The sequence below is a fragment of the Schistocerca piceifrons genome, chromosome 2, assembly GCF_021461385.2.
Source record: "Schistocerca piceifrons isolate TAMUIC-IGC-003096 chromosome 2, iqSchPice1.1, whole genome shotgun sequence".
Classification (NCBI taxonomy): Eukaryota; Metazoa; Arthropoda; class Insecta; order Orthoptera; family Acrididae; genus Schistocerca; species Schistocerca piceifrons.
In genome coordinates this window covers 329,921,948-330,066,126 of record NC_060139.1, presented here as the reverse complement: position 1 = coordinate 330,066,126, position 144,179 = coordinate 329,921,948, and the positions used below count along the sequence as shown (strand labels likewise).

Here is a 144,179-nt window from a genome sequence, read left to right as displayed (position 1 = left end):
TCGTTTCTGAAAGTATTTGTATGGAGCGTAGCCATGTATGGAAGTGAAACATGGGCAATAACTAGTTTGGACAAGAAGAGAATAGAAGCTTTTGAAATGTGGTGCTACAGAAGAATGCTGAAGATTAGATGGGTAGATCATATAACTAATGAGGAGGTATCGAATAGGATTGGGGAGAAGGAAAGTTTGTGGCACAACTTAACTAGAAGAAGGGATTGGTTGGTAGGACATGTTCTGAGGCATCAAGGGATCACCAATTTAGTATTGGAGGGCAGCGTGGAGGGTAAAAATCGTAGAGGGAGACCAAGAGATGAATACACTAAACAGATTCAGAAGGATGTAGGTTGCAGTAGGTACTGGGAGATGAAGAAGCTTGCACAGGATAGAGTAGCATGGAGAGCTGCATCAAACCAGTCTCAGAACTGAAGACCACAACAACAACAACAACAAACATTATATTAAACATCCTGTATAAACAGTATGGGATGAACAGAGTTGCAAATGAATAAAAAATAGTATTAGTACTTCTTATTCAGAAATACTGAAAAGAAAAGTTCTTATCTAGAAATCTGGGTGACACAATCCAAGAAAAGACAAGGTACAACAAAGTGACTATGAAACAGCATCAGAAGAATTTTATACTATTCATGTACTTAAAATTATTCGGCAAGAACTTGGTACGAAAATAAAAGAGACTTGAGAGATATTTAACAAATAAACATGATTCATTGATTAGATTAGATTAGTACTTGTTCCATAGATCATGAATACGACACTTTTGTAATTATTTGGAATGTGTCAGGTTAATAAAAGGTGTCTATACAAGATATTACATTACACAAAATATTCCATGACACTAAATTTTTTTATTTTTTTTTTTTTTTTTTGGGGTGGGGGGGGGGGGGGGGGTGGCGGGAATGGGGAAATTACCCACTTACTATATCCAGAAATTCATCTAATGAGTAGAAGGAGTTGCCATTCAGAAATTCTTTTAATTTCCTTCTAAATGCTATATGGCTATCTGTCAGACTTTTGATGCTATTAGGTAGGTGACCAAAGACTTTTTTGGCAGGATAATTTACCCCCTTCTGAGCCAAAGTTAGATTTAACCTAGTGTTGTAGCCATGTACACTGCTATTACTTTTGAATTCGTTCGGATTGTTAATAACAAATTTCATAAGTGAATATATGTAGTTTGAGGCTGCAGTGAAGATCCCTAGCTCTTTAAATAAGTGTCTGCAGGATGATTTTGGATGAGCTTCAGTAATTGTTCTGATTACGTGCTTTTGTGCAATGAACACTCTTTTACTCAATGATGAGTTATCCCAGAATATGATGCCATACGAACACAGAGAATGAAAATAGGCATGGTAAGCTAATTTACTGAGATGTATATTGCCAAAATTTGCAATGACCCTGATAGCGTAAGTAGCTGAACTCAAACGTTTCAGCAGATCTTCAGTATGTTTTTTGCAGTTCAACCCCTCATCAATGCATACACCTATAAATTTTGAATATTCCACCTTAGCTACTGATTTCTGATCGAAGTCTATATTTATTAATGGTGTCATTCCATTTACTGTGTGGAACTGTATATACTGTGTTTTGTAAAAGATTAATGAGAGCCCATTTGCAGAGAACCACTTAATGATTTTCTCAGCTTTGCATCTTTGTGAATATAGAATGGCAAGTCATTAATATATATTAAGAACAGCAGAGGACCCCAGACCGGACCCTGTGGCACCCCATTCTTGATTGTTCCCAAATTTGAGAAATCACCAGTTTTTGCATATTATGTGAACTGCTTATTTCAACTATCTGCACTCTTCCAGTTAGGTATGATTTAAACCATTTGAGCGCTGTCCCATTCATACCACAGTAGTGTAGCTTATCTAGAAGTATTACATGATTTACACAATCAAAAGCCTTTGAGAGATCACAAAAAATCCCAACAGGTGACTTCCGATTACTCAGAGCATTTAATATTTCATTAGTGAAAGTATAGATCAATTGTAACGAATTTGGTAATGTATGTCTAACCTTCCAAGGTCAGTCATATCATTGTACTGATTCCTCTAATGAAACCATAAAAGAATTCAGTATTATCACCCACTGCATCCAATATACAGGGCTAAATGCTGTGATTCGCCCACTGCATAGCTTTTATCCAATGTGCACACTTTCAAGACTGCAGTAGGTCAGCGCCAGCTGAATTTAGTGTTTCCATCCACTGTCTTTGTTCGCGTGTGATTTCAGTCTTCCATTGGACAGTGCATTGATGTGTGTGTGTGTGTGTGTGTGTGTGTGTGTGTGTGTGTGTGTGTGTGTGTGTGTGTGTGTGTGTGGTTGTGGGCTAAATGCAGAAGCAAGGGCATGCATAGAGGGTGAAAATGCGTTCAAAAACAATCTAAAATTGTTGTATTGATGGTACTGAAGTTTTTTACTGATGTGCTTAACAGTGAAGAAACCAGGAATAATTTCAACTTTGCCCAAGTTTATAAAATGGCAATACCATGTGGTTTTTCAGAATCGACTGTACTCTAGATTAAGAGTGCAGTTACATTTACAGTATCTTGAGATGTGAGCATGGGTTTTAATTCTCGAAGAAAGGGATATAAATGAAAACACATATCTACAGAATTTGATGATATTGACAAAAATTTAATGCATAGAACTCTGCTTAGATACCACGACTGATTAGATTAGATTAGATTAATTATTCATTTTAGAACTCTGCTTAGATACCACGACTGATTAGATTAGATTAGATTAATTATTCATTCCATAGACCCATAAAAGAGGGAATCCTCCTGGGCGTGGAACATGTCAGATAAACACATTATAAAAATGTAATTAGAAAAACTTGAGTTTCATTAATTTTAATGATCCTCAGTCAATAAACAGTAAAATTATGTACATGAATTAAATTTAAACTTCTAATATTTACAGGTTGGTACTTACATCTGCCTTCATTAAATCCATCATTCAGACATTTGCTAGTTTCTTGGCTATTGCAACCAAGTATTGACAAAAATTAAAGTATAATAAATTTTCATTAAAATGGTCTACTGCACTTGTTGAGAAACTAATGGATGGAATAGAAGAGTTGGCCACCAAAAATTTTTTAAAATTATGTTTAAATTGTGCCTTGTCTGAAACTAAACTCTTAATGGTTGCTGGTAACTTATTGAAAATATGCGTTGCTGAATACTGGACTCCTTTCTGGGCAAGAGTAAGTGATTTTAAATCTTTATGTATATTGTTCCTATTCCTAGTATTGATACTGTGTACTAAGCAGTTAGTTGGAAAAAGAGATGTATTATTTACAACAAACTTCATTAAGGAATAAATATACTGAGAAGCTGCGGTTAATATGCCCAGTTCTTTGAATAGGTTTCGACATGGATTTACACTACTTATCACTCTTATTATATGCTTCTGTACTCTAAAAATTTTTTCTCTGTTTGTGGAGTTACTCAAAATATGATACCATATGACATAATGGAGTGAAAATAAGCAAAATTGCCAGTTTTTTAATATTTATATCTCCTATGTCTGACACCATTCGCATTGCAAACACAGACTTGTTTAGGCACTTTAGCAGTTTGTTAGTATGTTTGCTCCCAACTGAATTTATTATCAGGTTGTAATCCCAAGAATTTTACACTCTCAACTTCTTCTATTTCCATGTCATCGTATTTTATACACACACCAGAAGGAAATCTGTTGGAAGTTCTGAACTGCATATAGTGGGTCTTTTCAAAGTTTAATGACAGGGAATTGGCTATGAACTACTTATTAATGTCAGTAAAAATTTGATTAGCTGCCCTTTTTAAATTTATATTTCATTTACTATTTATTGCAATGTTTGTATCATCTGCAAATAAGACAAACTTTGCATCTGGTAATGTAACAGATGACAGGTCATTAATAAACACAAGAAACAGTAGTGGACTTAGCGTGGAACCTTGGGGGACACCACATGTAATTTCTTCCCAGTCAGATGATGTCTGATTGCCTACTGCTGAAGTGTTACGTAATGACACCCTTTGTTTTCCGTTAGTAAGATATGACTGAAACCACTTTGCAGCACTACCAGTGACACCATAATATTTTAATTTACTTAAAAGAATTCTGTGATTCACACAGTCAAATGCCTTTGACAGGTCACAGAATATGCCAGTTGCCTCTAATTTGTTGTCAAATGAATTAAGGACATTTTCACTGTAAGTGTAAATAGCTTTCTCAATATCAGAACCCTTAAGAAACCCAAACTGTGACTTCAACAGTATGTTATTTTCACTAAGGTGCTTAAGTAGATGCTTGAACATAACCTTTTCAAAGATTTTTGAAAAAGCTGGCAAAAGTGAGATTGGTCGGTAATTTGATGGCATATCTTTGTACCCTTTCTTGTGGAGAGGTATAACTTAAGCATATTTAAGCCTGTCTGGGAATGTTCCTGTGACAAGTGATTGATTACACAAATAACTTAAGATATGACTAAGCTCACATGAACACTCTTTTATTAACTTTGTTGATATGTTATCATAACCACTAGAATGCTTTGATTTCAATGACTTTATGATGGATTCTATTTCTTTGGGTGAAATAAGTGTCAATTCCATTTTACTGAGATTGCTTGTGTGCACTCATCTCAGATATTCCATTGCATTATATACTGAACTTGACAACCCCATGCTATCAGTAACAGAGACAAAATACTTGTTTAAATGGTTTGCAACACAACATGCATTTGTTACCAGGATTTCATTTATTTTTAGAGCTATTTGTTTCTCCTCATTTCTGGTCCTACCTGTCTCTGACTTAACTATATTCCATAGTGTTTTTATTTTATTTCTGGATGTATTTATCTTCTTCTCATAATGCAGGTGTTTAGATTTATAGATAACCTTTTTCAATATTTTGCAGTAATTTTTGTAATGAGCTATAATGCTAGTATCAAAGGTGTCCCTACATATCAGATAGAGTTTCCTTTTTGTCTCACATGATATCTTTATCCCTTGAGTGATCCATGGTTTCTTATTAGATTTTTGCTTAATTTGAGTTACCTTCAGTGGAAAACAATTTTCAAATAAGGTGCTAACTTTATTAATGAATGTTTTGTATTTTCCATTTGTGTCTTGGATGCTGTAAACATCCATCCAATTAATTTCTTTGAACAATCTCCTAAATTTCTCAGTTTTTGACTGTTTTATTGGCCTTCTGTACTCAGTTCTGATAGATAATTTACCCTGACAATTTTCAAAATTTGATGTCAGGTATTGCATGTCATGGTCAGATAGCCCATTTACTACTGGTTTTGTAATGTGGCTTAGTTGTCTATAATTGTCTATAAACATATTATCAGTGGCAGTCTTAGAACATTTGTGTACCCTAGTTGGGAAATTTACAGTAGAAATTAAATTGAATGACAATGTAACTGATTTCAGTAACTGTTCACTGACAGTGTTTTTCAGGACATCTATATTAAAATCACCAGCAACCACTAGTTCTTTGTTTTTTAATTTTAGATGAGATAATAAATCTTCAAGACCGTTTATAAACAGGTCAAAATTTGCTGAAGGTGCTCTGTATATGGCTACTATTATAAAGGACCTGTTATGAAATTCTATCTCTGTTGCACATGGTTCTAAGTGGTGCTCTAAGAAAAATTTATTAATGTCAGTATTCTTAAATTTAAAACTGTTTTTAACAAATGTGGCAACTCCTCCTTTCTCCATCTTTTGTCTACAGAAGTAAGAGGCTAACTTAAATTCTGTAACGTTTGACATATCTTTACCAGTGGTCACATGATGTTCAGAGAGGCAGATTATATCAACTGGGTTCGATGACTCTAATTCATCAATGCACATAAGTAGTTCATTAATTTTAATTCTAAGCCCTCGAATATTTTGATGCACTAAAGATAGTTGGCATTTCACATTTACTGAGATGGAATCGGATGGAAATAAAATTTCTGCTGATTGCTGTAAATTTTTAACCAACAGCTGTGTTCGCTGATCCAATGTGCCAGGATTATGCTGTTTGATTTCTTTATCAAACTGAAGGTTTGTTTCAATCTTCTCTCAGAACTTGACTTCATTCTGCCATACTTATCCTAAAAAAGGTGCTGCTCCAACACCTATGACCACTGGTATATTACCACTCATGGCAGTGCCTCCCCCCTTACATTTCCTGCTATTAGCCCAGCCAGTTTACCCTTCCCTTTCCTGTTGAGGTGTAGGCCATGTCTAGTATAATCCCACCTAATGAGAGAATCAACAGGAACCGAATCTATATGTGACCGCACACCCGACCCAAGCAGCCATTCCAACTCCAAATTAACTCTCCTGACAGAAGAATTGAGGTCGGTCATGGCGTCTCAGAACAGACACATACTCAACACTGCTATGTCTCATTGCTGATGCAATCTTTGCCAGGTCACACTCTATATTGTACCCAGGATCTCTGTCAATACTATTGCCCAATATATTATCCAATAGCTAGAGAAATGTGGGGTGATCCAAGTGAAATTAATTATCTGGCTCAGAGACCTCTGTTCTTTGGCTTCTCTGCGCACTTGGTTTTCAATTCAGAAAGGGTGATGGTCCATACAATTTTTTAATGGGATGCAGACACATTGCAGCTGCAAGAACTAAGTTTTGTGTTCAGTGCACTTTTGCATGATGAGGACAATAGATTTATTGTATACTTCGAGAAAACTTTTCAGTGACAAAACCATACGCGCAATTGTATTTTGCTCGACTTCAATGGAAGTAGAGGCCTGAAAGTACTTACAGCTGCTGTTACATGTTTGTTATATATAATGGTGATTTGCATGACGGGTTCAGTGGCGAAGGATCAGTAATAAAAAGTTTTCAGGAGGTAGGAAATATTCTCAGTCATACTAACGCAATGTGTCAGAACAAAAATCCTGGTCGTGGCATGCAAGTAGTTGCGCACAGCTGCTCATGGAGTCTCTCTCGCAACTAAAATGCGTTCATAGGTGGCATGATACAATATAATGTCCAAGATCTTACCAAAATTAATTTTATAGTTTTTGTAAGAACTTTCTTGCTGGATGTTTCTAGTTCTACCAAGTCCAACGGGACACACATTTATCAGCGACGACATTTTTCATAACACAGGTGGAGCAGTTTCACACCTATTACAGTATTTTATTTTTTATCTTGGAATACTTTAATGTTTTTATGATAAAATATGTATCACATACATCTATTAACTTTCAGAACATTCATATATTTTTCTCAGTCCAAATATCAGTGGTTCTGTTTTATCGACAGTTTTTATTTTTTTCGTAGCAGCTACCAAAAATTTTCTTTTGGAAAGTACTGCATCATATCCTAGACTACAAATCAAAATATCAGTTTTTTTTCCTTTTTTAACTAACATTTGAAATAACCAATAGCTGGAAAGGCTGTAAGACTGAGAGGTGACGTCGAGGTGCCTATTTTCATGATGGCCACTGTAGCCATTGTTTGGAGTGTTCGAAAATTCCAATGCTGATTTTGGAATCAAAAATAATTATTTACACCGATAATCACACATTTGCGTTCTTAATGGCCAGTAAATTACTACACAAGCATTCAATTAGGTGGGTGGGGATTTTACAAGAACTCAAAGTAGAAATTAATTGCATAAAAGTTTCTCAGAACCAAGTTCCCAATGTTCTGTCAAGATTACTTTTAGGTATGAGTGACTGGTACCTAGTGTCATTTTTGCAATCAATTTCCTGACCTTAAATTATTGCACTAATGACATTAGGAGCCTAGCCTTAAGAACAAAGCAGAAAATAAAAATAGATATATATTTTAGCATTAAATTTCAGTAATGTGAATAGGCGTTGTTACCAGCTGAGGCAGCATTATGGACATAATTGATACTCACATGTTCCGGTGATTAAATACTACAGCATATAGTTGGAAATTATGCAAGCCCAGAATGCTGAAGACCTAATATGGTTAATCCACAATGGGTATGGACATTTTGGTATACGAAAATGTATACAGCACATAAATTAATTTTATTAAGAGGAGCATTCAATCAGCAATGCAATACTTGTTTTCTGAAACCAGGTTGGTTTTATTTAGCATTCCGATAGACCATATTTTTCCCAGCTCTTTTGGCTACGAAACCCTATTCTTGAATGTAATGTTCATCCAATACGTAAGCCTGAAGGCACCTTACTGAGAGAGCTTGTATACCTGAATGGTATCATTCTACTGGTCAATGTCAGAGGAAATCAGTAACCTCCCCATCATCTATGTACTGCTTCCACGGAGTGCATCCTTCATTGAGCTAAACAAATGTAAGCCGGAAGGTGCGAGAGCCAGTCTGTAAGGTAAGTGAAGAGGAACAGTCCAATGAAGTTTTGTGAATGTCTCTCGAGTGCACAGACTTGGGTGATGTCTTGCATTACCATGGAGAAGAAGGAATTTATTTGCATTTTTGTGGCGATGAACATGCTAAAGTCATTTCATTAATTTCCTGAGGGTAGCAAAATACATTTCTGAGTTGACCGTAGCAGTGTGGTGGAGGACATCAAATAGAATAACCCTTCCAGAGTCACAGAAGATGGTTGAGGGTGAGGTTTTGAACTTTTTCTTCAGAGGAGAAGTGGTGTGGCACCAACTCCATGGATTCCATGGACTGCACTTTGATTTCCAGTTCGAAGTGATGAACCCATGATTCGTTGCCTGTACCAAAGTTTGACAATGAATTGGCATGATCCGCCTTGTATGTGCAAGCAGTTCCATACAGATGGCCCTTTTTCTGTTCTTTATGATCTTCTGTTAGGTGGCTAGGAACCCACCAGGCACACACCTTTGAGCACCCCCAACTGGTGGACGAGTGTGTCAGCACTACTAACAGAGATGTCCAGTTGAACAGAAGGTGTTTAATTGTGATCTATCAGTCACCTCAGATGAGTGTGTCAACAAATTCCAGCATTGTAGGAATCACAGGTGAGTGTGTGGGCAGCTGGCATGTTGGAGATCCTTGTCCAATGACTCACTGTGCTTTTGTTCACTGCCAGGTCTCTGTACATTTTTGGCAAGCACCTATGAATAACTGAGATGCTCGGGCATACTGCCAAAAGAAACTCAACAACAGCTCTCTGTTTAGAACCCACCTCCATTACAGATGCCATTTTGAAGGCTATGTAGAGTGCTGCCACCTATCAGAACTTCATGAAGCTATAGGACTGAAGTGGGAATATTCCATGATGCCCTACAATAAATTCCAAATTTTTTCGACAAAGACTGACCGAGGAAAAATTGTGTTACATATTGAGCGTCCCTCATACTTTAATAACTTAAGTCAGAAAATAGTAAAACTACTACGATCTTGTGAAGTATGTCAGCAGGTTAAAGACATTAACAGCCATCTACAGTATGCTATATCCAATAATACCAAAAGGATAGCACAATTTAACTACTGCTGATTTTTTTACAGTTACCAATAGGATGAGGAGAGGTTCAAATGATTCTAAGCACTATGGGACTGAACATCTGAGGTCATCAGTCCCCTAGACTTAGAACTACTTAAACCCAACTAACCTAAGGACATCACACACATCCATGCCTGAGGCAGGTTCGAACCTGCAACTGTAGCAGCAGCGCTATTCCGAATTGGTGCACCTAGAACCGCTCGGGCACAGTGGCCGGCTGAGGAGAGGTCAATTGCCTCTTTGTACAGATAGAATGTTAGTTGAAGTATATAAAACTTTATCCTATCAAACAAGTCAACTAATATACAGTAATAAAATACTTAAAAGAGTGTTTTACGGATTTAGGAAGTCTGGCCGAGTCTCACATATAATGGATGGCAATTTACAAGCAATAACTTCAAAGAATTTCTGGCATGGGAAGGAATAAAACATGTAGCTATTTCAAAATATCACTCGCAGTTGAACCCTTGTGAACATGTACTGGGGGAGATTGGACAGCTGAGTAGAACGTATTGTTTTAACTAGCATAACACATTGGCTCAGCCAATCCCTGAGTTCCAGACTGTTTTGAATCAACTACCCCATATGTCTACAGGACTGTCAGTGGTATAAACAATGACTAAAACTTCCATTGGTGAACCACTGTTAAAGTTGTTTAAATGGCCATTTAATAGCAATTAAAGCAGAATAACTGCAGAATGCAGCAAAGGAAAATTAACAAAAAAAGTGGAAAGTAGATTAAAAAATACAATAAAAAGCAATTACAGCTCTATACCAGGTTCCAGGTTAATGACTATTAATTAATGATTTCCATCCTAATTTGAAGAAGGAACCAAGCAAACTTTTTCCGTGCTGCAGAGGACCCTTCAAAGTGTGAAGCATACCTCATCCAAACACAGTATTCTTGGTAGACCTGGTGATATGTCAAGAAAGGGAATAAACAATACTGACACGTTAAAGAAATTCAGATCCACAGGTGAATCTGTGACCTTTCCAGATTCAGCAGGTTGACATCCACTAGGTGTCAGAATTAACTGTTTCATTATTCAACATTTTGTTTTTTCTGTAGCAGTTTCATCCACTCTTTCTATCCTGTTGTCTTTAACCTAACCCCATCTCCTGCTGTTATATCCAAGAAATAAATGTAGACCTAGAAGGTCTAAGGTAACAAGAAGTATGTTACTTAAGATCTAAGCATGAGGCAAGTGACAGCCAGAAGTTGCTAGGCTGTGTGGAAGGTCTTCTTGGTGTGGAATGAGTATCAGCTGTCACAGTGGAGGTATTGTTCTTGTCAAAGTGGAAGTATTGCTAGTGGTTTGTAGGTCTGATGAGGGTGAAGGTACTCATGTAGCCAACCTTGAGGTGAAGGACAACATCAAGGAAAGAGACTTGTCAGGTTTATGGAGACCAGGTAGGGTGAATGGGGGAGAAGGTGCTGAGTTTCTGGATTAATGTGGATGGGGCATCCTCATGCTTGGTTCATACCATGAAGATGTGATGGACGAATCTGATCTAGGCAAGGGATTTTGGATACCAGGTGGTTAACAAGGATTCCTCTAGATGCCTCATGACAAGATTGGTATAAGATGAGACCACGCAGGTGCCCATTGCTATACCATGGATCTGTGTCTAGGTGATGCCTTCAAAAGAGAAGTAATTGTAGGTGAGGATATAGTCCGTCACGGTGACCAGGGAGGAAGTAGTAGGTTAGGAGTCAGTAATGCATTGAGAAAGATAGTGCTCATCAGAGGCAAGTCCATGGGCAATGGGTATGTCAGCGTAATGGATAGTGGCATCATTACTGATGAGCAGGGTGCTAGATGGTGAAGGAAGTCTGGAGAATTGGTGGAGGAAATAGCTGGTGTTCTTTTATATAGGAGGATGGGGTTGGTCCAGGACTGTAGAGATTCCCTCTGTGGCGGCATAATAACCAGTCACAATGGGGTGTTATGGGTGGATTGGATTTATTTGTAAGGAAGCATGTAGAATGTAGGAGTGTGGGGAGCTGTGGGGGTGAGGAGAGAAATAGACTCAGGGGAGAGGTTCTGTGATGAACCTAAGGATTCAAGGTTGGTCTGGAGATCATACTAAATTTCTGGAATGGGGTCACTCTAACGTGGTTTGTAGATGGACATATATGACAGCTGGTGGAGTCCCTTCAACAGGTAATCCTGCAGTTTGCAACCACAATGGTGCAGATTTTGTTGGCAGGTAGGATTATGAGGACACAATCGTTTTTAGATGGTGAATTGTGGTTCATTCTGTGAATGTTAGGTTGGTTTCCATGTTGATGAATTTGGGAAATGTTTGTAAGGCAACGTTTGAGGATAGGCAGTTCTGAAACTTTAACAGGGCAGGGGGTGATTTTGGGGCATTGGGGGTGAGTCACAGTTGGGTGGAGGAGTAAACAGTCAGGCATTGTTCAATATTGATTTTGGATTGAGTCTGATTGGCAGGATCAGTGGCAATAAAGTGTTTCCACTATAGGGATCAGGAGAAGGAAGGAAAATCTTTAACAAGCCCAACACAAGAGAATTTGGGAATGGGGCAAAAGGTAGGACTTTTGGAGGAGAGTGATACTTCTATGGGACTGAGGCTTTTGTAGAACAGGTTCATGACTGTGCTGTGGGTCTGATTAGGTGCAGGTTGCAGTAAATATGGTAGGCTAGCAAGGCAGGGTTTGGCAGCTATGAGGGGAGGTTTGATGGAGACTCTTTTAGAGATTGTGGTAGTCGAAGGCGAGAGTATGAGATGAATAGGTTGTAGAGTTTTTTGAGGTGGCATTGTTCATGCTTCTCTAGTTCCTGTAGGGCAAGGGTTTGAATATGGGAAACAGGGTGCAGGATTTAGGTGTCCATAGCAAGAGAAATTTATAGATGTTATAGATGGAGAGGAGGCATTACAAGGTGGTATGCAACTGATTTAAATGGATTTGCAGCACTAGGTTAGCAAGGGCTGTCAACTGGTAGAATTTGAATAGGTGGAAGGAGGGATTGCAGCCAGAGAGGTTTAATTTGATGATAAGGCCATTTGGGGGGGGGGGGGGGGGGCAACGGGTCCATGACCTAGGCAACGATGCAAGAAAAATATGTGGTGCTGAGTTCTGGCTAGGGATACGGAAACTTATCTAAATTGGCACAGATGGAAGAAAAAAAGGGTCGTGGTGGTGAATAGAAAAAACGTATACAAAGACAGGAAAAACATAAAAGGGATGAAACAGATGAATATTTTTCCATTGTTAGCTGCAACAGGCAGAAGACATTTTTTGTTTGTGCTGCACATTTTAATGATTTTGATTGGGATAAACTTATACTGCAGTGTTCTTCTTAACATGCCAGAATAGAAGTATGCACAGAATCAGCTAAGTGAAAAATCGGTGCAATACACACGTTTATTTATATACAAAAGTTGACAGGAATTTTCTGTTGTGTGAGACCACTTGTACAAGATTGTGTGATGATTTAAAGTTCAATATTTGCAAATTTTACTGTTCACGTCACTTCTTGTGCATAATCTTTCATTGATTGTGTCAATACCAGTTTGTATTGTGATACATTGTGAAATTTTGAACTTTCGTGAGTTCCGCAATAAACTAGTATTCTTGTCGTCAACTGCAAGCTTAAACTAAATTGTCCTTTTTCAAAATTTTTAAGGACAGTATGCCTGTCTCAGTATTCAAAACAATCTTTCTCTAATTTCTTTGTACTGTTGAGTGGTACTTAAGTAAATAAATTAGTGAAATCAAAGTGAAGTAGAAATTAGAATATAAATGAAAAACTTAGTTAAGTTTAGAAGAATTACACACTGGCAAACAGCAGGCAGAACAGCAGAGCAGAAGAGACAATAACCATGAAGTCAGTAAGTTCCACATAAGCGGACGCTGTCGATTCAGCCGTCAGGGCATCGCCCGACTGGCTCACGTGTTTCTCAGTTGTCACATGTGAGCAAAGGCCCTCGCCTACATTCCAAGAGCCAATGACCAACATTAAGAAGACTCTTTGAGAAGCTTTTCAAAGTGACAGAAGAGGCAATGACCAGCTCACGTGTTTCTCAGTCGTCACATGTGATCGAAGGCCCTCGCCTACATTCCAAGAGCCAATGACCGACGTTAAGAAGATTGTTTGAGAAGCTTTTCAATGTGACAGAAGAGGCAATGACCGTGAAGTCGTTCACCTCCAGTGAATTGAAGTGAATAAATACGCAAGACGCAGTGGGCCCGACAGATGAAGGAAGAAGAGAAGAGTAGCAGTTGTTTTCAGCCAGTTTCGGTGCTAAAGACCATCATGCAAGAAGAGACTACATCATACACAGACGCACCAAGTCTGCCGCTGTAATGGAGTAGCAAGCAGCAGCCTCGGCGCCAGAAAACAGAAGTTAAAAGATATTTGAAGACGGATTTTTACATACCCGAGTGACTCATGAGGACGGGAAGGAAAGGGCCTCACATCAGCAGTCACCTGTGAGCTGGGATGAAGATCTGACAGCCGAAGACTGGCAAGCAGGAGTCCGTTGTTCAAGTCCAGGACACTGGCCTTTCCCCACCGCGCCGCTCCGCTGGCCGACGCACAACACACGCGGCCGCTTAGAGAAGAGAAACACTGGGACACCACATCCAAGGTATCACCATCCGATGCACGACTTCGCTTGCAATAATTAAATGAGCCACCTCGCGCTGCACGTCTCCAGTCAACTGGGCGAGATGGCGACACAAGATACACACTGCCACGCGTAATCAGATGCCGCCGCTGCCGCAGCAGAAGGCTTTGCAAACGACACAGCTGCCGCTCTCCGAGCCAGAACATCGAGTAAGGAAACAGTTGTACAAATCTTCAATAAAAGTTATCTTATGTAAAATACTGTTTCATTCTACCTCATACCTGAGCCAAGGAAGAACCCACCCTGCCCACATGTTGTTAAGAGAGAAAAATTAATTTATTTAGTATTTTCACCCTGACATAATGCTGTAGAATGCTCATCCTGACAATTGACTAGCATCAAAAGAGAAAACCCAGTTACATTTAGTGACAGAACTGTTACATTTGGTGTCAGAGAAAAACCCTTGGCTCAATATGAGGTGTGAATGACAGTCACTAAAGGTCCACAGTTGTTGTTGTTGTTGTTGTTGTTGTGGTCTTCAGTTCTGAGACTGGTTTGATGCAGCTCTCCATGCTACTCTATCCTGTGGAAGCTTCTTCATCTCCCAGTACCTACTGCAACCTACATCCTTCTGAATCTGCTAGGTGTATTCATCTCTTGGTCTCCCTCTACAATTTTTACCCTCCACGCTGCCCTCCAATACTAAATTGGTGATCCCTTAATGCCTCAGGACATGTCCTACCAACAAATCCCTTCTTCTAGTCAAGTTGTGCCACAAGCTCCTCTTCTCCCCAATCCTATTCAACACCTCCTCATTAGTTATGTGATCTACCCATCTACTCTTCAGCATTCTTCTGTAGCACCACATTTCGAAAGCTTCTATTCTCTTCTTGTCTAAACTATTTATCATCCATGTTTCACTTCCATACATGGCTACGCTCCATACAAATGCTTTCAGAAATGACTTCCTGACACTTAAATCTATACTCGATGTTAACAAATTTCTCTTCTTCAGAAACGCTTTCCTTCCCATTGCCTGTCTACATTTTATATCCTGTCTACTTCGACCATCATCAGTTATTTTGCTCCCTGAATAGCAAAACTCCTTTACTACTTTAAATGTCTAATTTCCTAATCTAATTACCTCAGCATCACTCGACTTAATTCGACTACATTCCATTATCCTCGTTTTGTTTTTGTTGATGTTCATCTTATACCCTCCTTTCAAGACACTGTCCATTCTGTTCAACTGCTCTTCCAAGTCCTTTGCTGTCTGTGACAGAATTACAATGTCGTCGGCGAACCTCAAAGTTTTTATTTCTTCTCCATGGATTTTAATACCTACTCCGAATTTTTCTCTTGTTTCCTTCACTGCTTGCTCAACTCTTATAACTGCCATTTGGTTTCTATACAAATTGTAAATAGCCTTTCGCTCCCTATATTTTACCCCTGCCACCTTCAGAATTTGAAAGAGAGTATTCCAATCAACACTGTCAAAAGCTTTCTCTAAGTCTACAAATGCTAGAAACGTAGGTTTGCCTTTCTGTAATGTAGCTTCTAAGATAAGCCGTAGGGTCATTATTACCTCACGTGTTCCAATATTTCTACGGAATCCAAACTGATCTTCCCCGAGGTCGGCTTCTACTAGTTTTTCCATTCGTCTGTAAAGAATTTGCATTAATATTTTGCAGCCGTGATTTATTAAACTGATGGTTCGGTAATTTTCACATCTGTCAACACCTGCTTTCTTTTGGATTGGGATTATTATATTCTTCTTGAAGTCTGAGGGTATTTCGCCTGTCTCATACATCTTGCTCAGGAGATGGTAGAGATTTGTCAGGACTGGCTCTCCCAAGGCCGTCAGTAGTTCTAATGGAATGTCGTCTACTCCCGGGGCCTTGTTTCGACTCAGGTCTTTCAGAGCTCTGTCGAACTCTTCACGCAGTATCATATCTCCCATTTCATCTTCATCTACATCCTCTTCCACTTCCATAATATTGTCCTCAAGAACATTGCCCTTGTATAGACCCTCTATATACTCCTTTCACCTTTCTGCTTTCCCTTCTTTGCCTAGAACTGGGTTTCCATCTGAGCTCTTGATATTCATACAAGTGGTTCTCTGTTCTCCAAAGGTCTCTTTAATTTTCCTGTAGGCAGTATCTATCTTACCACTAGTGAGATAAGCCTCTACATCCTTACATTTACCCTCTAGCCATCCCTGCTTAGCCATTTCGCACTTCCTGTCGATCTCATTTTTGAGACGTTTGTATTCCTTTTTGCTTGCTTCATTTACTGCATTTTTATATTTTCTCCTTTCATCAGTTAAATTCAATATTTCTTCTGTTACCCAAGGATTTCTACTAGCCCTTGTCTTTTTACCTACTTGATCCTCTGCTGCCTTCACTACTTCATCCCTCATAGCTACCCATTCTTTTTCTACTGTATTTCTTTCCCCCACTCCTGCCATTTGTTTTCTTACACTCTCCCTGAAACTCTGTACAACCTCTGGTTTAGTCAGTTTATCCAGGTCCCATCTCCTTAAATTCCCACCTTTTTGCAGTTTTTTCAGTTTTAATCTACAGTTCATAACCAATAGATTGTGGTCAGAGTCCACATCTGCCCCTGGAAATGTCTTACAATTTAAAACCTGGTTCCTAAATCTCTGTGTTACCATTATATAATCTATCTGATACCTTTTAGTAACTCCAGGCTTCTTCCAAGTATACAACCTTCTTTCATGATTCTTGAACCAAGTGTTAGCTACAATTAAGTTATGCTCTGCACAAAATTCTACCAGCCGGCTTCCTCTTTCATTTCTTACCCCCAATCCATATTCACCTACTACGTTTCCTTCTCTCCCTTTTCCTACTACCGAATTACAGTCACCCATGACTATTAAATTTTCGTCTCCCTTCACTATCTGAATAATTTCTTTTATTTCATTATACATTTCTTCAATTTCTTCGTAATCTGCAGAGCTAGTTGGCATATAAACTTGTACTACTGTAGTAGGTGTGGGCTTTGAGTCTATCATGGCCACAATAATGCATTCACTATGCTGTTTGTAGTAGTTTACCCACATTCCTATTTTTTTATTCATTATTAAACCTACTCCTGCATTACCCCTATTTGACTCTGTATTTATAACCCTGTATTCGCCTGACCAAAAGTCTTGTTCCTCCTGCCACCGAGCTTCACTAATTCCCACTATATCTAGCTTTAACCTATCCATTTCCCTTTTTAAATTTTCTAACCTACCTGCCCGATTAAGGGACCTGACATTCCATGCTCCGATCCGTAGAATGCCAGTTTTCTTTCACCTGATAACGATGTCCTCTTGAGTAGTCCCCGCCCGGAGATCCGAATGGGGGACTATTTTACCTCCGGAATATTTTACCCAAGAGGACGCCATCATCATTAACCATACAGTAAAGCTGCATGCCCTCGGGAAAAATTACGGCTGTAGTTTCCCCTTGCTTTCAACCATTCGCAGTACCAGCATAGCAAGGCCGTTTTGGTTAGTGTTACAAGGCCAGATCAGTCGATCATCCAGACTGTTACCCCTGCAACTACTGAAAAGGCTGTTGCCCCTCTTCAGGAACCACGCATTTTTCTGGCCTCTCAACGGATACCCCTCCATTGTGGTTGCACCTATGGTATGGTTGTTTGTATCGCTGAGGCACGCAAGCCTCCCCACCAACAGCAAGGTCCATGGTTGATGGGTGGGGGGGGGGGGGGGGGGGGGGTCCACAGTTAGTATTGTTTAATGCGTGAAAGGATAGAGGTTTGCATAGCAGTCATACAGTTGTAATATTTTCTTTATTTAGAAGTGTATTTTCTCTCGTGATTTTAAGAGTTTGTCAAAAATATTTAAACATCTTTTTCATTCAGTGTAGTAAGATTGTGTACCGTATTTACTCGAATCTAAGCCGCACTTTTTTATGGTTTTTGTAATCCAAAAAACCGCCTGCGGCTTCGAATCGAGTGCAAAGCAAGTGGAAGTTCTGAAAAATGTTGGTAGGTGCCGCCACAACTAACTTCTGCCGTCGAATGTATGTAGCGCTACACAGGCATGCTGTGTAGGCAATGAGATAAATACTGGCGCCAAAACCTCTGCGTCAGTAAATAAATAAAAAAAAAAAAAAAAAGGTGGAAGACGAGCTTTTTTTCCTCCGCCCCGAGTTTCGACCACTGCATTTTCATACATTATCCAACGAAGTAAATACAAATTACGCATTGTTCATTTTCGAAAGTAGCAAAATTTCAATGTACTACGAAAATCCGACTGGCAAGACTGTTGCTAATAGGAACCTGATGAAATGTGAATCACATGCAGTATTCTCTTCACCATAAGAATAATACGAATATAAACATTTTGCCATGTATTCTTTCCTGTTTGTTGCTATCTCATTTAAATCCTGTCTGCCTAATAAACTACGTAACTAGAGTGAGACAACAGCAAACGCGGAAGAAAATATGTATCGTGTCCTGTTTATATTCGTATTATTTTTATGCCTAATAGTGATAGTCAGAAATGAAGCACGGCAACTGACTAGATTTTTAAATCTAAAATGACTAATGTCTGTGCAGAATTTGATTTACTAAAGAAGCGGTCGCAAAGATTTTCAAACGGAGAAAAATTTTCGCCTAACTCTCGTTCAGAACATGTTCTATAATACGCAGTCTATTATTTGGTTCTTGTTGATCATTATCAAAGAAAGCAGCAGTGTAAGTAACAGCAAGTAGCAGTCACTTGCCATTGTTTCGCTAATGAGACAATTCTTCTCTTTTTTTAATTTTAAGCGGCGGTAGCGCGCACAAAAGCAAGCCATGCCGCAGGCGGCGACAGGCCGTAAACACGCACTATAAGAATGCGACAAACAATGCATGACGCAGTACAGTAATGCATTTTCAGCTTAGAGTGACGTAAACACCTATAACAAAGAAAACGGCACTTACCAGATCAAAGCAAAATAAGCAATCGATTCAAACCAGACGAAGGAGCGCCTGACGCATAGCAGTGGCTACCTGGTAAAGCTTAACTGCTAAGCTTACGACTCGAACCAAACTATTGTAGCTGTATCGTCTTTCATTCGATCTAAATTGTGTCTCATATTACAATGGACCAACTTTGTTTCGATTTGAAGGTGCGGCCTAAAACTTTTCTCTCCCCTTGAATTTCGAGTCTCAAATTTCAGGTGCGGCATAGATTCGGGAATTTCCTTGATTTCGAGTCTCATTTTTCAGGTGCGGCTTAGATTCGAGTGCGGCTTAGATTCGAGTAAATACGGTAACTAATAGTTTGTAAAATGATGACATGAAATCGTACAAAGTCAGAGTCAGCACCACAAGTGGTTTCTACTGAGGAAGCTATTCAGAGCTTAGTTAATCAAATAGCACAGCTTAAAAATGATAATAATGCATTATTTAAACAGTTGAGTGAGGTTAGGAAAATCAGTTCAATCCCTACCACCCTAGATTCCTCAGCAGCAGCCTTGGTAACTCCTTTTTCAGGTAAACCTGGCGAAGACATAACAGCCTTTTTTGATGATTTAGTAGCAGCTGCAAAGTTAGGATCATGGTCAGATGAACAGCTCTTACAAATGACAAAGTTAAGATTGCTAGGAGAGGCTAAAGCACACGTATTATACCATGAAGAATTACGGAATGCTCCAACATTATGCCAGAAGATTGAGCATTTGAAAGGAAAGGATAGAGACATGATAGAAGCAGTTTTAGTTGAGTTCCAAGATTTATTTAATACAGAAGAAAGGATTAGTTAAACGTTTTCAAAAGCAGAACAGCTGTAGATTTTATAGGGAAAAATTAAACACTATCACTCAGAGGCAAAACGAGTCGTTAGAAAGCTTTGTAGATAGGATTAGAAAAGTTAATATTAATACCTATCAGTTGACAACTAGTGATGAAGCAAATAAAGTGATTTTACAAGAGGCAGAAGATAGAGCTCTGGATACATTTTTACGTGGGTTACCTCCTGAAATGTCCCGTCGTGTCAGGGTAGAGTTTCCTAAAAATTTAGCGGAAGCTGTACCTGTGGCAACGGTTTTCGAAGAAATAGACATTGCCACCAGATACAAGGAGAAGCGAAATGTATTTTCAGCAGGAGTACGATGTTTTAGGTGCGATCGACAGGGACATATAGCAAAAAACTGCAGACAACCTCAATGCACTAATTGCCAAAGAATAGGTCACACATTCAAGGAATGCAGGTCTAAGAAAGTTTTTGGAAATAGAAATCAGTTAAACTAAAATGGGAATGTCAGAGCCGCCACCAGGTGTTCTCAATAAAATTTCATGCCATTAAGGCGAATGGGAAGGCGGAATGCTGGTTATCTGCTACCATACAGGATAAAGAGGCAAGGATACTGGTGGATACAAGCACAAACGTATCAATGGTGAGTAATGAATACACTGGAGAAAAAAAATATGACCATCCAAGGTATAGACTGAGTGGGGTAGGAGGAGGTACAGTGAAGTCATTAGGACGTACATCATTGATTTTCTATATTCACGGTGTACAATTTCAAGAAGATGTAGAAGTGCTAACAAAGGTAACTGACGGGTACGACGCGATCCTAGGACTGGATTTCCTGAATAAACATCACGCTAAAATCGACCTCAGACAGCAAAGTGTAGAACTTAGTGGAATAGTGTTTCAGCTAGGTGACACCACTGCAAAGGGCCCGCTGCCACAAGATTTCGCCAACCGGAAGGCGAAATCAACTCCACTGCGTGCAACGTCCTTGAAGGCTGATTCACGGGATCAGATACCATCTGGCTCAGGAAAACTTTTCTGGATGACCATTGACCCCGAGGTACCTACAGATACAATATGTCTAATAGAGCCACTAGAGGAAAATGAGGAATTAGATGTATCACATTGTTTTGTACGTAGAAGTGTTGTATGGGTTCAAGACGTTGAGGGAGAAAGAAAAGTACCGGTACATATTGACAATTTCAGAGTGGAGGACAAAGAGTTGCATAAGGGAATATTAGTAGCTACAGTCAGTACTTTTGAAGAAGAAGATTTCATTTGGTCAGATATTACTGATGGTCAGAAACCAGATGCCTATAAAACCGCATTATGCCAGAAAATTGAGCATTTGAAAGGAAAGGATAGAGACACGATAGAAGCAGTTTTAGTTGAGTTCCAGGATTTATTTAATGCAGAAGGTCCACTGCCAGCAACAGATATCACACAGCATAGAATCCCAACAGGAAATAGCCCCCCAGTTTATAGGAAGCCTTATAGAGTTCCGCATCACTTACAACCAGTACTGGATGAATTTTTAGAACAGCATCTAAAAGATGGAATTATAGAATATTCTGATTCGCCTTATAATTCAAATATTGTAATTATTCCAAAGAAGTCTCCCAATGGTACGAAACGATATAGATTTTGTTGTGACTACAGACGCCTTAACAAACAAACTATCTCAGATGCTTACTCTCTTCCAAACATTACAGATATCATTGACAGTTTGGGTAACAGTAAATATTTTTCAACAATCGATCTACATAGCGGATATCATCAATTGGAAGTTGCACCTGAAGATAGGCATAAAACAGCATTTTCTACCCCTGGAGGCCACTGGCAATTTAAAAGAATGCCTTTCGGTTTGAAAAATGCACCAGCAACTTTTCAAAGACTACTCGATGGAGTATTGCGAGGACTCAAAACTCAGCAATGTTGTGTATATCTAGACGATATTATTGTATTCTCCAAAGACATTAATGAACATGCTGTGCATCTGTGTAATGTTTTTCAGAGACTTAATATTAAATATGGAAAAATGTAGTTTTGCATTGACAGAGGTTACATACCTAGGGCATGTCATTAGTGAAAAAGGAATTAAAACAGATCTTTGATTAATTTCGGCAGTTAAGGACTTCTCAACACCACAACGCATTAAGGAAATACAAAGTTTCATTGGTCTCGCATCGTATTACCGAAAATAAGTTCAAAATTTTACTGAAATTTCCTGTCCCTTGACCCAATTATTGAAAAAGGGTGCAAAATTTCATTGGTCTGAAGATTGTGAATCAGCATTTCAAACCCTTAAAGATAAGTTAACACACAGTCCAGTATTAGCCTACCCAGATTATAATAAAGAATTTATTTTATCCTGTGACGCAAGTGGTCATTCAGTAAGAGTTGTTTTGAGTCAGAATATTAATGGCACGGAACACCCCATATCCTACGCTTCGAGACAACTAACAACGGCAGAAAGAAATTATTCCACAATGGAGAAAGAATTGTTAAGTGTTATTTATGGCATCAAATACTTTAAATGCAACTTGTATGGTAGAAAATTCAAGGTTATTACAGAACACGCAGCTTTAAAATGGTTGTTTGGGTTAAACGATCCATCTAGTCGTCTAACCCGTTGGGCCCTATGTCTTTCCGAAATGGATTTCGAAGTTATCCACAAATCAGGCAAAAAACACACGAATGCAGATTGCCTAAGTCAGAAAATAGCAGTTTTGGAAGCAACAGGCCGAGATACTGAGGACTGGAGAAAGGCACAAGATGAGGATACAGAACACAAAAATTACACAACTCAAAAACAATTTTGCTTTGAAGATGGTGTATTATGCCGTAAAACAAAACTTGGACTGCGAATTGTTGTTCCCCAACACCTTAGACAAGAAATAATGGCAGAGGCCATGATCATATCCTTGCAGGACACGGTGGACAGCGGACAACCAAAAGACGTGTAGCAGAGCGATTTTGGTGGCAAACCAAAAAGCAGGATGTTGCGCAGTACATTCATAATTGCATTGCGTGCGCATAACGAGCTGAACTTTCTCGTTTAGAAATACCCTTACAGAGGCTCCCCGAGGCTTCATGTCCGTTTCAGATCTGCGGAGTGGATCTCTACCGGCCATTTCATAAAACACCTGCCGGTAATAAATATGTTCTTACAATTATAGATCACTTTTCACGCTATCTAGCTATGGTGAGTCTCCCAGATCAGCAAGCAAATACAGTTGCCCAAGCTTTAGTTAACAACTGGCTACTTAAATTTGGCGTACCTGAAGCTATTATCACAGATCAGGGATCTAATTTTATGTCTGAATTAATGAAACAGCTATGCCACTTACTAAAAATACGTAAATTACGCACAACTCCATTACACCCATCGGTGTTTCTACTTTGTACAGTTTTGTTTTATTTAAGACGAAAAAATGAGCCAAATAATAATATACCACTTTATCAAATCCCTGTTAACTGGATACCACACTCTTAACTGGTGTACTTCAGTGGTTACTTTTAAGCATTAGTGTATCAATTTTGTTTATTGTACTTCAATCTTTATTAAACAGTCTCATGTTAAAATAAACAATACTGTTGAATAGATATTCTTGCAGTAGTATAGGGTAGATTAAACAGGTGTTGCTATGTAATTTTCTAAGTGAAAAATCTATTTTTTTATTCATTGTCATCAAGATTTGTTACACTTATTACAATGATTTATGTGTGAACTATGTGATTTATGAGCGTACAGTGCTTTAGTAAAGTGATAAAGTATTTTCAACATACTTAATGTGAAGCATGTGTAACCTTCTAAGTCGAGAGTTTTCATTGCTTGTGTTAGTGCTTTTGCCTTCTGAAGAGTGGAGGAATGTTGAGTGGTAAATTCGAGGGCGAATTTCTCCGAAGGGTGGAGGAATATTGAGTGGTACTTAAGTAAATAAATTAGTGAAATCAAAGTGAAATAGAAATTAGAGTATAAATGAAAAACTTAGTTTAGTTTAGAAGAATTACACACTGGCAAACAGCGGGCAGAACAGCAGAGCAGAAGAGACAATGACCATGAAGTCAGTAAGTTCCACATAAGCAGACGCTGTCGATTCAGCCGTCAGGGCATCGCCCGACCGGCTCACGTGTTTCTCAGTTGTCACATGTGAGCAAAGGCCCTCGCCTACATTCCTAGAGCCAATGACCGACATTAAGAAGACTCTTCGAAAAGATTTTCAACGTGACAGAAGAATCAATGACCGGCTCACGTGTTTCTCAGTTGTCACATGTGATCAAAGGCCCTCACCTACATTCCAAGAGCCAATGACTGACGTTAAGAAGATTGTTCGAGAAGCTTCTCAATGTGACAGAAGAGGCAATGACCATGAAGTCGTTCACCTCCAGTGAATTGAAGTGAATAAATACGCGAGACGCAGTGGGCCCGACAGACGAAGGAAGAAGAGAAGAGTAGCAGTTGTTTTCAGTCAGTTTCGGTGCTGAAGACCATCATGCAAGAAGAGACTACATCATTCACAGATGCACCAAGTCTGCCGCTGTAATGGAGTAGCAAGCAGCAGCCTCGGTGCCAGAAAACAGAAGTTAAAAGGTATTTGAAGACGGACTTTTACATACCCGGGTGACTCATGAGGACGGGAAGGAGATGGCCTCACATCAGCAGTCACCTGTGAGCTGGGATGAAGATCTGACAGCCGAAGACTGGCAAGCGGGAGTCCGTTGTTCGAGTCCGGGACACTGGCCTTCCCCCACCGCGCCGCTCCGCTGGCTGACGCACAACACATGCGGCAGCTTAGAGAAGAGAAACACTGGGACGCCACATCCAAGGTATCACCATCCGATGCACGACTTCGCTTGCAATAATTAAATGAGCCACCTCGCGCTGCGTGTCTCCAATCAACTGGGCGAGACGGCGACACGAGATACACACTGCCACGCATAATCAGATGCCGCCGCTGCCGCAGCAGAAGGCTTCGCAAACGACACAGCTGCCGCTCTCCGAGCCAGAACATCGAGTAAGGAAACAGTTGTACAAATCTTCAATAAAAGTTATCTTATGTAAAATACTGTTTCATTCTACCTCATACCCGAGCCAAGGAAGAACCCACCCTGCCCACATGTTGTTAAGAGAGAAAAATTAATTTATTTAGTATTTTCACCCTGACATAATGCTGTAGAATGCTCATCCTGACAATTGACTAGCATCAAAAGAGAAAACCCAGCTACATTTAGTGACAGAACTGTTGCAGTACAATTACATAAGAAATAGGTTGGTTTTAGAATTTTCAGACAAGTATAAAACTGTATTTTCATAAGTTTGGGATATGAGTGTTTCGGATACGTAATTTGATTCAAAGCAAATCAGCTTTTGTGGTCCACATTCAGCCAAAGTAGTCATCACCCCTGAATTTCATTGTATATGGTATCAACGCAAATAAATGTGTGTTTTTTAGAATTTTTGGAAACTCCCAATGTCCTTTCCATAATCTATGAGCAATTTGTAACAAATCGGGGTTTGTGATTTAGTTACTGTAGCAGATTTTCTAACATATTGTGTACGTCTATTTTTCCCTTAAAGAGAAGTATCCCCATATATTATCTGCATTTATTGTAAATTAACTTGGTTTTTGAGTTTGCTAACAACTATAATTAACATTAAAGCATTTTAGGAAACTAACCATTTTTACCATAGATCTTTGTGTTGCCTTCATAGAAATCTTGTTTTGTGTATCTGCTTCAATTCTTATAGGGAATTAGCAACATTTGAGTGCAACAGATTAAAAGTGATCAGCAGGTTTAATTTAAAGTCATTTGTTCACTGCCTTGTAATACATTGCACCAGCCAAAGTGCTGCACCACTGTGAATGCTGTTCTCAAACATGGGATGAGTTCCAGAATGAGATTTTCACTCTGCAGCGGAGTGTGCGCTGATATGAAACTTCCTGGCAGATTAAAACTGTGTGCCCGACTGCGACTCGAACTCGGGACCTTTGCCTTTCGCAGGCAAGTGCTCTACCATCTGAGCTACCGAAGCACGACTCACACCCGGTACTCACAGCTTTACTTCTGCCAGTACCTTGTCTCCTACCTTCCAAACTTTACAGAAGCTCTCCTGCGAACCAGGAAGTTTCATATCAGCACACACTCCGCTGCAGAGTGAAAATCTCATTCTGGAAACATCCCCCAGGTTGTGGATAAGCCATGTCTCCGCAATATCGTTTCTTTCAGGAGTGCTAGTTCTGCATGGTTCGCAGGAGAGCTCCTGTAAAGTTTGGAAGGTAGGAGACGAGGTACTGGCAGAAGTAAAGCTGTGAGTACCGGGCGCAAGTCGTGCTTCGGTAGCTCAGATGGTAGAGTACTTGCATGCGAAAGGCAAAGGTCCCGAGTTCAAGTCGCGGTTGGGCACACAGTTTTAATCTGCCAGGAAGTTTCATATCAGCGCACACTCCACTGCAGAGTGAAAATCTCATTCTGGAAACATCCCACAGGCTGTGGCTAAGCCATGTCTCCGCTATATCCTTTCTTTCAGGAGTGCTAGTTCTGCATGGTTCGCAGGAGAGCTTCTGTAATGTTTGGAAGGTAGGAGACAAGGCACTGGCAGAAGTAAAGCTGTGAGTACTGGGCGTGAGTCGTGCTTCGGTAGCTCAGATGGTAGAGCACTTGCCCGCGAAAGGCAAAAGTCCCGAGTTCGAGTTGTGGTCGGGCACACAGTTTTAATCTGCCAGGAAGTTTCATGGGATGAGTTGTTTGATATTCCTGAGCAGCTGGAAATCGCCCTCACTACTGTCAAACAATTGGCAGCTGCTGTGAATCAGTGTATTGGGAGAGCTCCCCAGATTCATGTACCTGTGATACATATACCAGAGGTATCTCAAGTACTATGTTCTCCTGTGGATCCTGTCCCCCCTACAGAAAGTACAAGATCTCTCATTACCCATCCAATTGACTGCAAGTGGTGTATCAATGGTAAATCTAGGCATCCTGTACAGTGTGGATGGGGACCAGGGAGACCTCAGGATGCTGTACCGATCCCCATAACCAACAAGTTTGAGGTGCTGTCTTTCATTGAAACTGAAACTGAGACAGTGGGACTCACTTCACTTGTTTTGGGGAAACCTGTGTTGTCTGGTGTCAGGAGGAGGCAAATGCAAAAGGGTAGGGGTCTATTAATCATCAGCAGTTCAAACATACAGTGAATGGTGGTATCCCTTAGGGAAAATGGAAGCAAGAGACAGGAAAGGACACCAGGTGCACTCAATGTGTATGCCTGGAGGCTTCATTCAACATGTTGAAGAGGCTATTCCAGCAGCCATTGAAGGATCAGGGTACAACCAACTGCAGATGGTGGCACACATTGGAATAAATGATGCCTGTTATCTAGGCTCCGAGGTCATTCTTGTGTCATTCCAGTGATTGTTAGAGAACATACAGAAGACTAGTTTTGCGCATGGAGTTTCAGTAACGCTCACAATTTTTCAACATTGTCCCCAGAATTGATTGTGGCCCTTTGGTTCTGATGGACATAAAATTATAACTGGATCCTTTTATTGCCCTCCACATTCATCTCCTGATGTAACAAAAACTTCAGAGAATATCTCAGTTCACTTACGTAAGTTCCCCAATCACACTGTAATCATGTGGAGACTTTAATCATCCAACAATTAATTGGGATAATTGTAGTTTTGTTAGTGGTAGGTGTGATAAGACATCCTGTGAAACTTACTAAATTCCTTTTCTGAAAACTACATAGAACAGAAGTTAGGAACCCCACTTGTGATAGAAATATATTGGATCTAATGACAATAAATAGCTGATCTTTTTGAGGATGTCTGCATAGAAACTGGTACCAATGATCATGACATGGTTGTAGCAACAATGATTACCAAAGCACAAAGGATCAGTAAAACAAGCAGCAAGATATATATGTTCAGCAAACTAGATAAAAAAATCAGTAATGTCATATCTCAGTGAGGAACATGAAACTTTCAGCACAGGTCAGGAGCATGTAGAGGAACTCTGGCTCAAATTTAAAAGAATAGTTGACCACACGCTGGACAGATATGTACCCAGTGGAACAGTTCATAATGGGAGGGAACCTCCATGGTATACAGCCACTGTAAAGGAACTTCTAAAGAAACAGATTATTGCATAATAGGTGTAAAACAAAGTGTAGTGCTATAGATAGTTGCTGCATGAAACGCGTTTCGCTGTCAAGAGAGCAATGCATGATGCCTTCAATGACTACCATTGCAGAATATTGTCAAATGACATTTCACAATGTCTGAAGAAATTCTCGTCATATGTAAATTCTTTTAGTGGCAACAAAGTTAGTGTCCAGTCTGTAGCGAATGAGACAGGAACTGAAATTGAAGGTAGTAGAGCAAAATCTGAAATGCTTAACTCCATTTTCAAATGTTCCTTTACAAAGGAAAACCCGAAGAATTGCCCCAGTTTAATCATCATACCACTGATAAGATGAATGAAATAAGTATTTGTGTCAGTGCTGTTGAAAAACAGCTGAAATCGTTAAAATTGAAGAAAGCTCCAGGCTCTAATGGAATCTCTTTCAGATTCTATACTGAATTTACGACTGAGTTAGCCCCTCTTCTAACTATAATCTATCCCTTGAACAAAAAACATGCCCAGTTCTTGGAAAAAGGCACAGGTCACACCCGTCTACAAGAAGGGTAGCAGAAGTGATCCAGAAAACTACCACCCAGTATCCTTGAAATCAATTTGTTGTAGAATCTTAGAACATATTCTGAGCTCAAAGATAATGAGATATCTTGAACAGAGTGACCACCTCAGTGCCAAACTAGCATGGATTTCTAAAACATTGATCATGTGAAACTGAGCTCACACTTTTCTCACATGATATACTGAAAGCTTTGGATCAAGGCAACCATGTAGATGCAGTGTTTCTTTATTTCTGGAAAGCATTTGACTCATTACCGCACCTATGATTATTGTCAAAAATATTATCATCATGTGAAATTTGTGACTGGATTGATGACTTTTTGGTAGGGAAGACACTCCACGTTATCTTGGATGGAGAGTCATTGTCAGATGTAGAAGTAAGTTCGGGTGTGCCCCCGGGGAACTGTGTTGGGACCCTTGGTGTTCATGTTGTATATTAACAACATTGTGGACAATATTAATAGTAAAATCAGGCTTTTTGTAGATGATGCAGTTATCTGTGATGAAGTGCTATCTGAGAGAAACTACGTAAATATTAAGTCAGACGCTAAGGTCGCATGTTCGTATCCTGCCTCGGGCATGGATGTGTGTGATGTCCTTAGGCTAGTTAGGTTTAAGTAGTTCTAAGTTCTAGGGGACTGATGACCTCAGCAGTTAAGTCCCATAGTGCTCAGAGCCATTTGAACCTTTTTATTAAGTCAGATCTTGACGAGATTTCAGCATGGTGCAGAGATTGGCAACTTGCTCTAAATGTTCAGAAATGTAAAATTTTGCACTTCACAAATAAAAAAAAAAACATTGTGTCCTATGACTATAATATCAGTGAGTCACAGTTGGAATCGGTCAACTCATACAAATACCTGGGTCCAACGCTTTGTAGAGATATGAAATAGTATGGTCACATAGGTTCAGTTGAGGGTAAAGCAGGTGGTAGACTTCAGTTTATTGGTAGAATGCTGGGAAAGTGCAGATGTCTACAAAAAAAATTGCTCACAGATCATTCAAGCACCCCATCTGAGAATATTGCTCAGGTGTGCAGGACCCATACCAGATAGGACTAACTGGGGATAATGAATGTATAGAGAGAAGAGCAACATGAATGGTCACAGGTTTGTTTAATCCATGGGAAACTGTCAAAGAGATGCCAAAGGAACTGAACTGGCAACTGTGGAAGACAGACAGAAACATCCTGAGAAAGTCCATTAACAAAGTTCAAGAACTGGCTTTAAATGTTTACTTTGGGGATTACTCTAGGGATATACTCCAAGATTGGCAATCTTTTCCAGAAGCTCGATATTTAGCATGGAATTCTATACGAGATGCTTATAATAGTTTCCACAACTAAATTTTCTCTCAAAACGTGGCAGAAAATCCAAAGAGATTCTGATCGTACGTAAAGTATGCTAGTGGCAAGGCACAATCGACACCTTTTCTGTGCAATAGCAATGAAAATAATATTGACACTAGTGCTGCTAAAGCATAGTTTCTATACACAGCCTTCCAAAATTTTTTTAACAAAGAAGACAAAGTAAATATTCCAGAATCCAAATCAAGAACAGGTGCCACCATAAGTAACTTAAAAGTAGATGTCCTTGGAGTAGTGAAAAACTTAAATCGCTTAATGAAAGCACGTCTTCTGGTCCAGACTGTACACCAATTAGGTTCCTTTCATGGTATGCTGATGTTATAGCTCCATACTTAACAATCATATGCAACCACTTGCTAGACAAAAGATCTGTACCCAGAGACTGGAAAGTTGCACAGATCACATCAATATTCAAGAAAGGTAGTAGCAGTAATCCACTAAATTACAGGGCCACATCAATGTCGATATGCAGCAGGATTTTAGAACATATATTGTATTTGAACATTATGAATTACCTCAGAGGAGCATCTATTGACATACAGTCAACACAGATTTAGAAAACATCATTCTTATGAAACACAACTAGCTCTTTATTTGCACGAAGTTTTGAGTGCTATTGACAAGGGATTTATAGTTGATTCTGTATGTCTACACACATCAAAAAAAGTTTTGCATCACCCCGGTTCCCAGAGCTTCTGAAGATAAGCATTGACTGTGGATATTGTATCACAGACACAGTCCCTTTTACTTTTAGAGATGTCACTAAACCCGCCCAAAGATGTAAACAACCGTGTATGAGCAGTGCCTATTAGACAGAGGGGCTCCGACAGCTGGTCATTTACAGCCATTCCACCAGGAAGGAGGTACACGGCTCATGTTGTCTGCAGTTCAACGATGCCTAGTTAGTCAATACCATGGTTCAATCACGTCTACATTGTTACTTTGTGCCAAGAAGGGCTCTCAACAAGGAAACTGCCCAGGCATCTCGGAATGAACCAAAACAATGCTGTTTAGACATGGAGGAGATACAGAGAGACAGGAACTGTCAATGAAATACCTCACTCAGGCCATCCAAGGGCTACTACTGGAGTGGATGATCGCTACCTATGGCTTATGGCTCAGAGGAACCCTGACAGCAATGCCGCCATGCTGAATAATGCTTTTCATGCAGCCACAGGACTTCATGTGTGCAAGAGGCTACATGATGCGTACCTTCACTCCCAACGTACATGGCAAGGTCCATCTTTGCAATCATGACACTATGCAGTGCAGTACAGATGGGCCCAACAACATGCCAATTATACTGCTCAGGATTGGCATCATGTTCTCTTCACGGATGAGTGTCACATATGCCTTCAACCAGACATTTTTCGGAGACGTGTTTGGAGGCAACCCAGTCAGGCTGAGCACATTAAACACACTGTCCAATGAGAGCAGCAAGGTGGAGGTTCCCTGCTGTTTTGAGGTGGCATTATGTGGGGCCAACATACGGCACTGGTGGTCATGGAAGACGCCGTAATGGCTGTATGACATATGAATGCCAGCCTCCAACCGATAGTGCAACCATATCGACAGCATATTGGCGAGGCATTCATCTTCATGGACGACAATTCGTGCCTACATCGTGCACATCTTGTGAATGACTTCCTTCAGGGTAACAACATCGCACAACTAGAGTGCCCAGCATGTTCTCCAGACATGAACCCTACTGAACATGCCTGGTATAGATTGAAAAGGGCTGTTTATGGACAATGTGACCCACCAATCATTCTGAGGGATCTACATCGAATTGCCATTGAGGAGTGGGACAATCTGGACCAACAGTGCCTTGATGAACTCGTGGATAGAATGCCATGACAAATACAGGCATGTGTCAATGCAGGAGGATGTGCCACTGGGTATTAGAGGTACCGGTGTGTACAGAAATCTGGACCACCATCTCTGAAGGTCTCACTGTATGGTGGTACAACATGCAGTGTGTGGTTTTTATGAGCAATAAAAAGGGCAGAAATGATGTTTATGTTGATCTCTATTCCAGTTTTCTGTACAGGTTCCAGAACTCTTGGAACCAAGGTGATGCAAAACTTTTTTTGATGTGTGTAGATTTCCAGAAGGCTTTTGACACAGTACCACACAAATGGCTTATAGTGAAATTGCATTCTTATGGAATATTGTGTCAGTTATGTGACTGGATTCGTGATTTCCAGTCAGACAGGTCACAGTTTGTAGTAATTGATGGAAAGTCATTAAGTATAACAGAATTGATTTCTGGCATTCCCCAAGGTAGTGTGAAATAGGCGCTCTGCTGTTCCTTATCTATATAAATGATTTAGGAGACAATCTGAACATCTGTCTTTGGTTGGTTGCAGATGATGCTGTCGTTCATCATCTAGTAAAGTCATCAGAAGATCAAAACAAACTGCAAAACAATTTATAAAAGATATCTGCATGTTGCGAAAATTGGCAATTGACCCTAAATAATGAAAAGTGTGATGTAATCCACATGAGTGCTAAAAGAAATCCACCAAACTTTCGTTACATGATAAATCAGTCAAATCTAAAGGTTGCAAATTCAACTAAATACCTAGAAATTACAAACAAATCGGAAAGAACACATAAAAAATGTTATGGGGAAGGCAAACCAAAGACTGCTTTTTATTGGCAGAACACTGAGAAAATGTAACAGATCTATTAAAGAGACTGCCGACACTATGCTTATCTGTCCTCTTTTGGAGTACTGCTATGCAGTCTGGGATGCTTACCATTTATTTATCTCTTGTTCTGGTGATCCATGTTGTGACACTATCACAGGATATGGAACGTGTGGTAGAATTAGTGGATTGCATTGAGAAGGTACAGAGAAGAGCAGCACATTTTGTATTATAGAGAAATAGGGGTGAGAGTATCACAGAGGTGATACAGTATTTGGGGTGGACATCATCAAAACAAAGGCACTCACCCAAATGTGAAAATATTTTGTTGATGCTGACCTACATAGGGAGAAACGATCATCATAATGAAATAAGTGATATCGGAACTGACATGGAAAGATGTAGGTGTTCTTTTTTCTGCATGCTATTTGATATTGGAATAATAGAGAATTATTGTGAAGGTGGTTCAATGAACACTCTGCCAGGCACTTAAGTGTTTTTTGCAGAGGATCCATGTAGATGAAGATGTACAACCATCTATGTATCACTCACATATGGATCATGATGATAAGATTAGAATCATTATTGCATTGACAGAGGCATTCAGGTAATCGTTCTTCCCACACTCCGTATATGAATGGAACAAGAAGAAACCCTAATAATTTGTACAGTGGGACATACCCTGTCTCCTGAGTCTCACGATGGTTTGCAAAGTGTGGATGTAGACTTAGAAAAAGGTGAAACCTGAGGGAGTAGGGCCTATAGTGAAAGACGAAAATGAACTAAAATCACGGTATCATATCTTCCATCTCATTTTCATCTACAACCTCTTCCCTTTCTGTAATTCTGTCTTCGAGTTTATTTCCCTTGTGTAACTCCTATACATATTCCTTCCACCTTTCAGTTTTCCCTCTTTGCTAGAAAAAGAGGGGTGTGACAAACTAATGAGCAGTCAAATGAAAATGAGACAGCCTATGTAACTAGCAAGGTGTGAATGTCTCTAACACAGACTGGAGCGTTTGTAGATGTATTCTGTATTGGGTATCAGGAAGGAACAATCTGAGTATTCGGTGTTGTGCCATTTGTCTGTTAGACGTGCATGACATGAGGTCAGTGAGCCGTGTATCTCTCCAACTTCACTATGGAACCCAAGAAAGTGGAACAACAAGGTGTAGTGCAGGTTTTGATTGTGGATGGTGTGTCAGGAAGTGAAATTCATCCCTTAATGCCTGCTGTGTGTGATGAACACACTACGTTACATGCACATGCGTCTATGTGAAATAAACGATTTTGAGAAGGTCAGGTGTCACTGAAAGACAGCAGTTGGTCCTGATAGACTCACAATGCCATTACCCATTCTGTCATTGCTGCAGTGGATACTGCCATCAGAAATGGCTGATTGTGGACCGTGGAAGATATTCGACTTAACGTTGAGCATCAGTCATTGCAGCATCTGAAATGGTATCATGATGAACAATATTGTTTTCTGTCCTGTATTGTCATGGGAGACGAAACATGGTATCATCAACTTGAGCCAGAGAGCAAGCATCAGTTAACAATGGAAGCACATGGATTCACCCCTATCAAAGAAATCCAAAGCCATGCATTGCAACTCCAGGAAAGTCCATTTTCTTTGAACACAAGGAACAACTGCTCATTGGGTTTCTGGAACACAGCACCACAATTATTGCATCGCAGTATGTGGACCCTTTGCAAAAATTGAAGTGCGCCATCAAGTACAAATGCTCAGAACTGTTGATGGACGGCATCATTCTTTTGCAGAATAACACCTACCTACATTTTACCAGGATTGTTCCAACTACGCTGCAGAAATTTCGCTGGGAAACCCTTACACATACTATCCCAATCTCTCCCCATATGATTGCCATGTTTTGGAGTGCTGAGGAGAGACACTGATGGCCATCAATTTCCTTCAGATGAAGAGGTACACAGCTGGGTACAATCATGGGTCCATAAGTAACTGTGAACTCTTTTCTGTGAAGGAATTGACCACCATGTCCAATAGCAGGATAAAATTATTGACAGTTATGACAAAATAATAAACCATTTACTTACTTTTTTCCCATCAGCCTCATTTTCATTTGACTGCCATAGTCAATCTCGCAAACATAATAATGGCAGATAAATGGACCTTCTGAATTAGGATCTAAATTTTAATATTACCATGAAATTGAACCCATGTATAATCAAAAATACTACTTCAGAAGTAACAGTTGCATGAGATATCTTCAAGCTCAATAAATTCAACCCGCAGTAAATGCCAACAAACACATATCCAGAGCAAGCCATTATGAATGGAATAATGCAAAACATATAGTAGCACTTTAAAACCTAAGTTAGAAACAGAAAGGGCCCTAGTTATGAGGGCTGACGAAGGGAATACTGCTGTCACAATTTATGATTTTATCTAGATCTCAAAAACTGTTTTTCTTATGTATTTTAGATGAAGATTTTATTTCAACATATTGTATGTTGATTTTTGTTTCATTGCCAGACACTCATTTTCCAAACTGAAAGAATTTTAATTAATTACTATGAATATTCCATTTTAACTATTGAATTGACTACACTAATTATACATGTACCCAGCATTAGTATCCTCTGCTCGCTACAGTTATTTGTATAAGTGCAGGTTGCCCTCAGGCTATCACCAGCACTTACCATGTACCTATGTGCACAGATATTGACATTGATACTTACATTATCTGATCGAAATTATCCAGACACCTGGCTGAAAATGACTTACAAGTTCGTGGCACCCCTCCATCGGTAATGCTGGAATTCAGTACAGTGTTGGCCCACCGTTAGCCTCGATGACAGCTTCCACTCTCACAGGCATACGTTCAGTCAGGTACTGGAAGATTATTTGGGGAATGTCAGCCCATTCTTCACGGAGTGCTGCACTGACGAGAGGTATCGATGTCGGTCGGTGAGGCCCGGCATGAAGTCGGCGTTCCAAAATATCCCAAAGGTGTTCTATAGAATTCAGGTCAGGACTCTGTGCAGGCTAGGCCATTGCAGGGATGTCACTGTTGTGTAACCATCCCGCCACAGGCCACGCATTACAAACAGGCTCTCGATTGTGCTGAAAGATGCAGTCACCATCCCCGAATTGCTCTTCAACAGTGGGAAGCAAGAAGGTGCTTAAAGCATCAGTGTAGGCCTGTGTTGTGATAGTGCCACACAAAAGAACAAAGGGTGCAAGCCCCCTCCATGAAAAACACAACCACACCACAACACCACCACCTCCGAATTTTACTGTTGGCAATACATACGCTGGCAGATGACATTCACCGGGCATTCGCCACACTCGCACCCTGCCCTCAGATTGCCACATTGTGTACCACTCCATGCAACATTTTTCCACTGTTCAATCGTCCATTGTTTATGCTCCTTACATCAAACGAGGCGTCGTTTGGCATTTACTGGTGTGATTTGTGGCTTATGAGCAGCCACTCTACCATGAACTCCAAGTTTTTTCACCTCACGCCTAACTGTCATAGTACTTGCAGTGGATCCTGATGTTGTTTGGAACTCCTTTGTGATGGTCTGGATAGATGACTGTCTATGACATATTACAACCCTCTTCAACTGTTGGCGGTCTCTGTCAGTCAACAGACTAGGTCGGCCTGTACGCTTTTGTGCTGGATGTGCCCCTTCACATTTCCACTTCACTATTACATTGGAAACAGTGTACCTAGGGATGTTTAGGAGTGTGGAAGCCTCACATACAGACATATGACACGAGTGACTCCCAATCACCTGTCCACATTCGAAGTCTGTGAGTTCTGTGGAGCGCCCCATTTTACTCTCTCACAATGTCTAATGACTATCGAGGTCACTGATATGGAGTACCTGGCAGTAGGTGGCAGCACAATGCAACTGATATGAAAAAGTATGTTTTTGGGGGCGTCTGGATACTTTTGATCAGATAATGTATATCAGAATATTTTAGGGTATATATTGCTGGTATGCATGGCTATTAGTTACGTTATTGTTTTTTAAATGTTATTTCTTACCTACTCCCAGATCTTTTAGATTTAGCCTCAGCTAACTAAACTCAGTTTGTTGCAGCACTGTATTTATATTTGTAACAGATCTGAAGATGGCAGTAGCTGAAACTAGTAATTGTGAGCTATATAACATATGTGATGAAGTTAGACATTTATAAATAAAGTGCCTTAGCATGAGCATCGATTCATCTTCAAACGAAAAGTAATGTTTGTAATAATGTGAAGGAATGAAAATCATTATTGTGACTGCATTAAGTGATATGGCAGTAACCACATAAGACTGGGTTCCAGTTTGTCTTTTATGACACTCTCTTTGTACCAGTTAATTGTAGAAATTATGTTTTGTGAATGCATTGGAAAGTTCAAACAGACAATCTGCTGGCTAAAGTATTTCATAAATTAGAATATCACATTTGTGTAATATGCAAACCGAACTACAGGCAGTAATATTTGAGAATGTTGACTTCTGTGAAGCCACATTAACACCCATCATGACAAGACCATTAGAAAAGATAAGTTGTCTAAACTTCTGGGCTGTTCAGAATATGAATGAAAACCCGAATATATACTGGAAAGGAGAGTGGAGTGACAGCAGGAAGTAGAGAGGGGTGGGGGTACAAAATGAAGGCATTTGCTGATCTCACTTCTGAGTTGTGAGGTCAACTTTTTTACTTGATACAGTTTTGGACAGCTACTACTGAAAAGGAATTGAACAATATCGAGAACTTTATGAAAGTCAGAACAAGGCCCCAGGAGGTAGATGATATTCCTTCAGAACTACTGATAGCCTTGAAAAATCTCTTCCATCTGACATGCAAGATGTATGAGACAGGCGAAATACCCTCAGACTTCAAGAAGATTTTAGTAATTCCAATTCCAAAGAAAGCTATTACTGTCAGTTGTGAGAATTACCAAACTATCAGTTTAATAAGTTGTGGTTGCAAAATACTAACACGAATACTTTATGGAAGAAAAAAAAAAAAAACTCGTAGAAGCTGACCTCAGGGGAGATACCTTTGAATTCTGGAGAAATGTAGGAACAGGCGAAGCAATATTGACTCTATGACTTTTCCTAGAAGATAGGTTAAGGAAAGGAAAACCTCCATTTACAGCATTTGTAGACTTAGAGAAAGCTTTTGACATTGTTGACTGGAATACTCTCTTTGAAATTCTGAATGTAGCAGGGATGAAAGACTGGGAGTGAAAGGCTGTTTACAACTTGTACAGAAATTAGATGGCAGTTATAAAAGTGGCGGGGATGAAAACGAGGCAGTGGTTGAAGAGCGAGTGCGACAGAGTTGTGGCCTATCCCCATTATTATTCAGTATGTACACTGAACAAGCAGTAAAGGAAACCAATGAAAAATTTGGAATGGGAATTAAAGTTCAGGGAGAAGAAAGAAAAACTTTGAGTTTGCCAGTGACATTGTAATTCTGTCAGAGACAGAAAAGGACTTGGAAGAGCAGTTGAATGGAATGGACAGTGTCTTGAAAGGAGAATAAGATGAACATCAACAAAAGCAAGTCAGAGGCAATGGAACGTAGTAGAATTTAAACAGGTGATGCTGAATGAATTAGATTAGGAAACAAGACACTTAAAATAGTAGCTTGGTTTTGCTGTTTGGGCAGCAAAATAACTCATGAAGCCTGAAGTAGAGAGGCTGTAAAACATAGACTGGCAATGGCAGGAAAAACGTTTCTGAAGAAGAGAAATTTGAGAACATTGAATATAGACTTAAGTGTTAGGAAGTCTTTTTCTGAAGGCATTTGCCTGTAGTGTAGCCGTGTGTGGAAGTGAAAAATGGACGATAAACAGTTTAGACAAGAAGAGAACAGAAGTTTTTGAAATGTACTACAGAAAATGCTGAAGATTAGGTGAGTAGATCATGTATGTAATGAGGAGGTACTGTAGAGAGCTGGGCAGACAAGAAATATGTGGCACAATTTGACTAAAAGGAGAGATTGGCTGAGAGGATACATTGTGAGACATCAAGGGATCACCAGTTTAGTATTGGAGGGAAGTGTGGAGGTAAATATTGTAGAGGAAGACCAAGAGCAGTAAGCAGATTCAGAAAGATGTAGGTTGCAGTAGTTATTTAGAGATGAAGAGGGTCACACAGGATAGGGTAGCATAGAGAGGTTCGTAACTCTTCATTGTACTTCACAAATGATGCTACTGTGATCAATTATATTCCTAAGAGAAATAAGAATGTTTTGCTAATGAGCACACTCCATTGTGATGACAAAATCAGTTATGGGGTTGATAAGAATCCAAGGATTATAATTCAATGAAAGGGGCTGTAGGCCTTCTTCATCAGCTAACAGGTATATAGCCATGTAAACATGAAAAACAAAGGTGGCTCTAGGATAATTGTTCACAATGTTCTTGAATATTCTGCTTGTAGTGCATATGTCTTGTGGACTTCAACTGACTATAATTAGAATGCAAGGAAATTGACTTGAAGGAGAATATTCTTGGAGGAAGTTGAAAGTCACTGGTAGCAGAAAACATTGCATCAAGAATACATTTCCCAAGAACAGCAGACTCTCCAAGAATGGTCACAAATGTGCAGAATCCTAAAGATCTGACAAGTTTGTCAGAATCAGCAATAACAAGTAAATCTATCATATGTACTGTAAGTTCTGCCAAGCAAATAGTGACAGTAAAACAAGTATATTGTGTGGGAAATGTAAAAAACATATTTGTGAAACATGTCACATGCTGTCTCCATTTTGCAGTGACTAAGAACAAAAGTTACAGAATGAATTTTAAAGCCTTAAAAAATAATTGCCTGTACTGAAAACTGTTGTTTCATATTTATGATTTTCTTTATATTTATGTGACTAATTGCATCGAAACTGCAATCAGTAAGAAAAGAAAAATAGTGTAATGCGTTGTAAGAAGAACACCATATTTAACAAATGTTGTTCAGATTTACCCATATTTAAATATTAAAATAAAAAGTTTACTTAAGTAAAGTTCTGTGTATTATTGTTGTTGTTGATTTTGTTTATATTTTCAGTAACATATTGGAATGTAACAAATTCAACAACTGTATGAAAATGTTTGTTAATAGAAGTTTTTGCAGTATTTCAGTGTCGGATCATATTGGTCTGAACAATATATTATTTGTACAGTAAAAGTAAACAGAACAGCAGGGTTAATTCACTTTCTATATTCAGAAAGTCCCTATTAAGCACAGTAAATATATCTCACTTATCAGTAACAAAACATTTTTACTAGTGTATGTTGACTTTATATCCTCAATCTTGTGTGGTTGGCCAGACACTACCTTTATTACTGATCTTAAAATTAGCTATTCTGTTTGCATAGCATATGATTTTTGCCTTTCTACTGAAATTTTTAAGCATCTTACTGTATTGTTTGTAATGAGCCACTGCTTCTTGTCGTGACTGTTGAAATGTTTTGATATAATTCACACTTTGTTCTACATGATATCCTATTAGTCAGCCACACAGGTTGCCTATTTGAGCTAGTAGCCCATTCTAAATGTTCAAATGGAAATCAAATTTCAGAAGGCATGAGAAATGTATTGAGGAAAGCATTATATTTATCGTCCTTGTCATCATCACTACAAACATCCTGCCTCTCCTTCTCTTTAAAGAGGTTTAAAAATGTCTGTGTTACATCCGGATTAACATTTCTAAATATTTTATAATTATTTTTAACATGAGGATGTGCACAAAATCCTTTTAGTGTCAGAATTTGTGCAACATGGTTGAAGAGTCATTAAGACATTTACTAACAGAATGTCCCTATAGTAATAAAGAAAGAAAAAAATGTGTTCTGTCTAGTTGCACTATTTTTCTCCTGCACTCTGGCTGCAAAGATTACAGTCTGCATCACATTATATGAAGTTAAGAGGTACTGCAACATTTTTCCCATGCATATTCATTTACAAAATTAATATTGAAAGCACCACAGACAACTAATTTTTAGTATTTTCTGTAAGACCTCTGTCTAGCTTGAAAAGAAATTAAGGAATCAAGTAATTAGATTTTAGTGGTGCTAATAGGAAAATTTTGATACATTGCTTATTTAAGTTACCGAGTTCATTCTGTTGACACTGTACTTACATTTGGATATTTAATGATGTATGTATATAGTTTTGGTTGTGAACACATTTCCAATTACTAATATAAATATACATTTCTGATTGAATGTATTATTTTAGCTATCCACCTGATGGTTACTGTTTTTTCATGTATATTATATTTTTCATGGATTAGGTACGATTTGACAGTAATTATCCTGTACAGTTTGTAGGGTTCTTTTATAGTCATTTATTATGTTTGTTCATTGGGTTTGTATGCTGTCCATACATGCCTTCAGAACAGATACAGGAACCTCATTTATGTCTGCTGAGTCTTTTTTTTTATTTCTGTGTTTTTGTTCCTGACCTTAAGGTGCAGTATGTCCCATTGCCACTGTCTGGTTTCTCACTTGCATTGTTTCCTTTTGTCTTTCTTTCCCACCGCCACTGTTTCCACTCTACCTTGCTCAAAAATTCTGTGGGGTCCAACTTCTTTGTCCCCTATATCCATGAATTTAAAATTTTGGTCAAAATGTGCCATTCCCTATCCTAAGTGCTAAAGTTTTCCAGTTTGCAAGGGTCCAAACAAACCCCAAGCCTATGCATGGTCTCCATTGTCTCCTTGCTTCTTTGCTCCCACTGCTTCTATTTGCATCCATTTCTCTTTCTGTTTTACTGCCACTGTTCTCACTGACCATCAACTCCCACTATCACTGACTCCTCTCTTTTTCTCTCCCCTGGCACTGTTCCTCCCTCTTCCACCATTACTGTCTCTCTGCTACTCACTTTTGGTACAAAGAAGTGTGAATGTGTTTGCATGTCAAAATTTTTGGTGAGGAAGGTGGAATGAGGATCGAGACATCTAATTCACCACTTTTCTTTCAGAATCTCATAAAGAGGGATATATTCACCTTTTTGTGCTCAAAGAGGAGCATTTTTCTGCCGGTTCTTTCTTTTCCCTGCTATAACAGGGTATGCTGCTTACATAGGACAAATTCTACTTCCACCCATATATGTACTTTGACACATATAAACAAAAAGTAAGTACACATAAAATGAGGTTAACACAAAGTTATTTGCCTTATATTTTTTCTGGATACATTGCTCATCAATCACAATTCATTGATAATGCCTGGCTTTTGATTTGTTTCTTAAAAGATTAAAAACATTACTATAAATATTTTATTAAATTCTGAGTCTCTCCAGTTTTACATAACTTTTGGCCATCATTTTAAGTTCTTTTCAGGCATGTTAAGATCCTTTCTTAGACCATTTTTTGTCACTGCTGTACCACTTTAAGCATATTTGTGTAGGTATGAAGTGCTCATTATAAAGTAAAAGTTGTAAAATTTTATTTGTGAAAAAATGCTCACTAAAAATATAGTTTGCTACTCTCAGAACCCTTTTGGTGACCCTTGAACCCTTTCCATGTGTTGACTACGCCAGTTAAAACTACATTTATGCCTCAGATCAGATATTACATGCATATTTTACATGCATAAGCACAGTAAATTTAAACCTCCGGTTCTCCGTAACGAATAAATATCAAGAACAATTTCAAAGTTCCCCAAATATAACTCTTAACAACATATGGCAGAAATTTTGATGATCTGCCATGACTAGAAATTATAGAAGTGGCCATCACCATGATTGGTACTTATGATACCCAAAAATAATGATTTTTGAGATTTTCTCAAGAACTGCCCATGAACTAACGCTCCATTTAAAGGCCATCCAAGGTACACTCTAGACCACACCTAATGCAAGAAACCAACAAATTTGTTCAGTTTTCCTTGGCTGGAGGAAGTGTGTAATGCTCAAATTTTGATTCTGTACTGTAGGACAGCTATGCTATGCCCAGTCTTCTGACAGATTTACAAAGATCGCTAAGCTAAGGGCTATCCAAAACACTTTGACCCCTTATCTCTGTGATCAATAGAACCTGAGATATGACCTCCAGAATAATCACATTTTTATGTGCAGCTTTGAGGAACATATTGGTACCATGCACTGTCATGCACAGACCGATTTGGCAACCCTTGAGTGTTTTCTATTATGAGTATTCTACACTTATCTTTGATTTTATGCTACAGTTGTGCCGAGCTTTTGTAGTTTCCCCATTTTATGACATTCCATACTACTTTGCTTTTTATTTTCTACATTGTATATTATTTTGCCATTGGAGGAGGAGATTAATGTTTAACATCCTGTGGACAATGAGGTCATTAGAGATGGAACACAAGCTAGGTTTAGGGACAGAACAGGAAGGAAATCAGCCATGCCATTTCATAGAAACCATCCCTGCATTTGCCTGAAGTGATTTAGAGAAATAATGGAAAACCTGAATCAGGATGGCCGGATGTGGGTTTGAACTGTCGTCATCCCTGATGCGAGTCCAGTGTGCTAACCACTGTGCCACCCCACTCAGTATGTCACTGAATGCCTTTTCTATAACAAGCAGTACCCACCTGTATATAGTAATCTAGGAACTGTGGATCAACATAGGGCTTTTGCAAAGAACTCAGGAATTTAAGTATCTAGGAGGAGTTTCAACTGCCACAGTTATCCACCTATTATCCTAAGCCTCTGCTGTGGAAGTATTCTCTTCTGGTAATGTTTCTTCAAAAGTTAATTTACACAATGTGCAGAATTTAGAGGCGTTGGAAATGCCTCTCCAGAAGTTAATTTACACAATGTTAATAATTTAGAGGATTTTGAAATGGAGCAAGGTGGAGTCTTTCCATCTTCTCTTATTGTACCCCTACAAATATCTTTTTTCATTTTGAAGTTAGTTACACATATAATTTTGAAGTTAGTTACACACATAAAGTATGAGCAGTATTTTCCAAAGCGTGCCCAAATATAATCCACACTATATTCCTTGCTAATTCATTGTTCCTGTAATAACTGTTGATCCAATGACTGTGATAATACAATTAGTTTTACTGGAAACTGTATTAATTAAAAGTAATGACTAACTGAACTTATCATAACAATGTGTTAAGATAGATATTGTATCAGTCATATTAGACATGTTGACACCATTCATTGGAAAGACTAGCATCCAGACTTTATAGTAACATATTTAGATTCTCTTGAAATTAATTAACTTATCAGATAATTAATGTTAAAGTTCAGAACACCTAGATTTTTCATTGCAAATTTGGACATTGTACTTGCTAAATTCCAGTTTTTACCATGGTCCTTTTGTTGCCCTAATTTTTAAGAACTGAATGATATCCTCTGTGAAATAAACCAACGGAATTTTTACATTTTATTAACCCACCACATATTTTGTAAATCAAATTACTGTCTAAACATACAACTGATTTATTCACATTTGAGCATTTTCCATTCAATTGGTGTGATCAAAGTTTACCTACAAATATAATTACAAAATACTTTACATTTATACATTAGATTTTACATATTACGTTAATATATTTAGAGTAATTAGTTAATACAGTTACAGTAATACACTATGTTTGTACACTAGGCTTAACACGTTACACACTGTTTTGCTTAACATTGTGTATTGTACAATACTGCATTTTACTATTTTAAATAGTTTGTCCTCACAAAAATAGATCTTCTGTTATACTGTTACATTTAACCCATTTTCCAACCTTAATCTTCAATTTATTCATACTCACTGTATGGGCAGCTTGTGGGAGTTTGTTAGAAAAACATGATGCCAAAATGTGTATAACTTTGATGGATCTTTGCTAGTCTGGTGTATGACATGTCAAATGCATGTGATTTGACTGTGTAAATCACAATATCCTTTTAAGTAAATTAGAATATGGTAGTTTAACAGGAAATGCTGCAAAATGGTTCAAATCTTATATCTCTGGCAGGAAACAAAGGGTGTTATTAGGAAAGAGACATGTATCAAGCTATCAGGCATCATCCAACTGGGAACTAATTACATGTGGGGTCCCACAAGGTTCCATTTTGGGGCCCTTACTTTTTCTTGTGTATATCAATGACCTTTCATCAGTAACATTACCAGATGCCAAGTTCGTTTTGTTTTCCAATGATACAAACATTACAATAAATAGCAAATCAAGTGTAGTCTTAGAAAGATCAGCTAATAAAATATTTGTGGACAGTAATCACTGGTTCCTAGCCAATTCTTTGTCACTAAACTTTGAAAAAACACACTACATGCAGTTCAGAACTTGTAAGGGGTGTCCTATGAGTATATGTTTAACAGATCATGACAAGAAGATAGAAGAAGTGGACAGTGTTAAATTCTTCGGATTACAGCTTGATAATAAATTCAACTGGGAGGAGCACACCACAGAACTGCTGAAGCATCTTAACAAATCTCTGTTTGCAATGCGAATTTTGTCAGACATAGGGAATATAAAAATGAAAAAGCTGGCATACTATGCTTACTTTCATTCCATAATGTCATATGGGATTATTTTTTGGGGTAATTCATCAAGCCAAGCTAAAGTTTTCCAGGCACAAAAGCATGCAGTAAGAGTTATATGTGGTGTGAACTCAAGAACATCCTGCAGAAGCCTGTATAGGGAACTAGGGATACTAACTACTGCTTCCCAATATATTTATTCCTTAATGAAATTTGTCATTAAAAATAATCACTTTTTCGAACCAACAGCTCAATTCATGGAATCAGTACTAGGAATAAGAATAATCTTCACAAGGATTTAAAGTCACTTAGTCTTGTACAAAAAGGTGTGCATTATTCTGGAACACACATTTTCAATAACTATCTGGATACTTCCCACTAACACCAACCTGCTTCCCAATATATTTATTCCTTAATGAAATTTGTCATTAAAAATAATCACTTTTTCGAACCAACAGCTCAATTCATGGAATCAGTACTAGGAATAAGAATAATCTTCACAAGGATTTAAAGTCACTTAGTCTTGTACAAAAAGGTGTGCATTATTCTGGAACACACATTTTCAATAACTATCTGGATACTTCCCACTAACACCAACCTGTCAGAACTCCAGAGATGGGAACTTGTCTTTCAGTATATCCCCTCTTCTTGTTATCCGCCAGGCCTCAACCTCCGCTAATTTCAAGTTGCTGCCGCTCATACCTCACCTGTTTTTCAATAACATTTTTGCCTCTGTACTTCCGTCTCGACTGACATCTCTGCCCAAACTCTTTGCCTTTACAAATGTCTGCTTGTGTCTGTGTATGTGCAGATGGATATGTGTGTGTGTGCGAGTGTATACCTGTCCTTTTTTCCCCCTAAGGTAAGTCTTTCCGCTCCTGGGATTGGAATGACTCCTTACCCTCTCTCTTAAAACCCACATCGTTTCGTCTTTCCTTCTCCTTCCCTCTTTCCTGATGAAGCAACCTTAGGTTGGGAAAGCTCGAATTTTGTGTGTATGTTTGTGTGTCTATCGACCTACCAGCACTTTTGTTTGGTAAGTCACATCGTTCTGCACAATTTCAGTGCAGTAATGTGTTCATTGTAAATATGTGTGTGTGTTTTCTCTATTGCCGTGAAGGCCTTGTTGGCTGAAAGCCCACTTTCTGACAGTCCTTTTGTTGTGCCTATCTGTGACCCAGCACCTCCACTATATGGTGAGTAGCAACTATACTTTTCATATTATTGTTACTTTCCATCCTGGATTTTCCATTGTTTGATTTTTCTCTTATGTGAGTTTGAACATACTTTCCAACTCTTTTCTTACATTGTTACCTAAGGAGTTGCCTGTCAGGTACACGTCTTGTCAGTTTGTGTGGAACATCTCTGTTCCAAACTATCCTTCATCTCAGCTGTCAGGTAAGTCTGTTCAATATTATAACTAATTTGGAGAAAACTTCCATATCATGACTATCAGTCATTATGCAACTTTACGGTTGTGTATTAACTGTACTTACACTCATTCTAAGGGCAGACACTGTGTCAAACCTCTATACCATCATAGATGCGGGTTTCCTCCTTGTTTCCTTCACACACTAAAAATATGGTGCAGGTTATTCCCCTTCTGACCAAAATATACACCATCCCTTCCATGGGTCCATCTGTCCGTACAACTCTCCTACCTACATAAGTAAGTACAGGTCATTCCGCCCCTGAGTTCATCTGACCAGGGGATGGTCTACAGGTCTGCCTATCCTTTTCTTCTCTGACAACTACTTTGTGATTTTGGGTACACTCCATCTTAACTTCATCACTGATACCAGAGCAACTATCTGAAAGCTAAGTGTAACAGATTTATCATTAAAGGTCTTGATTCTTTTCTGTTCTTGTGTATGCAGCTTCTCCTGCACCCTCTCTTGCAATTTTTCTACATCGGTCTCTGATAATAATGGCCAGGTAAACATTTTCAACAATGGTTTACCTATAAATGTTTTATTTATAATCTCTATCAGAGCTAATCCTATTGGCACATGCAGTATTTCATTTAGGATTACATGATATTCTGGAATGAGCTGCACCCATATGGTATGTTTCATAGAACAGTAAGTCCTACACAATTATCCTAATTCCTTTTCATGTTCTCTACCACTCATTCCTAAGAATGAGTGGTAGTGTTAGTTAATTCTACTTTCTCTTGTACTGTATGATTTACAAATTCCTGTAACCATTCCTCCAAATTAGATAAAGCCTTGATTGTTCTAATTCTTTCTCCTAATTCTTTGCATTTTTCTAATGCCATAACATGTTCTTTTATCTCCGAGACTTGATCCTTAACCTGTTTGAATTTTTTGTATTTTATTGGTCCTGTTGTCTACATAGCAGCTTATGCATAAGACATTGGACAAGTCAAGTTATAAATATACAGGCTGAAAGTAATTTCAAGGCATACATATTTAAGCTTACAATAATACATATTTAAGCTTACAATAATACACTTTACGCACAAGTATTTATATAACACATTTCATAAATTTAAATATTCTTCAATGGAATAAAAGCAGTGATGCTGTAAATATGACTTTAGAGATTTTCCAAAAGTATTGACCTCAGTGATAGCTTTTATGTTTTCAGGAAGTTTGTTATAAAGCTTAACCCCCATGTGAAAAGTACCTTTTTGGCACAGTGCTGTGCTGATTTGAGTCATATGTAAGTTCCTGTTTTGTCTGGTAAAGTGCTCATGTATATCACAGTTTTTTTGTAGCCTCTGGTCCTTGCCTATTACATTTAATTTAAAGAACAAAAGGGTTTCCATAATGTATACACACGGTAATGGGGGAATACCAGATTTCTTAAACAGGGGTTTACAAGAGTCTCTAGGCTTGCACCCAAACAAGATTCTAATGGCCCTTTTTTGTAGTTTAAAAGTGCTATTAGCTATTTTAGAGTTTCCCCAGAAGGTGACCCCATATCTAAGACGAGAATGAAAGTACGCATGATATGCATTCATTACTGTTTTCTCACTACAGCATGATTTTAATGAACAAAGAAGATAACATGTTTTGCTCAGTTCTGTATTGAGACATTCAATATGCTTATTCCATCTGATGTTACTCTGCAGCCAAAGTCCTAAGAATTTGGTTTCAGTACTGTTACCAACTGGTTCGTCATTGATAGAGACTGATGGGATAAACATGTCCTTGTTAGGAACATTGTGGAATTTTAGAGCAACGGTTTTCTTACTGTTTATTACAAGCTGGTTACTCTGTGCCCAGCTGCTAAGTTGTTTCGTGACCGTGTTTACTGTCTGCTGTAACTGTTCATCGTCGTCTCCTTTTAATAGAATCGTGGTGTCATCTGCAAATATGATTGATTTGTGTGCATCAATATTTAAGCTTAGATCATTTATGTACAGAAGAAACAGAAGGGGTCCCAATACGGATCCTTGGGGTACACCACATTTTATTTGTTTATAGTCAGATAAGTGATTAGATACAGTTTTTAGTTCAATATCTGTGTGCTTGACACACACTGCCTGCATACGATTTGTCAGGAAGGAACTGATCCACTTGTTGGACAGACCTCGAATACCATATCTTTCTAGCTTTGATAGCAGAATTTTATGGTCCACCATGTCAAATGCTTTTGACAAGTCAATAAAGACTCCTATTGTTTCCTGTTTTTTGTCCATCAGGTTTAGGATGGAATTGATGCACTCATAGACAGCCGTTGTCGTTGACCTCTTATTTCTGAATCCATGTTGTTCATTACATAGGATGCTGTTTTTATTTATAAATTTCATAAGTTTCTCATACATAACTTTTTCCAATACTTTAGAGATGCAGGAGGAAATTGTGATGGGTCTGTAGTTATTTACATTGTCTTTATCCCCTTTTTTATATACAGGAATAACTTTTGATATAATGGAAGGAAACATTCCACGTGGGAAAAAATATATATAAAAACAAAGATGAGGTGACTTACCGAACAAAAGCGCTGGCAGGTCGATAGACACACAAACAAACACAAACACACACACAAAATTCAAGCTTTCGCAACAAACTGTTGCCTCATCAGGAAAGAGGGAAGGAGAGGGGAAGACGAAAGGAAGTGGGTTTTAAGGGAGAGGGTAAGGAGTCATTCCAATCCCGGGAGCGGAAAGACTTACCTTAGGGGGAAAAAAGGACAGGTATACACTCGCACACACGCACATATCCATCCACACATACAGACACAAGCAGACATATTTAAAGACAAAGAGTTTGGGCAGAGATGTCAGTCGAGGCAGAAGTGTAGAGGCAAAGAAGTTGTTGAAAGACAGGTGAGGTATGAGTGGCGGCAACTTGAAATTAGCGGAGATTGAGGCCTGGCGGATGACGAGAAGAGAGGATATACTGAAGGGCAAGTTCCCATCTCCGGAGTTCGGATAGGTTGGTGTTGGTGGGAAGTATCCAGATAACCCGGACGGTGTAACAATGTGCCAAGATGTGCTGGCTGTGCACCAAGGCATGTTTAGCCACAGGGTGATCCTCATTACCAACAAACACTGTCTGCCTGTGTCCATTCATGCGAATGGACAGTTTGTTGCTGGTCATTCCCACATAGAATGCATCACAGTGTAGGCAGGTCAGTTGGTAAATCACGTGGGTGCTTTCACACGTGGCTCTGCCTCTGATCGTGTACACCTTCCGGGTTACAGGACTGGAGTAGGTGGTGGTGGGAGGGTGCATGGGACAGGTTTTGCATCGGGGGCGGTTACAAGGATAGGAGCCAGAGGGTAGGGAAGGTGGTTTGGGGATTTCATAGGGATGAACTAACAGGTTACGAAGGTTAGGTGGACGGCGGAAAGACACTCTTGGCGGAGTGGGGAGGATTTCATGAAGGATGGATCTCATTTCAGGGCAGGATTTGAGGAAGTCGTATCCCTGCTGGAGAGCCACATTCAGAGTCTGGTCCAGTCCCGGAAAGTATCCTGTCACAAGTGGGGCACTTTTGTGGTTCTTCTGTGGGGGATTCTGGGTTTGAGGGGACGAGGAAGTGGCTCTGGTTATTTGCTTCTGTACCAGGTCGGGAGGGTAGTTGCGGGATGTGAAAGCTGTTTTCAGGTTGTTGGTGTAATGGTTCAAGGATTCCGGACTGGAGCAGATTCGTTTGCCACGAAGACCCAGGCTGTAGGGAAGGGACCGTTTGATGTGGAATGGGTGGCAGCTGTCATAATGGAGGTACTGTTGCTTGTTGGTGGGTTTGATGTGGACGGACGTGTGAAGTTGGCCATTGGACAGGTGGAGGTCAACGTCAAGGAAAGTGGCATGGGATTTGGAGTAGGACCAGGTGAAACTGATGGAACCAAAGGAGTTAAGGTTGGAGAGGAAATTCTGGAGTTCTTCTTCACTGTGAGTCCAGATCATGAAGATGTCATCAATAAATCTGTACCAAACTTTGGGTTGGCAGACTTGGGTAACCAAGAAGGCTTCCTCTAAGCGACCCATGAATAGGTTGGCGTACGAGGGGGCCATCCTGGTGCCCATGGCTGTTCCCTTTAATTGTTGGTATGTCTGGCCCTCAAAAGTGAAGAAGTTGTGGGTCAGGATGAAGCTGGCTAGGTGATGAGGAAAGAGGTTTTAGGTAGGGTGGCAGGTGATCGGCGTGAAAGGAAATGCTCCATCGCAGCGAGGCCCTGGACGTGCGGAATATTAGTGTATAAGGACGTGGCATCAATGGTTACAAGGATGGTTTCCGGGGGTAACAGATTGGGTAAGGATTCCAGGCGTTCAAGGAAGTGGTTGGTGTCCTTGATGAAGGATGGGAGACTGCATGTAATGGGTTGAAGGTGTTGATCTACGTAGGCGGAGATACGTTCTGTGGGGGCTTGGTAACCAGCTACAATGGGGCGGCCGGGATGATTGGGTTTGTGGATTTTAGGAAGAAGGTAGAAGGTGGGGTGCGGGGTGTCGGTGGGGTCAGGAGGTTGATGGAGTCAGGTGAAAGGTTTTGCAGGGGGCCTAAGGTTCTGAGAATTCCTTGAAGCTCCGCCTGGACATGATCTGGACTCACAGTGAAGAAGAACTCCAGAATTTCCTCTCCAACCTTAACTCCTTTGGTTCCATCAGTTTCACCTGGTCCTACTCCAAATCCCATGCCACTTTCCTTGACGTTGACCTCCACCTGTCCAATGGCCAACTTCACACGTCCGTCCACATCAAACCCACCAACAAGCAACAGTACCTCCATTATGACAGCTGCCACCCATTCCACATCAAACGGTCCCTTCCCTACAGCCTGGGTCTTCGTGGCAAACGAATCTGCTCCAGTCCGGAATCCTTGAACCATTACACCAACAACCTGAAAACAGCTTTCGCATCCCGCAACTACCCTCCCGACCTGGTACAGAAGCAAATAACCAGAGCCACTTCCTCGTCCCCTCAAACCCAGAATCCCCCACAGAAGAACCACAAAAGTGCCCCACTTGTGACAGGATACTTTCCGGGACTGGACCAGACTCTGAATGTGGCTCTCCAGCAGGGATACGACTTCCTCAAATCCTGCCCTGAAATGAGATCCATCCTTCATGAAATCCTCCCCACTCCGCCAAGAGTGTCTTTCCGCCGTCCACCTAACCTTCGTAACCTGTTAGTTCATCCCTATGAAATCCCCAAACCACCTTCCCTACCCTCTGGCTCCTATCCTTGTAACCGCCCCCGATGCAAAACCTGTCCCATGCACCCTCCCACCACCACCTACTCCAGTCCTGTAACCCGGAAGGTGTACACGATCAGAGGCAGAGCCACGTGTGAAAGCACCCACGTGATTTACCAACTGACCTGCCTACACTGTGATGCATTCTATGTGGGAATGACCAGCAACAAACTGTCCATTCGCATGAATGGACACAGGCAGACAGTGTTTGTTGGTAATGAGGATCACCCTGTGGCTAAACATGCCTTGGTGCACAGCCAGCACATCTTGGCACATTGTTACACCGTCCGGGTTATCTGGATACTTCCCACCAACACCAACCTATCCGAACTCCGGAGATGGGAACTTGCCCTTCAGTATATCCTCTCTTCTCGTCATCCGCCAGGCCTCAATCTCCGCTAATTTCAAGTTGCCGCCACTCATACCTCACCTGTCTTTCAACAACTTCTTTGCCTCTACACTTCTGCCTCGACTGACATCTCTGCCCAAACTCTTTGTCTTTAAATATGTCTGCTTGTGTCTGTATGTGTGGATGGATATGTGCGTGTGTGCGAGTGTATACCTGTCCTTTTTTCCCCCTAAGGTAAGTCTTTCCGCTCCCGGGATTGGAATGACTCCTTACCCTCTCCCTTAAAACCCACTTCCTTTCGTCTTCCCCTCTCCTTCCCTCTTTCCTGATGAGGCAACAGTTTGTTGCGAAAGCTTGAATTTTGTGTGTGTGTTTGTGTTTGTTTGTGTGTCTATCGACCTGCCAGCGCTTTTGTTCGGAATAACTTTTGATGTTTTTAACACATCAGGGAAAGTGCCTGCCTGAAGTGAGCAGTCGCATAAATGTGTGAGTACTTCAATTAGGTTTGATGCGCTCTTCTTTAACATTGTTGCAGGTATACCATCAATACCTGCCGATTTGGAATTTTTTAGTCCTTTTATTGCTTTAGCTACTTCATCTTGTGAAACAGAACTGATGTACATTGATCCTCTACATGTACTTATTTTATATTCATTTGCCTGGATGCTCTTAAAGTTTGATTGTAACATATTTTCAGCAACACCTGTGAAAAAGTTGTTAAATGTATTAGGTACTTCTAAGGGGTTTGTTACTTTTTTATTTTTATGTGATAGTGTTATATTTTTCCAAGGTTGTCTGTATTCTCCACATTCTTTTTTTATAACACTCCACATAGCCTTTGATTTATTAGCTGAATTATAAATGATTTCATCATTACGCATTATTTTTGCTGCTTTTATTACTTTTCTTAATATTTTGGAGTATTTTTTATAGTATGCGCGTACTACAGGTGAGGAATTTTTTGAGTTACATATTTCATGAAGTAGTCTTTTCTTCTGGCATGAAACCCTTATTCCCTTTGTGATCCAGCTGTTTGTTCTAGAGTTTCCCCGTATGGTCAATGTTTTCAGTGGGAATGCAAGTTCAAAGAAATGGGTTAATGTATCAATGAAAGAGTCGAATTTTTCATTTATATCATTCATTTTGTACACTCCTAGCCATTTTTCTTTCTGTAATAAGTTGTTGAAGTAGTTCACATTATGCTGATTATAGCTTCGATATGTTGTTCTAAGAGACATGTTGTTAATAATACTGCCTTGTACTTTTATGCTTAATATTTGAGCAAGATGATCACTAAAACCTGCATTGAAAATTTTTAGTGAGGTGTTGTGTAAACTCTTCTTTACTAGAAACTGATCAAGAGCTGTTTGACAAGTTTCTGATACTCGGGTAGCTGCTTTTACTTCAGCCTTTAAATTGTAGGACGTTGCAAGGTTCAAAATGGTCTCCCTATTTCCACTATTCGTGAGGAAGTCAATATTGAAGTCACCACAGATTATCAATTCACAATCTATTTTATTTACTTTATTTAGCAATGACTCCATTTTGTTTAAGAAAAGTTCAAAATTCCCGGACGGTGATCGGTAAACTGTAGCAATAACCAGGTTGAACTGAGTAATTTTTATAGCTGCAATTTCATAATCCTTTTCGACATTTGCCCTAGTTAAGTCAGGTAGTGTAATAAAATCTACATTTTCCTTTGTGTAAATTGCTACCCCACCCTGTTTGCTGTTTTTCCTGCAGTAGTAAGCAGCCAAGACAAATTTGTTTATTTTCGTATTCTGGATTAATTCTGGGTTAAGCCAGTGCTCAGAAATGCATAACACTGAGATATCATTAAGTTCATGTGTCAATAGAACGTTAATTTCATCGATCTTATTACGCAGGGATTGCACATTATGGTGATAAATTTTTAGTTCGGGCGTATTCACGATTTGGTAATTGGGAATCATATTTACAGCATCACATACCTCTAGTTTAAATTAGGAACGTCAGCAGCGTTGTATTTTCGTTCTTCTTTCTTGTTTATTTTGTTTTCCTCGCTGTTGGAAGGATGTTCAGGAAGCTGATAACTTGTTCTATCCCTTACAAGTCTTTCTTTGATTATTTCACTAACACGATCACAAACAAATCTTTTCCCCTCATAGTTCAAATGCATTCCATGCTTCGTGTGCAGATTTCCATGCAGCTTGCTTATATCCAGTACATCGCACTTAGTGTATTGAGAACACAGTTTCCTTATTTTAATGTTTGTTTTCCGAATTTCTTTGTTTACACACGAATTATAAATCAGATCATGCCTATGAGGAAGTGTGGCAACTACTGTGTTTCTGCATTTATTAGCTTGTAAAAAATTCTGTAGCGTTTTCACGCAAACCTCTGCTTCATTTTTTGCCACATCGTTTGAACCCATTATACAGACGATAAAGTCATTTTCTTGCATTAATTTCGTCTGAGAGTTAATGTCTACAACATTTTTACATCCCGCTCCCGGTTTCACTACACTAGTTACTGCTATGTCGCGATTTTTCTCACGGAGCATGCTGGATAGATTCCTGCCATGACTGTCTGCTAGTAATAGTACACTACTCTTTTTCTCTGATGATCTGTGTTTGTTGTTGACATTATTTGAAAAAACGCTATTCATTTTCAGTTCACTGTCTTTTTCAAGTTCACGATCATTTGGAGAGTCGTTATCACAGTCACTTGTTTGCAAAACATGATATTTGTTTTTCTCCGAAAATGTGACATTTTTAGCGGATCTTGTTGTTCTTTTTGTAGTTGGAACACTATTTTTGTACGGCACTTTTACCCACTCGGACGATATATTACTTTTGTCTTGCATCACTTCACTTAGTGTTGGCTTCGATCGCAGATCCCGATTTTCTTTCTTGAGTGAGTCAATATCGCTTCTTAAGGAACTGACTATGAATTGTAAGCTAGCAATTCGTTCTTTTAGCGTTGTTATTTCAGTGTTACAATTCTTACAAACTCCCTTTTTAACAGCATAACTATAACTATTTCTCAAGTTAGATTCACACACTTCTACACTCGCGGCCATCTTGCAAAAACGTGATCTACATTATTAATCTTGCTATCTAATTCTTGAAACTGCTCTTTGAGTTCCTCTCAAACTAAAGCGCATTGTTATCTACTTCGTCCTTCAACTCCTTAGGTAACTATGTCAAAGCATTTTCTAAATTCATTAATTTAGTTTCTACTGTATTAGTTACCTCTTCCTTGGTGGACTCTAAACTTGGAACTTACATCCTTAATTTGCTGCACCAAAGCTCTTAGCAAGTTGGGAGTCTCTGCTGTCATGCTCCTTACGAGTAAGGGAATATAGCTCAAATATCCTTTTCTTTTGTTCACCTTCTACTTAGCTTGGTAAGTTATCATCTCACACAGTTTACATTAACTTGTAACACAAAAACAATGTGCCAAACTATCTCCACAAAATGTTTTACAGATTTGAATGTTTAAAGCTCTGCCTTTCTGTCAAACTACACCCTCTGGTTGTGTAACTGATGCAAATCATGTACATTGTGATGCACTGTGATGTTTTACCACCTGGTGCAGCTGATTTCTCAAAATAAGTGATTCAAAGACTGCAGTGTGGCATACAGCGACACTCCTGCAGCATTGCTCAACTACTACTTTGTCACCACCATTGTCAGGATTTGAAATCTTCTTCTCTGATCATGCCAAATGTTTGGCTGCGTTGATTTGGCGGGCATAGACCAAATTGCGAAGTCATTGGTCTCATCGGATAGGGAAGGATGGGGAAGGAAGTCGGCCATGCCCTTTCAAAGGGTCCATCCCAGTATTTGCCTGAGGTGATTTAGGGAAATCATGGAAAACCTAAATCAGGATGGCCGGACACGGGATTGAACTGTCTTCCTACCAAATGTGAGTCCAGTGTGCTAACTACTGCACCATCTCACTCGGTGTGCCAAATGTTATTTTCTGTTGCTCTTGGCAGAACCATAATCTGTCACTTATTAATCTTCAAAATCTTGAAAATTTACACTTCATGCCTCCTTTATCTGCTTTCGTGTCACCCATGCTCCATGTTCTGATCACTGGGAGCCAAACTGAAGAGTTTTTGATATTCTTCTTAAGTGTTTCAAGTTAAATCAGAACACTTACATTTGATCTGTCATCCGACATACCTTGTGTTAATTTACCTTTAATGTAACTCAGTCACCATTAATTATCTTCTTTATGTGGAGGTCCTGTAAAGCAGTATCAACAAAGAAACATGCATAGCCCTGGAAAGACTTTAACTCTTCTCCATTGCAGTTGTTATTGGCGGAAGGAAAAACAATTTCTATTCTAATTATGAAATGACATCAGCATTTCATTATTGATTGTCTTGTGTTTGTTTCAATGTGCGTACAGTCACAGTTACTTCATAACTTGGAGCAGATACGATTTAATTGAAACACAACATCTGCCTCGAAGACTTTACAAGAACTAGTTCGTAAGTAAGTCACATTACATTTTAGACATTCATTTGTTGGTTGCTGTTTGCATTCTTGGAAGTGGTATCTGCTCCATGACAGTCAAGATGTTGCCAAACCACAACAATAAAACATACGAGGCCACTTCCTCAGCAGCTGAAGATGTTTACTTGCCATCGCACCTTGCCAATTACTCGAAACACACACCTCCCTAGTCAACTCTGCACAAACGTGAAACAAAATTACTGTGCACAGAATGCATTTTGCAACGTATTCCCTACTTAATACTAATTTACTATTTTGTCATGGTCATCTTTCCTTATTGTTAATAGAGAGTGGGAAACATCGTCTACCTAAATGGAATGGAACACTACGTATATCAGCTCTGCTGCAATCATTGCACAGCTTTTTATATTGGTGTGACTATGAACCAACTGTCAACCATAATGAGTAGCCATCACCAAACTGTGGCCAAGAGCATAGTAGACCACCTTGTGGAACAACATACAGCTGAACATAATATGCTTAATTTCAGTGGCATGGAATGTAAGAAGTATCTTTCAGGCGGGAGCCAGTAGGAAGCTCGAGGAGAAATTATTGAGGTACAGAATTGATGTTGCAGCATTGCAAGAGATAAGATGGAAACAAACAGAGGTGGTTGATCTCCAGCATTGTACCTTGATCAATAGCAGGGAAGAAGAAAATACACTCCTGGAAATTGAAATAAGAACACCGTAAATTCATTGTCCCAGGAAGGGGAAACTTTATTGACACATTCCTGGGGTCAGATACATCACATGATCACACTGACAGAACCACAGGCACATAGACACAGGCAACAGAGCATGCACAATGTTGACACTAGTACAGTGTATATCTACCTTTCGCAGCAATGCATGCTGCTATTCTCCCATGGAGACGATCGTAGAGATGCTGGATGTAGTCCTGTGGAACAGCTTGCCATGCCATTTCCACCTGGCGCCTCAGTTGGACCAGCGTTCGTGCTGGACGTGCAGACTGCGTGAGACGACGCTTCATACAGTCCCAAACATGCTCAATGGGGGACAGATCCGGAGATCTTGCTGGCCAGGGTAGTTGACTTACACCTTCTAGAGCACGTTTGGTGGCACGGGATACATGCGGACGTGCATTGTCCTGTTGGAACAGCAAGTTCCCTTGCCGGTCTAGGAATGGTAGAACGATGGGTTCGATGACGGTTTGGATGTACCGTGCACTATTCAGTGTCCCCTCGACGATCACCAGTGGTGTACGGCCAGTGTAGGAGATCGCTCCCCACACCATGATGCCGGGTGTTGGCCCTGTGTGCCTCGGTCGTATGCAGTCCTGATTGTGGCGCTCACCTGCACGGCGCCAAACACGCATACGACCATCATTGGCACCAAGGCAGAAGCGACTCTCATCGCTGAAGACGACACATCTCCATTCGTCCCTCCATTCACGCCTGTCGCGACACCACTGGAGGCGGGCTGCACGATGTTGGGGCGTGAGCGGAAGACGGCCTAACAGTGTGCGGGCCCGTAGCCCAGCTTCATGGAGACGGTTGCGAATGGTCCTCGCCGATACCCCAGAAGCAACAGTGTCCCTAATTTGCTGGGAAGTGGCGGTGCGGTCCCCTACGGCACTGCATAGGATCCTACGGTCTTGGCGTGCATCCGTGCGTCGCTGCGGTCCGGTGCCAGGTCGACGGGCACGTGCACCTTCCGCCGACCACTGGCGACAACATCAATGTACTGTGGAGACCTCACGCCCCACGTGTTGAGCAATTCGGCGGTACGTCCACCCGGCCTCCCGCATGCCCACTATACGCCCTCGCTCAAAGTCCGTCAACTGCACATACGATTCACGTCCACGCTGTCGCGGCATGCTACCAGTGTTAAAGACTGCGATGGAGCTCCGTATGCCACGGCAAACTGGATGACACTGACGGCGGCGGTGCACAAATGCTGCGCAGCTAGCGCCATTCGACGGCCAACACCGCGGTTCCTGGTGTGTCCGCTGTGCCGTGCGTGTGATCATTGCTTGTACAGCCCTCTCGCAGTGTCCGGAGTAAGTATGGTGGGTCTGACACAACGGTGTCAATGTGTTCTTTTTTCCAATTCCAGGAGTGTAGATTGGGGACAGGTTTTATCATAAAGAAGTACGTCAGTCATGCCATGGTGGAATATGTAACAATAAACCCCAAATTATGTCGATTGAGGCTGAAGGGAAAATTCTCCAACTTGTCGCTGATTAGTGTGCATGCTGTGATGGAAGATGCGGCTGAAGAAGAGAAAGAGGAATTTTATGAGAAATTGGAGCAAGTATATGATAAACTGCCAAAGTATGATGTCAAAATTATACTGGGGGTTGTAATGCTAGAGAAAGTTAAGAGAAAGAGAACCAACTGGTGGCAGGTCTTCATAGTAAATACCTGGAATCAAATAACAATGGTTGTAAACTGATTGAATTTGCTTTCAGCAAAGGACTAGTGATTAAAAGCATGTGTTTCCCACACAAAGACATTCATAAGGAGACTTGGATATCACCACATGGGTTGACAAGAAATCAAATAGGTCATGTACTGATAGAGGGACGGCATGCCTCAGATATTTTGGATGTGATTAGCCACCGAGGAGTGGATATTGACTCAGACCATATTTTGGTAAGAACCAGAACCTTAGAAAGGATTTCAGTTAAAGCCAGAAGGGCTGGGTTTGGGAAAAGTAAGGTCTACAATGTGGAGATGCTCAAAGATCAGAAGAAAAAGGAAGAGTATAGGAACAAAGTGCAAGAGAAGTTGCAAAAGATCAGTAGGATGGAGGGAAAGGACATCAGTGTACTATGGGAGGAAACTAAGATAGCTTTAAATATAACAGCTCAAGAGATACTTGGAGAAAGAGGAAAACAGAAAAGAAATGGATGGTTTGATGAGGAGATGTCAGAGGTGCTAGACAATAGAAATCAAGCTCGACAAAGAATGTTACAGAGATCTACACAAAATAATGTGGCTATGTTTAAAGAGAAGAGAAGGGTAACTAAGAATTTAGCATGGATTAAAAAGAGAGTAGAGGAAAGGGAAAAGATGGAGGAAATACAGAAGAACCTTGAAAATAAGCAGGGGAGGAAATTCTTTTATGGGGTGGGACAGATAAGGAGAGGATATCAGCCAAGGATGGACATGCTGAAAGATGAGACAGGCAGTTTGATAGTTGGAAAGGAAAAAATAATCATTGACACTACATTTTGAAGTGTTACTGTCAAACAGACACATCGTAAGTGAAGAAAGAAACCAAGGGGTAGAGAAGAAACTGAAGAAGAACAAGAGGTGGGTGGAGATGATGATGCAGTGGACACAGAACCACCATTGATAGAAGAGCTAAGAGTAATTATAAAGCAACTTGCGAATAACAAAGCTCCTGGACACGACCTGGTAATGGCGGAAATGATAAAACATGGAGGTGAAATATTAAAACAGCACTAGCACTCCGTCTTCAGGCCACAAGTGGCCGATTGGGACCATCTGACTGCCGTGTCATTCTCAGCTGAGGATGCAGATAGGAGGGGCGGGTGGTCATCACACCACTCTCCTGGTCATTATGATGGTTTTCCTTGACCAGAGCCACTACTATTCAGTCGAGTAGCTCCTCAATTGGCATCATGAGGCTGAGTGCACCCCGAAAAATAGAAACAGCGCATGGCAGCCCGGATGGTCACACATCCAAGTGCCAGCCACGCCTGACAGCGCTTAACTTCAGTGATCTGACAGGAACCGGTGTATCCAAAATATTAGTACAGAGGATACATAAAATAATTACAATGGCCTGGGAAACAGAGAAAATGCCAGAGTACTGGATGTTAGCAACCATCTGCCCTATACGTAAGAAAGGATCATGCATGCAGTGTGAAGAACTACTGAGAATATCTCTGATTAGTATCATCTACAAAATCTTTTCTATGGATATAAAAAGGAGAGCAAGTAGAAGAACAGGAAAGATTCTAGGCGAGTATCAGGCAGGTTTTAGAAATGGGAGGTCTACAGCTGACCATATCTTTACAATGCATATGATGCTGGAGAAGACTTACAAATATAATGTAAGATTAGAACATCTCTTTATAGACTTGAAACAGACCTATGACAGAGTTACAAGATCAGCACTGTGGGAAACAATGCAGTCATTCAAGTTTCCCAAGAAGCTAATAAAGTTAACTAAGATGACCCAGGAAAACAGCAAAAGCCAGATTAAAGTTCAGGGATGTCTGATAGAAGAAACACAGATGGTCTACAATTAGAAGGGTACAACTTTGAAAGAGTAGATAGCTTTATTTATTTTGGCTCAGTAATAACTTCAGAAAAAAAAGTGGAGGCAGATATAACAAATTGAATTAAGGCTGCCAACAGATCATATAGAACACTATATACCATGCTCAAAAATAAGAACCTAAGTACAAAACTAAAGCTGACACTGTACAAAACAGTGATCAAACCAGTTCTTAGGTAAGGCAGTGAGGCATGGATACTGATGGAGGCTTTGGAGAAGAAACTAAATATATGGGAAAGGAAAGTGCTGAGGAAGATTTTTGGTCCTGTAAAAGAAGGTGAGATATGGAGAATTACGGCTAATGAAGAAATGAGGGCTCTGTACAAAGACCCTGATTCGGTAACCTCAATCAAAATGGAAAGGCTAAGATGGTTAGGACATATCCAGCGTATAGTAGAAGAAAGGCTCCTGAAGAAGATGATGATGGGACATCCTGGTTGTAGAAGAAGGAGAGGACAACCACGTGTGAGATGGCTGCAAGATGCAGAAGCCGACCTGAGAGCAGTGGGAGTGAGGAGGTGGTGCAGGCTTGCTGAAGACCGAGATGATAGGAAATCTGTGATTGAGGAGGCCAAGGTCCTCAGAGGACTGTAGTGCCATGGAGAAAAAAAAGAAAAAAATGAACCAACTGTCCACCATAATGAACAGCCATCACCAAACTGTAGTCAAGAGGAAAGTAGACCACCCTGTGGAACAACATACAGCTGAACACAATATGCTTGATTTCAATGGCTGCTTTACTACCCATGTCATCTGGATCCTGCCTCCACTACTGGCTTTTCTGAACTGTGCAGATGGTAGTTATCCTCACCACACATTCTCCACTCCCAAAACTATCCTAGCCTCAACCTGTGGTAACAAACTGTTCCCAAACCCTCCACTCAACAGTTTCCACCCCCTCTGTCATATCAACTCCTCTTTATTCTCATCTCCCACCTTCCTTGTTTGCCTCCCTCTGCCAACACACCTACCTGTCTTTCCCCACTCCTTTTTCGCTCTCTTTTCTCCAACTCCCTGCCCCACAGTCTCCCGATGCTGCACCTGTTGGCAGGTAGTCCCTGCACACTCCACCAGACAGTACTCCTTTCTCCCTCCATCTGAACACTGCAGTCCCTTTCCTTTCACCATCCCCTCCAGACTGCTGATTTCATTCTGGTCCGACCTGTGAAGTTGGCAGTTATATGTGCGTGAAGCATGCTTACTTAGGTGAATGAGTGATGTGCGTTTCTCTTTTTTTTTTTCTAATGAAGGCTGTGGGCAAAAGCTGATGTGATATGTAAATGTCTTTTAATTGTGCCTGCCTGCAGTTTAACTCGTCACATTTACGATAAGTGACAATCTATGTTTTTCTGCATATGTAAATTGCTTTATTTTTGTTGTTCTTAAATTTTAACACCATAATATGTCCAGTATCTTTGTAAAGAAGATCTGCAGATGAATAAAACTACTACTACTAGAACTGCTACTGCAACAACATCATCATCATCATCAACAACAACAACAACAGCAGCAACAACAACTACTACTACTAAAACTACTGCTATTCAATGGTGGGGTCATTTTTTTAATTAGAACCTTTTGGGAGACTATGCCAAAGGCTTTATGTGTATCTAGTTGTGTTGCAGAACTAACTGTCTTAGTCTCATAGCAGTTATACACTTTATCCATAATGCTTTCAACCACTTTAACTATAGATAGGCTAGACCTGAAGCCATATTGTGCAAAACTGTAGGGTGGTTACCCTTAATGAGGAAGTTGTTAAATTGTCAAAGGAATTAAAAGTTCATAAACGAGAGATAATTTCCATATGTCAAATAAGCTACTTGAAGGAGTAACACATTTTATTGTGTTGTAAATTTTTTATGAATTTATGGCTCATAGAAAGTGTCTTTCCTAATCTTTAAAAAGATCCAAGGTGCTTCCAGTTTTTAAGAATGGCAACAAATCTCAACCTGATACTTATTTAACAAAGCCTAGCATTGTGTATCATCAGATGATTACTATCTAGAATGGAATAAGATATTATGTACCTCACAGTTTGGTTGCTCTTGTGGAGAAACATTTTATCAACACTCAAAGAATTTGTTCTCACATAAGTCATTTTTACCACCTGAGTGAGGCCTGCAACTGTATTGACCATTCTGTATTGCTCTCTAAATTGGGGCATTATGAAATTTGTGGAAAAAATTTAAAGCTGGTCAAATCAGAACTTTATAAACGAAAGCAGGTTGACTTACAGAGATCAACTATGAAAACCATTTGAGGCCCAAGAAGGAGTCCTATAGGGATCAAAATTTCACCTCTCCTAAGAAAGTTCATAAGCTTGATTTAATGCAAATAGTTTACTATTAATTGGAACAAAATAGCGAGAAAAGAATATGTGGTCCAGTCTATCAAAAACTGTGAATGTAGAGAAATTAAATTTAACAATATTATGAAACGGACAGTTGCAGTGATAAGCGGCCCCTCTTGAAATACACCGAGGGTCTCACTTAGGCCTTCACAGAGCATAATTACCCTCCCAACCTTGTACAAATGCAGATATCCCATACCTTATCTCTCCAAAGTCCCCACGTCTGGCCACAGAGGAGCACTCCCCTCGTTATTCAGTACTGCCAGGGCTGGAGCAATTGAATGATGTTGTCCATCAGGCTTCAGACTTTTGACTACCTCTCATTGTGCTCTGAAATGAGGAATGTCCTCGTCCGGTCACAGGTATCACCTGTCCCATCAAAAGCAGTGCTACCTGTGAAACCAGTCATGTGATCTACAAGCTAAGCTGCAACCACTGTGCTGCATTCTATGTGGTCATGAAAACAACAAACTGTCTGTCCGCTTGAGTGTCCACCAATAAACTGCGGCCAAGAAACAACTGCCTCATCCCATTACTGAGCACACTGCCCAACACTGCTTCACAACCTGTGCCTTCTGGATCCTTCCCACCAACACCAGCTTTTCTGAATTGCACAGGTGGGAAATCTCCCTTCAGTATATCCTACATTCCTGTAACCCTCTTGGCCTCAACCTTTGTTAGTCTTTGTCCTTACCCTCTAGCCCCTTCCCTGTTGCCATTCCAGCAGTACACAGTCCTCTATTCCACCAATCCACCCAGTCATTTTAACTCTCTCCTTTTCCGCTTACTCTCCCCCGCCTTCCGTCTAACCTCCTGCTTGTACCTAGCTGTCCTACCCTCTCTCCATCTCATCCCTGTATGCTCCCACAAGCAGCACTCTACTGTTCCCCACCTCTACTCTGCTATCCTTCCCCCTCCCAGCCCCAGCCTCCTCCTTACCCTCACCACCAAGTTGCGTCTCCCATCATGTACTGTTGCTTGCAGTGTGGCCGCAGCAGCCAGAGACTGCGGACATGTTTGTGTGTGTGTGAGTTGTGATTGCCCGAGTGTGTGTGTGTGTGTGTGTGTGTGTGTGTGTGTGTGTGTGTGTGTGTATGTTCTATCTCTAAAGAAGGCTTTGTTGGCCAAAAGCTCATTTACTGACAGTCTTTTTATTGTGCCAATCTGTGACTTAGCATCTTTGCTATATGGTGAGTAGCAACTATCCTTTCATAATATTGTTACATTCCGTCCTGGATTTTCCATTTTAAAACTAAATGTAAAATTTTTATGACTAATACTTTACAACAAACTGCATGGATCTCTCTTTTGTTGAATGCATATGACTTAGGTTATCAACGGTGAAGTAACTGCTTGTGGGGACATGTGGCCTGTGTAACTTCAGAATATGTAGGAAGAGAATATTTGAAATATGTGTTAAGGAATGGCTTTTGTAAAGGAGACATGCAGAGTAATGGCAATGGCAGAAAACAGGACACACTGTAAGTCTTTAGCAATCAAGTATAAGACCTTAACAGTAACTGATTTATGTATTTTTGATGGTGGTAGATACAGACTTGCTGAACTACTAAACATAACTGTAACAGATCAAAGCCTTGAGCAGATTGTTTACATCTCTAGGCTTACCACAAAATGAATGATCAAAACCATGCTAACAGTGTATAGCAACCAGACTGTATAATAAATTCTCTAAATACACCCTAAATATTCCGGTCAAATTGCTTACAAAATAGCTGCACAGTTTCTTATTATCAAATCCATTTTATTCATTAGAAAAATCCCTTCATATACCTAATAACGGTTTAACTTTGTCATAAATTATGAGACGGAATTGATGGTCAGTCTTTACTTTCAGAAGGCAGAATCTTTAGTAGAATTAAAAGTGCTGACACTGTCCTAGCTTTTGGAACCATTACTTCCTTCCTTGGAGAGACAAGTGGAATAGATTGTGGAAGGTTAGAAAGGAAGGGGAGGTTACTCAGACCCCAATATGAGATGGACCCACCTGTAGCAAGGATGAGGGTAGACAAAGATGAAGGGGAGGTCAGAAATGGTACTTCAGTAAGGAATGAGCTTGCTTCAGTCGAGGGATAGTAAGGGCAGAGGGAGAGTTAAGCATACATAATAAAGTCAAATCACGTGATAATGACTTGATAATACATCAAAACCATTAATGATACCACTTGCGTACCCTGAAGCTACAGTATGTAATAAACATTATTCTTACAAGGTGGTCAATGTTTATCCCTATGGCAGTATTCCTAGTCTATGCAACAAAGATAGATTAGGGTGAAGGGAAACACATTAAATGGTCCAAAATGGACTTAAAAGCGAGTGAATGAGTTTCAAGGTGTTTGAAAACGCCTCAGCAATATGTTGCAAGAGCTGCCGCGCCCAGCGAGCTTCTCATTATTTGCAGGAAGTGTGACGTATGGTGCTGCTCTTATCAGTACTTGCAGGCATGTATGTCACATTCTGATGACGTGTAGTGGCTTTATATTACGAGGCTACTGCATTCAATTTAACTCGAGGCAACAGCATGTTTTATACAGCCATGCAGCGTTCTTATTGATTATTAATGATTATAAACATGCGTTTATCTATTTCTGCAGGAGTTCCTACTCCTGGGAGGTGGGTGGGTTATATTTATTTAATTGTTTAATATAGACTACTACACATTGATCTTGCCAAAAGCCGAGAATCGATTCTTCTTGGTGTTTTAGCTCACTGGGATACTCTGGGATGCTCTCTGGTGTACTCTGGGATGCTCTCTGGGGCACTCTGGGATGCTCTCTGGGGCACTCTTCGATGCTGTCTGGGGCACTATTGGATGCTCTGTTCGAGATTGTTTATTTTATTGTTCAGTTTAAAGTTGCGATGCATCCTTATCTATCTCGTGAGATTTTTTTCTTTCAAAAAGTGTAGGTCTAGTTTTATTTAAAAGTCTTATCTTTTATCATGCACTTTTATTTTTCAAATAAATAGGCTGTTTCATTTACTTAAGTAGATACTCTGAAACATAATAGGTCATTTTTCATATGATTTTGAAGTCAATTTGAATTGCCTAATTAACTGTTATGTCATTAGGAGGACACATGTAAGTAATGTTGCCTTTTGAGCTCTGTAACATAATTTTCAACAACTTCATGTCCAAGTAGTCACTAATATTACTTCCATCCATTGGTAGGAACAGGTATTGTCAATTTTTTCAATTGCAGTTAGGGTTATTGATTTATGAACAATCGAGTTACAAAAGAGACATCACATATATGGTAATTGTAATGTTTGAAATGTGTAACAACTCTATTTACCATAATGTCAGCTTGCTATGTTGTTGGCTAACATAATGTATCTAATTACCTTGTAATTACTGTAATTCACAAAACAAAATCAGATTAACAACATAAACCAAATGTGTATTTGGGATGCTGTATTATAAACTGAAATTCTCCTCACAGTAAAAAATAATGCACTCATATTTGCAACAGGAAACATGGTAGGAGCGCTTGGGATAATGTAGTTTCAGTGTAAGTAACAAAAAAATGTAATTAGTATTGCCGGCCGAAGTGGCCGAGCCGTTCTAGGCGCTACAGTCTGGAACCGCACGACCATAATTAGTATTGTTTATTGTATCATTCCACTTATTTTACTATGAAAACAAGATATACATAATCATCTTTGTATCACATTCCATGCATTTTAATTGTAACCATCAGATGATTACATTTTTTGTAATTATCAACAATTTCTGTAATTGTAATTGGCAAATTTAGGATAAGCAACAATACATCAATTGTTAGCAAGAGTATAGAAGACTAGTGAGAAATTGTGTGTGGGAGGCCCAGTATGATGTAAGATTTTGAGCAGAAGCCCTAATGACTTTTCACGTCTTTCAAGAATCATAGTGTTCTCTGACCTATTTTCACTTATGACTCTTACAGGAAACATCATGTGCAGTGAAGCAACAAAATGATGATAACTTGTGGTCAACGTTTATTATTTTGAACGAACTGAATTGCACCCACCACATTTCAAGAACATATTATATTTCAGCTACAGTCTTCAAAATTAATATTTTGTAAAGACATTTACTTTGAATTATATTCTGTTGACAACATATATCCCCAGCAAAGTGGTTACATCGCAACACCAAAAGATATTTCTGCAAGAGACATATACAGTGAGCAAAGTGAGGCTGAATTTTTCTCTGCAGATAATTCAATGAGCAGTAGTTTTAATCATATAGAACACTGACATTTGGTAACTAGGATTTTCTTATACCTTGTCCTTACTGGGGCCCTGTTTAGAGATGCTTTTCTTTGTAGTTATTTTCACATTGTATCATATTTGTTTTCTCTTCCCATCAGTACGTAATGCCTGATGGTATGATATAAGAGAAAATACACTAACTGTTCGTCTTTTCTCAGATTTTCAGTATCATAGTTATTGCATAAATCGGATAGTCACTGTCTGTAAGTAGGTAAAAAGTAGTGCTAAAGTTGTGTCTCCTGCGTTAGATTTTCAGTAGAAACAGTTTATTTAGCATTCATTTCAATGCAATAGTATCACAACATTGTTATTTTTTATTTCCTTTAACATAAATTATTTTACATTGTTACCTATAAATATAAGACATTGATTATATTTTCTTAAAATATTATAACACATAAGTAAAATATCACATTCTTCCAATCTTTTCATTTGGAACTTCTATTATTACTTTAAAATATATTTCTTGGAAAATTACCTACACAACTACACCTATTCAACTACACACATAGTTAGTGGAAGACTAGTGATCCACATCATTACAGATGTGTTTCATGTTTAATAAAAATTAATTAATTTCCCTCAAAATTATACTGAAGTAATGCATATCGTGGAGACAGGACCTCCTCTGGTGTCAGCTACCTGCCAATGTATGAAACAGAATAATAACATTTCATCAGTTATATTTCTCTCAATTCAAAGGATCATAGAAAATATTGAACAGGCACAGGCTTTTAAGGAATTTAGATAAGTACAGTTTATGGAAATTGTAACACAGAGACCACACAGAAAAATAGTTTCTTTAACTACTGCACATAGGCAGTCTGTTGCACCTTGCATACCATACTATTCTTTAAAAATCAGGAGAAATCATAAAATAGCTGCAAGGAACTGAAATAATTCTTTTAAAAATGATAGCATAATTGTTATAATTTTAAAATTTACTGAATAAACCAATGAGTCCACTTTAAACAATGCTTACTCATTATATTGACTTACTATGTTACTGTCTTAAGTTTATAGAAATAGAATTAATTAATACTTCATGATATATACTCAAACATTTCTTATACATTGGTGTCCAAAATTAAAGCAACAAACAGGAATTTTGCAAGGTTGCATTTATGTTGTCACAAAAGAGTACAAACAGATGACAGTAAAGTAGAGACAATATAAAATACAGAACTTAAACAATTGCAACATGCATAATGGTAGACAAAAATGTTCTTAGTTATTTCCAACTTAACGGATTTGCACACATATTTCGACAAATGGTTAATGTGATTAGTTTGGGCTTTGACCACCTCTGGCTGCAATACAGGCCTCACTATGACGGGGCATGCTGTGAGTGATGTCATCAATCTCATGTTGAAGCAATAACACCCTAATCTACGATTTAAGTTCCAATGGCCTGGGGCCAAAATGCAAACACGATTGTCCAGCCTTCAAGCCATTTCACTGTTCAGCAAATTGATCCAACATTGTACCAATTGCACACCACTTATGGATCGGCCTGACATTGTACGAATCACACACCACTTGTGGAATGTGAGTACATGTCTAAGATCCAACTGATATAATTCTGTGAAATATTTGATACGTAATAACAACATCATATAATAACTGTGTTAGAAGTACCACAAAAGATTTATTTCAATCAATACCATATAATATAAATCTGTACAATTTATCTCCAATTCCGGACTACATCCACAATTCACATAATTAGCACTCTTACAAAAAGAAACAACACAAATCAATAATCTTCAAAGATGTGATATTGTTTGAAACATGTGGGTACATTTAATGGAACTTTGCCTCTCTTGCATTCCCATGTTTTTTCACTAAGATTTTTTTTTTTTCATACGAACTTGATTTCCTTGATTTTGATCCCATTGGATCAATATGCTTGGGAAAAGGGGCCCAATTTTTCATGTACAAGCTCTCTAATATATCTCCATATGATATTCATTCTTGTCCTTTACAATCTGGTTTTGGTATCTTCTTCAGAAATAATTTGTTTATTTCAATCCTATAATCAATGTAACTTTGTTTATTCCCTGTTATTTATTTTGTTGCACAAAATGTACAGATTGAAAAGACCAATATTTAACAGACAAAACCAAATTTTTTTTCATGACTGGGAAGCATGCTGTTATTTCGACTTGGTGATCAATTTCAGTCATTCTCTAGTTGTACTCAATAATACAACTCAGCTTAATAGTATGATTGGATTATTGTGTAATCATTCTTACTGTTTTGTGTTTTGTCATCATTATAAAAAAAAACTTACTTACATTTCCATTTTACAGTGAGTATTCAATTGCAGCTCCTCATTCTGTATTCTCCCACCTTTAATTTTAATTTACAGAAAGCTTTTGACATATTCTTTCTGTTCACATGTACAATGACATTTGTTTTGTAATTGTGCAGTAGTGTCATAAATAATTTTGGTGATGAGTATCAATTCTCTAGGTATAAAGTGTGTTCTCAAGTTATTGCTATGGCTTTAAAATATATATATATGCCATGATAAGGTAAACTATGATGATAGCGCCACTGAAGTCTGTTGACTGGGGTAGTAGCTCTTAGCCAACACTTCAGTGGCACTATCATCACAATTCATCTTATCGTGGCCTATATATATATTTTAAAGCCATAGCAATAGCCTGAATCTGGCTCACATAATTTGTAAAATTTAATACCAAATCATGCCTTTTTATGGACTGAATTGTTTGTAATGTATGCATCCCTTATTTTTCATGCATACACTTCGTTCAAGTTTTTGATTCAGATACTTGGTGACGGGTCTTATTTTTCTCGGTTTGTCTGTATTGGCACCCAGATCATTATTTGCAAAGTGTAGACATCTTGTAATTTACAGATATATATTTTAGTTGCATTGTTCTTCTAAATATGGGTGTTTCTATATCAGGCCCCTTTGACCAATTCAGTTGAATTCTTGGTTTTTCCTCTGCACCATTATTATGGACAATGCAAAATAGCTTTTAATTTTATACAATACACAGGAAATCATTTGTTGTCTATTCTTTGTACTCTGTTTGAATTTGTTCATATTTGTTCTGCATCTGAGTGAGCCTCAGTTACAATATTCTCCCAGAAAATGTTACCAGGTGCTATATTAAATATATCTAGTTCTCTTTTATTTACTCCTATCTGATGTAAGTTTATCTCTTTTATGCCACGAGTCATTACATAGCTCCATAGTTTCAGACTTTCATATTTATTTCCAAATCCAGGGCTTTGGTAGTTGACCATCAGTGGTATCATTCTCAATAACTAATCACCTGTATTTCCTCATACAGGACATATGATGTCATTATTCCACAGCTGGTTGCAGAATTATGAAAATAACTCAATGTTGTCATTCTCATTTTTTTTTTTTTTTTTTTTTTTTTTTTAAAAAACGTGTGAATGTGAACTACAGTGATACGTAGCTGAGTGTGATTCAAATAGATAATGAGAATCAGTACAAGCCTGGCCTGTGTTGTGTGTAGTTGGGCATGTCTCAAGTCATGACTGCCAGGTCCGTGCAGTTTACATTTCATGCCGCTGATGTACCATGGGCAAGGGTCATGATAATCGCATTGGCCCCAAATATCCTATCTGAGTCACACAAGGGATTATAAGTGAAGGGGTTAGTAAATTTGTTGCAATTCAACAAAGAAAAGTTGAGACTAATGTTACATCAGCAGGTTTTTGTGCAATTTTCATCTATTTTGAGCCCCAAATACCATTGAAATAACAACAATTTTGTGATTTGAATACTGTTAACTGTTAATTAATTGCCTTGAAATTGTTCACTGAAGAATCTAGTTTCTGTTGGGACATCATCAGTATCGCTTGAAATTCTCATCAGAAGTCCCACAAAACAGGTAATTTATTTGAGGCTTATTGCAATATGATTTCTATTCTAGTTACAGGAGACATTTGCACAATATACTGTAACAACATGGAACATGTCAATTTGCAGTACGGGAGTCATTTGGACAATAGTTAATTAATAGTAATTAATAGTAATTAATAGTTAATAGACCATTTGAATGACTCTTTATTGAAATTATGTGGATCAAGTCAGTTTACAGGATATGTATACATGAATAGTATTAACATTAATGGATGCATTGTCATTTTATTCATAATCGTGCAACCACACTTAAAAACCAGTTTTTTAAAATGAAATTCATCAATAGAATAAAAGGAGTTGCCCAAGAGAAATGATTTTAATTAGATTTAAAAGTTGCTTCACTACCTGTCAAGACATTTTACGAGGGTGAATCAAATGAAAACCTTAAATATTTTTTTAAATATTATTTATTGTGCAGAAGTGGTACAAAGCTGTATCACTTTTAAACATAATCTCAAATGGTTCAAATGGCTCTGAGCACTATGGGACTTAACATCTGAGGTCATCAGTCCCCTAGAACTTAGAATTACGTAAACCTAACTAACCTACGGACATCACACACATCCATGCCCGGGGCAGGATTTGAACCTGCGACCGTAGCAGTCGCCCGGTTCTGGACTGAAGTGCCTAGAACCGCTCGGCCAAAGCAGCCGGCAACATAATCTTCTCCATGCTGAATGCAAGGCTAATGTTACATCAGCAGGTTTTTGTGCAATTTTCATCTATTTTGAGCCCCAAATACCATTGAAATAACAACAATTTTGTGATTTGAATACTGTTAACTGTTAATTAATTGCCTTGAAATTGTTCACTGAAGAATCTAGTTTCTGTTGGGACATCATCAGTATCGTTTGAAATTCTCATCAGGAGTCCCACAAAACAGGTAATTTATTTGAGGCTTATTGCGATATGATTTCTCGTGCACCACATGGTGTACCTCTTCATCAGAATGGAACTTCTTTCTTCCCACTGCGCCTTTGAGTGGTCCAAACATATGGAAATCACTTGGGGCAAGGTCTGGTGAGTATAGTGGATGAGGAAGACACTCAAAATGCAGGTCTGTGATTGTTGCAACTGTTGTACGGGCAGTGTGGGGCCTTGCATATTCATGTTGCAAAAGGACACCTGCTGACAGCAATCCACGTCGCTTTGATTTGATTGCCAGCCGCACATGATTTTTTACGAGATCTGTGTATGATGCACTGGTGACAGTGGTCCCTCTAGGCATGTAATGCTCCAAAATGGCACCTTTTTTGTCCCAAAAGAAAATCAGCATATCCTTCCCTGCTGATGGTTCTGTTCGAAATTTCTTTGGTTTTGGTGATGAGGAATGGCGCCATTCCGTGCTCGCTCTCTTCATTTCCGGTTGGTGGAAGTGAACCCAGGTTTCATCCCCAGTAATGATTCTTGCAAGGAAGCCATCACCTTCTTGTTCAAAGCGCCAAAGAAGTTCTTCACAAGCATCAACACATTGTTCTCTCATTTCAGGAGTCAGCTGCTGTGGCACCCATCTTGCAGACACTTTGTGAAACTGGAGCACATCATGCACAATGTGGTGTGCTGACCCATGACTAATCTGTAAACATGCTGCAATGTCATTCAGTGTCACTCGGCAGTTTTCCTTCACTATGGCTTCAACTGCTGCAATGTTCTGTGGAGTCAACTCATTGTGCCTGACCTGGACGAGGAGCATCTTCCACTGAAGTCACACAATTTGCGAACTTCCTACTCCATTCGTAGACTTGCTGCTCTGACAAACAAGCATCACCGTACTGAACCTTCATTCGTTGATGAATTTCAATAGATTTCACACCTTCACTACTCAAAAACCGAATAACAGAATGCTGTTCTGCCCTGGTGCAAGTCGCAAGTGGAGCGGCCATCTTTATACTGATATTGTGACGGTATGTGTGCATCTGCACTATACTGCCACCTACACACCATTCTGCATGCTGTTTGTAGCATGCTTACCAACTTACAGGATAACAGCGCGAAATTTTGATTTGTTATTACAAATTTAAGGTTTTCATTTGACTCACCCTCATACATAATTAAACAAATGATCAAAAATTTTTTTCCTGCATATTGAACTCACCTCTGAACCTCTGACAGCTTTAAGAATGGATATTAGAGACCATTTTTCCCTCCAGTGTATGTACATCATTGTTCTTCTCAAACTATGATGGATTATATATGACAAATTTCATTAGCAAAAATAAGCATTGTGAAAATGCAATGCCTAGTTCTTTCAAGCGGTACCTACATGATTTCCATGGGCGCATAGCACATATTATTCTCACTGCTTGCTTTTTTCAGTCAGTACTTCCTTTTTAAGTGATAAGTTACCTCAGAAAATTATTCCATGTGGCATTATTGAGTGGAAATATGTAAAATATATCAGGAGGTTGATGTATTCATTTCCAAGATTTGGGCAATTGTATGAAGAGCAAAAGTTGATGAAAATTTTTTTGAGAAGCTCAGTAATGTGCTTCTTCCAGTTCAAGTTTTCATCAATATGTACACCCAAAAAATTTGGAGCATTCTACCCCACACACTGCCTCCAGTTCATGTGCTACACCAGTTGTTGGTATGACTATTTGTTGCACAGAACTGAACGTAGTGTTTTTCCATTTTCACAGAACCATTTAATAGCTCTGGAAAATATCATTTAACTCTTCTATTGCTTTCTCTCTAATGGGATTTATTATAATACTAGTATCATCTGTAGAAACTACCAATTTTGCTTGCTTGTTGAGCATTAAGTGGAAAAGCATTCAAATGCATAAGAAATAGGAGTGGACCAAAAACTGAACCCTGTGGGACATCCTTTATGACTTTTACCCCAACTGCTAAAATTTTCTACCTTTCCAACGTTGTATGAATTATTCAGCACAACCTTCTGCTTTCTGCTACAGACGCGATACAAACCAGGTGTCTGAAAATCCATAAATTCCATAAAACTTGAGCACCAAGGCCTTGGAGAGATCACAAAAGATACCAACTGGTGATATATTATTATTTAAGACTTGAATGAGTGTATAAATTGCATTCTCTTTCAAGCAACCTTTTGGAATACAGACTGTGGTATGCTAAGTAAATTGTTTCCAGTTAAGTGTGCAGCTTCTCTTGTGTAAATTTTTTTTAATATTCTGGAAAAAGATGTCAGTAAGAAAACTGGATGATAAGAATTCAGTTTCAAATTCCATCAAACCTGCGAGAGCTTTTCTCTCTCTCTCTCTCTCTCTTTTTTTTATTTTTTTTTTTAAATTGCAGTAGCTTCAGTGAAGGATGCTGGTGCTACTACTAGTTGCTTAAAGTTTTGTGGAATGAAATTTATAATATATTCTCTTGCTTCTTCAATGGAACCATTTAGTCTTACATTTGCTGCTATATTTAGAAATGGATTGTTAAAAGTATTTATGAATTGTGAATCATCAGTCACAACATTGTCATTTAGTTTAATTGTTATGGAATCCTGTTCACTGACTGGCTGTCCTGTTCCCAGTTTGACAATGTTCCATATAGTTTTAATCTTGTTATCTATACAGGGTGTTACAAAAAGGTACAGCCAAACTTTCAGGAAACATTCCTCACACACAGATAAAGAAAAGATGTTATGTGGACATGTGTCCGAAAATGCTTAATTTCCATGTTAGAGCTCATTTTACTTTCGTCAGTATGTACTGTACTTCCTCGATTCACCGCCAGTTGGCCCAATTAAAGGAGGGTAATGTTGACTTCGGTGCTTGTGTTGACATGCGACTCATTGCTCTACAGTACTAGCATCAAGCACATCAGTACATAGCATCAACAGGTTAGTGTTCATCACGAACGTGGTTTTCCAGTCAGTGCAATGTTTACAAATGCAGAGTTGGCAGATGCGCATTTGATGTATGGATTAGCACGGGGCAATAGCCGTGGCGCGGCACGTTTGAATCGAGACAGATTTCCAGAATGAATGTGTCCCGACAGGAAGACGTTCGAAGCAATTGATCAGCGTCTTAGGGATCACAGAACATTCCAGCCTATGACTCAAGACTGGGGACGACCTAGAACGATGAGGACACCTGCAATGGACGAGGCAATTCTTTGTGCAGTTGACGATAACCCTAATGTCAGCATCAGAGAAGTTGCTGCTGTACAAGGTAACGTTGACCACGTCACTGTATGGAGAGTGGTATGGGAGAACCAGTTGTTTCCGTACCATGTACAGTGTGTGCAGGCGCTATCAGCAGCTGATTGGCCTCCATGGGTACACTTCTGCGAATGGCTCATCCAACAATGTGTCAATCCTCATTTCAGTACAAATGTTCTCTTTAGGGATGAGGCTTCATTCCAACGCAATCAAATTGTAAATTTTCGCAATCAACATGTGTGGGCTGACAAGAATCCGCATGCAATTGTGCAATCACGTCATCAACACAGATTTTCTGTGAACGTTTGGGCAGGCATTGTTGGTGATGTCTTGATTGGGCCCCATGTTCTTCCACCTACTCTCAATGGAGCACGTTATCATGATTTCATATGGGATGCTCTACCTGTGCTGCTACAACATGAGCCTTTACAAGTACGACACAACATGTGGTTCATGCACAATGGAGCTCCTGCACATTTCAGTCGAAGTGTTCGTATGCTTCTCATCAACAAATTCAGTGACCAATGGATTGGTAGAGGCGGACCAATTCCATGGCCTCCACACTCTCCTGACCTGAACCCTCTTGACTTTCATTTATGGGGGCATTTGAAAGCTCTTGTCTGTGCAACCCCGGTACCAAATGTAGAGACTCTTTGTGCTCGTATTGTTGACGGCTGTGATACAATACGCCACTCTCCAGGGCTGCATCAGCGCATCAGGGATACCATGCGACGGAGGATGGATGTATGTATCCTCGCTAATGGAGGATATTTTGAACATTTCCTGTAACAAAGTGTTTGAAGTCACACTGGTACGTTCTGTTGCCGTGTGTTTCCATTCCATGATTAATGTGATTTGAAGAGAAGTAATAAAATGAGCTCTAACATGGAAAGTAAGCATTTCCGGACACATGTCCACATAACATATTTTCTTTCTTTGTGTGTGAGGAATGTTTCCTGAAAGTTTGGCTGTACCTTTTTGTAACACCCTATATAATAGAGGGAAACATTCCACGTGGGAAAAATATATCTAAAAACAAAGATAATGTAACTTACCAAACGAAAGCATTGGTATGTTGATAGACACACAGACAAACACAAACACACACACAAAATTCAAGCTTTCGCAACCCACGGAAGGAGAGGGAAAGACGAAAGGATGTGGGTTTTAAAGGAGAGGGTAAGGAGTCATTCCAGTCCCAGGAGCGGAAAGACTTACCTTAGGGGGGAAAAGGACAGGTATACACTCGCGCACACGCGCGCGCACACGCGCGCGCACTCGCGCGCGCACACGCGCGCGCGCACACACACACACACACACACACACACACACACACACACACACACACACACACACACACACACACGCACATACACACACACATACACACACACACACACACACATATCCATCTGCACATATACAGACACAAGTAGACATATGTAAAGGCAAAGAGTTTGGGCAGAGATGTTAGTCGAGGCAGAAGTACAGAGCAAAGATGTTGTTGAATGACAGGTGACCTCAGCAACTTGAAATTAGCAGAGGTTGAGGCCTGGTGGGTAATGGGAAGAGAGGATATATTGAAGGGCAAGTTCCCATCTCCAGTGTTCTAATAGGTTGGTGATAGTGGGAAGTATCCAGATAACCCGGACGGTGTAAGACTGTACCAAGATGTGTTGGCCGTGCACCAAGCCATGTTTAGCCACCGGATGATCCTCATTACCAACAAACACTGTCTACCTGTGTCCATTCATGCGAATGGACAGTTTGTTGCTGGTCATTCCCGCATAGAAAGCTTCACAGTGTAGGCAGGTCAGTTGGTAAATCACGTGGGTGCTTTCACACGTGGCTCTGCCTTTGATCGTGTACATCTTCCGGGTCACAGGACTGGAGTGGTGGTGGTGGGAGGGTGCATGGGACAGGTTTTACACCGGGGGCGGTTACAAGGGTAGGAGCCAGAGGGTAGGGAAGGTGGTTTGGGGATTTCATTGGGATGAACCAAGAGGTTACGAAGGTTAGGTGGACGGCGGAAAGACACTCTTGGTGGAGTGGGGAGGATTTCATGAAGGATGGATCTCATTTCAGCGCAGGATTTGAGGAAGTCGTATCCCTGCTGGAGAGCCACATTCAGAGTCTGATCCAGTCCCGGAAAGCATCCTGTCACAAGTGGGGCACTTTTGGGGTTCTTCTGTTGGAGGTTCTGGGTTTGAGGGGACGAGGAAGTGGCTCTGGTTATTTGCTTCTGTACCAGGTCGGGAGGGTAGTTGCAGGATGCGAAAGCTGTTTTCAGGTTGTTGGTGTAATGGTTCAGGGATTCAGGACTGGAGCAGATTCATTTGCGACAAAGACCTAGGCTGTAGGGAAGGGACCGTTTGATATGGAATAGGTGGCAGCTGTCATAATGGAGGTACTGTTGCTTGTTGGTGGGTTTGATGTGGATGGATGTGTGAAGCTGGCCATTGGACAGATGGAGGTCAACGTCAAGGAAAGTGACATGGGATTTGGAGTAGGACCAGGTGAATCTGATGGAACCAAAGCTGTTGAGGTTGGAGAGGAAATTCTGGAGTTCTTCTTCACTGTGAGTCCAGATCATGAAGATGTCATCAATAAATCTGTACCAAACTTTGGGTTGGCAGGCCTGGGTAACCAAGAAGCGACCCATAAATAGGCTTCCCTCTCTTTCCCTCTTTCCTGATGAAGCAATCGCGGGTTGCGAGAGCTTGAATTTTGTGTGTGTGTTTGTGTGTCTATCAACATACCAACGTTTTCATTTGGTAAGTTACATCATCTTTGTTTTTTAGATATAATCTTGTTATCTGCGTTATTTATTTCTATCAGGACTGGATGTTAACAACTTTCCTTTAAATACTACAATATTTTCTGTAGTCCACAAGTAATGTTGGATCTTGACTAACTCTGGCCTCTGCTTAAATTTCCCTATTCTTCTTCTTCCATGAGATTTCAATTTCCTTAATTATCCATGGCTTACTTTTTTATGTATCTTTTGGATAACTTTTTAGGAAAGCAACTTTCAAATAGTGACACAAATTTACTATGGAATAAATTGAATTTGACATTAACATATATGTCATCCTTACCACCCTTTTTAGTTTCCTCTTATAACATTGTATCCTGTTCTCATTAATAAACCTCACTGCTTTGTATGAACATGCTTCCAAGTTGCAAGATGCAATACTGTTTATTTCCATTAATTGGGTGTTGTTTCAGTGTGAGCACTGTCTTTAAAAATGCTATCAATCAGTGTTCTACAAATTTGCTGCACACAAGTTGGAAAATTGACTATTGAAATTAGATTAAACCATCCAAATAATAATTCTAGTTCATTTTTCCTGTTCATATCTTTTAAGAAATCTGCATGAAATCCCCACAAACTACTAACTCTTTCTTCTTGTCTGACAGATAATGCATCTAAATATCTCATAAATAGCTGAAAGTTTCCTAGAGGGGACCTGTAGACTGTTACAATTAGCAGAAAAGTGTTCTGCAGTAACAACTCACAAGCACGTGTTTCTAGGTTCTGATCAATGCAAAATCTATTTCTTTCGATACTTTTCACTATGTGTCCAACTTTTACATATGTTAAAACTCCTCATTTTTCCATGTTAATTCTACATTAAAATGATGCAAGTCTATAATCCCTGATATTTAACATCTTCATCCCTGTGGTTACATGGTGTTCAGGCAGGCACTGAACACCTATTCCTTCAGAATTTTCCTTTCCTTCTAAGCATACAATAAGTTCATCTATTTTGTATTTCAACCCTTTAACATTATGGCTAAGCAAGTTAATTTTATTTTTTTGGAAACTGTCACATTTGTTATGGTCTTTACTGCTCTAATTTCTTTCAGTACTTTCTGTCTGTAACCAGGCTCTAACCTAAAAAAAAGTGTCTCTTTGATTCCAGTAATCACAAGAATTTTGTCTTGTGTGCTTGTGGCTACCCTTACACTTTTTGCAAGGTGCTCAGCTAATCTTTACATACCCATCATATTTAGGTAAAGGCCATGATTAATATATCCCCATTTCCCAGTTGCAGCAAGAAGCACAGCACATATATGAGACTTTTTTTCAGTCGAAAGCAATTCCCTCAGCTCTTTGTTCACATGGCTAACAGCTGTGTTAACCCAGAATTGGTTATGTCACTGAGGAACTTTGACAAACACAACAAGAGTGTGTGCTGTTGCTGCTCCTATTTTCTATTATGTATTGCAACAACATGGAAAAAGTCAGTTTGCAGGCTATTTAAGTAATTTTTATTTAAATGTTGTTGAAGCCAGCCATTTACAGCTGGGTTTACATAACTCGAGGAAAAAAACCAATAAGAGAACTAAGCATGAAACGTCTAAAAAAGTAATCATCTTTGGAGAAGCAGGAGCTGTCCAGAAGAAACGTATGGTTTATTTACAGATAAATGCCTTTATATACCTTTTGGAAAATACTGAGTTACATTATGTTTCAGAGCCCACTTTACGTTGTAAAGCACCCTTATAACAGGCTGGGTAAGTCAGTTCAAAGGCAATGCATACCACCTGTGATGCAACCATTACTAGTAAAGCACTATGGTATTCAATCTGTCCTCTAGTTTGATTACAGCTTTACCTTTTTCATAGATTTTGTGGAAAATGATAGCTCCAACAAACTTGGAACCTTTTTAGCTGACTTTCGATTCAAGCTTCACTGCCTGTCAGGAATTTTATACCATTACATAAATGATCAAGGATTTTAATTGTAGCATTATTCTGACGCAAAACATGACTTTAAAACCATGAAAATAATTTGTTTCTATTGTTGTCACTACAGTTGTAGAAGTATCTGTAGATGTAGACACTACTACTTCTTAAATGTAACTGGTATTTTAGAACTATATATAAAAACAAAGATGAGGTGACTTACCGAACAAAAGCGCTGGCAGGTCGATAGACACACAAACAAACACAAACATACACACAAAATTCAAGCTTTCGCAACAAACTGTTGCCTCATCAGGAAAGAGGGAAGGAGAGGGGAAGACGAAAGGAAGTGGGTTTTAAGGGAGAGGGTAAGGAGTCATTCCAATCCCGGGAGCGGAAAGACTTACCTTAGGGGGAAAAAAGGACAGGTATACACTCGCACACACGCACATATCCATCCACACATACAGACACAAGCAGACATATTTAAAGACAAAGAGTTTGGGCAGAGATGTCAGTCGAGGCAGAAGTGTAGGCAAAGAAGTTGTTGAAAGACAGGTGAGGTATGAGTGGCGGCAACTTGAAATTAGCGGAGATTGAGGCCTGGCGGATGACGAGAAGAGAGGATATACTGAAGGGCAAGTTCCCATCTCCGGAGTTCGGATAGGTTGGTGTTGGTGGGAAGTATCCAGATAACCCGGACGGTGTAACACTGTGCCAAGATGTGCTGGCTGTGCACCAAGGCATGTTTAGCCACAGGGTGATCCTCATTACCAACAAACACTGTCTGCCTGTGTCCATTTATGCGAATGGACAGTTTGTTGCTGGTCATTCCCACATAGAATGCATCACAGTGTAGGCAGGTCAGTTGGTAAATCACGTGGGTGCTTTCACACGTGGCTCTGCCTCTGATCGTGTACACCTTCCGGGTTACAGGACTGGAGTAGGTGGTGGTGGGAGGGTGCATGGGACAGGTTTTTCATCGGGGGCGGTTACAAGGATAGGAGCCAGAGGGTAGGGAAGGTGGTTTGGGGATTTCATAGGGATGAACTAACAGGTTACGAAGGTTAGGTGGACGGCGGAAAGACACTCTTGGCGGAGTGGGGAGGATTTCATGAAGGATGGATCTCATTTCAGGGCAGGATTTGAGGAAGTCGTATCCCTGCTGGAGAGCCACATTCAGAGTCTGGTCCAGTCCCGGAAAGTATCCTGTCACAAGTGGGGCACTTTTGTGGTTCTTCTGTGGGGGATTCTGGGTTTGAGGGGACGAGGAAGTGGCTCTGGTTATTTGCTTCTGTACCAGGTCGGGAGGGTAGTTGCGGGATGCGAAAGCTGTTTTCAGGTTGTTGGTGTAATGATTCAGGGATTCCGGACTGGAGCAGATTCGTTTGCCACAAAGACCTAGGCTGTAGGGAAGGGACCGTTTGATGTGGAATGGGTGGCAGCTGTCATAATGGAGGTACTGTTGCTTGTTGGTGGGTTTGATGTGGACGGACTTCACCTGGTCCTACTCCAAATCCCATGCCACTTTCCTTGACGTTGACCTCCACCTGTCCAATGGCCAACTTCACACGTCCATCCACATCAAACCCACCAACAAGCAACAGTACCTCCATTATGACAGCTGCCACCCATTCCACATCAAACGGTCCCTTCCCTACAGCCTAGGTCTTCGTGGCAAACGAATCTGCTCCAGTCCGGAATCCCTGAATCATGACACCAACAACCTGAAAACAGCTTTCGCATCCCGCAACTACCCTCCCGACCTGGTACAGAAGAAAATAACCAGAGCCACTTCCTCGTCCCCTCAAATCCAGAATCCCCCACAGAAGAACCACAAAAGTGCCCCACTTGTGACAGGATACTTTCCGGGACTGGACCAGACTCTGAATGTGGCTCTCCAGCAGGGATATGACTTCCTCAAATCCTGCCCTGAAATGAGATCCATCCTTCGTGAAATCCTCCCCACTCCGCCAAGAGTGTCTTTCCGCCGTCCACCTAACCTTCGTAACCTGTTAGTTCATCCCTATGAAATCCCCAAACCACCTTCCCTACCCTCTGGCTCCTGTCCTTGTAACCGCCCCCGATGCAAAACCTGTCCCATGCACCCTCCCACCACCACCTACTCCAGTCCTGTAACCCGGAAGGTGTACACGATCAGAGGCAGAGCCACGTGTGAAAGCACCCACGTGATTTACCACCTGCCTACACTGTGATGCATTCTATGTGGGAATGACCAGCAACAAACTGTCCATTCGCATGAATGGGCACAGGCAGACAGTGTTTGTTGGTAATGAGGATCACCCTGTGGCTAAACATGCCTTGGTGCACAGCCAGCACATCTTGGCACAGTGTTACACCGTCCGGGTTATCTGGATACTTCCCACCAACATCAACCTATCCGAACTCCGGAGATGGGAACTTGCCCTTCAGTATATCCTCTCTTCTCGTCATCCGCCAGGCCTCAATCTCCGCTAATTTCAAGTTGCTGCCACTCATACCTCACCTGTCTTTCAACAACTTCTTTGCCTACACTTCTGCCTCGACTGACATCTCTGCCCAAACTCTTTGTCTTTAAATATGTCTGCTTGTGTCTGTATGTGTGGATGGATATGTGCGTGTGTGCGAGTGTATACCTGTCCTTTTTTCCCCCTAAGGTAAGTCTTTCCGCTCCCGGGATTGGAATGACTCCTTACCCTCTCCCTTAAAACCCACTTCCTTTCGTCTTCCCCTCTCCTTCCCTCTTTCCTGATGAGGCAACAGTTTGTTGCGAAAGCTTGAATTTTGTGTGTATGTTTGTGTTTGTTTGTGTGTCTATCGACCTGCCAGCGCTTTTGTTCGGTAAGTCACCTCATCTTTGTTTTTATATATAATTTTTCCCACGTGGAATGTTTCCTTCCATTATATTGATATTTTAGAACAAATTTTATGAGTGAAGAAAGGTTATCTCAAAAGAAAGTTTATATTTGATGTGTCAAAATAAAATAGAGGTTGAGGTCTATTGACAGAATATTTATTATTGAAATATACAGCTTGAAAATAATGCCATTTAACCGCAAGGGAGCATGCCTATGGCACCCATTTATATGATGAACAGATTTTGCATTTTGGCTCGGCATATAGAAACTAGGATGGCTGCCACTTCGCTGCAGAAATTTTCTTTCACTTGCTTCAGAGAAGTTGGATTATTGACATACAGTTTAGATCTGACATAATAAAAAATCCATGAGGCCCAAATTTGGACTGTGTGGGGACCAATTTTGTCACCCGTCCTGGAGATCAGTTTAGCAGGGAAAATTTCACAAACTCGCAGTGTAGGTGCATTGGACATTTATGTTGTGGCTTTGTCTTGCTGAAACCATGTTCTTTGGTTATAACTGGGAAAGTTTTGCAATTCAGGCACCAAAACATCATTTATCGTATTTACTCGAATCTAAGCCGCACTTTTTTATCTGCTTTTTGTAATCCAAAAAACTGCCTGCGGCTTAGAATCGAGTGCAGAGTAAGCGGAAGTTCTGAAACATGTTGGTAGGTGGCGCTACAACTAACTTCTGCCGTCGAATATGTGCAGCGCTACACAGGCATGCTTGTGCAGACTCAAAGATAAATACTGACGCCAAAACCTCTGCGCCAATAAATAAATTAAAAGAAAAGGTAGAAGAATGTAAACATTATGCCATGTATTCTTTCGTATTTGCTGCTATCTCATTTAAATCCTATCTGCCTAATAAACTAGGAAACTAGGGTGAGACACCAGCAAGCGCGGAAGAATATACATATCATGTCATTATTATATTCGTATTATTCTTATGCTGGATAGTGATACAGTCAGAAATGAAGCACAGCAACTGACTAGATTCAAACCAGACAAAACATTTGGAAAAGGAAGGGTACCCTTATAAATACGGACTGAGCGCCTGACACATACCAATGGCTACTTGATAAAGCTTGTGTGTCTCATGTTACAATGGACCAACTTTGTTTCAATTTGGAGGTGCGGTCTAAAACTTTGGTCTCCCCCTTGAATTTCGAGTCTCAAATTTCAGGTGCGGCTTAGATTCGGGAAAATTTTTTTCCCTTGCTTTCGAGTCTCATTTTTCAGGTGCGGCTTAGATTTGAGTGCAGCTTAGATTCGAGTAAATACAGTAATGTTGTCACATAATGATCCGAATTCACTGCAACTGCATGATCACTCTCGTCCTCAAAAAAGTATGAGTCAGTCATTCCTCAAGTCAACATCACAACATCTACAGCAACTTTTGGCAAATGAGGGGGTTTCTTGTGTTTCTGTTTAGGATTTGTTGCACTCCAGAAGTGACAATTTTGCTTATTGATGTGACTGTTCAAGTGAAAATGAGCCTCATCAGAAAACAAGATGATGTTAAATTAATGGCACTCAGTCACATCATTAGCGAACTGCAGCCAGTGTCCAGCATCCCAAGGCTTTAATTCTTGCACCAGTTGGATTTTGTGAGGGTGCAGTTTAAGGTCTTTTTTCAGAATTTGGTGCAGTGGTGATCTATGCACATTTAAAGAACTAGCACACTTATAAATAGAGAAGTTAGGATCATCACGAACAGACCAATTTACACTCTCAATGGATTTGCCTATTCTTGATGACCTGGGTTACCAGGATTTCAGGTTGGTAAGTGTTGAATTAGTCTCCTCAAACGTTTTCATCCATTTTCAGAAGAGGGGAACACTTGAAGTGTCATTTACATCATGCAGTCACTGCAGTAACTGAATCACCTTTTTTTGTAAAATTCTCACTCACAGAATGCAAGGTCCACTCCTGTGAAGCACCTCTTATCGAGTGAATTCCTAAAGCCTAAGCAAGTGATGAATGTACCCACCACTCTTCTTGGATTTGTTACAGCATGAACAGAGAGCTCTTCAAATATCTTTAGACATCTGAGATGCTGTTGTTACAAACCTGACTTCTTAAACTGTTATCTACCAAATGATCATGATGCAATCATTCCACATATTATTCTTAGGGCATGGTTTTGTTTAATGAAGACTATCTTTCTTAATAATGAATTATTATGGAGCATAATTCCATTGGACATTTGAGATATGACTCAAGTCATTGTTCATATGATCACATAATCATATGATTTTCTGAATGAGATTTTCACTCTGCAGTGGAGTGTGATATTTTAATGATATGATTTTCTAATGATATGTTAAAATCAGTTGATATTTCCTAGTATAACGTAAATATGCACTAGATTTTGGCTTCTCATCATCAACCATTTCCTTCCTTCCCTGGATGAATTCCCTATAGAGAATACACTCAGATTTTGTGTGTCAATTCTTACAAAAACTGTCTGTTGCCAACAGAAACCAATGTACAGGATGTTTCCGTAAATGTGTGCAAAAATGTAGCAGCACATAGAGAGTGCTCCACTGAACAATTTGAGGAAGGGAACCTAGTGTCAGGGAAACCAGCTTAAGGAGATATGGAAGTAAACTTTTCTGTCACTTTGTCTAGCATTACTGTCTTTCAGCTTACTTAAACTAACATGCATACAAGTTTACACACACTGTGCTGTTTATTTATATGTATATTCTTTATTTCCTGCAAGGAAATGAGGAGAATGAGCCTAATTACTTGGAAGTATTTCCTGGTTGCCTCACTGGAAGGGTAGGCCCTATTCCATGGCCTGCATGGTCACCTGGCCTGAATCCCCTTGTTATGAGACTCCAGTGGATACGGAGTTGGAATCAGCTACCAGAACTGTAGCTGCCTGTGATCTGATTCGAAACACACCAGGGATATTTGTCAAGGTGCATCAGAATCTTGTTTGCCACTGTCATGCTTGCATTGAGGTTGATGGCCATCAGTTTCAGCACATTTTGTAAAATACGGTACAAATGGTACACTCATTGTGTCAATGATGATATTTGCAGTTGACTGTAATTAATGTAAATAAAAAAGTACACAGTACTGTGATTTTATTCCTATTATTTGCTTAAGCTGGCTTCTCCGATCCAAGGTTCCCTACCTCAAATTGTTCAGCAGAGCATCCTCTATGTCCTGTTAAAGTTTTTCATGCTCTTACTGAATAGGTTCTGTTTGGCATATAGTTCAGTTGTCTTGTGGTAAAGTGTTCTTAGCACATAGTTGTGTTGTTACATAAAATTGTATTTAAAGGCCTGTAAATAAAGATCTTTATATATTTGTTTGTAAATGCTATATTCTAGAGCTCTCCTTGGCTTGAGAATGTCTAGGAAAGGTTAACAGATCATTCATTTCTATGATAAAGCTAGAATTTAAAAAGCTAAGGAAGCAGTTATAACCCACCATAAATAAGGGGCCACACTACAATGATATTACAATATTATTATTAAATGTTAATGTGCAAATAGGTTTCAGAATTTACAATTCAGAGTTCTCTTGAAAATCCAATAAAAATATTGGTCACAATACATTGGAGGATCTGGCAGTGATGTGGACATCTATAGTACGGCTTATTATACAGGAAGAACATGAAAGAGAAGATTTTATCTATAAAATCTAAAATGTTCATCTACTAATCACCATTCATTACCAGTATCTACGTGTTTATATGAATAACATCAAGCTTGCAATTACTCATTTAATGACAATAGTGAACAGATTATTGTGTTGCACCTTCGTAGAACAATTACAATCTTTGATACTGCAAGTACATATTTTTCTTGATTAAATATACTATTTACTTACACGTTAGGTCCATTGTGTGAACCACATAGTGTCCCCATTACTAGAGAGCTGGGGGCTGCCTGCCCATTGCCCTCCAGAGCCAGCAGTCATTCTGTCAGGATACATCCAAGAAGTATCAATTTCTATTTTCTTTGAGACACACATGCGGAGAAAAGAACTAGAGAATGTGTTATGTTCAAACAGAACATTTCACATGTGTCACCATTTGTTGTTTTAAAAAAAGAAAGAAATAAAGAAAATTTTGGCCATGAGTTAGAATCTTGAAAGATTATGAGTGCTATGTGTATCATAATTTACATGGAATTCTGATGTAATTTGTGTATTCTACAGATGTTGACGGAAGTATCTTATCAGGTTATTGTTTCACCAAAATTGCAATGCATATGTGACAAAAACTTCATTTCCATTTTAATACAATGACAGCTCTACAGTGTATTTGATTTTCATAACACTAGTTTGTAATATGAATGTCCCATACAACTGAAAATTATTTATTGATTGTAGGTTGCTGCAATAAACATTTCTCTTTATCAATGAATACTGTAATGGAATTGATCAAAGGCTCAACTTTAACTACATATAGTTATTGTCAATAGATTTAAGGAAAGGATTACCTGATAAACTGCATAAATTTGTTGCACAATACAAATTAATTCAAAAGTATTATTTCACATTTCTTATAATTTTAATTACAGGAATATTAGTTCTAATATCTTTCAAAGAACTTTTTTTTTCTGTTTGAAGTCAATGACATTGAAATTGTTAATTATGAATTTCAGATCAATTTCAAAGCAAAGGTTGTAGATAAGTATGTCGTTTTTTGTGTAAAAGAATCACTTTGATATGTGTATAATATTTGTTCTTGTTAGTGAATTACGTGGGGCTGCTGTTATATGTGACTGGTTTTATATTATGCACATGTTGCTTTGTGTCTCAGACTATTTTCATTGAAGGATAATCAGGTGGAAGGGTGGAGTAAATGTGATAATTGTGAAGATGAAGATCTGTGACTTTTATTGCTGGTATTAAGAAATTCTACAGTTAAAGAATGGAATATCTTTTTGTAGAGAATTACTCAGGCATGGTGGTAGCTGCATATATGTTCAAGAATATAGAGACTTCACTCACATAACCAAATTTGACAGCTTATCTAAAGAAAGAGACATAGAACTCTCAATAGTAGAACTACCAACTAGAAATGCTGTAATCATCTGTGTATATAGGTCACCAGATGGCGATAAAAAAAAGTTTTTTATAATCATATGGAAGAGCTGTCAGAGGATTTCAGCACCCTCAAAAAAATATCGTATGTAGAGATTTCAATGTTGATTTCTCCAAACCCAGTAAATTTAAAAATGAAATCAAAGATTTACTGAAGTCCTTTAACCTAAAACCAACTATAAATAACCCAACTCGTATAACCACTACATCTGCAACAACCATAAATCAGGTGTTTGTAAATACAGATAAATATATCTGCAACACACAGACTGCAAACACTGGTTTTAGTGATCACAGTGCCCAAATACTAACAACCGCTATTCCAGGAAACACAAAAGCCCAGAAAACTAGAGCTATCATCAGGATGTTTAACAATGAAAACATAGATTACTTTTTTCTCTCTTGAGAAGAGAAATCTGGACTGACATTTACAGTTCAAACAACACAGATGACAATTTTGATAAATGTATGGCCACAGACAAACATTTTTTTGAAATAGCATTTCCTAAACAAACATCACTTATAAATTCTGTACACAAATAAATGGATCACAACAGGAATAAAAATATCATGCCAGAATAAAAGGAACTTACATGAATACTCAAAGCAATCCATAAATTCTGTATTTATCAACTGCTTTAAACAATACAAACAAATACTTAGATAAGTTATAACAAAAGCAAAGAAAATGGAAATTGAGAAACAAATAAAAAATTCCAAGAATAAGATTAAAGCAACCTGGAGTATCATCAAAAGAGAAACAGGTACTACATCATTAGCCCACGAAAATATAGAACTTCATGAAAACAACAATAAAATAATCGTCCCCACAGTAATGGCTAATAAATTTAACAACTACTTTTCTAATGTAGCACACCATCTGATTACCAAACATTATAACTCACAACCAGACAGCAATACACTCCAGTCAGATACAAAAATTCTTACAAGAACCCTATTTATGTCTCCTGCAACACCTGAGGAATTATCTGTCATTATAAAAAGGTTACTGAATAAGTATTCAGCAGGTACTGATTTTATCATCAAAGCAAGTGTAACCTCTATCGTAGGACCATTAACAGATATTTTCAATTCATCATTCATGAGTGGGATAGTCCCAAAAAAATCTGAAAATGGCAAAAGTGACACCACTGTACTAGAAAGGGGACAAACATGAAGCTGCAAACTGTAGACCTGTATCTAAATAAAGAAAACATAATGAGTGATGCACAACATACACTCCTGGAAATGGAAAAAAGAACACATTGACACCGGTGTGTCAGACCCACCATACTTGCTCCGGACACTGCGAGAGGGCTGTACAAGCAATGATCACACGCACGGCACAGCGGACACACAAGGAACCGCGGTGTTGGCCGTCGAATGGCGCTAGCTGCGCAGCATTTGTGCACCGCTGCCGTCAGTGTCAGCCAGTTTGCCATGGCATACGGAGCTCCATCGTAGTCTTTAACACTGGTAGCATGCCGCGACAGCGTGGACGTGAACCGTATGTGCAGTTGACGGACTTTGAGAGAGGGCGTATAGTGGGCATGCGAGAGGCCGGGTGGATGTACCGCCGAATTGCTCAACACGTGGGGCGTGACGTCTCCACAGTACATCGATGTTGTCGCCAGTGGTCGGCGGAAGGTGCACGTGCCCGTCGACCTGGGACTGGACAGCAGCGACGCACGGATGCACGCCAAGACCGTAGGATCCTACGCAGTGCCGTAGGGGACTGCACCGCCACTTCCCAGCAAATTAGTTACACTGTTGCTCCTGGGGTATCGGCGAGGACCATTCGCAACCGTCTCCATGAAGCTGGGCTACGGTCCCGCACACCGTTAGGCTGTCTTCCGCTCACGCCCCAACATCGTGCAGCCCGCCTCCAGTGATGTCGCGACAGGCGTGAATGGATGGACGAATGGAGACGTGTCGTCTTCAGCAATGAGAGTCGCTTCTGCCTTGGTGCCAATGATGGTCGTATGCGTGTTTGGCGCCGTGCAGGTGAGCGCCACAATCAGGACTGCATACGACCGAGGCACACAGGGCCAACACCCGGCATCATGGTGTGGGGAGCGATCTCCTACACCGGCCGTACACCACTGGTGATCGTCGAGGGGACACTGAATAGTGCACGGTACATCCAAACCGTCATCGAACCCATCGTTCTACCATTCCTAGACCGGCAAGGGAACTTGCTGTTCCAACAGGACAATGCACGTCCGCATGTATCCCGTGCCACCCAACGTGCTCTAGAAGGTGTAAGTCAACTACCCTGGCCAGCAAGATCTCCGGATCTGTCCCCCATTGAGCATGTTTGGGACTGGATGAAGCGTCGTCTCACGCGGTCTGCACGTCCAGCACGAACGCTGGTCCAACTGAGGTGCCAGATGGAAATGGCATGGCAAGCCGTTCCACAGGACTACATCCAGCATCTCTACGATCGTCTCCATGGGAGAATAGCAGCCTGCATTGCTGCGAAAGGTGGATATACACTGTACTAGTGCCGACATTGTGCATGCTCTGTTGCCTGTGTCTATGTGCGTGTGGTTCTGTCAGTGTGATCATGAGATGTATCTGACCCCAGGAATGTGTCAATAAAGTTTCCCCTTCCTGAGACAATGAATTCACGGTGTTCTTATTTCAATTTCCAGGAGTGTAGATTCAGAACTGGGCAGAGCAACACAGTCAGCTATTTATACATTCTTAAATAAAATTCTAACTGTATTAGATAATAAGCAACATACGTCTGGCATATTTCTTGACCTTAGTAAAGAATTCGCTGTAATTGATCATAATACTGTGTTGCAGAAGCTAGGAATTATAGAATACCAGGCCTGCCAAACAAGTGGATACATTCCTACACTCATGACCATCAACAGATCACTCAAATAAAATACAAAGACATAAAAACACAAAAATTTGTAATTTTTACTGTAATGCACAAAAACGTTACATATGGAGCTCCTCAAGGGTCAGTTCTTGGGCCAATTCTTTTCATTCTTTACGTTAATGATTTGCCAGAAAAAGGAACTAAAGGGACAACAGTACATTTTTGCAGATGACACAAATATCCTAATCAAATCATGTGATCAGGAAAGCCTACAAAAAACAGCTACATATTGCCAGATAAAAACTTATATTTTACCGCAGTAGACATATATGGACCTCGGTCAAAAACAAAAGGGTATTATAGCTATATTTTTGTAACTGTTTCTCTCAAAACTAATCAAACTATACCCACTCAAAAAAGCAACCAGTAAACAGCTAATTACAAAATTTACCAGTGATTATTTAAAGCAAGGTGGGGAACCTAAAACTTTCCTGTCAGATAATGAGCCACAGTTCACATCTCAGACACAGAAGGATTTCATGGACCATACCACATTTAGACACATCTTAATCTCTATCTTATCATCTGTCCAGCAATCGATCCGAAAGGTACATGAAGGAAAGGCCTTATAGAATTTCCTGTAATAAAAACCACATGTCAAGGATTTTGAAGATATCATGAAGCAGCCTGCAACATATATCACTGGATTCTCACCCTTCAAAGTCACACATGACAGAAGACCAGTAAGTTTCTATACAGAAAATATAGAATATCCAGCTTTTAGAATCATGTCTCCACAGGAAAGGGAAGTCAGTGTCAGGAACAGTGTGAAAAATACAAGTATAAGTAAGAAAGAGAAGGCAAATTGCAAAAAGAAAGTTTTCAAAATTTAAAGTGGAGGACTTGGTATTAATGAAATCTTAGGATAAATCAAAAATAATGACTGCTAAAGTAAACAAGGTTTTTGACATATAAATAGGTCCCTTTGAGGGAATAGAAAACTCGCTTTCCAATGTATTTCAGTTGGTGTATGCTAAGTCCAGAAAGTTATTTGTATTATGCAGTGTCACTGAACTAAAGCTGTACCTAATGGCAAATCCCTGTCAAATTAACCATGAAACAGTATAATAACATAGATCTGCAAACTATGACAGCAAACTAATCTTCTTACCTGTGTGTATTAAATGGCTTATAGTCATTCACCAAACTATTTATACATTTGCCTTTGTTATGAAACTCATCTAACACCTATTACTTGCATGAATATCTACTTGTGAAAAATTTGAATAACTCTAAAACAGTAAACACAAATTCTAAAAGGAAAAGCTGTGGTAGAGGAAGGTCAGACAAACATTGTTGGCTGTAATAATTGAAATTTTAAATATATTATGCAAGCTACAACAATGTATGAAAGTTGTGTAAGGGGCATGCATCAAACCAGAGGGTGGGGGTGGCGGGTCAGACTGGGGTATCTGCCCCAGGTGGCAATTTCAGAGGATGCAAAATTCATATTCTTGATGATAAAAAACTTGTTTCACAAAGCGCCTAGCATCCAGTGCACATTGGTCTGTCTACAGTTCGTATGATTTTGAAATGCATCCTTGTTAGTTTTTGGACATTTTTGAACATATTCTAAGTTGATTATTACTCACAAGTTGATTTTTGGATGCATGCATAGTGTACGTCGTATCTCTGCCAGGTGGACCCTGTCACATCTAGTAGTAAAAAACTGTCCCGCAGACAAAAGGGGATGGGGCTATACTATGTGAGCTGAATAAACCCAAAAGGGTGAATGTCAATCACTGCTTTTTTATGTGGTTGGTTGGGTGTGCGAATGATAAGCATTGTTATAATTCTTAGCGAAATCCATAGATTCAGACTAGCAGAGTGGAAATAAATGATTAACAGGAATAACAGGTAAGAAAGATTACATATTATCTTCTCGGTATATCTAAGAAAATGAAATTTTTGCCAGAACTCTATACTACTAAGGGTCAGTTGTGCAGTCTCCAGCTAGCGACCACTTAAGTTCCATGTTTGGAATATCAAGGAAAATGCTTTGTACAAACACATAATAATGCCTAACCGGATAATAAATGCAGGGTAACTGAACTTCTGATTCTGACAGGGTTAGTGAAGTTAACCAGAGACTACATTTTGACAGTGACAGGAATAGTTAAAGAATTACTGATGACAAGATTGTTTGTTAGACTAAGGAAGGAGAAGAAATGGGATAATCACAGAAAGTGTATGGAAGAATATGTTTCCAAATTTATATAAAAATGTCATACGACTACTACTTTTCGATCACATGCTTGAGAAACTGGAGCATATGAATGAAATGTGAAACTATTACCTAACCTAAAACTTTTTGCTCGTAGTAGGCCTAATAGGCATTTGATATTGGTACTTTGTGAATTATATTCTGTTGTGTTATATATGCAAATGAGGTAGATGAAAATGACCATTTGTGCCAAGACAGTCTCACTTATTTGTTACGTGTTACAATTACTACAATATTAAAAGGCCTGTTTCAGTTTATGTTGCAGATAGTGACAAAATACACATAATCAAATCGAGAAACCACACCAGTCTTGGGTACAATTCATCAATTCATATTAACTGCTTTTTCTGTATTAGACAATGACATTTTTATTTTGTATGTAGAAAAATGTTTGACTAACTTTGATGAGGTAATAGATTCTTTTGCAGAAAGGCAAGTACGCTGTGTAAAGCTGTAGCAAAATCAGAGAAAGAAACAATTTTGGGACCTAAGAATTGAATAAATGTGTACCGTCTTGCTTGTCTCTTGTCTTTACTGATTTTATGTTTTCTATATTTAATTTTATGTCATACAAACGAGGAAGTTATTAGCTAATACGCAATAAAGGGTGCGAATTTTCTGAAGAGTTCTTAGTCTCCTGGTCACAAACAATCCCACCCAGCATTAATTGTGAGTTTTTTTTAAAGGGAGGTATAATGTCAGACTGGCCGATCAGGAGCAGTAGAGGCACCACAGCTCATTTTAATTTCCATTATCCTGAATATAGGTTTGATGGCTTCCATTGCAAAATATACATGTTTGAATTCCACTGAGTGAAATACAGTGACGCATGGTAGAAGAATGCTGCTTGAAGATGTGTGGCACTGCACTTTGGCACACTTAAGACCAAGTAGCATATCTTACATTTCCTTGAACATGTATGTTTTACATATCAAACTCTTCAGAAAGATGTGCCTACAAAATGAACATATTTTTGAAAAATTGACTTTTTTTTAAATTTTTGATGCCATATCTCAAACTCTCATTCAGAAATAACATAGATCTAGATCTGCTGATGACTATCAGTGCAAGGAGATATAATCCAAATTGTAATTAAACCAGTTTTATAACATAATAGAAAAATGCCAAATCTCTGTAAAATAAGTTCTCTACAATTTTCATATTATGTTCAGAGGAAAAGCAGAAAGGGTTATAACTATATTTAACTGTGTATTAGTGCATGCAAGCAAAAGTCAGTTTTGCACAACTGCATTTATATTTCTAAAACACATCTGTTAGTTCTACATATTGATTCAAAGATCGACTAATGACCGAAACAATTGTATAATTGCAAGAATCAAAGTTATTAAAACAAAATTGTTGAATTGACTAGCAAATGTGGCATTACCCAAATACCAGAAAGCAGTCTATTTTTGTGTACAAAGAAAGGGAAAGTGCTTTGTCTGTCAGAGATATGTTAGTGGTGGAAGTTAGTAGCTTGTTATCCTTTGATGCCTGGCAACGTTGTGTCTTTATAAATTGTGACTGATATACAGCAGTAATGAGGAAACGACATGGCTTTTGGAAATAAACAGGAAGAGAGTAGAAAAATTTAAGTATTTAGGTGAAATAATTCAAGTGAATGGTTTAGACAAGAGTGCAAACCAGGCGAGAGCAAGGAAAATGGAATTTGCTTTTCAAAAAACCAAAGACATATATAACAAAAAAAACATTTCGATTCAAGCTAAATTAAGACATTATAAAACTGTCATTAGACCAGAATGCCTGTATGCATCGGAGTGCCTAACTCTTAACAAAAAGGGGGAAATAGAAAACATGGAAAAGAAAGAAAGGAAAATTTTGAGAAAAATATTAGGACCGAGAAAGATTGGAGAAGAGTACAAGCTAAAGAGTAATAAGGAAATATACAAAACTATTGAGAAAGTGAGTGAGGCAATACGTAAACGCAGACTAACGTTTTATGGTCACCTGTCGAGGATGGATGGAAACAGACTAACAAGAAAAGTGTTTGAACATAGTAACAGGAACGAAAAAACCAACAATAAATGGATACAGATGGTGAAAAAGGATTTGGCCTATTTTAATGTCACCCGTGAGTCAATCAGGGACAGGGAAAAGTTTAGACAAATAGTGAACGAAATTAAGTGTTTTCCAGAAGAAACGAAACTAAAGAATAATAACAGGAAATGGTCGGAAGAGCGGAGGAGGAACCACTCGAAAATGATGAAGAAATATTGGGAAGAGAGAAAAAAAGATCAAAAAGCCGGGCAAGTGAATTGTTGAACGTGGTCCAAAGATGGCCGAAATCGAAAGAAGAAGAAGAAGGAAACATCTTGTGTCCAGTTTAATAATTAAATGACCCACTGCTCAGGTTTTGAAAACAGCTTGAGAAAGCTGAAGCAGACTGGTGCACCAACTACATAAGTACCAGAATTCAAATCTTAAATTTAATGTATGCCCCTCCACATATAACTACAAGCACTGACATGTAAACAGTTGTACTGTTATCATTGGCAGAAGAGCTACGCAGCAACCTAATGCTTTTTATATATGAGAAGGGTTTTCAGCATGAGATACTTAGACAAAACAATTAAGCAAGACAACAAAATGTTTGATTTAGTCAAACAGAGGGATGACAATGTAAAAAATATGTTAGCAGAAATAGTTCAGTTTATGAAACAGCATTGACTCTAAAAGCAGTAACAGTTCCAGAATATAATAGAATCAATTATATGAGTTAATCACTCAATTGTTAATCTTGTACAGCATGTGAACCAGAAAGTTGCAAGTCTTGAACAGTCATTCCCACAGGTGATTCATAACCTTGCACAGAAAATAATGGTTTGGAAACCAGAGTTTTGGCTGCAGAAACAAAAGTGCAATAGCACAATGAAAGCTGAGTAATAAAATCAAACAAGTCAAAGATACAGAAAAAATGCTTGTACTGAAATCAAAAACATGGACTAAATTTTAAAATCTTGTATCTCAAGTGTAGGAACACAATTAGCTATTGTTGAAAGTAATTTTAATGAGAATGTTAAAATAGTTAGTCAAATAAACTCTAATGAAATAGTGAACACCAACAATGTATCTAATTTGGAAAATTCTATTTCTGTGATTTTCCAAAAAACTTGAACATTTAAGTAATGATATAGTTAGCAGAAATCTTTTCAGTAGCTCATGTACCATGCTGGCTAATATTCCTGTGAAAAACTTTTCAGGTGAAGGCAGTTTACATCCAGTTAACTTTTTACAAAATTATAAAGAAAATTTTGTACCTAGTGTGAGGGACAGTATGAAAACCAAGTTTTTTAAAAATTTTTTGGAAGTGGAAGCTTGGTCAGAGGCACATCAAAATTCATCTGTAGACATGTCACCTGCAGGTTTTCAAAAAAGTTTAGTAAGTTCTGGTCTGAAACTGTACAAGCTAAGCTGAAAAGTGAATTTTTGAGTGTACCACATTTCAGGCAAAAGACATGGTAGCATAATACAATTTTGCAAAAGTCAAATAAAGAAATTAACTCGTTTAGACAAACCATTTGATGAAATGACACAGATATATTCTTTAAAAAGTCCACTGCCAGCTGAAATTCAATGGGATGTAGTGTATGGGCCAGATAACACTACGAATTAATTAGACAGAATTGTGGACAAAATGAGTGAACAATGTCACAATTACCAGCATAGGGGAGGGAATCAATATTTAGGAGATGCTAATCATGAAAGAAGAAAACAAATGACGGTAATAACTTTCATTCAAGTAGACACCAGACAAACGACTGGCATAAAAGCAGGAGTATAGGATTTGACAACACAAACAGGAATTGCCATAGACACAATGACATGCAGAGGCAAAAACATTAAAACAAACCAGATGGTGAGGAACTAATAGTCACTCCATTTGTGGTCTGCAATTTAGGGGTGGATGAATAGTAATAAATAGACCAACAGGAATGTAGAACATAAAGATTCAAGTGAAGTAATCAGTAATTATTTTAAAAGTGTATACTACCTTATTAATGTAATGTCTGTTGAAAAAGAAAGTTTTAAATGAATCAAATGGGAAGCTGCAGATAAGGATAATAAACACACATCTAATTAAGAGAAGTATGAAGAAGATGACATATGTGACTTATCAGGGTTCATGAATGGTTAGCAGCTTGTCACTTGTCAGAAAATGAGATGCTAACTAATTTAAATTGTTACTTAGGAATTAAAGAGCTAATGAAAGAACCAGATAAGAAAGATGTGACCACCGTGTTAATTGAAAACTTAAGTACAAACATTGCTGAAAGAGTAAAGGGTGAAGATACTGATGATAATTGTGATAATAATGATATGAAGTCTATGGCGATTCAGAGATACCTGATAAAGAGGAGAAATATATTGTATGTTTCAAAGAGGACATGGAAGCATTCAGAACAGATGAGGATATAGTAACTGTAAAACAGTTGTAGAGATATCCAAATACCCTGCCAAAGGTTTAAGTAACATTAATGATAGTGTGGCAGCTAGTGAATACTGTAATTTAATTTCTTGTAAAAGACCATGTGTAGATTATGATGATATTCTAGTTACCAAATACAAAAGTGAAGGTAAGTTATCTGATGAAATAGGTAAAGGTGGATTATTTCTTTGTGACCTGTGGCCAAATACTGATGCTATTAATCAAGATAAGAATTTCAGGTAAATGGTTATCAGCGTGTGTGATATTGTGTGTTCTTGTTGATGGAATAAGATTAAGTGCACATCTGAAAATGTCATGGTGGTGAACAGTGTCAAACAGACAAAATTAGTTGTATTGATAAAATTGTTGGTAAGAATGGTAATAATGATGATGTTTATGTTAATATAATGAAAGTATATGATGTAATGATGATAGTAGATCTGACACTAGACCTGGAGGTCATAGTTTCAAAGAAATTGATGGTGATATATTACATGAAGCTATTAGTTCTGAAAAAAGTGGTTAAGTATGCAGTCCATTTATCAAAGTATTGATTGATTTTTGGGAAGGCAGACGCCTAATAGTCACAGATAGTGAGGTGAACTGAGACATGAAAAAGATTATATATTTAGTTGGTTTAAAAATAAAAGATGCAACAGGAAGACACAGTAGGGTAGTAAAAAATCAAACTACACTCACTTTTACTATTGAAGAAGTTACCTTTGCACATGGATGTTTAATTATACCTGAACTTAATGAAGACTTTATACTAAGAATATCTTGGATAAGAGCTGTGAGTGCAGGGTTTGACTAGGGAGAACAGAAACTTTCCATAACAGCACCAAATGGGCAGTTTTATTAAACCAAATGTAACTTGTTATGTCAATAAGATTAAGAGCATTAAATTTCCAAAAGAAGGAGAACTTGTAGATAGAGGTATACTACGGTTAGACACAAATGCAGCAGAATATAAGAAACTTGTAGATACAAAAATCTCTGAAACAGGACTTACAGACAAACAAAAACCTGAGTTGAAATCTTTATTGTGTGAATACAGTGATATTTTAACAACAGTCCAGGAGAAGTCAAAGGATATTAGTGTACTCGACAATTAAAGTAGCATTAACCATTTTCCACAAAACCATATTGGGAACCTATAGCTAAATGAGCTGTTGTTGAGAATGAGTTACAAAAAATGGAAACATATGGTAGTATTAAAAGAAGTATCAGTCCACATAATCTACTTGTGATTGCGTCAAAGCAGGATTGAGGAGAGATGCTAGTTTTGGATTCTAGATATCTGATTAAATTTTTGTACAGAGGAAGAGACCAGCCTTTGTACAATTACAAACATAAATTGAAAACCCTTCTGACTATATCAAATTTAATTTAACATCATATGAATATAATAGAGGGAAACATACCACGTGGGAAAAATATATCTAAAAACAAAGATGATGTGACTTACCAAACGAAAGTGCTGCAGCTTGAATTTTGTGTGTATGTTTGTGTTTGTTTGTGTATCTATCGACCTGCCAGCACTTTCATTTGGTAAGTCACATCATCTTTGTTTTTAGATATATTAATTTAACATCAGGTTTTCATAAGCTTCCATTAGCACCATTGCCCAGAAAGCATACTGAATTTCTTTATGGTGGAGTATGTTAGCAATATTTTGTTGTATCTCTCAGTGTGAAGTCATTAGTAGCAGAATTCATTAGAGCTATAGACAGCTGGACCACAGCGTCTACAGTCATCAGGATAATGTCATGCAGAATGTGATAGTGAGGATGTGTCAAAAGCCTGAAAACATCAAGGCAACATTACTGTCAGTTTATACATTATATTAACAAAAAGTACAGCATTGTCTTCCCCATATTGCTGGCAGCCAGGTAAGCCAAAGAGCACTCGAGTAATGGCTGCTACATCAGGGATGGTTGCTGATTCTGTAGCACTGCAACACAGCCAGTGCTATTCAGTGGCCTGCAGTCCTCTCACTGAATTACAAAGCACTCTCCTTTACAATGCAGACTGTTCCCCAGAAAGACTGCCAACAGCTCTGAATGAGATGGCTGTCGTCATGGAGAGCTATGTCGTGGTCTGTCTGCGAGTCAGGGAGCAACAATTACTCTACGATGTAGCTTATCAGCTTGCCAAGATCCATCAGTGAGGCCTGTACAGGCCCTAGTGTTGTAAGAAACCAAAGACTTCCCATCAGTGATGGCGAGAATGAGGCAGCAGCAGAGTTCATCAGGTCTAGTTGGCAATTGCATTGTAGATTGTAGTCTGCATCTATGTCTACATGATTATTCTGCTATTCACAATAACGTGCCTGGCAGAGGGTTTGATGAACCACCTACAAGCTGTCTCTCTACCATTCCATTCTCAAACAGTGCGTGGGAAAAGCGAACACTTAAATTTTTCCGTGTGAGCCTCGATTTCTCTTATTTTATTGTGACGATCATTTCTCCCTATGTAGGTGGGAGCCAAAAGAATGTTTTCACAATTGGAGGGGAAAATTGGTGATCGAAATTTCATGAGAAGATCCTGTTGCAATGAAAAATGCCTTTGTTTTAATGATTGCCACTCCAATTCACGTATCATGTCTCTGGTACTAGCTCCCCTTTTTCGCGATAATACAAAACAAGCTGCCCTTCTTTGAACTTTTTTGATGACATCTGTCAGTCCCACCTGATGTGGATCCCACACCACACAGCAATACTCCAGAACAGGGGGGGGGGGGGGGGGGGACGAGGGGAGGCAGCATGGTGTCAGCAGTCTCTGTTGCAGACCTGTTCCACCTTCACTTCTAAGTGTTCTGCCAGTGAATCGCAGTCTTTGAGATTTGCTCTACCCACAACAGTATCCATGTAATCGTCCCACTTTAGGTTATTTGTAATTGTAATCCCTAAGTGTTCCGTTGAATTTAACGGATTCAGATTTGTGTGACTAATCATCATCATCATCATCATCATCATCATCATCTTGGACAGTTTCCAGCCATTGGCTGGGTCTGTCGGGAACACAAGCCTCTCCATCGTGTTCTGTCTTTCCACCATTCCCCCTCTTCCACCTTCGTCCAGTTCTCTCCTCTTCTCGTCACACATTCCTTCACTCCCTTCACCCATCTATCTCTTGGTCTTCCTCTGGGCCTCTTCCCCTCCAGTTGCAGATCAAACATCCTCTTTGGAATTCTTCCCTCATCCATTCTCTTCATGTGTCCATACCACTGGAGTCTTGATTTTTCTATCCTGTCCTGTACTGGTTCCTCCTTTAGTCTTTCCCTCACATACACATTTCGCAATCTGTCTCGTCTTGTTACACTCAACCTGCTCCTCTGGAACTTCATTTCGCTAGCTGTATTCTACTTTTGTTGCTTTTGTGCATTACCCATGTCTCACTTCCGTATGCCAATATGGGGACAAAGTAGGTTCGGTATATAATTCCCTTGGATTTCTGTGGCACCTCCTTGCTCCAAATAAGCCCCCTAATGCATTTGTAGAACTGCCCTGCTTTTCTGCACCTTTCATTTATTTCCATTGCGTTTCCCCCCTTACTTTCAATCATGCTTCCCAGGTACTTGAAGTTCTCTACCACTTGTAGTTTTTCCCCTCCACAAGTTATATCCACATTTGGCCTATTCTTCTTCCTTGTTGTGACAATTATTTCACTTTTCTTTGCAGAGAAATGCATTCCATATTGTGCTGCCGTTGCCTCCCATACATCTAACTGCTCTTGCACCTCCTTCTCGCAATTTCCCCATAACATCAGGTCATCGGCAAAAAGCACTGCTTTCATTTTATGATGTCCAATTGCATCTGATACTTGCTGTAGGATTTCATCCATAACAATAATATACAATAAAGGTGAAAGTGCACTTCCCTGTCGCAGCCCATTTTCCAGCTTGAACCATGCAGTACGTTCCCTCCCCACTTTCACACAACTCTCACTTCCCTCATACATTTTTCTGACTTTTCGTGTTATCTCTTCATCTATCCCTTTTGCGTTCAGCACATCCCAGAGCTTGTCCCTACAGATACTGTCATACGCCTTCTCAATATCTAAAAAGGCCATGATTAAGTCCTTCCCGTACTCATAGTGCCTTTCCTGCAGTTGCCTCACCGCAAATATGAGGTCCGTTGTTGATCTTCCCGGTCTGAAACCATACTGCTCCTCTTGCAGTCTACTTTCAATACTGCTTCTTATTCTCTTCTCCAGGATCTTTTCATACATTTTTCCACAGTGGCATAGCAGGATGATTCCTCTGTAGTTCTCACATCTCCTTTTATCCCCTTTCTTGAAGATTGGGACTATAATTCCTTTCTTCCAATCCTCAGGAATTCTGTTCTCCTTCCACACCACCCTCATCACTCTGTATAGCCACTGGGTTCCTACTTCTCCTGCTGCTCGTATCATATCCACTGTTACTTCGTCCCAACCTGGTGCCTTGCCCCCTTTCATCCTTTTTATGGCTTCTTCCACTTCATTCCAAGTTAGATCATCAATTTCCCCACTATTATAATCGTCTGCTGCCTTAGGCTCTCCATCGATCACTTAATCAAAATTTAGCTGATTTGTTTTAGTACTCAAGTGAATAATTTCACACCTTTCTTGATTCAGGGCCAATTGCCACCTTTTTCACCACACAGATATCTTATCTGAATCATTTTGCAATTCGGTTTGATCATCTGATGACTTTACAAGATGGTAAATGACAGCATCATCTGCAAACAATCTAAGAGGTCTACCCAGATCGTCTCCTATGTCAATAACATAGATCAGGAACAATAGAGGGCTTACAACACTTCCTTGGGGAACGCCAGATATTACTTCTGTTTTACTCAATGACTTTCCATCTATTACTATGAACTGTGACCTTTCTGACAAGGATTCACAAATCCAGTAGCACAAATGAGGCAGTATTCCATAGGCATGCTGTTTGGACAGAAGATGCTTATGAGGAACAGTGTTGAAAGCCTTCTGGAAATCTAAAAATATGGAATCAGTTTGACATTCCCTGTCAATAGCACTCATTACTTCATGAGTATAAAGAGCTGGTTGTGTTTCACAAGAACAATATTTTCTGAATCCGTGCTGACTATGTGTAAATAAATTTTTTTCTTTGAGGTAATTCGTAATGTTCGAACACAGTAAATGTTCCAAAACCCTACTGCAAATTGACGTTAGTGATATGGGCCTGTAATTCAGTGGATTACTCCTATTTCCCTTTTTGGGTATTGGTGTGACTTGAGCAATTTTCCAGTCTTTAGGTACGGATCTTTCTGTGAGTGAGTGGTTGCATATAATTGCTAAATATGGAGTTACTGTATCAGCATACTCTGAATGGAACCTGACTGGTATTAAATCTGGACCAGAGGCCTTGCCTTTATTAAGTGATTTAAGCTGCTTTGCTATACCGAGGATATCTACTTCTTTGTTTCTCATCTTGGCAGTTATTCTTGATTGGAATTCAGGAATATTCTTTGGTGAAGGGGTTTCAGAAAACTGTATTTAATAACTCTGCTTTAGTGGCACTGTCATCAGTGACTTCACCATTGTTCTCATGCAGTGAAGGTATTGATTGCGTCTTGCCACTGGTGTGCTTTATGTATGACCGGAGTCTCTTTGGATTTTCTGCCAGATTCTGAGACAGAGTTTCATTGTGGAAATTGTTAATAGCATCTTGCATTGAAATATGCACTATATTTTGAACTTCTGTAAAACTTTGCCAATCTTGGGGATTTTGCATTCTTTTAAATTTGGCATGCTTTTTTTGTTGCTTCTGCAACAGCGATCTGACTCATTTTGTGTACCATGAGGGATCAGTACCATTACTTATTAATTTATGTAGTATATATCTCTCAATTGGCATCAATACTATCTCTTTGAAATCACTCCACATCTTATCTACGCTTACATGATCAGATCAGGAGTGGAGACTGTCACTTAAAAAGGTGTTAGGTGCATTTTTATGAGCTTTTTTAAAATAGGTGTACTTTGTGTTTCTTTTTGATGGTTGTGAGTGTTACAGTATTCAGTCTAGCAGCAACTGCCTTGTGGTCACTATTCCCTGTATTTGTCATGATACTACCTATTTGTCCAGGATTATTTGTTGCTAAGAAGTCAAATATGCTTTCGCAACCATTTATGCTTTGAGTGGTCTCATGAACTAATTGTTCAAAATAGTTTTCTGAGAAAGCGTTCAGTAGAATTTTCAATGATATTTTTACGCCTGCTGCTGGCATTAAACATATAATTTTTCCAGCATATCGAGGGTAGATTGAAGTCATCACTGACTATAATTGTATGAGTGGGTTACTTACTTGAAATGAGACTTGAGTTTTCTTTGATCTGTTCAGCAACTATATCTTCAGAATCAGGGGGTCGGTAAAATGATCCAGTAAATAGTTTAGCCTGATTGTCAAGTATAACCTCTACCCATACTATTTTGAGGAAGTATCTACTTCAATTTCACTCCAAGGTAAACTACTCCACCACCAACCGGCTTTAGCCAGCTTTCCATACCTATAACTATTTGAGCTTCAGTGCTTTCTATTAGAGCTTGGAGCTTTAGTTCTTCCCCAATGCAGCTATGACAATTTACAACTTGTTTCTACAACTATCTTGCTGTATTTTGCCTGCCCCCTTTCAGATGGATGCCCTTTCTGTGTTTTCCTGGGACCCTCTAACCTAAAAAAAACCGCTCACTCCCTTCTACATGGCCCCCAGTACCCAAGTAGCCTTTTACTGTGTGTAGTGGACTCCTTACCTATTAAGCGGAACCCAGAAACCCGCCACCCAATGATGCAAGTCAAGGAATCTGCAGTGTACATGGTCACAGAACTGCCTGAGCCTCTGATTCAGACCCTGCACTCACCTCTGCACCGAAGGACCAGTGAGTTCTATCAATGATGCTGCAGATGGTAATCTCACAAGCAAGACTGGCAGTCTTTACCATTTCTGCTAGCTGTCCGAAACCAGAGAGAATCTCCTCCAATCCAAAGTTACACATGTCATTGATACCAACATTAGCCACCAACTGCAGTTGGCTGCACCCTGTACTCTTCATGGCATTCGAAAGCACCCTTTCCACATCTGGGATGATTCCCCGGTGTGCATACTGAGTGCACACTGGCTTCCTTCCCCTCCTTGACAGCCATGTTCGTAAGAGGCCGCATCATGCGCCTAAGGTTGGAGCTCCCAACTACCAGCAAACCCACCCTCTGTGAATGCCCAGACCATGCAGGCCGAAAAGCTTCCTCTGGAAGAGGGTGGACGGCTGCATCCAGTTTAGAGACTTTATCAGCCACAGATAATGCCCAAAATCAAACAAACAGGTGAGGCGCTATGATCGGCCTGTCAGGAAGTCTTTTGCTACTTGTCAGACTTTGGAATTATCTCCCACTCGACCACGGGTGAGGGATCAACCTCAGTGTAGGCAGTTTCCGGGGTGGCCACAGCAGTGGATTGATCGGTGGACATGTCGGACGTGCTTGATGTCCCTCGCATCCCTGTGTCTGACCCCACCACAGTGATGCCCTGGGCAGCAGCCTCAAGCTGTGTGATGGAAGCTAACACTGCCTGGATCTGTGAGCAAAGGGTCACCAACTCAGCTCGCAATAGTACACAGCAATCACAGTTCATATCCATTACTGAAGTCACTCCTGTTTGAAGCTCGTCAAAATATATAACATATGAATGGTGTACTCGCCAGGAACTGGAGGTGCTCTGTCACTAACAGTCTAACAACACTGAGCTCTTCTGCTACACTGTTATTAAAATAAAAGGTTGTGCCTAGTAAACACTCAAGCATGCAATAAATTGCAAAAATAAAATAGTAACTACACAGATAAATGAAAATAAGTTGCTCCTGTTTGACACTCATAAAAATATGTAACAAACTAATGTGTACCCGCCTTATTAGCAGCAGGAACTCGAGGTGCTCTGTCACTGATGTTCTATCCAAAACTGTCATCTCAGTAGATCTCAGACAGAGCAGAGAAGAAACAGCTTGATAGTAGTAGTTGTAACATTGAATCACAACTGAGAACTAAACTGTGGAAGTGAGGGTATAAGTACTCATTGAGTTATGCTGATGACATTATTCTCAGGCAGGGATATCCAAATGTGCTCTAGTTCTCTGAGCTCATCACCGCTCTTGGTCACATCAGGATGTCACAACTTCATCTTTCAGATGCCATTTTCTGCTGTGTGAGTAACTGAATAGTTACTCTTGCATTATATCTGAGCTTTCTTGTGACACTTTGAGCAAGCCACATTATGATGTTATCTCTATGTCGTCATGATGTCAGTTTTCCCCATCTACTTGCTTGAGCACTCAGCTTGTCCTGAGAGTTGCAGTAGCTTCCACATTTGCAGCTGCTTCATCAGTGTTTCTCACTTGCTGGCATTCTGCCTGGCCTATGGAGTTGCCAGGGATAAACTTCAACAATTTATTTAATATCTGCCTGCAATGCTATTCTGGGGTATGACAATTCCCCCTTCCTTTAGAAAATTAGCCTCAGATTTTCCTGCTTGGAATATCTCTTAAACAATCTGATCATATATATTTGACATCAATAACTATACACTGTGTGGTTTGGTTGTTGTTCTGCACTCAAGGAGCTGAACCACATATCTCGTAGATTGACCCTTAATCCTATAACATTACAGTCTACATTAAGCCCATTGAACATGTCATTTTAGCTGACAGTCTTTCATAAATTTACAAATTTACCTACTAGTTTACATATAATCACTTATTAACGCTTAGCTCTATTAACAAACCAGCAGACAGGTATCTGGTGTACAGGTAACTCTGAGCAGTTTACAGATCCTCATCTAAAGTGAAAGTAGATTACACAAGTTGCAATCAGAACCACTGTAGCGCTGGAAGATGTAACACTAATAGTTGTAATGTTATGACGTTACTTATCAATATATTCCTGCATGTGCTGAAATATTTGCTCTGCTGTAATTTGTTCTTTTTGTGTCTCTACAGGTTCATCTAGTGAGTGAAGGATGTGTGAGTTCAGGGTATTATTCAGGAACATTAGGTTTTGAGTTGGCAGCGCCTCCAGCAGTTTCTCCAGTTAATATTACATGGGTTGTTATCACTTAATTGTAGTCATACCGGTGGACATAGTTATGTCACAAGTCATACTGTTTATTAATATTACACTGTCCTGCAATTCCATTCTGATCATCCCCTTCAGTTTCCCGTTTTTGTAACAATTTATGGTTACTATTTCTGGTGAAAAAATTGAGTAGACCCAGTGTGTGCCCACTTTCTGGAAATGTCAGTGCAAGGCTAACAATTCCCTTTCACATTTAGTTGCATCAGTTTTCCCCAAGAAAATTCAAACGCCTGTGCGTGAGTCTGTACCTCTCTACTTGGGCAGATCATAATATTTTTCTTCTGACAGCCCTGTAAGTCTTCCAGTGACATCAGAAGGTAGGCTTCTCTTTGTTCTGAACTTACCAATACTTCCCACACTTGGCCTGTACCCATTTTCTTGCAGTTTTTCACATCTTCTAAACGCGAGTCTACATGGAATGAACAACACAACCACAACCTACAATGAAAGCAACTTTGTTCTATCCCTTGGCATAATTTACCAACAAAGAAAACAAGCCATCTAAAACATGTGATACATAGTAAAAAGCAAACAATAAGCTCCAAATACCCCTTAATAAACTAGGCAAAGACAATCAGTGTACAAAACAACCATTTAATCTAAAAATTTGATGATAGCCCTAGTCTTTGGAAAGTATCTGGTGAATTCTTAAGTCCAAACAGCATTCAAGAGTCCTGGAAACAGCACCAGAGCACACTAAAAGTGATCTTCAGCTGCTCCTCTTGTGCTGCTTCTAGTTGATGATATCCACTCTTCAAATCCATTGTCGAAAAATATCTGCACCGATCCAAGCCATCCAGAGTCTCTGTTATGTATGGTATGTTTTTTGGCGGCGTTCGTAGCGACAAACAATTCGCTGTAGAAACGGCTTACGAAGTCACCGCCACACTTTTAATAGCGGGCCGACCAGTCCGCTGGAACAGTGAACAGAAAGATGAAAACCCAAACACTCTGATTAAATAAAAGTCGGTACTTATCTTTATTAACGAAGATACAGAAACACAGTAGTGAACTCCGTGTCTACAGAGATCTGTCTAGTTCGAGTCGGAGCGGCTAGGTCAGCGTCGGCTGACGACAAACAACAACTCTGCTGCGATGAACACACAACTGACTGGCAAGTACACAATTCGGTGGCGAGCATACAACTGAGCGGCGAATACAGAACTGTCCTAGCGCTCGCGACTCCAGCGCTTAAGAAACCAGAAGCCAGCGGTGGCGCGCGCAGACTTGCGGCGATTTGCTGTCTCGCTGGCGCTGCTTATGCGGACGGCGTCCGGACTTTGATGCTGCCAACCTTTTGGCAGCGGGCTCAGGTGGCATTACTGGCTAGGATATAACAGTATGGAATACACATTGCTAGCTAAATTCTCCCATCAGTGATTGCACACTTCTCAAGTCTCTGTACGGTTTTCAATAGACTGGACCATTGTTCTCTGTTGGTATTCTGTGCTGCATGACTGGTGTCGCTGGTATAGGACCACTTGGATTAAATAAATCAGTAAACTGCAGTAACAAGGCTCCCATTGCCTTCCTATCATTTCTATGTAAGTGCTTTACTTTCCAATGTAATGCAGATACATTGATAGTTTGTTTATGTCAAAGATCCTCACTTGACCTATCTATGTCATCCTCCTCTAGGGCATCTAAATTAGCAATCTGTAAACTCTTTGGCAAACTCACCCCATCCATGCCAAAATTATCAAAACTGACTGGAACCAAAAATCTACAACCATTTTACTGGCATGCGCTACACTTCTGTATATAAAACACCTCTTTACTCTCCAGTGGCTTACAACACATAATATTACCTTTGATATGTCTGTACTTACAATAACCCAGACCAACTTCCCTGTTCCTTGTGATATACTATAATGTGAACAGATCTAGAGTACAAGGGTCTGCAGTTTATTTGTTGCGGCCTTCACAATTGGTAGACATTGTTACATTTGGAGTTGTTGCACCTCGTGGAAAAGTGACCGACCCTCTGAGCTCAACTGTGTACTCTCTAAGGTAAATTTTTGCATGATGTTTATCAAATAAGTCAGGTCCTAGGATTGCACAGTACCCTCATCAACACGTGGCAACACTTCCATATCCTCATGAAATCTCTTAATTCCTCCATGAAAACTAAACAGTGTTGTCCCCAATGATGTTGATCATTGTCACTCATCCTATGTAACATATATCACGGAGACCTGTCTGTCTCTACACAGGAGGTCCAGACAAGACTGACACATGAGCACCTGTGTCGACCAAAAATTTATGTTCCCTACCATTTAAAGTTCCTAACAAGCAGCACTCCATCTTTGCATATATTTTTTCAGTCCTTTGTTCTACTGGGAATTCCATATGATGAATGAGACTCTCATATGTACACATCTATAACACTTTACCCCAGAGAAAAAAATACTATGGTCACACTGTCTCTGAGTGGCAATGTCGATTTCTTCCAGCTGTGTGGTGATTTTAGTAGGAGCAGAAATCATCTGGGTTCTCTATCCTGGATCTTCTTGACATCTCAGCAAAAATGCACTTCACAAATACATCCAAAGCCCTATTCTCCACTTCTGACAGAATGGCTCTTGTCAGTCTATGAATTCTGCATCAGTTCATATGTTTGTGCATTAATCTTCCTAATACTGTATGAGAAGGACTCCACCATTTAGATGTGTTTCTGTGAAAATCCACTGAGTTTCTCTCTAAAAAAACATGGTGCTATTTGGTTTACGATATTGCTAGATAAGTCTGTTAGCCATTTCACCAAATGTTTGCATCTTATTCAGTGTCTCACGTTACATAATGTTTGTCTTTGGTCACTCACTAACCACAACCTACCCATACTCAAGGAAGTTTCATCATTCCTGTTTTCAGTTTAGTGGGAGCTTTCACATTGTTAACAGAAACATGCACAAACACTCAGTCATTTTTCACAGTACAGGAGCTACCAGATTAGTTGCTGTGGTATCAATGGGTATATTTAACAAGGCATTTGTCTCTTCCAAATCAGATAGTGGTTACCTCCTAATGGTTCCAGCACTGCTAGTTTGTTAGAAATGCATCAGTCACCTGTTTACCTGTAGTTAACAACAACATGGCTATTTCCCCTTTCAAGGCTGGAGATAGGTGACCTTTTTGGATGGATCACATTTTATGCTCCATTTGACAGAGGTTTTGTCGTCATGTACGGCATGAAATGTTTTACAGAAAACACCCTGCTAGCGTCATGGTCTGAGGAATGTTTTCATGCCATTTCCTGAGTGATCTCACCATTCTGGAAGGCACAACAGATCATCACAAGTATGCATCTATGCTTGGGGGCCATGTTCACCCTTATATGCAATTTGTTTTTCCTGAGCACAGTGGCAACTACCAGCAAGACAATGCAACATATCACATAGCTTGCAATGTACATGTGCAATTCAAAGAGTGTCAGGATGAGTTTACCATACTGTATCTCATGGCCAAACATTGTACAAGTGATACACATAGTTAACACAGCCTGAATACATAGCATCTCAGGGACATATAAATTACAGTTGGCACCTCATTGACAACAGGTAAAGTTCCTTGCAGTTTCCGTGGAAGTAAGCACAGGTCTTCAGGGTCCTGTAATTTAATGAATGACACTCAAGTTCATGTGGTGATGACAATGCCCCATCATGGCTGTAAACAAAAGAATCACAAAAAGGTCAACAAAAGACAGTTACTCACTGCACCACATAGTGGCAGTCACATCAGGAAACACTGTCTGCTTGTACATTTTTGAGTGTTTCCTTGTCATCACCCATTTATGCTGCACTGGTTGTAGTAGTAGTAGTAGTAGTAGTAGTAGTAGTAGTAGTGCTAGTAGTAGTAATCGGTATTGTTGACAGTTTGTTTCAACATCAGATGCAAAATATAAGTGCACGTGACAAATAAATAAAATGTAACAAATGTGCCAATAAAAAATTTTGTACATACATCTCATTTAATTATTTAAAAATGCATGAGTGAAGGGAAAAAAGTGCTTGGTTGGCAGAAAACAATTGTTGTTGTTGTTGTGGTCTTCAGTCCTGAGACTGGTTTGATACAGCTCTCCATGCCATACAGTAAAGCTGCATGCCCTCGGGAAAAATTACGGCTGTAGTTTCCCCTTGCTTTCAGCCGTTCGCAGTATCAGCACAGCAAGGCTGTTTTGGTTAGTGTTACAAGGCCAGATCAGTCAATCGTCCAGACTGTTGCCCTTGCAACTACTGAAAAGGCTGCTGCCCCTCTTCAGGAACCACACGTTTGTCTGGCCTCTCAACAGATACCCCTCCGTTGTGGTTGCACCTACGGCACAGCTATCTGTATCACTGAGGCACGCAAGCCTCCCCACCAATGGCAATGTCCATGGTTCATGGGGGGCAGAAAACAATAAAAAACATAAAAAATTACATTGTTGTAAATTTCCCATAAATTTGTCATTGATAAAAAAATTTGGCTACACCAGTGCAATGTGTACCTGCCTGTGAATGGTGACAGGTGGCCTTTTTGGATGAATCATGTTTTATGCTCCATTGGACAGAGGACTGTTGTCTTGTACTGTGTGAAACATTAAAAAAAAAAAATTCTCCAAGCGTCATGGTCTGAGGAATATTTTTATGCCATTTCCTGGGTGATCTCACCATTCTGGAAGGTATAACAGATCATCTAGAGTATGCATCTACACTTGGGGGCCATGTCCACCCCTATGTGCACTTTGTTTTTCCTGAGCACAGTGGCAACTACCAGCAAGACAATGCAACATGTCACATAGCTTGCAGTCTACATGTGCAATTCAAAGAGTGTCAGGGTGATTAGATTAGATTAGATTTACTTTCATTCCAATTGATCCGTAGTGAGGAGGTCCTCCAGGATGTGGAACATGTCAGAAAAACAACAATACATGACAAATATTTAAACTAAAACAAATAAGCTAATGTACCATTCCACAGGCCCAAGTGGAATGATCGTCATTTTTTAATGAACACTAAGAGTCATTTTACAAATACTATTGCACTGAATTTAAAATAAAAAAGTTTTATATTTATTTATAAGGTAAGAAACATGTAATACAACTACTGTAATACTTATTTACAATGAACACATTACTGCACTGAAATGGTGCAGAAGTTAGATTATACTTACACACACACCCACACACACACACACACACAAATTTTCAGTGAACACATTACTGCACTGAAATTGTGCAGAAGTTATGTTGTACTTATATACAAATCAGTTGGTTTTCCTCAGAAATTCATCAATGGAGTAGAAGGAGTTGGCCACCAATAAATCCTTTAGGCTTCTCTTAAACTGAATTTCATTGGTTGTTAAGCTTTTTATGGCTGCTGGCAAGTTATTGAAAATGTGTGTTCCTGAATAGTGCACACCTTTTTGTACAAGACTAAGTGACTTTAAATCCTTGTGAAGATTATTCTTATTTCTAGTATTGATTCCATGAATTGAGCTGTTGGTTTGAAAAAGTGATATATTTTTAATGACAAATTTCATTAAGGAATAAATATATTGGGAAGCTGTAGTTAGTATCCCTAGTTCCCTAAACAGGCTTCTGCAGGATGTTCTTGAGTTCACACCACATATAATTCTTACTGCACGTTTTTGTGCCCGGAAAACTTTCGCTTGGCTTGATGAATTACCCCAGAAAATAATCCCATATGACATTATGGAATGAAAGTAAGCATAGTATGCCAGCTTTTTCATTTTTATATCCCCTATGTCTGACAAAATTCGCATTGCAAACAGAGATTTGTTAAGACGCTTCAGCAGTTCTGTGGTGTGCTCCTCCCAGTTGAATTTATTATCAAGCTGTAATCCCAAGAATTTAACACCGTCCACTTCTTCTATCTTCTTGTCATCATATGTTAGACATATACTCTTGGGACACCCCTTACAAGTTCTGAACTGCATGTAGTGTGTTTTTTCAAAGTTTAGTGACAAAGAATTGGCTAGGAACCAGTGATTAATGTCTACAAATATTTTATTGGCTGATCTTTCTAAGACTACACTTGATTTGCTATTTATTGCAATGTTTGTATCATCAGCAAACAAAACAAACTTGGCATCTGGTAATGTTACTGATGAAAGGTCATTGATATACACAAGAAAAAGTAAGGGCCCCAAAATGGAACCTTGTGGGACCCCACATGTAATTAGTTCCCAGTTGGATGATGCCTGATAGCTTGATACATGTCTCTTTCCTAATAACACCCTTTGTTTCCTGCCAGAGATATAAGATTTGAACCATTTTGCAGCATTTCCTGTTACACTATAATATTCTAGTTTACTTAAAAGGATATTGTGATTTACACAGTCAAATGCCTTTGACAGATCACAAAATATACCAGTTGCCTGCAATTTTTTGTCTAATGAATTAAGTACATTTTCACTGTAAGTGTAGATAGCCTTCTCAATATCAGAACCTTTTAGAAATTCAAACTGTGACTTTGACAGTATGTTATTTGAGATAAGATGGTTATAAAGACGACTGTACATTACTTTTTCGAAAATTTTTGAGAATGCTGGCAACAGTGAAATTGGACGGAAATTTGATGCTATTTCTTTATCTCCCTTCTTAAACAGTGGCTTAACTTCAGCATATTTCAGCCATTCGGGAAATATTCCACTGATAAACGACTGGTTACACAGATAGCTTAATATGTTACTTAGCTCAGAATCACATTCTTTAATTAACTTTGTTGATATTTCATCATACCCACTAGATGTTTTTGATTTTAAAGATTTTATGATCGACATTATTTCTGTTGGGGTAGTGAGGGTCAAATTCATATTATGGAAGTTACTTGAAATGTCTGGTCTAAGGTAATCCATAGCAGCATCTACCGAACCTGACAACCCCATCTTTTCAGTAACAGTTATAAAATGTTTGTTAAAAAGTTCTGCAACACTATACACATCTGTCACCAATGCATCATTTACTCTTAATGCTATTTGTTCCTCTTCATGTCTGGTTCTACCGGTCTCCTCCTTCACTATATCCCATATTGTCTTTATTTTGTTATCTGATATGACTATCTTTTCCTTGTAATATATTTGCTTTGACATCCGTATTACAGTCTTTAATATTTTGCAGTATTTCTTATAATGTGCTATAGCATCAACATTGGAAATGTTTCGGATTGATAGATACAGTTTTCTTTTTGTTTTACAAGATACCCCTATTCCTCGAGTAATCCATGGCTTCTTTGTAGACTTTGCTCTAACCTTGGTAAGTTTTGGGGGAAAGCAGTGTTCAAATAAGGTAAGCACTTTATTAGCAAAAATGTTATATTTTTCATTCATGCCATGAGCACTGTAAACATCAGTCCAGTGAATGTCTCTGAGGAGTGTCCTAAAATAATCAATTTTTGGCTTACTGATTACCATACTCCCTTGTCCAACTGTTTGTGCCATGGATCCTCAACTGAGCACAGCTGGCCACTGCACTGGAGTTGACATGGCTCCTCATCCCTGTCAGTACCTTCCAGGATCTCACTGACTCTTTTTGCATGTCTTACAGTGGTCCGCACTCCAATAAAGTGGTTATTCAGTCTTTTTATGAGTGGTTACAGTAATATGACTGAACAGTTTGGGACTGGTTTTGTCAATAAAGTAATGTGTTGCTCTGTTGCTTTTTTAAAATTTTTTTATCTGATAGGTTCTACAACTTAATGTGAAAAATAACCCTTCTGCAGCAATGCATTTTTGCCAGCACAATTTCCACACATCATAAGCTTTCTGGAACTCCTCAGCTGGGATGCTGTTCAGGTCCACCAACTTGAGATGTTTTCCTTTAATGTCCCTTTTCAGACGAGCAAACAAAAAAATGTCTACCAGGGCCAGGTTGGGACTGTAGAACAGCTGTGGCACCATTGTCACACTGATCCAGCTCAGGTAAGCCATAACAATAAAGGAAGTGAGGGCTGGTGTGTTTTCATGGTGCAGATTCAACGAAGCGTGAACTCCTTTCAGATGCGAGCAACCCTGTGATGCAGTCTCTGGAGCACTTGCTTTCAAAATTGAACATTAGCAACCTGGGCAGGGGGTATGAACTCATGGTGCACTATCCCCTTTGCATAAAAAAATGAAAAACAAACAAAATAAAAAAAAATAGCATGGACTTCATCTGTAGCTTGCCTTCTTCTGGCATGCTGAGGACATCTTGTGCCATTATACTCTCTGCCTCTTTGACTCTGGATCATACCAAAAGCCCCGTTCTCATCCTCAGTGATTATGTTGTCCAGGAAATTGGGATCATTTTCACAGAGTTGCTTGAGTTCTTCAAACACTCCCATTTGGTGCTGCTTTTGCACATTGGTGAAAACCCTAGGCACAAGTTTTGCATAAATTTGCCACATGGCCAAGTCTTCTGATACAATGAAATTAACAACCTGCGTCAGTAAGTCCAATAATCCTGATCGCAAGTGAACCCTCATTTGATGGTCTGAATTCAGTAACTGGCACACACAGGTCACATATGGCCATCCATTCATGATGTTGATGTGCATCCAGCATGAGCCTCATTGACGACCTCCTCCCAACTTCCTGTAAACATCTTGGGCCACCTGTTTGACTGCAATTTGGAAAGGCGACCTTACCTGAACGCTTCCTTAAGCATTCTGAAAGTTTTCAGTGGTGTCTTGTTGAGCTTCATGGAAAACTTAACCATATAGCATTGCTCTAAATTTTTTTCATCAAAAGTTTGACACAACCACTATGTACAGGTTCACAGAAGACACTGTCATAACATATCATCCAAAACTGTGTTGTGTCCATTATTTTGCAGGTATTACAAACTACCATATTTCACAGGTTGGAACGCCCTCTTCCCAGCATATTGAACGTTCATGATTGCCAAAGGAATGCCCATTGCCCTGAATCAGGTCCACATATCTGTGTTGTGTCCATTATTTTATAGGTATTACAAACTACCATATTTCACAGGTTGAAACGCCCTCTTCCTAGCATACTGAACTTTCATGATTGCCAAAGGAATGCCCATTACTCTGAATCAGGTCCATATATCTGGATTGTTACTTTTCAGCAACCCATTTTTGGCCCATTTTGCGTGATTTTTATTTTGAGATATTGATGAGTACATAGTGTGAAAACTGGCAGCAACTGTTACAATTTTCTTCCTACTATCATCCATAATAACTTCTCAACACTGTAAATGAGTTTCAAAATTTGAAAATGTACTACAATCAAACAATTCTTTAAAAAAAGCTCATGGTGCAACATACTTTCAGTGAGAGTCAGTTAGTTAGTTCATTACATGTTCAATACATCATTTGAACAATTATTTTATCAAAATGATGTAGAACGAGTCAGTTGGCAGAATGTGCATACATGATCAGTGTTAACACTAACTCAATCACCTACACTTAAAAACTATTAGGTTGGTGCATAACTTTGTTGTGATTTTGTTTTGCATTTTGGTATTCTAGTTGGTATGGGTTTATTGACCAATTGTCATTTTTTATTTGTAGTTCAACGTTGTTATTTGAGTTTACATATTGTTGTTTTGTCATATGGATATAAAGAGTGGAGCTGTGGACACTAGAAAATGGAGTGCCAACTGGAGAAATTGGAACATTTCTACCAAATTCTTCTGCTCAAGTTCAATAGAGGGGTGGCAGCAGCGGAAGCAGCCACATGCAGTTGCTGCATGTTTGGGGATAAAGTCATTGGACAGAGCATGGCAAGAACATGGTTTTCTTGTTTTGAGGAGGATCTTTTGACATTAGTGACTCTCCACATTCAGGAAGACCTTCTGGGCTTGATAAAGATTGTTCAAACACATTAATCCACAATGATACTCATCAGTGTACACGAGAACTGGCAAATGTGATGAACTGTGATCATTTCACCATCATTTGACATTTGCTTACAATGGGGAAAGGTCAAAATTTGGATGTATACATGCCAGACTCTCTAAGCCAGAACGATAAAAATCTGTGGGTTACATATCTGCTTGCTTGCCATCAATTGGCTTGTGAAGAACACCAACCATTCCTATCTTGTATCGTTACTGGTGATGAGAAATGGTGTCTTTAGGCTAACATAAGGATAAGAAAGGAATGGCTGAGCCCAAACAAAGCAGCAAATGCCTGTACAAAGATCTGCAACCATCCACAAAAGATAATGTTAAGCGTGTAGTGGAAAAGCGACAGTGTGGTGTACTATGATTTACTTCCACAAGGTGTAACCATCACTGCTGACATTTACTGTCAGCAATTGAGACATCTTGCAGATGCAATCCAAGATAAGAACCAAGAAGACTGTGTGAAGTGATGCTACTCAACAATAAGGCCCACCCACATCCTACTAGACTGACAAAAAACACTACACAGGAGTTTGGTTGGGAAGTCATTCTACACCCACCTTATTCACCTAATCTTGTGCCCTCAGATTTCCACATTTTCTATTCTCTATTGAACAACCTACAAGGAACTTCCTTTCCAGATTAAAATGCTCTCCTAACATGGCTCAACAAGTTCTTCAATTCAAAACCATGTTATTTCCACAGCCACAGAATTGAAGTTACCCAAGCGTTGCAGACTGTTGCTGATAGTGAAAGAGAACACATCCTACTAGACTGACAAAAAACACTACACAGGAGTTTGGTTGGGAAGTCATTCTACACCCACCTTATTCACCTAATCTTGTGCCCTCAGATTTCCACATTTTCTATTCTCTATTGAACAACCTACAAGGAACTTCCTTTCCAGATTAAAATGCTCTCCTAACATGGCTCAACAAGTTCTTCAATTCAAAACCATGTTATTTCCACAGCCACAGAATTGAAGTTACCCAAGCGTTGCAGACTGTTGCTGATAGTGAAAGAGAATATATTATTGATGACTAAAGTCTCTTTTATGTGTACCTATTTTGTTTATTTAAACTTAGGTTTAAACATTATGAAGTTATGCAGCAACCCAACAGTTCACTTTTTTTCTTTGAAGGCTAGATTTAAAACTAACTTTGCTACCTTTCAAGACATTTTATGTTATTAGGCAAACTACTAATAATTTTTTGTTACTGTGCATTGAACTCCTTTACAGATCACTGACAGCTTTAATAATGGGTAAAAATGGTTTTGTCATCTAGTGTTGTAGGTCTAAAGATAACTACTTTTCTCAAATTGTAATGGATTATTTCTGATGGATTTCATGTGTGAAAATATGTACTGTGATGGTGCAGATAAAGTATTTAAGAAGAGGTACCTAAATGATGACTTTGTGTGAACACCACATATTATTATTTACTGCTCACTTTTGTGCAAATCAGTACTTTCTTTCTAATTGATGAGTTACCCCTGGAAATTATTACATAAGACATTATTGAGTAGAAATGTGAAGTATATGTCAGGAGGTTGATTTGTTTGCTTCCAAGACTAGTAATTACATGAAGAGCAAAAGTAGCCAAATTTAGTTGTTGAGAATCTCAGTAAAATACTTCTTCCAGTTCAGATTTACACAGATACGTTCATTCAAAAATGTGGAGCACTGTACATTATTCCCTGACTTGTTCATGTGCTACATCTGTTGCTGGTATGACTTTGTTTTACAGAATAGAATATAGTGTTTTCCTTAAAATTTAGGGAGAGCCCATTTGCAGAGACCCTCTGAATAATGTTTTGAAAAACATCATTAATAATTTCTTCTGTTGCTTTATCTCCAGTGGGATTTATTATTACAATAATATTGTCTGCAGTCCCAATTCTTCTTGTTGGATGTTAAGTCGAAGGTTATTCGCATGTATAAGAAGTTGGAATGACCCAGAATTGTGCCTTGTGCACTCCTTTTGTGATTCATCTCATCATTAAAATTTCCTACTCTTCTAACATCATTTGAATTATTCAGCACAATGTTTGGCATTCTCTTTGTTAAGTATGATTCAGGCCAGTTGTTTGTAAAGCCAGCAGTTCCATTCAAATTATGTTTTTCTGAGAGAGCGACATTTTTACACAATCAGGCACTAAGAAAGTTCACAAAAATACCAACTGATGATGTGTTATTATTTAATACTTGTAATATTTGGTGGGTGAACGTATAAACTTGCCAACAGCCTTGCCACAGCAAAACACTGGTTCCTGTCTGCTCACCAGAGTTAAGCATTGTCAGGCTTGGCTAGCTAGCACTTGGATGGCTAACCATCCAGTTCTGCCAAGTGCGGTTGGCAAGTAGGTTGCACTCAGTCCTTGTGAGGCCAACTGAGGATCAAATATGACTGAGAAGTAATGGATCTGGACACAAAAACTCACGATAGCCAGAAGAGTAGTGTGCTGACCACATGCCCTCCATATTCCCACACAGTGGCACCTAGCCAAAGAGGATGACACAGGAGTTGGACACCATCATTGGGCCTTCTGAGGCGTCTTCAAATAGAGTTTAGAATGGATAAATAGCATTCTTATTATACATTCAAAAATTCTTCTTTCCATCACTGATGGGTTGTCAAAGAATTTTTTTGAGTGAATAAGTGACTGCTTCTTGCAAAACACTAATACTGAGTGCTTAAAAATGAAAACCATTTATCTGTATTTATTATATTTATGATTGTTATGCTTGTTTTCAAACTGTGATTGTTTGTCAACAATAAGTTTCATGTGAGACTAAATATTTGTACAGTGTACAGGTGTTGTCAGCATGACCAACTGTCTAAACAGCTGTCTACAAGAAGTTGCAGAGTGGACAGCATATCCTTACACATTTCTGTGCAATAAACACTTTTATGCTCAATATCACATTATCCCAGAATATTATGCCATAAGATATTAGTGAATGAAAACAGGGAAAAGTAAGTCAGTTTTTCGACACTTTTATTTCCAAAATATTATATTATCCCTAATGTAACCAAAGATTGTTACTGATGGAACAGAAGATGCAACAAGTCTGCTAAAGAGACTGCCTACACTACACTTGTCCATCAGTTTCTGGAGTATTGCTGCATGGTATGCAATCCATATCAGATAGCACTGACAGGGGGTTGAAAATGTTCAAAGAAGGGAAGCTAATTCTGCATTATTGTGGAACAGGGTAGAGGGGTCATGAATATGATGTGTGTGTTGGTGTGGCAATCGTTAAAATAAAGACATTTTTCTTTGTGATGAAATCTTTTCATGAAATATCAATCACCAAATTTCACCTCCAGATGCAAAAATATTTTGTCAGTGCCCATCTACATAGGGAGAAATGGCCATTGTAAGAAAATAAAAGAAATCAGAGCTCCCATGGAAATATCTGTGTGTTTTCTTTGTCCCATGCACTGTTTCAAGTGGAATGGTGGTGAAGTAGTCTGAAAGCAGCCACATAGATGTAGATGGAGAGCTAAGACATTTAAGAAGATGAGTAACATGTGACTTCCAGTTCAGGTTGTTATCAGTATAAACATCTAAGAATTTAGAATTGTTTCATTTATTGTTTTAACCTCATGCATTATCTCTAATGATGTAATCATGGTCAGAATTTGCAGAGAACCAGTTTTATCAAGAAAATACTATTTACATTCTCAAATATTGAAGTTACCCCATTGGGTTTGTTTATAATACTGGTATTTTCAGCAATGGGAACTTTTTCTTCTTCTTGGATATATGATGGAAAATAATTGCCAATAATGAGTTTTGTGGTTCTGTGGTACATGTGTGGTGATTGTTCCCTATTATGTAGATGCTGAGTTTCTTAGTGCAGCAGTCTGCTTCCTCTTAGTTAGATAGGATGGAAACCTGTCACTAACAAGATCTTTGACCCCATAATATTTGAGCTTCTTTAACAGAATGCTATAAACTACACAATCAAATGCTTTTGACAAGCTATAGACAACATCAGACGCCAATATTTTGTCACTTAAATTTTTTAATAGCTTGATTTACACGTGTTAAGATGGCAGTACTTCAACTGATTTTCTTGATATAGTTTGTCAAATAAATGAAAAGGTGGCTTGTGTGGATGAACTTTCACAACATATATTATACTCATTACTCTATAAGTTAATGACTGTCGAAATGATGCAATAATTTCTGTAAGGTTTTGTAGCACAAAAAAGAAAACAAGAGGTAATTAATTATGTGAAAACTGCTTCCAGCTGTCATCTTAATAAGGTTGAACGGTACATTCACAAAAGTTGCCACATTCAGTGGTATTCAGTTGATGCATTTTATTTGTTCCCATGAGCTATAATTTGTTCAGAAATAGTGACTGACTGTGTTGTACACAACACTCCATAGAATGGTGTGTATGAGCATCTAATAACTTAGTATCAACTACATATCAGCAATGAAACCAAGGTTTTCAGTCTATATTTGTAGTGTTATTTATGTTGTATACAATAAGGAATACTTACAACTACTGCTGGCTCTTGCTGACATTTCCATCCTCAATTGTCTTCAGGTTGTGAACAGAATATCTGTTATAGAAACCCCAGATACTCTTCATCAACTTGTCGTTATATTTAGTGGGCAACTCTTCCATAACTGAAAAATAAAACATTTTAAATGACAACACATCATCCCAAATTCAGACTGAAATGCCGTGCAGCATTTTATAAAGCATGGTACAATTCATTTTAACTTGATTCATTACAGTTATGAAGACAGTGAGCACATTTTACACAAATGAAGCACATGTGAATTTGATGAATTATCTTTGCAGTCATTTACATGCTACTTAAAATGGATTGAAACAACAAAAACAATCAAATACTGATAAAATTATTTAAATGGATAGATAAAAAAATCTACTCACCAAGTGGCGGCGGAAGACACACATAAAAGATTGTTGTGATTGGCAAACTTTCAGAGCCAGTGGCTCCTTCTTCAGGCATAAGGGTTGAAGGGCAAGGAAGAAGGGTGAAGGAAAAGGACAGGAGATGTCTAAGAAATGGGGTAGATTTTGCGAAAGCCACCCATAACCACGGGTCAGAGGAGACATACTGTATGAGATGAGAAGGAAAGACATTGTTGACCAGTATGGGATAAGAAGGAAAGACCTGCCAACAATCAGTCTTTCCTTCTCATCTCATATGGTAACTCTCCCCTGACCCGGGGTTATGAGTGGCTTTCGCAAAATCTACCCCATTTCCTAGACCTCTCCAGTCCTTTTCCTTGACCCTTCTTCCTTACCCTTCAACCCTTCTCCCTGAAGAAGGAGCCACTGGCTCTGAAAGCTTGCCAGTCACAACAGTCTTTTACCTTTTATGTATGTGTTCTGCTGCCACTTGGTGAGTAGATTTTTTTTATCTATCCATTCAAAAAAAAATTAAAATGGATTGTGTTTGATCCCTAATGTTAGTAAAAATTCCTATAGTAATATGGTCAGTGTAAGGTGACAATAAACGAGACAATGGGAGGGGGGTGAGGGGTGGGGGGGTGGGAGGGATGTGTGTTCATCAGTAAGTTACTGCCATTCTCATTTGTTAAATGCCTGTCTGTTTGTTACCTAATCTATTAAGTAATCTATGATAATTGTAATAAAATTAAAACTCATTCAAAGTGTACTTTGAATCAAAAAAATTATATTAAACAGCGACTTTCTAACTGTACATTAATTGCAGGAAAATGCATGTGGCTGGGTAAGATCTTTATACACATGCAAATACACTGGTTAGCCAAACATTTCATGTATGTAACAGACATTTCAAACATTTTCAGAACATGTAACATTTAGGTTCATAAATGCTGTTGTATTCACTTTTCTGTGTTCCATAAATCCCGTCATGGAGGAGATGCTTCAGGGATGTGGAATGGGTACATTAACAGCAGAAGCCAATGCTGGGTAACTTCTGCAAAGTGTGTTAATAACACATTATGACTAGTGATAGTCTACTAACTTAGACTGTCATAGGAATTATAAATAAAATTATTCAAAAAAGGTTTTTCTCCACTGCACATCTGCAAAAATTTGTAAGCTTAGATTTAAAGGGAAAAGCAAATGAAAGAATAAATAAATGAAAAGCACCAGTTTGCTTTTGTTCTACAATATTACTTTTATTGTTAACCGGTTTTTGGCTTACAAAACCATCTTCAGACATTTACTGAGTATTATCACCAAAGAAGTTACAATGTTTGCAAAGAACATTGGAAGAGAAGTAAACTGGTGCTTTTCATTTATTATAATATTGTTCTACCAAGAATCGACGGAAGATTCTGTCAACATGAAAGAATAAACCTCATGTAGGGGGAAAAACTTTACTGTGAAACACAAAAACAATAAACAAGATAAAGGCAATCTATTTGAAAGTGCACAAAATGTGAAATCAAAATATGCATTGCTCCACCAGATACATAGTAATATGCATGGATATTCCTTGGCAATCTGTCAGTTGTGTGAGGTAAGTTCCTGTCAGTCCTATACATGACTAATCCACCTCCCTGCTGAAACTGTGGGTCTGCAAGCCAGAGACATGCATTCATACCAGATCATTCCATGCTCTTGTATGACAATCATGAGGTGTCAGACAAATCCTGCATTTATTGGTGAAGAAAATCCAATGTCATTCTTCCATATTCCATTCCAGGTGTCCCCTGGTCCACCTTCCTCACACACAACAGTGTGTGAAGGGATGGGAGGGTGTTGTGCTCTTGTTAGTAATTGATACCTAGAGGCCTTATTGGTCATTTGGACATGATGAAGTACTATGCACCATAGATCGACACAGTCCTCCTAGTTGCACCAATAAGGCGGCATGCAGTTCTGCAGCATTTTCCTCCGGAGTCATTCTCCAAACTGAAGTTCAAACAAAACATTTTACAAAACCGGACAATAAACAACAATACCTCTCTTTTGAAGCTGTGACACTTCCATGTCAAACACTTCCTTCCCTCCACACTATGCTTTTGTGGAAAATGTACCTGCTAGAACACTGTATATTTTTTTCACTTTTAAATGTGTCTATTAACACTGGAATTTTGCCTTCTGAAATTAAGTACTGGCCATCTAGTCTGAACCTCTGATTTCTAAAATGGATGTAAGTCTCCTTACATATGAAAGAGGTGTCGTGCATCTCAAAACACTTCAGTTTGTCGAAGAGAATTTTATGGCTCTCACAATCAGAGCCCTTGGCAATGTTCACAAATACTGACATGATGTTTTTATGTTGTTTAATTCACCAGTACTCCATTTGCAAGAAAACATATGGCTTAGGCTGTGAAGGATATATCACATAAACAGATTGAAAGGCATTTATCAGGTTATGCTATAGGACATGAATCTGGACTTGATGGTGGACAATTTAAGTGAACATTTTTAAAACACTGATAGAAGTAAAATGGGTCTTGATTAGAAATGATTTTCTTAGCTCCATTTTTGTGGATTTGTATAACCATTTCATATCTGAGTCTGTCAGGGAAAATATCACGAGTCATAAACTCATTACAGAAATTACTTAAGGGCAGTCATATCAAATCAACATATGATCTAATAATATACTAGAACCACCATCACAGCCAGAAGAATTACCATTTGTAGTGATAAAATTTTTCTCTACCTACTTGGAGATTATATTTTTGAAACTATTGTTGATGGCTGGTGTAAACAGTGACTGCTTGTAAAACTAATGCATCTCTATGTTATTGTAGAACAGTAGGTGCAATACTTGCTGCCACAGTGAGGTAGTAATCCTTGAAACTGGTGTCCAATTATTTTAGTGTGTTTTCATTCCTGCCACAGCTATTATGTAGGAAGTTGGTTTCATTTGCCTCATTGTTTTAGTTTATTTATTGTTTAATAATTGTCCTGATTGTTTTTACTTATTCCTGAAGTTTTTCATTTGTTTCTGTCAAGTGTTTCTGTGTTGCTTTTTTGGTACTGGTAATAGGCTAAAGAGTTGTACAATACTTGTGGTAAGGGTATTACAGTTCTTTGTTACAACTTGTTCTCTGAATTAGACAGAGCTTCCTCCTCCCATCACAATAAATTTAACACCTCTATGTAGCCCATCCCTTGTCTGTGCTTCTGTTTTGTTTTAACCTACCCCTCTCCTGCTGCTGCCCCCTATTTTTACGGGAAGAACAACTGAAATACTGATGAAACATTGTTATGCAAAAGCTAATTTTTAGTCTACAGTGTTGGTCACAGAGATATCTTCCCTGTGTCCTTCCCATAGTTTTTCACTGAACATAATGACTGATTCATTGGTTATGTTGCTTCCATACTCTGCTTTTCTGTTATGATGTGTATTTAATACTTCACAATATTTTATTGTAATATTTGACCATTGTGACCAGATAAACAATTTACTACATTTAAATTACTGAATGTATTTGTGTCTTAGAACAAGCATTCAGTGGTTAATGAAACATGACCTTCAAATTTTTTTGAGGACTTTGCTGTGAGAAATACCACACAGCCATACATGAACAACTTTTGTTCTTGATCAGTGCTGCCAGATGGAATAAAAGTGTCTACAGATAATCAGTGTCTAATGAAGTACGCATAACCTACTTAAACCTTTCTAGCTACTTGATGATACATAAAATACAAGTATTTCCTGGTTTTGGCTTCTAAATTGTCTGTTTTTTTCCGAAATAATTGAAAAATCTATTATAAAAGACTAATCAGTTTCATAGAAAAAAATAATTATTTCTCAAATAACATGGATTCCAAAAATCTAAATCTACTGAGACATCTATCTTTGCATTCCAAAATGAAGCCTTAAATGCAATAGACAATAAAGAACATATCTCAGCCATACTTTTAGACGCCTCTAAAGCATACAATGTCATCAAATACAACATCTTGCTTTAGAAACTTGAATCTGTAGGTATTAGAGGCTTGGCCTATGAATGTATAAAATCACATCTCCAAAACAGAGAGTAAGGGAGAAGGGAGCAAGATAAAGTCCTACTGCTCAGAAAGGCAGAGCATCAAGTATGGTGTACCACAAGGCTCCATTCTAGGACCAGTTCTGTTTCTACTCTTTGTAAATGACTTGGAACCAACTAGCTCATGCCATAATTACATAAAATTTGCAGATGACGCAAATGTGATAAAAAAGGAAGGACCAAAGAAGAAAAATTGTACCATTCACATTACAGACTGGTTTTCTGGAAACAACTTAGTAATAAACACAGAAAAAACAGTTACAATGCATATACACACTGTGCAAAATAAATTTCCATTAGCACCAGACATAGAGTTGTTTACTACAACCCGTGAAAATGTAAGCTCTACAAAATTTCTTGGGATATGGATCCAAGAAGATCTAAGATGAGCCCAACATACAAAATACATTACAAATAAATTAAATACCATTTGCTATACTATCAAAATTCTTTCTGACTGCACATCGAAAGAGACACTAAAAGATGTATACTTCACCCAGGCAGAATCCTTACTGTGATATGGCATAATCTTATGGGGAAACGCATCTGCTAGCAAAAGTTGATTTATATACCAAAAGAGAATTGTAAGAGCCATAGAAAATGCTGCATCAAGAAGCTCATGCAAGCTCTTATTCAAGAACCTACATATCCTTCCACTACCATGTCTGTACATTTTACAAGTAATCATATTTGTAAGGAAAGTCTTAGAAAACAGCAACAGTCTTGTGTCAACTAACCAGAGTATCCACCTGTATAACACAAGGAGAAAGCAGGACATACATATTCAACATGCACACACAACACTAAAACAGAATGGACCACTGCAAACAGAAAACAGACTATACAATAAGCTACCTACGAACATTAAAACAATAAAAGACACTTCAAAATTTAAAACTGCTGTCCATAAATATTTATTGCAAAAATGTTATTATAGTATAGATGAATATCTTGAAACATAAAAATCTATTTCTTAAAAACAAATAATGTATGGAAGCTGAACCTTCAGTTGTGATTATATTAACCCCTAATCAATGTAAATATTCTTGTCTGATTTAAAAACATGTATTGTAAAACACAATGGCTTGTCCGATATCATATTGTATACCTTGTACAACAAATGATCAAAAGGACCAATAAAAATGTAATGTAATGTAATGCTACTACCTTATATGTTACCAGAGTCACCGATATGATACAGTAGTTTAATATAACATTCAATAATCAATGGCACTATCAGTCCACTGCTTTCTATTTTACATAATTATTTTCTTATGTATTTTAAGGTTAAGAATATTTACATTTATTTTCCATGTGAGGATAGTTCCCACTGCCTGAGTTATCTGTACTAGAGCTGCTGAATGATGACTGTCGATCTGCCTTGGTCATTGACTCGTACTTCTGCAAGTTGCTACGCACTTTGTATGCAGCATGCATGCCTTGTGGGAAGGCTGACATCTTGTGGCATGCTGGAACATGAAAATTAACAGTGCAGTTCTCATTTAACATTCAAATAAAACAAAGACTACTCTTAAAAATTTTAATATTTGTAATTAATAGCTTGGATATTACATAAACATAAATGATGACCATATGTTTCTTGCACATGAAGAGAAACAAAAACATGGGTGCGAGCTTACTATGTCCACATTGCTGATTGCGTACTATCTTCCTTTTTACACATACATGCAAAATAATTTGAATTTATGCAACCCTAAAAGTGAGAATATTTTTTCACTTCTGTCATCATGAAAGACTCCCAGGACACTTTACATACATTCACTTTGTATTCATTTTAGATATGAGAATAGCACTAAATCAATACAATATAATTTAAAATTAAGTTGAATAACTACTAACTACTGCTGCAGCTAAATTAACTGAAACTGTGGCACAGTAACACTCAATTTAGAGGTAGATTATTCAGTCTAAGTGACTAAGAATTTTCCACTTCAGAATTTGATCTCAAGAAACATGAAGACAATAATATAGTGTTTCTGAATGGTATATCATAAAATAAAACCCCAGTTAGAAATCAAATTTCTTGTTTTACTTATTGAAAGTATAAGAAAGTCCTGGTGACCTAGTTAACCTGCAGGACTGTGCTGTACTGAGGGTGCCTGAACATCAACATAATATGGAACCTTTGTCATGTTGCCAAAGAGAATATTTTGATTGAATTATAATACTTCTATTTCCATCTTCTGAAAGCTGCCTTACTGTGAGTTGTGGAAGGTACTTCTGATAGCACTGTCATTTCCCCCTCTACTGTTCCATGTGCAGATGGTGTAGGAAAGGAACAATTTCTCTGATTTTTTTCTTTGTAGTCACTTCGCAAGAGAAATTTGGTCACAAGTAATTTGTTGTTCAGATTGACTCGGAACATATGCTCTCAGAACTTGCACAGTGAACCCCTCCATAATGCACAGTGCCTATTTCATGGCATCTGCCAGTGGAATCTGCAGAGCATCTCCATTATGCTTACCAAAAGATTCTGTGATGGAACAGGGACTTATGTTGGAACTTCTCTCTCTCTCTCTTCTAATCATTAAACTGTCCCAGATTGATGATTAACTATACTGAAGAACTGGATGACCAGATATTTTGCTTACATGTCCTTAAGATTTTTCAAATAAATCCCAGCCTAGCATGTGCTTTCCCTACAATTACAAGGTCGTTTCAAAAGTTCTGCACATTGTGCGCATGCAACTGTTACAGTGGCGTGATCAAGATAAAATCCATGTCAGTTGTGAGCGAGAATTTTAGGCATGATGCATGTATGTGTATTTGCTGATTCCCATGGCTCTGTCAAATCCCTACATGGAAAGAACCCAGCAGAAATTTATAACACTCTGACAGAGGTATGTGGCTATATTATAGTGGATAGTAGCTCAGTATCACAGTGGTCTGCTCATTTCCATGAAGGTGAGGCAAGCACTGAGGACATTCCAAGAAGTGGAAGGCCACCAACTGCAACAGATTACACGTGTCATGTTAAAGTTAATGACATTTTGAGAGAGGATCGACCAAAATAACATATGAGGAAACTGCAAATGGTGCCAGAATATCTGTCACTTCAGTTTACAGAACCATAAGAGAAAAGTTAAAGATCCGAAAAGTTGCTGCCAGATGGATTCCACATGACCTGAGTGAAGAGCAGAAAGTAGTCACAGAAGAATTGTAGAAGAATGCTTCAATGTTATTGACCAGAAGGAGAACTGATACTCAAAAGAATTGTTGCACTTGATGAAACTTGGATATGAGCTTTTGAGCCAGAACTGAAGTCTCAATCATCACAATAGGAAAGTTCTGACTCTAAATGCCCAAAACATTCTGCCACCAACGGTCAAAGGTGAAACTGATGATGATCTTTGTGTATGACATGAATGGAGTCATAGCTACAAATAGGTTGCTCCAGAGGATGTCTGTAACACACACACACTATAAGTTGTTTCTGCAAAATGTTTTGTGCCTGACATTTCCTTAAAGAAGGCCTGACATGCTTGCAGCTGGTGTCCTCATTTTGCTCAATGATGCAAGACCGCATTTTGCCCTACTGGTGACATAAATACTCAACAAATATGGATAGGGAATACATCCATACCCACCATACAGTCCAGATATGAGCCCATTAGACTTTGATTTGTTTCTCAAATTGAAGGAATAACTCTGCGGAAAACATTTTGATACAATTGATGTAGCTTACTGTGTCACAATGAAGGTGCCCTATCTGGTATACAGAAGTTGTCAAAAAGTTGGGAAGCTGTCATAAGCAAGAATATTGAAGGCCTGTAACAGTATTTCATAAAATAAATTATTTTCTTCAATGCTATCTTACAGTGCGCAGAACTTTTGAAATGATGCTCTTGGTTTTATGGGGCCATTCCACTTTAGGTCACACTGGATGGTTACTCCTAGGTATTTCAAGGTTGTTATTGTTTCCAATGATTTATTGCCAATAGTGTACAAGACCAGTAATTGATACATGGGCATAAACAGATTGGCAGCTATGGAGGTTCAGACCCCACCTGAAAAGTTGACGAAGCTAAAAAAAAGAGAGAAGTGGTCTTAAAATTGATTGCAATGTAATCTTTATTTCAAGATTACAGTGTTTCCAAACTTTGGCTATTGCCAGGCTGGTATAGTACAGAGGGGAAAATGGCAGTGATGGGTCAGTGTTGGCAACAGTATTAATACTAACGCGTGGACTGAGCATCATTGGAATGTGTTTAGTCTGGAGCCCAGGAACGTTCAGTTAGCACTGTCCCTATGTGAGGGCTACCCTAATTGTCACAGCTGCTGAGGCTGGGCACAGTGAGGAAACATTCATTCACTCAGCAGCAGCTTAGAACTACCAATACTGTCACACTTCCTGGAAACTGCTGACTGTTGTTATTATCTTGCCGATTATTTATTTAATGTTTATTTTAAGTAACAGCTACTGTGTGCTATAAGATAATCTCTCACCATGTGCATGTCAGATGTTACAGCAATATACCATGTTCATGTAATGTGTTGTAATCTATAGTGACAACATTATTATGAAGTTCTTTCAATAAGTAATACAACACATTTTTTTCTCAGCCAGTTTCAGTTGAAAAAATTCAGAATTTTTTATGGGACATCGCCGCTTCAACCCCTATAGTTTCATGAAGTTTAAATAGGTGGCAGTGCTATATGTAGCCTTCAAAATGGTGTCTGTGACAGAGGTGTTCCAAGCAGATATTCATAGGTGCTGGCAGAATGTCTAAGGAGACTTGGCACTGAACAAAGGCACAGTGACTCATTGGGTGAGGCACCTGTCATCATCACAACAAGGTCGTGCAAACCTGTCCGATCTCCCACATGCTGAGTGGTTAGCACACTGGACTCGCATTCGGGAGGACGACGGTTCAATCCCGCATCTGGCCATCTTGATTTAGGTTTTCCATGATTTCGCTAAATTGCTCCAGGCAAATGCTGGGATGGTTCCTTTGAAAGGGCATGGCCGGCTTCCTTCCCCGTCCTTCCCTAATCCGACGAGACCGATGACCTCGCAGTTTGGTCTCTTCCCCCAAACAACCCAAACCCAACCCACATGCTGACAAGCTGCGCACAGTTGTGACTCCTGCAATGTTGGAATGTATAGCCACTCTCATTTGAGGTGATCAATGGGTCACAATCAAACACCTTGCTGATCAACTGGATGTCTGTATTGGTAGTGCCAACACATTCGTCCAATAGAAGGGGTGCTCAACGGAGTGTGCCTACTGGGTTCACCCTCATCTAAAAGAAGATGATAAACAGGAACAAAGGCCCATCTGTGCAGAACTGCTTGCATATATGCGGCCACTCTTGACAATTTTTTTGTTGGATATCATCATAGGCATTGAAACATGGGTTCATCATTTTGAACCAGAAATAAAATGGCAATCCATGGAGTGGCACAACACCAAAGTAAACGTTCAAAGCCTAGCCCTCAGCCAGTAAAGTCATGGAAACCATCTCATGGGACTCTGAAGAGGTTATTTCATTTGATGTCCTCCCTCATGGTGCAACAATCAACTACGAAGTGCATTGTGCTACGCTCGGGAAATTGGAGAAATGACATCAGCATGTTCGTCACCACAAAAACACAAACGGATTTCTCCTTGACAACACAAAGCCTCATAGAAGTCGGTGCACCCAAGAAGAGCTCACAAAACTTCATTGGACTCTTATTCCTCATCAAATCTACAGCCTGGATGTTGCACCTTCCGACTTCCATCTGTTTAGCCTAATCGAGGAAGCTATCTATGGGTAGCAGTACCTGGATGATGGAGGTGATCAATGCAGTGAGATGTTGGCTCCAACGTCAACCATTTGCGTGGTACAGTGTGGGCGTACAAGGCCTCCAAATAAGGTGGCATAAATCCATTGCTCTGAACGAAGATTATGTTAAAAATAGGGTATTGTCACCATAAGAGAGGGGAATAATATTTGTATTGGAATCCTGAAACAATGCTTTCAGAAAAAAATGTGTTCCATTAGTTATTGAATGCCCCTTTTAGTAATGTTTTGGGTTAACAGGAGTCTAAAGGATTTGTTGTTGGCCAACTCTTTCTACTCCATTGACAAATTCCTTGGTACAACCACTGATGTGTATATATTAATTATAATTTTATTAATGCAATGTGTTTACATTGTTAATAGCATCAAATAATGTGAGAATAATGCAAAACATGACTTCTGAACATCTTCAGTGCATTAATGTGGTTGTCTCTGGCGAGGCATGGCTACAATAGCCAAAGAATTATCATATGCACATCAGTGTATAGTAAATTTACACATCTTGTGTCAAGTTTATTATTAAGTTTTAAATGGAAACATGTTTATGATTTTATTGACTTTTTCAACAAAATTATGATCCTTTCACTTGGGTGTGTAGGTGTATTAACATATCTCATTTTCTTGTAAATATGTGTTGTGTAGCATGGTGTTATACCTTAAGAATTTCCTCACTGTGGATGTAATCTAATATGTTCAGTAAATGCTCAAAAAACTTTATAGCTAAATGCTTCACAACTTCTTGTGTCACACTGAGTGCTGAGTAATGGACAGTGTAAGTATTTTTTATTAGAATATTGTATTTATGGCCGGCCGTTGTGGCTGAGCAGTTCTAGGCACCCTATCGCACCTTGACTGACCCACTAAATCAGCTGCTCGTAATCCCATAGAGAATGTTTGGGGATTTTTGGAACAGTGGGTGAAATGGAGCAATCAACACCCCTGAAATTTGGTAACACTATGGGATCTAATTATCAATACATGACCTGACATGGATGCGGCATAACTGGGGAAACTTGTGGGCTCTCTTCTTTGCTGAATTGACACCATTGTCAAGGTCAAAGTCTGTGTTAAATGGTGTTAACATGATGTCTGGTGGCATTGACTAACTTTTTCCCTGGTGTGCGCATGTGACACAGTAGGAAACACCCTCTAGCTGGGAACATGAACTTAGATGTAAAAAATGATAGGAAATTACCTAGATCGGGGTGGCCATGATGTGCCAATCTGGATGTGTGCCATACGTGCGGGCCACATGTGGGTCAAGGTTTGGCCTGTCTCAGCTCTGTTTGGTCCTTCTCAGAAGCATAACATTTCATTTACTATCATGGCATGGCATTTTTCAGTTGGCACAGCTCTTTTCATTTTGGCAGAATCGTGTTGTCAGTGCTGTTTACACTTTGCTATTTGTTTGGATTATGAAGAATGTTCATGGATCCAGTGGCTGCTTGCACAAAAAGAGACAGGCTAGCACTCTATCATCACAAGCCTTTAAACCTGAATGGGAATGTTCTCAATATCTATTATGCAGTTGCATAATCAAAGGATAATGCAAGTTTGCTATGAAGGTGACAGAAGTCATGTATATGTACAGATAGTGGTAGTATTGCATACATAAAGTATAAAAGGGCAGTGCTTTGGCAGGGGTTCCATTTGTACTTAGGTGATTCATGTGATAAGGTGTCTGATGTGATTATGGCCCCATGACAGGAATTAACAGACTTTGAACACGGTGTGGTAGTGGGAGCTAGATGCATTGGATATTCCATTTTGGGAATTATAAGGGAATTCAATATTCTGGAATCCACATTGGCAAGAGTGTGCCGAGAATATCTAATTTCAGGCATTACTTCACACCACAGAAAACGCAGTGCTGGAATAGATTAAAAAATAAAAGAGAGAGAGGAAAATCAGTGCCACTATACATTTCCTTCCCAATTCTTATTCAACTTGCTGAGTGCTCTGTCTTTAATGATGTCGACGTCGACGAGGATCTCTCTATGAGCGATTGTGGAGTTAAACGCAGGAAATTGCAGCTCCAGCCTGGTAATCAGCAACAGAATGCTACCACCACTCATCCCGTCTCCGGACAAATCCTACTGCAGAAACGCTTTCGCGCTACTGGGATTCTTCACGGCCATTTCCTCATGTAGGACTACTGCACTAGCACGAGTCAGACACTTTGCTCACCAGGAGCAGATACCTATGCTCAAAAACTGTTGACCGTATTGAACAGTGGTCGTCTGCCAGTGCAGTAGTCAACCGTTCACAGCTCGTGCCCTAGCGGTATTACTGATGCCAAAAATGAAAACCAAAAGAATAATGTAACATTCCAGTAGGTATGTGAGGAAAGGCAATATCTTCAACTTAAACTGTGCCATCAAAAATGGTTCAAATGACTCTGAGCACTATGGGACTTAACATCTGAGGTCATCAGTCCCCTAGAACTTAGAACTACTTAAACCCTACTATCCTAAGGACATCACACACATCCATGCCCGAGGCAGGATTCGAACCTGCGACCGTAGCAGTCCCGCGGTTCCGGACTGCAGCGCCTAGAACCGCACGGCCACCACGTCCGGCCAAAAACTGTGCCATCTTCTCAAAGTGAAGACAGATGGAACGCGTCGAGTTATCCATAAGAAGAACCATCATGATCATTAACCAGGAACCACACATCTTGTCACTTTGTAGCTATTCAACAGTGTACAGCAAGTGTGCAACTGCCAATAAATGTAGGCAAGTTAAACTTTAAACCGAACCACACCAGAGAGTCTAATTTTGAAGTGAGTTATTTAGGCGAAAACGTTTTACGAAATATTGTTTTAACGACAAAAAGCTTGGTTGATGTAAGGAAGAAGACACATGGCTAAAAGCTGAGGCACCCAAGCTTACCATTTCATCCAACGTGGTATAAAGTCGTGAACGGTACAGTTGTAACAAATTAAAAACTCAGTAGGACTGTCTTATAGATGGTCTGGTGGATACACTGTGACATGATTCACTTGCTGCGGACAGTTAATGAACCAGGAATGGGTCTGAAAGAGCACAGCGTTCCTCGCAAGAAGCTCGGCAACAATTAAACCACATACTCCTCTGGTCCGATTCGGAGTTCTGCACACAGATGAAAACCAATAGTGTGGTGTGGATTCTCAGAAAATGTGTAATTATGTTATAAACAGAAATGGTGAAGACATCATCATCACATTTCAAGTTTACAAGGAAGAAATCTTCTGGCGAATAAAACGGGTTCCGAACTTCAAAAAGAATTTTGCAAACATGCTCACGATTCTTTGTGGAAAACATGGACTCGAATGAAATTTGTTGTACAAGAGGATGCTCTTTTTTATTTTATTTTCTAGAAAGATTGGTCTCTGGTCATTCATTAAATGTTGGTTGACAAGGGGCAAGCTCAGTGCATGAAATGGACTTGAAGTGCCAACATAATAGTTCTGGAATTTGATTCAGGAGGAAACAGTCTAGTCTGCAGTTTTGTCGTGCACTACGGAATAGAAATTACTGGAAAGGCAGCCTGAATTTGTATCAAGGTGTTCGAAACGAAATTAAATTTTGCTTCACTATTTGTCATGTGGAAGAGCAGTTGAATGGAATGGATAGGGTCTTGAAAGGAGGATATAAGATGAACATCAACAAAAGCAAAACGATGATAATGGAACGTAGTCGAACTAAGTCGGGTGATGCTGAGGAAATTAGATTAGGAAATTAGACACTTAAAGTAGTAAAGGAGTTTTGCTATTTTGGGAGCAAAATAACTGATGATGGTCGAAGTAGAGAGGATATAAAATGTAGACTGGCAATGGCAAGGAAAGCGTTTCTGAAGAAGAGAAATTTGTTAACATCAAGTATAGATTTAAGTGTCAGGAAGTCATTTCTGAAAGTATTTGTATGGAGTGTAACCATGTATGGTAGTGAAACATGGACGATAAATAGTTTGGACAAGAAGAGAATAGAAGCTTTCGAAATGTGGTGCTACAGAAGAATGCTGAAGATTAGATGGGTAGATCACATAACTAATGAGGAAGTATTGAATAGGATTGGGGAGAAGAGAAGTTTGTGGCACAACTTGACCAGAAGAAGGGATCGGTTGGTAGGACATGTTCTGAGGCATCAAGAGATCACCAATTTAGAATTGGAGGGCAGCGTGGAGGGTAAAAATCGTAGAGAGAGACCAAGAGATGATACACTAAGCAGATTCAGAAGGATGTAGGTTGCAGTAGGTACCGGGAGATGAAGAAGCTTGCACAGGATAGAGTAGCATGGAGAGCTGCATCAAACCAGTCTCAGGACTAAAGACCACAACAACAACAACATATTTGTCACGCGAGGAAGATATCTTTACCAGTGTTGTTATAATTATTGATGTGCTGTGTATTGTATGTGTAATGTATGTGAAACAATAACTGTAAATCTTCATGGACTGCAATGTTATAGAGTTTTATCAATAAAGTTACTTAATTTTTTTTTAAAAAAAAGTGACAAGCATCGCTGTGTCTAGATTTCAGAGTCCCAGGCTCGATTCCCGACCGGAACGGAGATTTTCTTTGATCAGAGGCTGGATTTTTTAATGTCATCTTAATCATTTCGTGTCACCTTCGTCACAAAAACGTTCTAGTCAGCAGAGTGGCGTCAAATACAAAGATTTGCACGAATCAGTCCCATTTAATGCCTCCTCGCTAACAATGTGATACTATCATTTCCGTAGTTGAGTCACGTGGTATTGAGGCCAGTGAATTATGTGCTGCCATTTACACATCTCACTGAAGCAACGCCACCTAGGAATGTGGCCTTGACTGAAGTCTTATAATTTCATAGACAAAATCGCTTCAAATAACGATGTAATGTCTGGATGGTTTTGTACCAAACTACAGTTCCATCATTATGCTATATGATATGGGTAATTGCACAGGCGTGCATGAAATTGCGGATGTCTCTGATGGACCCAGTTTCGCTGAATGCCGCACTTGCACGTTTCACTGTAGGCATTTCTCGGATACATTATGTTTTCGTAGGGAGAGGCATAATGTACCGTAAACCAGTTTATGACATATACACCTAAGCGCCGAGGACACACGCGTTAGCTGCTTGAAATCCTCTAATTTACTGGACAGTAATGATACCTGAATAGCAGTCATTAAAATTCCGTTGGAAGAAACGGTGTTGGCATTTATCTCTGTGACTGGACACCCTGTATTCTCTTACTGTTTTATGGACTCGTTGCTGTATTGTTTGCTGAAGAGAAATAAAAACAAATACATCATTTTTTTCTCTTAAGCAGTAAGGCCGGACAAATTTCTTTGTCCAATATCTTTGTCAAAGATATTTGATAGTGTAAAGGGCACTTTGTCAAATGTCGTCCAATATTTGATCAAATCTAGGGCCTCGCTGTAAATTTGATCAAAGAAACCGCTTGTCTTCTGTTCACTGCAATGTGACATGTTACCACATGGAGCGCTAGCATCACTGCAGCGTTCTGTCGTCTTTAGTGTTTTTATAACCATTGCCGGTAAATACAATTGGTGTGTGCCGACAACTACAAAATTAATAGAGATGTCTGAAGCTGATGAGGCGCTTTACAACGTGAGGCACCCTGAATACAAAAATAGATTAAGAAGGTTGGAGACCTAACATAACCGTCTCCTGTAGCAAGGAATCGGAGTGTTATAGTGAGCCTGTCTTCTGAAGATGTAGCAGTTCTTAAGTGAATATTGTGCTTTGTGATATGAGGATACACTTCATTGAGCACATATAGAAATGTATGCTCATCCATTCTTAAGTAATTGATGTACGACTTGACGTCTTCCACTGTAAGCTCACGTAACAAGTTTTGTTGAATGCTTTTATCGTGTCGTCGTAAAACCCACGGCTTCACCCAGATTGGATTAGTTTTTCGTTCCATAGATCCGTGCTGAGGAGATCCTCGTGGATGTGGAGCATGTCGATTTTTTTAAGCTGAAATAACAATACTAATAGTATGAATAAATACAATACATCATTTGTTTCTATTAAAAATTTCTCCAATGGAGTAGAAGGAGTTGCCGGCCGAAGTGGCCGTGCGGTTAAAGGCGCTGCAGCCTGGAACCGCAAGACTGCTACGGTCGCAGGTTCGAATCCTGCCTCGGGCATGGATGTTTGTGATGTCCTTAGGTTAGTTAGGTTTAACTAGTTCTAAGTTGTAGGGGACTAATGACCTCAGCAGTTGAGTCCCGTAGTGCTCAGAGCCATTTTTTTTAGTAGAAGGAGTTGGCCAGTAGTAAGTCTTTCAGGCTCCTTTTAAACTGATCTTTATTTCTAACTAAATTTTTTGTTTGCTGTCAAATTATTGAAGATGAGTGTTCCTGAGTAGTGGACCCCTTTTTGAACCAAAGTGCTTTTAAGTCCTTGTGCAGATCATTTTTGTTCCTGGTATTGTATGTATGAACTGAGTTGTTTGTTGGAATAAGAGATACATTATTTACGACAAATTTCATTAAGAAGTAAATATACTGAGAGGCAGTAGTTAGTATACCCAGTTCTTTGAAGAGGTTTCTGCAGGAGGTCCGTGAATTTACTCCACAAATAATACGTATTACACGCTTTTGGACCTTGAAAACTTTTGTTTGACTTCAAGATTTACCCCCAAAATATCATCCCATATGACATTATGGAATGAAAGTATGCAAGCTTTTTCATTTTTATGTTGCCTATGTCTGCTAACACTCGAATTGCAAACACAGATTTGTTAGGCTTTTCTGCAGTTCTGTGGTGTGCTCCTCCCAACTGAATTTATTATCAAGTTGTAATCCCAGGACTTTTAAGACTGTCAACCTCGTATGTATGGTTCCATTTTTTTCCCCCACTTCTTTTCCGCATGTGCACGCAATGCAATTGGAGTACGTAGAACTGCTGCGGTTAAATAACAAGTTGTTGTCTGCCATCTTGAACTTTGACGAAAAATTTGATGACAGTGTAATACCCCTTCTAGCGCTACGTCAAAGATCTTTGTCAAATATATTGGACGGAATATTGGATCACATCTTTGATCAATTCTTTGACAAAGAAATTTGATAGTGTAATACCGGCCTAACGCAATTTAAGAGTGTGTTACGCCAGACGCGTTTCGATGTTATTGACTGGCGTTTATTACTCTTTTGTTTTACATGTTTGGAAGACGACAGTTGTTTCCATCATTGCTTTTTTTCGGCTTTTAGTAACGTACTTTTTCTTTTGCTGCATTTGCGTTCCTTGACTTCACTTATGTAAACCTTCACACTAATTGTCTTCATAGAAATTTTAATACGATTTCGCCAATTTTGCATTCAGCACACAGAAAGAGAGTGCTGAATGCAAAAGAAGCGAAACCACACACAAAATCGGTTTACTAAAATTGGAGAAAAACGCGAAGGATGAAACTGCAAACACTTTTTTCGACTGAAACCACTGCTAGCAACTAGGGCGAAAGGTCTCGACTTCAAAATATGTAAAAATGGAGTAGCAAACGCGAATCACCTTTAAAGATGCTATACCAACAAAAGCAAAATGCGCCTGGTGCAACATTCTCTTAAACAGCAGCACTTTTAAGATAGGAAAAAGCAAGCAGCTGTTATACGTCAGCTACTGTTGAAGATGGCCATCCAAATAAACATAAAAATATTCGTTCAAAAATAACAAGACCATAGGAAGAGCGTATACAAATATTCACAGAGCAAGTGTAAAACGTTAGCAAAGAGCTGCATCGCACCAAGTCAGCGTATAAGTAGTTTTTTTGCTTTTTGTTGTACATTTCCACTAGTATAGTTTCGAAATCGAGCATAAAACCGTGGAGTATTTATGTTGCCTCTCAATGCTATAGACACATGCACTGCAAATGCGGTAATTTGTTTCTCCGATATGACATTAAATACCAATATTCATGAAGGTTACCTGCACTTGACAGTTGACCTTAAATAACGAAAAGTGTGAGGTCATCCTCATGAGTGATAAAAGGAACGCGTTAAACTTCGGTTACACGATAAATCAGTCTAATCTAAAAGCCGCAAATTCAACTAAATACCTAGGTATTACAATTACGAACAATTTAAATTGGAAGGAGCACATAGAAAATGTTGTGGGGAAGGCTAACCAAAGACTGAGTTTTATTGGCAGAACACTTAGAAAATGGAATAGACCTACTAAGGAGACAGCCTACACTAAGCTTGTCCGTCCTCTTTTAGAATACTGTTGCGCGGTGTGCGATCATTACCAGATAGGACTGACTACGTGCATCGGAAAAGTTCAAAGAAAGGCAGCACGTTTTGTTTTATTGCGAAATATGGGAGAGCGTGTCACAGAAATGGTACAGGATTTGGGATGGACACCATTAAAAGAAAGGCGTTTTCGTTGCGACTAAATCTTCTCACGAAATTCCAATCACCAACTTTTTCCTCCGAATGCGAAAATATTTTGTTGACACTGACTTACATAGGGAGGAACGATCACCAAGATAAAATAACGGAAATCAGAGCTCGTTCGGAAACATATAGGTGTTCATTCTTCTCGCGCGCTATACGAGATTGGAATAATAGAGAATTGTGAAGGTGGTTCGATGAACCCTCTCCCAGGCACTTCAATGTGATTTGCAGAGTATCCATGTAGATGTAGATGTATTGATTTGACCTTATCTATTTACTAGTTTCAAATTTTACGGCTGCTTCCTACAGTTCTTTAATCCACTTAATTTTCCGTCAGTAACTTCGGTTACACTCTCACTGAAAACTCTCTCCTTCTATTGTTGATACCTGGGGATACGTATGCATGATAGCAGATAACCGAGTTCGTGAACAGCATTGGAAATATCTGTGAGTATCCTGAAATATGTACACAGTAAAGATAAAGGGACATTCAATAATTAAAGAGACAGATTTATGATAGAAATGAAACAGTTCGTAGAAGGGGCTTTGTACTTTCATGATTTTCGGTTGGCATTGCTGGGATGAGTGGAGAACAGATGACAGTTAATAACTATTTGGTTTATAACGGCAATATTGCCTTTAAGGATGGCATGTCCGCTTGAAATTTCCACGTTAGTTGACCAATATTCAGTGATATCGTTCGAAAATTTTTAGAAGTGGGTAGAACAGTTGAGAAACAGCCGAACGTTAGTAACTGATGGAAAGCAAACTCGATGGTCAATTGAAGTGTAAACTCCTCCGCTTGACACTCCCATTGACGACATTATTTGTGAAGACCGACGTAATACAGTTGAAGATGCAGCAAAAACAGTTGCAGTAAGTATTAGTACGGTTGGTAACGTTATCAGTAACAAACCGAAGAACAGCAAAATCAGTGCAAGGTGGGTCCCGGAAGAAATAACGCAACAAATCAAGGTAACAAGACTCAAAATGTGTACACACTTTGAAAGAGGGTATGAAAGGGAAGGTGACCTTTTTCTAGAGAAGATTTTCATTTGTTTGGTCCACTCACGGAGGCATTACGTACAGGGGATAAGCAAAATAATGTGAACAGTGATAGTAATGGGATGGTTGTATTTGACGGTCAGCTACGCAGGTAAGGCACGCGTCGCGCTGGATTGTGCTTGTTCAGTACGGACAAGGCATCAGTGCTGGTTGTGTACGAGTAGTGCAGCTTCGTATTTGCGTTCATAGGCCTAGGTCGACGTGCAATGAAAGACATAACAGAGTTCCAAAGAGGGCAGATTGTGGGGGTCCGATTAGCTGGAGCGTCAGTAATCAAGACAGCCAACTTATTGAATGTTTCAAGAGAAACTGTTTCAACAGTAATGACAGCCTAAATGTAATAGTGGGCGCCAATCAAAACTAAATGACAAGAGATCGTCGTGCGCTAACATGAATTGTGTCAAAACAACACAAAACTATGGCGCCTAAAGCGACTGCAGAGCTCAATAGCCATCCTCGAGACCCCCTACCTATCGACACTGTGCACTGAGAACTCCATAAAGCGAATATTCATGGACGAGCTGCTATACCTAAATCATTAGTGACGACAACCAACGCAAAGAAGCGTAAAACATGGTGTCGGGAGCATAAATCTTGGACGGCTGACCAGTGGAAACATATCATATGGTCCGACGAGTCAACGTTTACGTTATTTACAACAAAATCAAATGGCTCTGAGCACTATGGGACTTAACATCTGAGGTCATCAGTCCCCTAGAACTTAGAACTACTTAAACCTAACTAACCTAAGGACATCACACACATCCATGCCCGAGGCAAGATTCGAACCTACAACCGTAGCGATCGCGCGGTTCCAGACTGAAGCGCCTAGAACCGCACGGCCACACCGGCCAGCGTTATTTACAACATCGGACCGGATTTACGTCTGGAGAACGCCAAAAAAGCCTACAGTGCTGATTGCTTGATTCCAACGCTTAAGCATGGAGGTGGAAGTGTGATGGTGTGGGCAGCCACCTCATGGTATCCTGCTGGTCCCATCATTACCCTAAAAGGTCGTGTTACAGCCAAAGATTGTGTGAACGTTTTAGGTGATCAGGTGCACCCCATGATTCAAATGTTGTTCCCCAATAACGATGCCATATATCAGGACGACAATGCACCCATTCTCACAGCCAGGACAGTATAATCGTGGTATGAGGAGCAAGCAACTGAACTGCAGCGTCTTCTTTGGCCAGCACAGTCCCCGGACTATAATATTATCGAACCCTTGTCGGTGGTACTGGAGTGCAGACTCCGGAGCAGATTCTACATCTACATCCATACTCCGCAAGCCACCTGAGGGCGTGTGGCGCCTCCCTCGTCATTACAAGAGTCACAAGAGGTTCTGATCGAGGAGTGGCATAACATTCCACTGGAGACTATACCACCATTATGCCAGAATTCCAAGAAGAATCGTAGCTGTACTACTGGCAAATGGGGATCCAGCCCCCTTATTAATAAAGTATAGGTGTTCACATCATTTTGCCTGTCCCCTGTATAAAATAGTTCAGAAACAACGAAGAAATCAGAGAATTTGTTGGGGTTTATGTTAAGATGTGGTAAAAGCCTCATTTCGTAAAAATACACAGTTTTTTCTACATCAAATTCTCACTTCAATTATTGAGTGTCCCTCGTACTAGCAAACAAAAGAAACTTGAAGATAGAATTTGAAATTCGTAAGTTAAATGAAGGAATTAATTATTCTTGTTTTGCGGGCATCTTCTGTTGAAGTACTGCAGACTTGCGCTGATTTGGTAGTGTCGTGGTCCAGTCAACGACACCAGAAATAAGCCAATAATACCACAGAACGATCAGTAAATTTTTGCCTAACTATAACAAGATGTATGATGCAGACAACACGAATCTACAGGCACGCTGAAGTTCTGTGCTACAGACGCGCGTTCTCCATCACTGTTGAGAGAGCCGCAGTTCGATATCCTGTCGATGGAGAGATCACTGCCCAAAACACGGCACGCCAAGAACGACGCAGCACTCGGTTGTTTGCCCGGTCGATCGCAGAGAAACATTTGCCAGCCGCCGTGGTCACTCACCGAGACACGAGTCGAAGAGCAACAGGTGGACGGTGTCAACGCGAGCGGCAGCGGTGCTCGAGATCATACAGGGGCGGCGGCCTTCCGTGACGGAGACGGCGGCGACAATGGCGGCGGGCGGAAGAGGACACGGCAGCGGCGGCGGACGGATCTGCGCAGCGACTGATCCGGTGTCCAGCGCCGTCGGCCAGCTCTTATGGCTCGGGGGTGCGTGACGCACGGCACGGCCTCGCGGACGAGATAGCGGGCGAACAGATAGACCCCCTCGGCACTAGGCCGATGACGGCGCTCGGCGATCTGCAGCACGAGAGCGCCAACCGCTGCCTGTAATATCGTGCGGCCAGGGTCGCCTCGAGAGCATCTTCCCCACACAAAGCGACGTATCATTTGGCCCCTCGTCTTCCCTCAGATATTAGCTGCCTTTCCTTGGGCTCTCGATAAGACCATTTTAAAAGCATTTCACTCCCTCAGACACGGGCTTCTGATAAAACCATTTTAAGATAAATGTTACGTTGTTTTAAACTTACACTGAGGTGACTAAACTCATGGTATACCTCCTAATATCGTGCCAGACCTCCGTTTGCATGGGGTAGGACACCAAATTGACGCGGCATGAACAAGTCGTGCAAGTCCCCTGCAGAAATATTGAGCCATGCTGCCTTCATAGGCGTCCATAACTGCGAAAGTTTTACCGGTGCAGGATTTTGTGCACGAATTAACCTCTCGATTATGTCCAATACATGTTCGATGCGTGGCCAAATCATTTGCTGCAACTGTCCAGAACGTTCTTCAAACCAATCGCTAACAATTGTGGCCCAGTGACGTGACGCATTGTCATCCATAAAAATTTCATTGTTGTTTGGGAACATGAAGTCCATGGCTCTGAGCACTATGGGACTTAACATCTGAGGTCATCAGTCCCCTAGAACTTAGAACTACTTAAACCTAACTAACCTAAGGACATCACACACATCCATGCCCGAGGCAGGAGTCGAATCTGCGACCTAGCAGCAGCGCGGTTCCAGACTGAAGCGCCTAGAACCGCACGGCCACAACGGCCGGCCATGAAGCCCATGAATGGTTGCAAATGGTCTCAAGGAACCGAACATCTACATCTACATCTACATCCATACATCGCAAGCCACCTGACGGTGTGTGGCGGAGGGTACCTTGAGTACCTCTATCGGTTCTC

The 144,179-nt window shown here is 39.4% G+C and overlaps 1 protein-coding gene across 1 annotated transcript; it reads right to left on the bottom strand.

Annotated features, from left to right (window-relative positions):
- Positions 1-67,754: 67,754 nt before the first annotated feature.
- On the bottom strand, positions 67,755-143,270 carry LOC124777051. The gene is made up of 5 exons (XM_047252320.1): positions 142,988-143,270; positions 126,981-127,148; positions 121,203-121,332; positions 86,914-87,004; positions 67,755-68,091 (listed from the first exon to the last, which is right to left on the bottom strand). The coding sequence occupies exons 1-3, from the start codon at positions 143,052-143,054 to the stop codon at positions 121,205-121,207; spliced, it is 363 nt and encodes a 120-aa protein (XP_047108276.1). The 5' UTR covers positions 143,055-143,270; the 3' UTR covers positions 67,755-68,091; positions 86,914-87,004; positions 121,203-121,204.
- Positions 143,271-144,179: the final 909 nt, after the last annotated feature.

Coding starts and splice junctions, on each gene's coding strand:
- LOC124777051 (XM_047252320.1), bottom strand. CDS start 143,054: ATGATCTCGAGCACCGCTGCCGCTCGCGTTGACACCGTCCACCTGTTG. Junction 127,149..142,987: donor GCTCTTCGACTCGTGTCTCG/GTGAGTGACCAC, acceptor TTCATGTTCCAG/CATGCCACAAGATGTCAGCC. Junction 121,333..126,980: donor TCCTCACATGGAAAATAAAT/GTAAATATTCTT, acceptor TTTATTTTTCAG/TTATGGAAGAGTTGCCCACT.